The following is a 144,179-nucleotide window of genomic DNA, read 5'->3' on the forward strand; positions in this document are numbered from 1 at the left end:
CAGGAGAAGGGGATGAGCCAGTGCTTGTTGTCTAGTCTCACTTCTGGTCTGTGAGGCAGGTATTATCATCTCCACTGTATGCAGGAGGAGGGTGAGGTCTAGAGAGATGAAGTCACTTGCCCAAGTTCACACAATTGGGAAGAGGCAGAGGGGGGATATCCTCTTTGCATCAAGCTGACTCTCCCAGGGAAGCAATGCTTCTAACTCTGACAGTAAAACCTCTGCCTTATTCCACATTCTGTCCTTAAATCGTCTTCACACAGGAAAAGTTACATTCTCTGAAGCATGTGAATGGGCCCTTCTGGATCTTCTACTAAATGCACCATGGCTCCCTCCATTCTAGCCATGATGGCCTGATTTCTGTCTCTTAAACACACCAGCTGATGCCTATCCCAGGACCTTTGCAGTTCCTTCTGCCTGCAGAGTATCCCCCAGATCTCCCCATGCTTGCCTGCTTCTCATCACTCAGGTCTCACTCTGTGTCACCTCTTCAGAGAGCCTTTCCCTAAACACTCTAGGGAAAGCAGGTCTCCCCCACAACCAACAAACATTCACTCTCATTCCCATTTTATTTTTTTCCATATCACTTAATTTATACTAAATTACCATGGGCATTCATTCAGATGTCTTTCTTTCTCTCCATTAGAGTGGATGCTCTTTGAGGGCAGAGTTCCTGTCTGGTTTTGGTTTGCACTATCCCCAGGCTAGTGAATTGCAAGGATGAGTCTAACACATTCTTGTGTTGAGGTGTTTTTGTATCCAGTGGATTTATATCAGGGCTTGCATTGGCTTCTTGTCTGCAGAAGGAGAGCAGACTCTTGTCCAATTGTCCAATCATGCTCCAGGGTGTCTCAGGGGCTCTGATTAGCTGTTCAGGTGGGGTCTTATCAGGGTGCATGCAATTATCCATGCAATTCCTGACCCCAGGAGGAAGTGATCCTTTTCTTCCTTTGCACCCTGATAGGACCCCACCCAAACAGCTAATCAGAGCCCCTGTGACATGCTGAGGCATGACTGGACACCTGGATAAGGGCTCTGCTCTCCGCAGACGAGAAGCCAATGCAAGCCCTGACATAAATCCACTGGATACAATAACATCTCAACACAAGAATGTGTTAGAATCATCCATACAATTCACCTGAATTTGCCCTTGAGTCGACGCTTTCTGAGGGGAGGGACAGTGTCTACTTTCCTTACTGCCAGCACATGTCATCTGCCTACCTTGTTGGAAGGGAGCATCTGGTAAGTATTTGTTCCTTCTCTGACCTCTCTGGGTCTCAGCTGAAAACGTTAACAATGATAGACATAACTTCTGAATGCCTTCGTGTTTTTCTCTGCTTGAGTCAGGTATACAAAGGAAAATAAAATTAAACCAGAAAGGAATGGAGGGAACCCATCTTTTCTTTCTGTTTGAGTATGCCAAAGCCCAGACTTGGGATCTTGACCTGGAGGAAGTCACCCAACTGCTGGACTCAGAATGACCTGATTTCTGCTTTTATAAATAGGAAGGCCCATTGTCCATTTAGGCCTCAGCATTGTTGAATTGCCCTGTTATAGCCACACCTACTTCTTCTGTGGAATGTCCATAGTGATATAGAACTCTGTACACCCCACTGTGTGGGCATGGAACCCAGCTGTACACCTCCATTTCTAGTCTTGACTGAGTTAGCCCATAGAGATGGAATTTGCAAACCAGTCTCTGAACGTAGTCTGGCTCCTGATAGACCAACTTTCTAAATGATGTGGAGTTCTGAAGCATTTCTTGGACAGTTTGATCCATGTTGAGTGGAGAGGGACAATGGGTTTGTCCTAGAAGGTACTGAGGGCCCACACTCTGTGAGATATTTTGAATACATGATCTTTAATTCTCACAATAGCCTTTATTATGCTATGCATTTTATAGATGAGGAAGCTGAGGCCCAGAGAAGCTAAGTCACTGCCTCTCTGCCTCAGAGCTAGTAAGCAGCAAAGCCTAATGCTTGGTCTTCCAGTCCAGACTTAAGTTTAGAGCTGAGGCACTCCAGCTTAGATGCTAAGTGGCTTGGCTGAAAGGTCAAATCTCATATCCCCCTGATAAGTGGCAGAACCAGTATCTAAACCTAGATGCTTCATTCCCAAACTTTAAGCTGCCTGTTACCCTACACCACCTTTTCTTTCTAATAATGTGGGACTCAATTTGCCTAAAGTCACATGGAGAATCAGAGAGAGCTCCAGGACAGGGCCAGCTCTCTTGACTCCTGGCTTAGGGTTTCTTCCTGAAGCCACATCACCTGTCTGCCCTATGCACTGACATGGAAAAGCATTTCCAGAGAACAGTCTCAAGGCTGACGCCGGAGGACAAGGCTGATCCCTGAAGACTCAGGCTTCTTGCAAGGCCAATGGAGTCGCTCTACGAAGCCTTTTCACCCTCCTTTAAAGCACTGTTGCTGTGTTTAGTCTGGTCTGCCTCCAGGGGCAAGATGATGAAATGGATAATTGCTCTGGACAGTTTCTGTCACTTGAATGCCAATCTGTCATTCTGTTTTCCCTTTGCCAGAGAGTCTTCATAGCTGGAATAAAACCCATGACATAGGCACTGGAGGAAAAGAGAGATTATCTACAATTCACACTGAATAATTGAGAGGATGGAGTGACTTCCCTAGGAAGCCAGACTGAATAGTTCCTACAGTCTCTAAAATCAGGGAATTGCAGTCTTGGAATGATGCTTAGCAAGCTGCCTTAGTTCAGCTGCTACAACAAAAATACCATAGGCTGGGTGGCTTATAAACAACAGAAAGTGATTTCTCACTGTTCTGGAGGCTGGGAAGTCTTAAGACCAAGTTGCCAGCAGACTCAGTGTCTGGTGAGGGCCACTTCCTGGTTTACAGACCGTCATCTTCTTGCTGTATCCTTACATGGTGGAAGGGATAAGGGACCTCTCTGGGATATTTTTTATAAGGGCACTAATCCCATTCATGAAGATTATTCCCTCATGAGAGTCATGCCCTCATGACCTAACTACCTCCCAAAGGCCCCACCTCCTGATACCGTTACCTTGGAGTTAGGTTTTAACACATGGATTTTGGAGGGACACAGACATTCAGTCTGCAGCAAAAGCTTAAGCAATTGCAGCTTAATAGCTAGAGTCAGGTCTGAGTTACAATACTCTTCTGCCTCTTCCCACTTACAAATTATACCTGTAAGTGTAATAATAATAATACTGACTTCTTAGGATTGTTGTGATTTTTAACATGAGATAATATTTGTGATATGACTGGCCAAGAGAAGACAAGCAATAAAGAGCAGTGTGTGTGTGTGTGTGTGTGTGTGTGTGTCTTCCTCCTTACCTCTTCACTGGGTGTACAGAGAAGCTAGAGCCAGAGACAGAAGTTGTGACATATACAGACATGAGGGAGTTAACAGCAGAGCCAGGACTTGAAGACTTATCTCCAGTCTACCAGGCCAGTGTTCTTATTTCACACCATAATAACAAGGTTGCAATTTGTTAAACATATCCCTAAATTGTGGGCCTCAGAAGCATATAAAAGATAATTTTCAGAGAACATAAAGGGAATATATCTAAACAAAACTGCTCTTCAAGCATTCTGGCATCCAGAAAGTACATTTGAATAGTATTCCTGCATGGTCAGGGCAACAGGAATGTGGCTAGATTTGATTCTTTTTACTCAAGAGAGAATTAAACTCAACAGTTTCCTTGTACCCACCTCCACTCCCAAGACCAAAGGATTTTAGCCAGATGTGGTTTGAGAGAAAGTCAAGAGCAGAATACAGGCACACAACATACAGGCCATGGAGCCAGCCGGGGCAAGCTTTATCTATGAGATAAGGACTGTGAGTACACCTTGTAGGCCATGGCTTCAGTCATTTTGTTCTTATTAAAAGGAATGTTCCAGAAATGACTTTATTTTTGAAGGCACACAGCCTTTTCACTGGTCTCTGAGAACACTTTAGAGGATGACTATCTTACAAACCCATGGATAATTTATATCACATCACAATGTAAGAATGCAATTTGTTAATCATATTCCCAAGTGGATAATTGACATTCGAGAGTCAGGCACAGGGCCACAAAATCCTGTGCCTTCTGAACAATCAATGAAAGTGTTAAACACAGCTTCTGTTGGCTCATTGACCTTCAAGTCTTCGCTCATATGATGCCTTTTCAGTGTGATCTTCCCCGGTCTCCCTATCTAAAATTGCAAACCCACAAACATACCCTATCACCATTCCCTGATTTATTTCTTATCTTCAACAGTTAATATTGCCAGATATGCTATATATTTTACTTACTTTGCTATTGCCTGTGAAACTCCACTATTCATTTAACAAAACTCATGTGCTTTAACTGCTTTACAAATATCAGCTCATTCAATCCTCACAACAGCTATAAAAGAGAATACTACTATTGCTCCTTTATATAGACGAGGACACTAAGGCACAGAGAGGGTAGATAATATGTCCAAAGTCACACAGCTCACAAGTGGCAGAGTTATGACATGATCCCAGGAATCTGCCTCCTGAGTTCTTATTCACAAGGGCAGGGCTTTGCCTGTTTGATTCATTGCTGTATTCTCAGTGCCTAGAATAATACCTGGCATACCATGGTGCCCAATAATTATTTGTTAAATTAAAAAATGAAGGAATGGTTAAACAGAGCTTATTGTGTTCCACTTCTTTAAAGTTCTCTATCCACACATACACAGCCACTCTCCATTAAGCAAATCTCCGGATTATAGGAATCCAGAGGAACAGGTGGAAAGAGCATGGGCTTTGGTGTCAGCAAAAACAGGGGAATCAAAATCCCAACTCAACAATTCTCTTTTGAGTGAAAAGAATCAAATCTGGCCACTTTCCTGTTGCCCTGACTGTACAGGAATACTACTCAAATGTACCTGAGCTGTGTGACTGTAACAAATCAACCTAATCTCTTTGAGCCTTGGTTACCTCATCTTTACAATGGAGAAAATACTGATTTCCTTGTAGGATCGTGTCTTATGGTGAAAGGTAAATGTAAATAAAGGGCCTGCACAGAGCAGGTATCAGTAAATATCAGCTCCCTCCTACCTTGAGTAGGAATGGAGGGAGGAGAAGTGAAACTTCATCTCTTTCGCTGAGTAAGAGCTTATTTTTCAGAGTTAATATATCAGGGTTAGGGTAGGGGAAAGCAAAGAGGATCAAGAGATGGAAAAATTTCACTTTTTCCCCTAGCAAAGAGGATCAAGAGATGGAAAATTTTCAATTTTCTCCTTTACTACAATTAAGACTGGAACAACGTCAGCCTAAATGAACAATCTATTTCTTTGCATTCCCGGATAAAGCCATATTGACATCACTCTTTTCTCGTCTGTTAGCTTATTAAATTTGGTTGCCTGTAGCATAAAACACTGTTTCTTCAGAAGTAGGTCTCCATATTATTGAGCAGGCAGGGGGATTTCAATCCATCTTCCACCAGAAAACAAAGTTTGCTTTAAATTAGGGAGGACAAAGGGACACATCTGACATTCAAGTTGCCCATTCTTCCTAATTTGTAGGCTTAGCTCTTAAAACTTTAAATATTTGTCTTACTTTTAAGACTGTTTTCTTCTAGTCTTACTCAGATATTCTGATGTGAAACTAACAGTCCCAGGCTCAACAAATTGTTTCTGCTTTCTGGATTTGGTGAGCTCCTTGACATCGGATTGCACTGGAAACTTCCACAAATGACCACCAGACAGAGGTTTCTCTTTCTACAGTGGGAGGCCCCAGGTCCTACTATATGCTCTGTCCTCTTTCTGGGGCCCTTCTGCTGCTCACATGTGAACATTGCATGGCAGCCCCAGTGAATTAATCCTAAATCTCTGAACCAATGCTCAATCTTTGCACATGCTATTCTCTTCTCCTGGAATACCCTTCCCTTACCTCCTCTGAGCACAAAGACCAACTTGATCCTCAAGATTCAATGTGGCTCTTCATCTGGGACGACACCTCTGAGGGGCCTCTGAAGTATTCCTTCCTAGCATATCACCTTTCTTATAATCTTCAAGAGTTCATGCTTTTCTCTGTGAACTCCTTCAGAATAGGCACTGTGTCATTCATTTAAGTATCTTTAAGCCTCACATAGGCCTGGTTTACAGCTGGTTCTCAGTGAATGCTTTAAAGAGACATGCCAAAATTTAACCTTGATGCTTCAATGAACAGGGAGGAGGGTCCTCAATAGAAAGCAGTAGGATGGGGGGCGGGGGCATTGACGGTTTCCTGGGGGACCCCTTGGGTTAATCTGATCCAGCCCCTTTTATTCTGAACATGATGAAATGGGAGCTTAGGGACATCCCTGAGGCTGGAAACGTTCCTGGCAGAGCTGAGATTTTCTGATTCTCAGTCTAATACTCAGCCATGATATCAGGGTGGCCCTCACCCTCATGAGACAGCTGCAACAAAGACACAGCTGATGGAGTGGGGAAAGGCGTCGAGGGACAAGAGACAACTGGGGTTGAACAGAAATCACTGGAGTGAGGTCTGCTGTCTTGGCAGCAGACTGCCTGGCAGTCTGGAGGGTGCTAATGGCAAGAAATCCACAGGGAGGATGGTGGGGAAGAGCTCCGGGATGGGAGACTGGAGCTTTGGGGGTCAGACCCATTGGCCTGAGTCAGCACAGGAACCAGGAGAAAGCGCCACAAAATCACCCTCAAATCGAAGGATTCTGACTCTTCACAGCTGGCCATCTGGCCAGACGTGAAGAAAAGTAGACCTTGCAAAAACTCTCTAATAAGAGGAAGTGGTTTGAATTTCCTCCTTGAAGGAAGATGCTTCATTTAAATAGAATTCAGTCGAATTAAGTGCAGGGGGGAAGCACCCTGAGCCCTCTGCTTGGACTTTGAAATTGACTTCTTGCAGCAAAGAGGATCCAGAAATGATTTCCCAGAGAACTAGAGGATGATTTTTACCAAAGGATCTCAACCAGGGTAGGAATGGACATAATGGAACATGTATCCACCTATTGAGCGCCTGTTCTGTGCTGGATGCTTAACTCAGTCCTTCTGACACTCTCACCAAATCCCAGTAGAAACTCAGACCCTCAGAACATAAGCAATTTACCTTACAAAAAACACACAGCCAGGCAGATCTAGCCCTGAGATGAACTCCAACAGACTGCTGTATCAAAGTTTGCTCCCAAAGCCAGCCAACGCTCTTAGAATTCTCCGGGCCTCAGTCTAAGTGAGCTTCTCTTGTCTGTGAGCTAACACTCACTGGCCTGTCCCCTCCTCTGCTTTGCAGAGCTCAGTTGTGCACAGTTAAATTCCTTTAGTAGCCTAGAGAGATCAGACCATAAGTGCCTTGAAGAAAGGAGCTGGTTCCATTTATCTCTGTCTTCTTGGTACCAACTCAGGCAAGGGCAAGGGATCACGGAGATGCCTGGGAAATAATGCCTTCTCCTGCTCCAGGGTCTTTCTAAGTATTAGCTCATCTTACTCTTACACCAAATCAATGGGGTAGGTGACGTCATCTCCATGTTTGAGATGGGGAAACTAAGACCCATGATTGATTTTCTTCAATATGTTGTTTGATTGCCTTTTAAAAATAAAGGTATTTCCTGAACATGAAGTAGTTAAGATGTTTTATGATGCTTTTGTGCAAAAGTGTCATATTTATGTGTTTTTCTAAAGCAAATAAATCTGGCTCGCCACCTCCACCCCCAATTTGGTAGGAAATTCTATCTGTTATATGGGGTAGGGGTTGCCCCAAATCCTGGGGACTTACAAGGAATGGAGTTTAAGATAAGAGTCTGTCTTTAGTCTTCAGCATAAAGATGTCCCAACTGCAAGGGTGACATTAACAAGCTTATACTTCTGAATCCTTCATTGCACAGGCTTCTTTTGAGAGGGACCCTAGCAATGTGTCCCTGCTGTCAGATATTATTATAAAATTTGCCAAAAATGTAATGTTTTAGTCTCTAAGAGTGAAGATTGCCATCTCCTTCCACTCCCACATTGCCTCCATCACACTTCCCCTCCTGCTGGGTAACTTGGAGTGACCATAGGCATTTTGTATTTGTAATTGTTTTCTGAAAGAAAGCTCTCCAAATTGTATATGCTTCAATATCCTGGCCACTGAGATAGACATTAAAATTTTAAGCAATAAAAAGGAAAAAAAAAATCCGTGCTGGGTGTGGTGGCTTATGCTTATAATCCCAGCAGTTTGGGTGTAAAATGTTTAAACTGCTTAGAGCCATAGGAGGCCAAAGTGGGTGGATCATCTGAGGTCAGGAGTTCAAGACCAGCCTGGCCAACACAGTGAAACCTCATCTCTACTACAAATACAAAAATTAGCCGGGTGTGGCAGTGTGTGCCTATAGTCCCAGCTACTTGGGAGGCTGAAGCAGGAGAATCACTTGAACCCGGGTGGTGGAGGTTGAGGTGAGCTGAGATCATGCCACTGCACTCCAACCTGGGCTACAGAGTGAGATTTTGTCTCAAAAACAAAAACAAAACAAAACAAAACAAATCCAAAGTAATAATAACACATGGTGACCCTGAGTTCTTATACATTGGCTCACCTAGAGAATTCTCTTTAGGATAACAGATTCTCTTTATTAAAATGTATCTGTCCTATATTCAAAAGTCTGTAGCCAAGGGAGATTGTATGAGAATGGAGAGTCTAGATCTACCCCTGCAGTGCTGTGCTGTGCCCCATTTAAAGGGGACAGTTCTCCTAGCTCTCCTGCAAGCTAGAAAAAGACTAGGGGTAGCTTTGCCTGTAACCGCTAGAACCACAACTCTGTATGTGAAGTCTTTTGGCTTTTTCTTTTGCTCTTCTAGAGGTTCTGCCCCTCTTGGGTTGGGATGCTGTATGGTAGTAGGATGCAGCTCCCTATCTTTGAAAACGGCAGCCACTGTAGTTTATTTTGCCATCTTGGAGAATTCCTGCCAGATACGGGCCATTCCAACTTCTCAACCTCAGCACCAGTCTTGGCCTACCCTTCCCCTTCTAGAATAATGGATCTCTCTTTAAGCAGAATAATAGGGGAGAGGATATATAAGCATTGCTCAGACCGTCAGAAAGACAAGAGTGTCCTCCTTCTCTTGGGGAGTTTGGAAAGGACATTCTTGCCAAGCAGAACAAAAACTAAACATATAAGCCAATGGCACAAAAACATCATTCCTTTTTTTTTTTTTTTTTATTTTAAGTTCCGGGATACATGTGCAGGACGTGCAGGTTTGTTGCATAGGTAAACATGTGTCATGGTGGTTTGCTGCACCTATCAACCCATCACCTAGACATTAAGCCCCTCATGCATTAGCTATTTATCCTGATGCTCTTCTTCCTCCAAACCTCCGGCAGGCCCCAATGCGTATTGCTCCCCTCCCTGTGTTCATGTGTTTTCATTGTTCAGCTCCCACTCAGGAGTGAGAACATGAGGACACCATTCCTTTTTAAAAAATCACCTGCCTTGGTATCAATCTTACTGGGAGCTTAAAGACACCACTTTACAAAGACACTGAGAGGTTTGTGTTAGGGTCGTCATTTCACCTGTGAGTTTAGAAGAGGATGCTAAGGCTAGAAAGAAAACACCCAAGGAGAAGGGCACAGAGCTGGAGGGGAGTGTGCTGCTGCTCTGCCCAGATGCATCTGGCTCCACTACCCAGGAGTTTCCTTTCCCCACAGTGGGAAGCACTGATCGAAGGGGAACAGCCTTCCTGGAACAGGTGGCACTTGAGCTAAGTCTTAAAGAAGAGAAGGCTTTCTGCTGGGTAACAGGGGTGGGAAGGCCATGATTGAAAAGGGTCTAAAAAGTGTAGATGCTTTTGTAAACACAGCCAGGCAACAGGGTCAAGCAACAGGGGTGAGGCCAGTGGTGAAACAGCAGACGTGGTGGATGTGGTTGTTTTTAGTCTCTTGGATGAAGTTCAAAGCAAAAGTCCCTGATATCCCCTAGAGAGAGAACATCCAGGTTGTGTTCCTGCCCAGAGCCGAGTAAACAGGATTATTGGAACCTGCGGTGGCCTCAGCTGGACACACTGGCTGCAGCCTGACTGGCGCGGGGGCAGAGAGTGACAGGGAAATGGCTGAGATTAGGAACCGCCCTCGCCTCTGGACTTGGGTCTCTGAGGAAATGCCTCTGTTGGGACAACCTGTCTTGGGCACTTGGAATCTGTATTTCAGGTCAGGAAATATGCATAGCTTTTGACCCACCAATTCCACTTCTAGGAATACAAGAAGGAGAAATAGTTGCTGATGTGTGAAAAGATACATGTACAAGGATATTCAACGTAGTATTGTTGATAATACAAAAAATTGGAAGCAACTTAAATATCTCAGGAAACTTATAGTGCGTCTATATGACAGAAAATTTTTAGCCTTTAATAACCATGTGGTAAAAGAATATTTGTTGATATGAAATATTTAGAATATTTTGTCAAGTTAAAAAAAGGTTATAAGACAGTATGCACCATCTGCTCTCAATTATGTAACTATTTTTCATGATGACATTTACTGAACACTTGCCATGTGCCAGCCATGGCTCTAAGCAGTTTAAACATATTAATATATTTGATCATGCAACAAGTTTATGAAGAAGATTTTTTATTATCTCTATTTTACACATAAGGAGACCAAGACACAGAGTGTTTAATTTGTCTAAAATCACAGTAGTAAGTGGAAAATCTGCATGCGAACAAAGCATTCTACCTCCAGAGCCAAATGCAAACAACTAAGTTGCCATACTCTCTTCCTATGTGTGTCCACGTTTCTGTAGTTTTCTCTCTCTTTCTTGGAGACTTTACACCCAAGTGTTAGCTGTGTGTTAAGTAATTCCCTCCTAGGGTAAGAGCAGACAAATATTTTCATGATGGAAGTGAATGTTGCAACCAATATAGGCTCCAAAGGACATTTACACCTTGACTGCAGAGAACACGCTGCATGCCACTTAAGATCCTGTACAGGACAGACACAGCAGTTCCCCAATTCACTTATTCAGCAAAATAATGATTAACTGCCAGTTCTGTGCAGACTCTGTTCTAGGCTCCGAAGATTCAGCAGTGAATAAGGCAAGGGACACAAGGCCAATTCTCCAATAAGACTTCCATCCTCGTGGGGGAAGCAGGGAGGTAACCAGTAAATAAAAAGCCAAGAAAAATATCAGCTGGAGTTCAGTGTTCTGTAAAGTACTACAGTTGGAATGGTGCCATAGGGTGGGACCATGGGCTTAGGAAGATGACCTTTAAGAGGAGACATTTGAGCTAAAACTTGAATGACCAGTGGTAGACAGACAGACAGACACACACACACACACACACACACACGCACACACACACACGGGGTGGTGGGGAAGCAAATCCAGCAAAACGTTAACATTTGGGAAATCTGGATGAATGGTACAACACAATTTTTTGTACAAGTGTTGCAACATTTCCATAAGTCAAATAATTTTAAAATAAAAAGTTAAAATATGTCAAAATAAATATATTACAAATACAAAGAATCACTCTACATCTAAGGAAATAGAGTTGGTAGGGTTTGCTGGTGAATGGCATGTGGTGGGTGAAGAAATTAAGTGGAAATAGATGATGCTGGTGACTTTGACTAAAACAAGGCAAAGCTGAGGTCTGGGGAGGAAAAGCAAACATCCTTGTCTTTGACCCAACAGTCAGTTTACAAACTACCATACACTTATCTTCTCAATGGGTCTTCTCTTATGCTCCTTTGAATCAGGTAGGAATTTTTACTGATGAAGAAACTGAGGCCAAGAGTGGGGAAATGATTGCATGTGGTGTCACGGTGACTGAGTAGCAGAGTTAGGTGCCAAAGTCAGATTTTCTGAATCCATGAAACCAACAATCCCCAAGGCTAAGTGACAGGAGATACATCATGTATATTTTCTGCTGCTCTAAAGTAGAGTAAGTGTTGAATAGGCTAGGAAACAATTGGCCCATGGAAGATGCAGGTAACTCAATCTGACTACATTGTACAGGGTTGGTTGTAACAACTCTCTTTCTTAGAAACTGCCAAGGATTCCCAGTAACCCATGAACCATTTTAATTCCCAAGAGACAGTACAATACTGTAGACTGCAACTTGACTTACTGTGATGCTAAATTACTATTCCATTTTTATTATTTTATAATTATTATTAAAAATAGAGGTAAATCACCTACTCCTCTCAAAAGGTAGTTAGGAGAATCAGCATCCAAAGCAAATAGTGCAAATGAAAGGGTTTGTGGTCTTCCACCCTCAGACGAGCTCCTGATGGGGTCTTAGGGTCATGTTCATTATCTCCGAGTACATTTCAAGCGCTTCAGGTTGCCTTTAGAGGTCACTCCTGTGACTGGCTCAGCTTCTGCCAACTTGGAGACCAATTTAAAATTCCAAGACATCAACAAAACAAACCCAGGATCTTAGAAAAAAGGAGTATCAACTAGCACTAAAGTAGTACCTGCTAAGTGCAATTTAGTGACATTTATCACTAAGTAGCACCATTTGACCCCCCACCCCAACAGCCTCTTGAAGGAGCCCCATTAACTCAGAGGAGAAAACTAAGACTTAAAGCATTAAATTATGTGGTCCCATGCTAGCAGTGAGCCCACACTGTCTAAGCCAGAGCTTGCACCCCTTTTACGGCACTACATGGCCAAATAGGCCCTTTCTGGTCCCAGAGATGAAGACTAACCAATGTGCAAAAATAAGTTGCCTTGGAATCCACCCTGCTTGCAGGTCCTCATTACCCTAAATCAATGATCTGCACAATTTCATTGGGATGGTATGTATGCTTGATTTATATTCGCACAGATCAAGCCATAAATTTGTGCCTACAGACCGATCAAAGTCTTTTCTCACATTGAAGATATTTATAGAAACAGGAAACATGGCCTTTGTATGAACATACTGGTCCTCTCTATGTCAACATCATCATAAATAGACATATCCAGGATCTCTGCCTGGACTGTTTTCCATAGATACTCAGCAAATCCATGAGCTACATCATTATTACCAAAGAGGAACAAAGAGACCCTCCCTTGTTCCTAGAACTTATCCTGACAAGACGCCCTCTTGACTGAAGACCAGAAAAAACGCCATGGCCCACATTCCACTCCCTCTCTGTTGTTAGCAGCAGCGCCTGGTCCTTTAAGAGGTCCCCCCATTCTTGCAGCTTTGAACTTCAGGCTCCTAACCTGAGAATCCAAAATTGTAGAGCTGTTCTTTGCTTCTTGTAAAATGGATCTACTCTGTGGACTCAAAAACACCTTCAGTCTTACTGTTTTTCCCAGTTTGAAAAGCTGTCCCACCCTTTATCACAGTGGACTCTGGCAAGACTCTATAAGGAGGGGCTGTTGTTAGTATCCCATTTTGCAGATGAAAATAATGAGGCACAGAGAGAGAGAGAGAAGGGTCTATTACTTGACTTTGAATTTCTCCCACAGCTGGCATTAAACTCCTCTTCTCAAGAAACTTACTAGTAGTTGTAGATTATTATCACCAAAGCTGTCAATATCTGTATCTGCAAGAACCTGCCAGAAAACAGCCAGTATACCTGTAAAGGGTTCAAGCTAAATAGAATTTATAAAGGCACTATTACAGAGGTATAGGCAGAGTTAGGGACTGGCACCCAGGAACTCACAATAGCAGGGAGTCATTCGCACCTGCTGTGGGCTGAATCATGTTCCTCCCAGACTCACAAGTTGAAGCCCTAACTCCCAGTACCTGATAATGTGACTGTATTTGGAGATGAGGTCTCCATAAGATAATTAAATTAAAATGAGGTCATTAATGTGGGCGCTAATCCAACATGACTGGTGTCCTTATAAGAAGAAGAAATGTGGACACAGATATGTAGAGAGGAAAGACTATGTGAGGATACAGAGAGAAGATAGAGGCCTCAGAAGAAACCAATCCTGTCAACATCTTGATCTCAGATTTCTAGCCTCCAGGGCTGTGAGAAAATAAATTTCTGTTGTTTATGCACCCAGCCTGTGATATTTTGTTATGGCAGCCCTAGTAAATGAACACATTCCCCTCTAAGCTTGAAAGTCAGAGAGAGGAATGAATGGCTCACCCCTCTCCTCCCAGCCTCTGATCTCCTGCTAAGGCTTCCCATGGGCTGAACCCAGCTGAAAACTAGATAAGGGTACAATTAGGATAGGATCACAGCAAGAGTTCTAGATAAGGGCTAAGCAGATTCATTCATTCATTCAACAAATATTCATCAAATACCTAGGAGCTATTCTGGATGCTGTGAATATAAAGATAAATAAAATAGAGTCCCTTGTCTTCAATGGTCACAGTGTTACATAGAAGGAAGACTCTGCTGTGTGTTCTACTATGTAAGTGCCCCACTGTACAATGTAGATTTCATGCTGATAGTTGCTGTTTGAGCATGATGCTATGACTGCAAAGAGGAGGGGTTACTCACTCAGTCAGAGTAGCAGGAAGACGACCACAGACGAGGTACACTCCAGCTGCCCCTTGAAGGATGTGTGAGATTTTACAGAGAGATGGAGGGGAAGGTCATGCTGGGTGGAAGGACATGCAAAGACCCAGGGATGTGCAAAGCGAGGAATCCCTTTGGAAAGAGAGGCTGAGAGATAGATGTAAACCCTATGTAGTTAAAATCACTTCCTAACTTTGCCACTTCGCAAAGCTATGCTGTCTGTGTTTGGGGCACTAATTAATACCTGTTGGTCACATGGTTCAGTGGCAAGAACAGGGTTCTAGAATCTTGGGCTCAAGGTTCAGTGCCAGCATCTGTTCACCACGTGTGGCTTAGGCAAGTCACTCAAACTTTCTGAGCCTTTGTTTTCTCTCTGGTCAATTGATCAGCCAACATTATTGTGTGTCTTCTCTGTTCCAAATCAAAGCTGTGGGGATGCTTGGGGCTGCCCTTGGGAGCCTATAGTGGAGAAGGAGGCAGACTCTACACTGAGCCCCTCTGCGCATATGGAATGGCTTCTAGGGCTGGGCTCAAAGTGCTCTGGGAACGCACAGGTTAACGCACTTCCTCCACACTTCCCAGGGATGTGGAGGAAGTTTGGAGAAATAACAAAAGAGGAAATGCTTTTAAGCTGCTTCTATTATTGGGTGGTAGACATGGCTGCTGACATTTAGGTGAGAGTTGTTTCATTTAGGCATTCTCATTGCACTCCGTCATCATCCCTGCCTTTGCACCTTAGCTCATACTATGTCCACTTTATACCTCTCTGACTGTGTAAATCCTATCCATCCTTCACAGTCAAGGTCCAGACCCATCTTCTCCAGGAATCTTGCCCAGAGCATCTCAGGTCACAGAGATAGCACCCTCCTCTTAACTCTGCTACATTTGCGGGCTCATTAGGCATTTATGCGTTAGTAAAAGACAGTTTTGTGCCATTCCAAAAGTGGTCTAAAAACTATCTAGATCAGAGAATGCTGCAGCTGAATGGGCCTTAAAAGGCCATCATCAAGCCTCTAGTCTTATTCCAAGCTAGTACACCTGGCAACTAGAGTGAGCATCCTATAATACAGGTTGGAGCATATGTCTCTCCTGCTTTCAACAAGGTGACTCTACAATTGATTGCCCAAATGGGGATACTTTCGAGGGTGAAAGGCAATGCTGTTATTATAATGCTTGGACAACAGGCCTAAACTAGGATGACACCAAGGCCTAAACTAGGATAACACTAAAATTTGGGTACATAGTCCCTGTGTGACCTGCTGACCTCTCCTGTGCTCCAGCCCACCTGCAGTTTCCCAGCATTTAATGGACAACTAGTAGTTAACCAAATGTTCCTTGCTTGCTCTGGCCACTGTGCCTGGGACATGCTGTTCCCTCTGCCTGAAATGCCATCCTCCTCACTCCATCCATTTCATCCTTAAGTCTCAGGCTAAGGGTTGCCTCCTATGTGAAGCCTTCTGACCCCTGGGCAGAGGCATCTGCTTCCAGCATATTTGGTTAGGTCTCCTAGCACGTGGCATAGTTACCTATGAGCCATTCACCACTGGACTTGGAGCCCTCAGAAGCTGTGTCTCATTATGGTTTGTCTCCCTCATCGCTTGTCCAGGGTCTACATCTGGCCCACTGTAAACACTAAGTATTTTTTTCATTATTAATAATAATGACAAATGAAATATGAGATTATGACACATGAGATAGTGCACCTTTGCATTTCTTGTTCTGGATTGTCACTTCTCTCTTTTCCTATTGAACTTCGGGTATGTAGGTCAGACATCCAGTGAGGGCAGACTTCTCAAGCATTTCACATCGTGAAGACTAAGGCTTATTCCAGGGAAGCTGCTATGGCTCCAGCATTTCCTGCAGCTTCAGAACCCATGTGTCTCCTAGAGGGGCAAATCTTCACCTTGTAAGTCTACATACATTACGTAAAACTAGTCAAAGCCCTTTCAGAGCCAGGCGAAGAGGACAAGTGAGTGATGGAAACAGGGACTGGCTCATAATAGGTTCTCTAGTCCATGTTTGTTAAATAAACCAGAGCAAGAAGACACGGAGGGAAGCAAAGAAGGAAGGAAAAGCAAGATGAATTTTCTTATTTGGCTCTTAGACTAAATTTAAATGTCACTTTACAAAAGGGAGTTGGCAGAGTGGTAGACAGAATCATAAGAGAAGGAAAAGAAACCAGCTTTTATTGGGTGTTTATAACGTGTTTAATGGACCAGGCATTTTGTTTATGCGATCTTACTTTAATTTAAATGGGATACCACCCCACCAGAGCAGATATTATCATCTGAGTTCTACAGATGAGAAAATCTGAGCACAGAGACGTTTGTTTCCCAAGGCCTTATAGGTTTAAACTGCGGGTCTAATGAAATTATATCAAAACCAGACTTCAACCCTTACACCCGAGTCTGTGTGACTTCACCTCCCCTGATTCCTCCACATGAGTGAGATGTCTGGAGTCTCCCAAAGGGACTTCTTACAAGAGTCACGCCCATTTGGATCCACGTATTCTGAGTGATTTTGTTTTGAGAAATCAGTCTCATTGCTTCATACTCACAGTTTATAGGTACCATGAGGACAAGGGCTGTGTCTGATTGATCCTAGTGTCCCAAGACACTATCACAGTGCCTTTCCCCACTGGGAATGCTCAGGCCATATTTACTGGGGGCCTTAAGTCAGATTCTCTGGCTTTATGTAGTTGATCCACCCCAGTATGCTCACTTCTCTGAGTCTTTTGATTTCTTCCTCCCTTCTTGCCCCTGGTTTGTCTACTTCAGTTAGTGTGGGCCCCTAGCATGACCTCCTGAAAGATCCTCACGCCCAATCTAGTGGCATATTGAGACTGTCTCTCAGAGTACCATGTGTTAAATCCTGTGTAACACTACTGAGGGATCCCATATCAATACATTCTCCATTATTCAACTGTCTGTCTACACCACCACCACCCCCCCCCCCCCCACCCCCATGTCACCCATCTTGCATCCTCAGGATCCAATTCCAGACACACACTCCTGGCTCCTGCTGGTGCAGGTAAGCTAGGCCTTATAGCTCCTTCAGGGTCTAGTCGCTTTCCTGGAAGCCCAGCAAGTCCCTGGCAGAATTACATTGTGACTCGATCCTCGTTTTTGGTCTGCTGGCCTGGAAGGGGAGCAGAAGTGTTCTACCTTGCCAGGCAGAGTCCTCTCTGTCATCTTCAAGCAAGGAGGAAGAGTTGGCCCATAATTGGGAAGACTGAGCCACTTCTGCAGCCCAGGAGGTACAAGCAGAGCTGGAATGTCAACATTCTCAGGTTCTCAAGGGCTTCAACCCAGATATCCTTAGCCCACATCTAAGGGTCCTGCTCCTCCTGACCAGGGCCCTGGCCTTCGTCTGTCAGGATGGTAAATTAGACTTGTACTGAAACTCTGCTACCCTTGTAATTAAGTCATGTGCCTGATTCTCAGTTTTTCCTGCCCTCCAGCTGCAGGAGATAAGAATATGCTGTCCAGGAGGCCCTCTGACTTTCACACTTTGTCTTAAATTAGTGAATAATCACTCCAAGCCTTCACGACTTTCTCCAATACACTGATAGCACTCAGCAGCAGTATCTAATTCCACAGTCTTAATAAATGTGCTTTCCTTCTTAGCTCTTGAATATCTGATACATTACAGCTGTGGGTGCCTTACGTTTTACTATAACCCCGTCTCAGCTCCTTGAAAGTGAAAATTCTCCCATTTGTCAGGCTACAGCATGCCAGGTTCTATCAGTACTCTCCCTGCTCCAGAGATAGGATTTTAATTGCCAGCCAGACGTAGGTGATTCAGCTCCAAAATCCCAATGTAGAGCAACTCTTGGTACCAACCATCTTAGGTTGAGGTTCAGTGCCTTGGGAAACAGATTGTAAGGCAGATATTTGCATGCAGGAAGTTTACTGGTGAGTGCTTCCGGAAACACCAGCCATGAGGCAGTAAGTAAAGTAGGATTAGATGGAGGGAGAAGTTGAACTAGGATGCAGCAGTCAGAGGCTCTGCAGTTTGGATGGCGCTTCTGAATTGTCACAAATTGAGGCGAGGGGACCAGGTTCTTGTACCTTTGACATCGATCCACTGATGGATATGGACTGCCCATAGAAACCAGGCAAAGCTTTACTTGGGGGAGTACCCTTCAACCAAGGGTAAATCTTGAACAGGAAGAACTGTGAGCTGTCAGTTACCAATACTATTGGCAATTAGGGGAATGATCTTAGTTGGGCACCTGGGCAGTACTCCACAGCATTCACTACATTGGATGAATAGATGGATGAATGAATGAATAATGAATGAATGAATGATCTGCTTGTCTTCCTAACTACCTTGGAAATCCTTGAGTAAAGGACTTGGATATTCTGTGGTTTTTTTAGACCCAGCAGTGCTGGTTGCCCAGTTATTATAATTATTGCTTTAGCCTTAGAAAGAACCTTTGAAAATGCTGCTCTAATTCAATTTACTTATTTTCCAGGTTTAAAAAATCAAGGTCTAAAATGATTAAATAATTTGCCTAAAGTTCCACAGTAAGTTTGTGATTCAGCCTAGACTTCATAAGTATTTTATCAGTCTCTGAAACAGAGGTTTAAGCACATGAGGATTTCCTCTATTGTACAAAAGAAGTCTGAAGTCCCAGAGTTGGTTGAAGGCTCTATGCTTATCAGGGACACCTCTAGCATATGGCTTCCATCCTTAAAGTCTCTGCAAGGTCCAACATGGCTTCAGGGATCCATGCATCACATCTGGTTTTAGCTTAGCAGCAGGAGAAATCAGGAGGAAACAAAAGGACACTTACACTATTCTTTTTGAAGAGCCTTCCCTGAAGCCCCACTAGCTCCTTCTGACTATACCACCCTTGAGCAGAACTTTGTCATGTGACTTCTCCAACTATAAGGAGAACTAGGAAAGGTAGCTTTATTCCAGATGGCAATTTGCCCAGTAAAGAATAGGAGTTCCATATTGCAACACAAAGGGGAAAGCAAGTATTTATAGGTAATTTATAATCTCTAGCATATTGGTCATGGGACTGTAACAAAAAAGCATACATTTGGAATTATACCTGGCTCAGTCTCCTCCTACATGTAGGACTAGTTTAAACTTATTTAACCTCTAGACTGTTAGTTTCTACATGTATGAAATAGACAACCATCCTCATCCTCACAGATGTATTGTGCCTTAATGTGTAGAAAACACCTAGCACAATGTCAAGTATTTGGACTGGTGGAATGTCTACCCCTCCTACTCCCACATTATTGAATAACTTGGTTACAACTTGATGGCATTACACCCCATTGTCCTGTTCAAATAAACCCGAAGAACAGTTACTATCTTGTTCTTGGAACATAGTGTGGTTGAGACATGTGTCCAAGCCTTCCACCCATTTGCTGGATATAGTTTATGGGGGAAGAACAGAAAAGTCTGTTTCGATCCCTCCACTGGCTTTTCCTTGCATTCAGGTGGAGGCAGACAGACATAAAACAAGAACCATTCCCAGAGAATTTTTGAAATAAAAGCCTTTCTTCTCGATTTCATCCCATTCCGGAGACCAGATCTGAGTTCACTTGCTGGGCAGATCCTCCCCGTGCAATACAGCCACTGCCTCCTCTATGCAGACCTCCCTGCTCCTTTGGGTGACTCAGCTCCTCAGAGACTTTATAGTTATGTTACTGAGTTAGACCTTGTGCAAGAAGCTGGGGATATAGACATGTGGAAGTAAAGTCACCTGCTTTTGAACAACCCCAGTCTAGTGAGAGAGACCAATATGTGAAGAGATAATATCACTTACTTTAATTGGATGCCCTATAAAAGGACCTAAGGGGTACAGAGAAGCTCCTAACCCAACTTGGAGCAGGAAGTCCATTGAGGACTTCTCAGAGGTGGTTATGTTTAAGCTCCACCTTAAAGGATGAAGAAGAGGGCAAAGCAGGGAGAGGGTATCCAAGGAGAAAGAACAGCAAGGACAAAAGCTTGGTGGAATGACACAGGAGTGTGTTAGAAACTGCAAATAGTTTAGTAATGGTTAGATTATAAACAAGGACAGAGGGAGACTTCATTATTGGAAGGTTCATTGGGTCTGACATTTGAAGTTCCAATGATTTGCCCCAAGCCACCTCTCTTCCTGAACTCTGGAAAGCAGTGACCTCCTCATCAGTGTCAGTATTCAGGCAGTGGCAAATGGCGGGGGATACAGCATAGTAAAGCTGGTGTAATCATTCTGTAATTGATCATTGCTAGAGTCACTTTCAGTTTTAGGATTCTGTGATTCAGGATGCTGCCAGAGCACGTTTTTTATAGATGTGTCATCTGAAAACATCTGGCCTTGAGTTTCTTTGTGTTCTCTTGGCAGTTCCTAATTTTCTTTAAATAGAAAATATACAAGAAAATAAATGAGCAATTTTGAATGCCTACATTGTAATAAACGCTACTTTCACATGCCATCTCCTGTAAGCCTCACAGGTAATTGTGATAAAAAGGATTAGCCTACATCTTAACAGATAATGAAACTGGCCCAGAGAGGTTAAGTGACACACCTAAGGTTACACAGCTGGTGAGTAACAGCATGGGGAGTTAAACCTAAGATCACTTGACTCAAAATCTCTGCAAACTTAAGATGCACCATCTTAAATGTCCATCCAGTAAGATGGAACTTCATTTTACTCTTCTCCTTCCCTCCTTTCCTCAGTTTTAAATCATTGTTCTTTGGGAAATTTTTCCTGCAGTCTCACCTTGAAATTGAGACAGTAACTGAGAATTCCAACAGACAGCCTGAACATGCTGAGGTTTGGTTTTCCCTAGGAGACTGGGGATTTATTTCATAATTCACTCTTTCATTAGCAAATTCTTGCCACAGATGGTTTTTAATGTCTTAGTATCATAGAAGGTTGGACTTCAGTCTACTGTAAACCAACCCTCATTTTTGTACATGTGAGGACATCAAGGCTCAAAGTGGGGCAGAGGGTTACACATGGTCACTAAGAGAGTGAGCAGAATTTAATGTAATTTCATGAGAATGTTGTGTTTGCATTTATTGTCTCCCTTTCTCTAGTGGATTTTTGGCTCCAGGAAAAGATGCAATAAGCGAGGCATGAGCCTAGACATGCAGACTTTTGGCAGGAGTTGTTGTGCTAGTTCAGAAACTGGTGTAAAAACTTTAAAGGGGGTGGGAGAAGATCATCAGGTTTCTGCTGACTTGGGATCATCAGAAAGTCAACTGTTCTCAGCATGCAGCACTGTACTGAAGGAATGTGTAGGACCATGTGGGTACTACAGAGAATTCTATGTCTCCAGGAGGAAAAGAAGCTTACAGACCATTAAGTACAATTTTCTTATTTTGCAAATGAGCAAAGTGAGGCTCAGAGAGGTGAAATGACTTTCACATGGTCATAAAGCTAGGGAGAGGCAGACCCAGGATTCAAATCCAGTCCTTATGAGCCAGAAAGGCTCTGCATCAGTCACTAGAGCACCAAACACTTGGGTTCAGTCTCTGGTTCTGCTGCTTTCAAGCTATGTGTCTTTAGTAAGTTGCTTAACATCTCTGAGCATCAGCCTCCTTGTCTATAAAATGAGGTCAGTGGTCTATACTCAGAGTGTTGCTGTGAGAATTAAATATGACTATCACACAGGTGGAGGTGTCTGGTACATAGCAGCTATTCATTCTGTGCCAGAGCCTCCCACCCCACCTTGAAGCCTTGGAAATATTTCTTTGAGGCAAGGGAGAGAGGGAGTCATCACTGGTTATTTTAAATATAAAGGTGTCAGTTAGGAAGTCAGTGTGTGAAAATGCCCGGTGTTCTGAAGAAAAAAGAAGAAACACAATGTTTCTGGAGCACAGGTGTGAGCAGGAGTCCATGGGGCTGGGGAACCACCAATGGGCAGAGCCTGGTGGAGCGTTTTGTTGTTGTTTGCCATGTGAAGTAGCTTATACTTCGTCCTCTATGTGAAGGAAAACCACAAAATGTCTTAACCTAGAAGAATACCTGGATTTGCATGTTTTAAAGTGCCCCATAAAGACTGTGTGTCTAGGTGAGAGCAGATATCAGGGAGCTATTAAGAAACTATTGTAATTGTCCAGGAGAGAGACAGTAGGGCCTGAACTGGGGCAGAAGCAGTTAATGTGGCCTAGATGGCAGAGACAGGGTTTGGAAATCTAGATCAATAGGGTTTGGAAACTAACTTAATGTAGAGGGTAAGAAAGAAGAAAGTATTTACAATGATTCCGTCTTCAGGCACTAAAACATAAAAGCTTCTATAGACCAAAGCTACGATAAACAAAGTGAGAAGGACAAGAGACAGATGGGGAAAAGTATTTGCTACATATATGAAAGACAATAGACTATATATAAGTATTAACTAAGAATATCAATAAGAAAAAGATTTTTAAAAGTCTAACAGAAGAAAACTGATATAAACAAATAAGCCCAGAAGAAGAAATATAAAGGGGCAGTAAACTTTGGAAAAGAAGCCCAATATCACTAGTAATCAGAAAAATAAAACACTGAGCTATCACTTCATATATATCATATTGGCACATACTTAAAAATCTAATAATACCAAAAGTTGATGAGCATATGAAACAGTGAGAAGACTCAGACATTGCTGGTATAAGTCTAAATTGTTACATCATCACTTTGGAGAACATTTGGGCATTATTCAGCAAATTTGATGATAGGTATACTCTGTATCTCAGCAATTTCACATTTAAGTATATATTCTGGATAAGCTCTGCACATATTCACAGAGAATATGCGGACAAAACCCAAGTGCTTATCAATGGAGAAATGCATCGTAGTATATTCATCTCATGTAATACTTATAACAGTTAAAAATAAGTGAGCTGGGACGTTCTGGTTTTAGTTAAAATGGAATGAGCACACTCTAATCTGTCTCTCTTACTTTTGACTACTAAAGAGCCTGGAGAGAATACGTAAGGAACTATCTGAGGACTCTGACAAGTAAACAATAACAGGTGGGTTGGGAAGGGAAATAAAAACTAAAAGCACAACTGATACAGGGGTGTTATTAGTCAGCATTCTCAAGAGAAAACCAATAGGATGTATATATACACGTATTGTTTTCTCTATGTGTGTATATATATACACACGCATAAAGATATATGTACATATATACACACAGAGATATATCTATCTATAGATATGTATCTATATATATAGATCTATATATATATATCGAGAGAGATTTACTGTAAGAAATTGGATCATATGATTATAGAGGCTGAAATGTCTCAAGATCTTCAGTCAGCAAGCTGGAGGCCTAGGACAGCTGGTGGTGTAGTTCCATTCTGAATCTGAAGGTCTGAGAACCAGGAGAGCCACTGGTATAGAACCAGTCTACAAGCTGGCAGCCTCAAGACCTAGGAAGAGCTGATGCTTCAAGTCTGAAGGAAGGAAAAAAAACAATGTCCCAGCTCAAAGTCAGTCAGGCAGGAAGCGCTCCCTCTTACTCATGGGAAGGTCAGTCTTTTTGTTCTATTCAGGACTTCAACTGATGTTTGGATGATACCCATACACGCTGGGGAGGGCCATCTGCGTACTCAGTCTATCGATCTAAATATTAATCTCATTCACAAAAAACCTTGTAGACACACCCAAAATAATGTTTGATCAAATGTTTGGGTACCCCAATGCCCAGTTAAATTGACACATAAAGTCAACCATCACTGGAGGGTTAAGTCTCCTGAGGTTTTCTCCCCCTGCTGTATCTCCTAGCTTAAACCCTAAGGCAGCCTGGATCTCTGAACTGCGCAGTAAACATGGACAGTAAAAACATCAAGACGAACTATCTCTTTCTGGCTGGAAGACTGGAAGGGTGGGCCCTTCAGGACAAAGACTGTAGGGGTAGTTCCATTTCATTTTATTCTTTTTATTCTCCTAGCTTGGTGCTAAAGCCAGCCTTAGTCATGAACTATACTCCTGCAGTGGTGGTGGCAACAGTGGTTTCTTATGCAATAAAAAGTGTAAGAGAAAATTCTTCCCTCTGACCAAAAGAACTGGGAAAAGAGACTCCTGTGGTCTAAAGACTATGAAGGGTTCTCCATCATTTTGTTCCTCCTTTTTCTAACTGCTGCATTCTCAAAGTGGACACAGTTGTGAAAAATGTCTGACAGCACAGGAGGCTCAAACCCTGGCTTTCTATCCAGCACACCAGGACAATGCAAACCTGCATATGGAAGAGTGGGGAAATCATAGTGAAGAGGGAGCTGGAAAAAATGATCTATTAAATCTGGGTATGAAATCCTGTGCTCACTCCCAGGATTCATGTACAAGGAACTGACCCAAAACAGTATAATGAAGGCTTTGAGACTGAACTACAATGAGGACCATTTCCTAGGTCCCAGACCAGCCCCTGGATAGCGTCCACATGGGGCATACCCTAATAGCACTGCAAAGGCTTTGAAAATGAAGCTAGCATTAGAATCTCAGTCCACAAAAGGTAAGTTGGGAGTTGTGGTATGAGCCTAACTCTTTTAATTGCTTTAAAAAAAAAAATCAACATTCTTCAGAGAATCTTTTTTTTTTTTTTTTTTTTTTTTTTTGAGACAGAGTCTCACTGCAACACCCACACTGGAGTGCAATGGAATGATCACAGCTCACTCCAGCCTCAACTTTCCTAGGCTCAGGTGCTTCTCCCATCTTAGCCTCCCAAATAGCTGGGACAAAAGGTACACACCACTATGCCTGATAAATTTTTTGTATTTTTTGTAAAGACAGGGTTTTGCCATGTTTCCCAGGCTGGTCTCAAACTCCTGGGCTCAACTGACCCACCCATCTTGGCCTCCCAAAGTGCTGAGATTACAGGCAAGCCACCACACCCAGCCTCTTCAAAGAATCTTAACAGGACCCAGAGAATTATAACATAATTCAATGTCTAAGATATAATTCAAAATTAGTCAATACACAAATAACAAAAAATCAAGAAAATCTCATCAACTCTCAAAGAAAAAAGACAACCAACCAATCAACAGACACCAACACCAAATTGACCCAGATGCTGATGGTGGAATAAACAAAGACTTTAAGAAACTATTATACACACACACACACCACACACACACACATGCACGCACACAATTAAGCTTCATGAATTGGGAGAGAACATTAGTGAATAGTGAAACAAATGAAAAGATGGGCATTTTCAGCAAAGAAAATAGAAGCTATTAAAAAAATGAAAATTTTATAATGAAAAAATACAATGATAGAAATAAAATAATTCACTGAAGGAGATCGATAACATAATGGAGATAGAGTCAGTGAACTTGAAGATGAGGAATTAGTCTGGCCATCTTTTCCCGTAAATATTTACTATATTACAGATAGTAAATATTTCAGAATTGAATGACCACAAACTATGTTGTAACTCCTCAGCTCTGCAATTATAGCATGAAAACAGCCGTAGATGGTATGTAAATTAATGGAAATAGCTGTTTCAACAAATCTTTATTTAATGAACAGGCAAGCTAGATTTGTCCTGTGAACCAAGGTTTTCTGACCACTGAGACAGATCAATGGAAGCTGCCTAATCTGAAAAACGCAGAAAAGTAACCAAAAAACAATAAACAGTCTCAGGGACAAGTGGACTAATATCAAAAGATGTAACATTCATGTCATTGGAGTGAAAAGACAGAATGATAGAAAAGAGAAGAAAGAGATTAGTATTAGAAAAATATTTGAAGAAATCATGGCTAAAACTTCTCAGATTCGGGGGAATTCATGTGGAGGTCAGAGTGGAAGCAGGCATGAGTGGTCCAGCAGAAGAAAACATGGCTGTCAAAGTGTTCGAGTCTGTAGGCAAGTTTGGCCTGGCCTTAGCTGTTGCAGGAGGTGTGGTGAACTCTGCCTTATATAATGTGGATGCTGGGCACAGAGCTGTCATCTTTGACCGATTCCATGGAGTACAGGACATTGTGGTGGGGGAAGGGACTCACTTTCTCATCCTATGGGTACAGAAACCAATTATCTTTGACTACCATTCTCAACCATGTAATGTGCCAGTCATCACTGGTAGCAAAGATTTACAGAATGTCAACATTACACTGCGCATCCCCTTCCAGCCCGTCACTAGCCAGTTTCCTCACATCTTCACCAGCACTGGAGAGGACTATGATGAGCACGTGCTGCTGTCCATCATAACCAAGATACTCAAGTTAGTGGTGGTTCGCTTTGATGCTGGAGAACTAATCACCCAGAGAGAGCTGGTCTCCAAGCAGATGAGCAACGACCTTATGGAGCGAACAGCCACCTTTGGGCTCATCCTAGATGACGTGTCCTTGACATATCTGACCTTCGGGAAGGAGTTCACAGAAGCAGTGGAAGCCAAACAGGCGGCTCAGTAGGAAGCAGACAGGGCCAGATTTATGGTGGAAAAGGCTGAGCAGCAGGAAAAGGCAGCCATCATCTCTGCTGAGGGTGAGTCCAAGGAAGCTGAGCTGATTGTCAACTCACTGGCCCCCAGATGGCCTGATTGAGCTTCACAAGCTGTAAGCTGCGGAGGACATCGTATACCAGCTCTCACGCTCTCATAACATCACCTACCTGCTGGCAGGGCAGTCTGTGCTCCTCCAGCTGTCCCAGTGAGGGCCCACCTTGCCTGCACCTCCACAGGCTGACTGGGCCACAGCCCTGATGATATTTAACATTGTCTTCCTTCTGCCCCGACCCCAGAAATCACTGTGAAATTTCATGATTGGCTTAAAGTGATGGAAAATCACTTCAGATCTCAGATTTGATGAAGGCCATAGATTTACAGTTTTAAAAAGCTCAAGAAACCCCAAACAAGATAAATTCAAAGTAAAATACACCAAGACACATGATGAAACTGAATACAATGAAAAACATCTTGAAAGAAACCAGAAAACATTGGGGAACAATGACTGCATATTTCTCATCAGAAACCATGGAGACCAGAAAACAGTGGAACAACATTTTTAAAGGCCTATGAGAAAAGAGCTGCAAACCCAGAATTCTGTATCTAGTGAAAATGTCCTTCAGGAGCAAAGACAAAATATTTTCAGATAAAGGAAAACCAACAAAATGTGCTACTAGTAGACCTGCTCTAAAATAAATGCTAAAGGAAGTTCTTCAGGTGGAGAGGAAATGATAAAAGCAACAAAAATACTTGGACTTTAGGAATGAAGAAAGCGCAAGATAAAAAGAGAAAAGATGTAATTTACCAGTATCTGGAACAAAAAAAGAGGCTATCACCACAGAACTCACAGATTTTAAAGGATAATTGACATACTATAAATGACTCATAAATTTGACAGCTTAGATAAAATGGTCCATTTTCTTAAAATACACAAACTACCAAAACTCACTCATGAAGAGATATATGACCTACATAGTCCTATATTTACTAAAGAAATTGAGTTTATAGTTAAAGACCTTCCAATGAAGGAAAGTTTGGGCCCAAGTAGTTTCACTGGTGAACTGCACCAAACATTAAAGGAAAAATAATGTTAATTGTACATAATCTTTCAAAAAATAGAGAAAAAGGAACATTCCCAACTCCTTTTATGTGACCAGCATTATCCTGATACTCAAACCAGACACAGCACAACAAAATAAAAGAAAATTAAACAAAATATTGACAAATCAAATCCGGTAGTATACGAAAAGGATAATAGCTCACAACCAAGTGGGATTAATACAAAGAATGCAAGGTGATTCATCATTGAAAAAAATCAAAGACTGTAATCCACCCTATTAACAGAATAAAGAAAAACTACATGATAATAGATGCAGAAAAAGCAATATCCACCTATGGCAGACTCAGCAAACTAGAAATAGTAGGGATCTTCCTTAACATGGTAAATGGCAGCTACAAAAATACAGAGTACATAATTCTACATGAATAAATCTCAAAGATAAAATGTTGACCAAGAAAGGAAATTGCTGGATATTTGTAGTATGATATCATTTATATAAAGTTTTACTATATGCAAATTATTACAATTGTTTGTGAATAAAGTATAAATGTTTGCAAGGGAATAGCAAACATTAAAATCAGAATAGTGGCCACATCTGGGGAGTGACAGAAGGAAATAGGATTGGAGATTGACACACAAGGAGCCACAGCTTTACAGTAATGTTTGAACTCTTCTTAAAAAATCTGCATCAAATACGACAAAATGATAAGATTTGAAGAGTGAAATGAAAGAGACATGACCATTCATTACATTGTCTGTATTTTCCTGCATAGTGAATATTTTCTAGTTTTTAATTTTTGTTTATTTATTTATTTATTTTTGAGAAGGAGTCTCACTCTGTCACCCAGGCTGGAGTGCAGTGGCGCAATCTCGGCTCATTGCAACCCTCTGCCTCCTGGGTTCAAACGATTCTCCTGCCTCAGACTCCAGAGTAGCTGGGATTACAGGCATGCACCACCATGCCTGGCTAATTTTTGTATTTTTAGTAGAGACAAGGTTTTGCCATGTTGGCAGGCTGGTCTCGAACTCCTGACCTCAGGTGATCTGCCCGCCTCAGCCCCCCAAAATTCTAGGATTACAGGCATGAGCCACCGTGCCCAGCAAGTTTTTAAAATATATAAGTACTATGTGTTTAAAATATATGAACACTCTGATAAAAGCATCCTCAGGATCTTATGGAAGCACAAAGCCTAGGGGCGGAGGGAAGAATGTCTTGGAGAGCTTCCCGCAGGTGATGCTAGTAATTCTTAAACACTTACCACATGCCAGGTAATGCTCTAACTTCCAGAAGTAGTAGCTTAGTTATTTTATATAACAACCCTGTGAAGCTTGCACATTTGTCCTTAGCTAGAGATAAATTGAAACCCAGAGAGGTTAAATAACTTGCTCCAAGTCAGAAAGCTAGAAATGAGTTGGGATGAAAACCAGGCAGCCTAGTCCCAAATCTTGAGCTGGTCAACCACACGAACAATCCACTGCAATGCTTTAGTTTAGAGCAATTACTCCGCTTGCTGTGTGGACAACAGTGTAGACTCAGGCAAGGCTGAAGAACAGGGCGATAGTGGGCTCTTTTTGCTTATTGATTTCCTTACTAAATTCTTTTTTTTTTTTTTTTTGAGACGGGGTCTTGACCTGTTGCCCAGGCTGGAGTGCAATGGTAGGATATTGGCTCACTGCAACTTCTGCCTCTTGGGTTCAAGCAATTCTCCTACCTCAGCCTCCCAAGTAGCTGAGATTACAGGCTGGCGCCACCATGTCCCACTAATCTTTGTATTTTTAGTAGAGGAGGGATTTTGCCATGTTGGTCAGGCTGGTCTCGAATGCCTGACCTCAGGTGATCTGCCCCCTTCAGCCTACCACAGTGCTGGGATTACAGACATGAGCTACCGCGCCCAGCCTCCCTACAGAAATCTTACATATTCTTAATGCAAACCTTTGTGTATTTTATATATTTAGCAACTACTTTCCCCATTCACGCCTCATCTTTTCTCTTTGTTTATGGTGGCTTTTGTATATAGAAGTTTTTACTTCCCTCTGGAAAATGGAACCTGATTCAGAGGTGAAAGAGAGGAAAATTCAGGAGAGGTTATAAAAGCGGCGGAAACGGTGAGGTTTGGTGAACCTTCTCACCTCCTTGTTTGCAAAGCAGGCTGGCTAAGCAGCAAGAACACTTAATTCTCTCTGCCCTGTGCATGACTACATTTGTCTTCTGTAGTTTTTGAAGGCAGACTCACGTTTGGCTTGGCATTTCCCACGACACCTACACAGCACCTGAGGGGGGCCTGGAAGGCTGGTTTACTCCACACCTAGAAGCCAAAGACTGACCATAGTTTCAGACATGATGCTCACTACTGCAGATCATGGGAAATGAGGAAAATACTGGCAATGGAGTGGGGTTCTTACAAAGCTCAGTTTATTCAGTTGAATAAACTTTCTTTTATCATGTGTATGTGTGTGTGTGTTTTCCCAAAGGGTATGTGGTTAAAATTTCTTTTTATGCAGGGACAGTGACATTAGATCATAAATTAATTGATTTCCAATGTTCTCATTTTGCCAAATAAAAAGTTGGCAACACTCTATCAATGCCTCGAAGTTATTTTTATATTTTTCTGCTCAGTTAAATTAAAAAGAAAGTATTTGAGAACACTGTCATAGACAAAAGAGCTTTTAAGTCTCAAAAACATGTGTTTTCAGTTGGGTCACATATATTAGTTCTATGACCAGAATGCAAGTTACTGAACTTTGGTGAATATTGGTTTCTTCACTAAAATGGGATAATTACACCCACCTTAGGGAGACTGTAAGGATCAAATGAGAGACTATCAGTAAGGGGCTCAGTTTCATGCATGGTTCACTTCTGGTTTATTTTGCTGCCCTCTCCCTTCCTGGCAGGCAGGGACTAGATTTCACTTGCATGCTCTGACAATCATCCAGTTTAGATCTGGATCATAGTAGGTGCTCGAAAAATAGTCTGTTCACCGTAAGATACCATGTCACAGTCATTAGAATAGAATAACTACCATGAAAAAAAAGAACGATAACAGAAAATAACAAATGTTAATGAAGATGTAGAGAAATTGGAACTTTTGTGCCTTAATGGTGGAAATGCGACATTGTGCAATTACAGAACAAAACAGTATGGCAGTTTATTAAAAAATATAGGATTACCATATGATTCAACAATACCACTTCTGGGTGTATGCCCCAAAGAAATGAGAGTAGGGACTTGAAGAGATATTTGTACACCCACATTCATAGAAACATTATTTATAATGGAAAAAGGGTGGAAGCTACTCAAGTGTCCATTAACAGAAGAACGGATAAACAAAATGTGGCCTATACATACAATGAAATATTATTCAGCCTTAAAAAGGAAGGAAATTCGGAGATATGTCACAGCATGGATGAACCTTGAGGACATCATATTAAGTAAAATAAGCCAGATACAAAGGGGGCAAATACTGTATAATTCCACTCCTATGAGGAACCTAGAGTAGTCAAGTTCATCGAAACAGGAAGTAGAATGGTGGTTGTGAGGAGCTGGGGAAAAGGAGAAATGGAGGGTTATTGTTTAATGAGTATGGAGTTTCAGGTTTGGAAGATGAAGAATGTTCTGGGGATGGATGGTGATGATGGTTGTGCAACAGTGTGAATGAACTTAAAGCCACTGAATTGCACACCTAAACATGGTTAACATGGTAAGTTTTATGTTATATCTATTTTTCCACAATTAAAAGTGAAAATTTAAAATTTAACAAAAATGTTTAATTGTCTGTTAAATAAAAGAGCTAATGAAAGAATGAGGAGAAGGATAGAGCCAAGAGGATGCCTAAGGCAAGAAACTTCCAAGCAAGGAAATAGTAAGTGTGTTTGCTCAGCCAAAACCAGCTAAGGAGTTTGCTCACCTGCCGTAGGTGAGAGAGGGGGATGGTGGAGGAAATGAGGGCTGAGGTGTTGCCAGGGGGCAGATCATGCAGGGCTGTACAGGATTTTGCCTTTTATCTTAACTGAATATGATGGAATGTGATGGGAGGAAACAGGTAAGAGAGTACATGAGTCAATGGAAGTACAGAAGGAGTACTAGAAGTCCAGAAGTGTGTCCAGATGCTGAGGGCCTGGAGCAGAGGTTCTGTGTCCTCCACTCCCCAAGCACACACCTGCTCTCAGGACTGAGTTGACCCCTGGAACATCCCAGAACCCTGGATTCTCTGATCAGACCCCTCCACCCCGGCATGTCCTGAGGATGATTTTGCCTGAACAGGGGAACATGTGTGTCTTCCCCAGTGATGGCTGGGTCTCTGGCACAAATGCAGATCATTACTCTTGGTTTCTAATGTGGGAGGAGGAAGTGTGAAGGGTGGAGGAGGTGTTTCTTTTATCACACAATTAGATTAGAAACTGGCTGGCCGCTCAGGGCAGGGTTCCACCCAAACTAGGCCTACTCACTCCTGCTGGCTACTCACTCCTGCTGAGTGGCCCCATCTGACTCTGCAGGGGCTTAATGTTTTTGGATCTGACTTCTTTGCTATTCAAATTCTTGAGAAAAGGCATATAGTGTGCTTCACATGAAAACAAACCAGATTCCAAAAACTCACTTTGAGTCCTCGTATCATTCATGTATTCATTCATTAACTCATTCACTCATCCAACATTTACTGAGCACCTACTATGTGCCAAACACTATGCCAGGCATTGGGAATACACACATAGACTCTATCCTTGAGTTGCTCACAGAATCAATGGTGGAATAAAATAAACGTTGAATTATACTACAGTGAGTTAAGTGCTATGACAAAATGGTAATAAAAAATAAAACTAAGTCAATATCTACCCTTATTACATACTTACTATATGCTAGGCATCGCTTTAATTGATTTGTATACATGAACTTATTTCTTCCCTAGGCAAGCCCTATGTGGTGGGCACTATTATCAGTCCACCTTATAGCTGACGATAATTACATACCAACAGTATTAAGTGGCAAGCGCACAATGCAGCTAGGAACTAGGGCAACCAGGAATAGCCCCGCTTGTAACTCTCTGCTGCTTCTAGAGGTATGGGAACATAGAGAAGGATTGGTTAGGTATGTTTCACAGAGACTGGCCTAACTGTTGCAGGATGAGAAGTTGGCCAGTCAGAGGAAGATGGGGGCAGAGAATTGGTGAGAATTTTCACCCATCAAATTTTCACCCATCGAATTTCAAACAGAACTGTAAGCGGAAAGCAGGGAAGCATGACAGGGCATGTGCATTCCAGAGAATGCCAGAAGGGGAGAGGCAGGAGATAAGCTGGGAGAGAGGGCCTGGGTCAGGTGGCCTGGTGAGAGGGGAACTCATTTCTTTAGGCACTGGAGTCCAATGTGCTGTTTTTCCACCTGAAGTGATGTGATCACAGTCACCACTTTAGGATTTTTGCAGGAGATTTATTCATGATTTGGATAGACTAACACTAGCCAATATGTGAATCACAATAAATTCTCTCTGACTGACCTCGTGATTCTCCATTTGTACCCCCTTTCCATCCAGATCTGTTCTCTGGTCTGCACTGTGCCATAGAGAGGTTAATGCCCCTGATTGCATCGGGGGAGTCCTTTGCCTCCTGTCTTCCAGTTGGGTTTAGCCAGTGGTAGGCATCAGCAAGAGATTAAAGGGTGGGAGGAGAAAGAGGTTGGGAATTTCCTCCAGCTCTTTCCCTGCTTCTGTGCCAGGGTCTGTCAGTGGCCGGGTTCCTCTGCAATCATAGTTCCTCCCAGCAGCCCCTCCTCCATGGCTTCAGCAACATCTCGCCCTCCTCCTGTCCTTGCAGATTCAGGATAGTAATGGTTCCCCAGTGCTGTAAGTCTCTGAGTGCTACAACATCTCTTATTGGTTTCCTTAGCTCTGTCCCTATCCCTATAAATTGTTGTCTCTTCATCAAATCCCACTTCCAAGTCCGTGCTGCATGAGCCTTCTTTTTCTTGATGATAACTAGTCATGCTGAGAATTTACCTAGTACCGATTACCATTTATTGAGTACCTACTGTGTATTTGGGGATTCAAATGCATTGTTTTTTTCCACTTAATTTTCACCACAGCTCCATGAGTTATGTCCATTTCAGGAATCCTGAAAACATGACAGGCATACATTTAACATAGATGTTAAGTAACTTGCCCAGAATTATAGAAGCCTTTCGTCCAGAATCACACAATTAGTCAGGAGCAAAGTTAACATTCAAACCCAGGTCTCTGGACTCTAAAACTCATCCTCTTTCCACTGCTCTGGGGTTACTGAGTCAATTCCTATAAATGCTTAATTTGTCAGACTCTGGAAAGCCAGAAGGGTAGCAGCAGTAAAATCTCTAGGGGAAGAGGGGCTAGGATATTCTGTGGAGGCTATAGGTCTTCTTGAGGAATAGTGGATCTTTAAGTAAAAGTTCCAGAACTTTGCCATTCCTGCACTGATGGAAAACACAATGGCAGGTGATTCCCCAAAATATCCCTTGCTTCGCAATGTGCAGTTCCTCTGTGGAGGAGATCTTAGCCGTTACTGAGTTCAGAAAGAAGAAGAAACTCACCCCTCCAAGACCCACAGCAGAAAGCGTAAGGGTTTATTTATAGAGAAGAATTTTATATTCTAAAAAATCACTTGTGGGCTTCTGCACCAAAGCGTAGGAAAAAGCATGCGTTGGTTGCCAAGGGTCAAGGGAAACCACCTTGTTTTCTTGACAGCGCTGTGGCTGAAACAGCCCTTCCCAAAAACAATACGTGGGGGGAAGAAAGGCAAAACCAGTGGGAGGCTTGAAAATGCTGTGGTTTGCTTTTTATTTTTTATTTTTTCCAGTGTCTTTGGGGCTGAAAAAGGCAGTGGAATGAATTCTACAACCAGTCTAAAATGCAGTGACTCTTGCACTGGGAGCTCCGGGGGCTGCCCTCACATGAGTCATGTCTTCCCCGACTTGCCTCAGACCTCTCATCCAGGCCCATTTGTCAAGGATAGTAACAACAACACAGCAGTGATGCTGCCTTCACCTCCACCGTAGACTGCAGCGGCTCTTAGTGTTTCCTAAAACCCTTTCAGAGTCTAACAAAATTGGCTGCCTTTATCCTAAGCGCCAGGCTTCTTACTCTTAGGATTTTACCTCATCTGAACCACAACCTTTTGGAGACATCATTGTTTTGCTTATTTGACAGATGATGAAAGCCAGGCTCAGACGATTAAATACCATGCCCTAAATCACACAGCAAGGAAACAAGCTGAGATGTGAAGTCGGTGGTCTTATGCTTCAGAACAGTTCTGGGAATTCGCGTTGTCTTCTTGTTTTGCAGAGGAGGAAACCAAAGTAAAGATAGGTGGAGAGGACGCTACAGACCAGGGCTCAGGGTGTCCCAGGCAGTGCCATCTCCAAGCACATGGCTCTGTTTCCTGAGGCTGTGACTCATGACGGTGCCGGACCATCAGCCAGACAAACCGTCACCCACTGGGCCATTCCAGCCAATTGTGAACCTTTGGCTTCAGACCCAAACATGTGTCCACATTGGCTCAGATATATGCACAGCCTTGCCTTGTAATGCCATTGGGCCCTCTGTATATTTTAAAAGCAGAGGCCTCAGACCTCCAAAAGGCCAAGGGTTGCTTCTCGGATCTGACCTAAAAGGGCCTAACCTCAAGGACAGATCTGAATTCACCTGACATTCAGCCCCAGGAGGAATCACAGAGAAAATGTTCTTACCTGGAACACCTCTACACAGACTATTGCTGTCCTGTGTGCTGCTTGCATTGAACAATGTCATTCACCAGCTGTGTGTCCCCAGGCAAGGTACTGAACCTCTCTGAGCCTCACTTTCTTCAGTGGACCAGTTTAAGTTTTCACAGTCAGGAATTCATTCCTTCTAAAAACCTGTGCTAAGGAGACATGGCAAGGTGTTCTGGGCCTACAGAGATATGGGCAGAACTGGGTCAGAAGAGTAAAATGGACACTAAAGCTCTAAACCTGCCCACCAAGGTTCACAGTTTATTTTAAATTGGAGCCATTTTGTGTCATTGCAAAGGAGGGTGAATATGTTTACGGTTGTAAAATTCTGCTCTTCTTTCACAGAATTTCAGAGTAGATGGGTTGGTACAAGCTATCTTGTCTGACCACCTCCACATGGTAGAGACCTTAAGGCCAGGAAAGGGAAGCTCTGGCTTGATACTTCACAAGGGCTTGAACCCAGACACAGTGTTCTTTCCAATAGGGGTCACTGCCAATCTAAAGAATTGTCTCATCTGCATATGGGACTAGGAACCTCTAACTCATAGCACTTTTCTGAGGATAATAAGAACAAAGGGATAGGAAAATGTTTTGTACGCAAATCCAATACATGTCTGACTAGAGGTATTATTAATTTCAAATAGTCATGTGATGCTTCTTCAGTGATGCTAAAGGAGGGACCTGTGGCAGGGCTTCTAGGAGGTATGGCTCAAACATACAAATGTGCTTTAATATGTCTTTAGTCAGTATACTGACATTATTTAGAAGTTTAATCAACGTTGAAGGTAGAGAATATCTGATGTGTTTGTCAAAATGAGTGCCTGCATGTTGAAAGATATGGTTTACCAAGAGTCCCCAACCTGCATGCATATAGAAACCTGGAGATTAAAGCCTGAAAGTGGGTGGTAGGAATTAAAATCTACCTCCTTCATTATGTTGATGGCTTTTTTTTTTTTTTTTTTTTTTTTTTGAGACAGAGTTTTGCTCTTGTTGCCCAGGCTGGAGTGCAGTGGTATGATCTCAGCTCACTGCAACCTCCCCCTCCCTGGTTCAAGCAATTCTCCTGCCTCAGCTTCCCGAGAAGCTGGGATTATAGGCATGTGCCACCACACCTGGCTAATTTTGTGTTTTTAGTAGAGACAGAGTTTCTCCATGTTGGTCAGGCTGGTCTTGAACTCCCGACCTCAGGTGATCCGCCCGCTTTGGCCTCCCACAGTGTTGGGATTATAGGTGTGAGCCACCATGCCCAGGAGACTTTTTTTTTTTTTCTTTAATTTAACTGCAGGGATGGGCTTCATATTTTCTTTAAACCTCGGGTGAGCCCATCCAGAATTATATCTTCAAGTCTGATCTAGCCTGTGGGCCACCTCTACTATTGTAGGTGTTCACATCATGTAGTGTCTTTCCTCTGCACTATTGGCATCTTCTTCCCTTTGTCCAGTGGACACCATGACCATGTTACCATGACTTAGCCCTGAGACCAGGGTGGCAGGCCAAAGATGTTGGAGGGCAGAAAGAACACGCACCCGTCTGGTGGATTAAGGTTGGATCTCAGCTCTGCCTGCCATCTACTAGCCGAGCAAGGGACATAATCTCTCTGATCAAGCCTCGGTTTCCGCATTTGTAAACATCTAATACTCACCACCCAAGGTTGTGGTAAGGAATAAATGAGATGACAGGTATGAAAGGTTCAGCCCATAGAAGATGTTCAAATATGATAGCTTCCTTCTACTTGTTACAAATCCTACCTACTGTTCAAAACTCCATGCAGATTGCAGCCCCTCCAGCCTTCTCTGACCTCTTCAGCTCATGGGACACTTTCTCTTCTGAATTTCAATTTGTCCTCCATGGCTTGTGAATTAGTAAACAATCCTTGGCATTACTAGGCAACTTTTCGTGTGTATGTGGGATACATTGCCACAATTTGGTCATCAGCTCCCTAAAGGCACTTTTCTCCTTCTCATGAGCTTAATTCCTTATCTTTTACTGTTGAGCAGGCATTGCCTTGTGTGAAATTTTCTCATAACAACCATGTAAGGGAGAGGGCACCATGAACTGGACACTCTAATGAGGCAACTGGCTCACAAAGTTGAATAGCTGGAAAGAAATCAGTAAACATATAGTGTTCACGGTCACCAAGCAGACCAAGCAAGATAGTGTGGATGATCCAACTTAATCCCACTTCCACTTCCGTAAAAATAATGCAAAGTGTAATTTTCTGAGTGAAAGTGCGGTCGCTGAAAAATGTCCCCCTAAGATATCAGGTCCTCATCCCTGAAAGCTGTGATTATTTCCTTAAATGGAAAAAGGTGTGATTAAGTCAAGGAGCTTGAGTTAGTGAGATTATTTTGGAGAGTCCAGATGGGTCCTGAATGCCATCACAAATGCCCTTTTAAGAGAGAGGCAGAGGGAGATTTAACACAGACAGAAAAGAAGGCAATGTGTGGAAAGAAGCAGAGAGGGAGATTAGACTGCTTCAAAGCAGCCATGGATGCTGCATCCGAGAGAGAGATGCTACGCTGCTGGCTGTGAAGATGGAGGAAGGGGCCATGACCCAAGGAATACAAGGAATGTATCTCTAGACACTGGAAAAGGCAAGGAAATGGAGTCTCCCCAGGAGCCTCTGCAGAGAGTGCGGCCCTGACAACACCTTGATTTCAGCTCAGGGACACTGATTTCAGACCTGTGACCTCCAGGACTGTAAGAGAACAAACGTGTGTTGTTGTGAGCCACCAAGTTTGTGGTCATTTGTTACAGCGTCAATAGGAAACTATGACATCAAGTGAGGGGAAAAAATAGCAGAAATAAAGAAATAAGAATGAGGTGTGGAACTAATGTGGGGGATTTGAAATAGCCCTGCAGAAAATCTCCACAGACCTGAGTGCTTGTCTCCATAATTTCACCAACTGGCTATTTCATCTGGAGCAGATTACTTCACCTCCGTGAGCCAGAATCTCCTCATCTGGAAGACAGGATGAAAACCTACCTGTCATATGTGGATGCTCGGTAAAGGGCAGCTGCTATTACATTAATATTAAAGAATGACAAAACACGGCCGGGTGGCGGAGGTGGGTTCTACCTCTCCTTTTGTGGAACACAATAGCTGAACCGATGTGACCCACTGATGAAATTCAATAGGAACCCTCTATACTCACTTTACAAGGAGAGAAAGAAGTAAAAAGATAGAGCTCTATTAATTTTATGTTTTGCCCTCATACTTTTTCACCCTTATACTTTCATTTAGGTCTTTGGTTTTTGCCCATCCCAGAAACCTGTTAAGATGGCATATGACTTAGCACAAAATTATACATTTAGTCATTTCAAGTTTAAAAAAGAAAATATTATGCCTATAGGTGATATTCTGTAGGGACCACCAAGACCCCAAGACTCTTCACATGAACCCGTCTTTGAGCCACTGCTAGAACCTAGCTGACACTCTGAGATTGTTCTGCCACCTACTAGCTGGGTGAGCTTCGGGAAGATCCTCGTCTGCTCTCTGACTCAGTTACTTTGTCTGTAAAATGGGAATACCACCTTCCTCAAAGGGTGCTTTTGTGGAAAGATTAAAATAATACAGGAAAGCACTTAGCATGGGCGTATATAGTCAGTGCTCATGAATTAGTAGTTTCTTAGCACTGTTATTGTTATTATTGTTACTCCGCTCTTAGGGAACCTAATTAACTGTAGAAACATTTCATGTCCTGTATTTTTGAACCAGTTAGCTTCTGTAGGCAGGAACCTTGTGTTACTCAAACAGCAGAGCTTAGTGATTAAGAGAAACGAAGGTAGAGGCTGTAGTTTGCATTCTATTCCCACCATTTACTGTGTGGTACTGTGTGATACTGAGTCAATCATGTAAACTCTGATCCTCCGCTTCCTCATCTGTAATATCAAATGATAATAGTATTTATCTCACAGAATTGTTATGCAGAGTATATAAGACAGTGCTTTTAAAGCTGGCATACGCAGGTAGTAGGCACTCAGTCAATATTCAATGAATTAAATTCCTTCGCTTGAATTTCCATTTAAAAATAGAGAAAAAAAAGTCTGAAGATCTGAAGCAAAGAACGTTATTGGGCTCTTCACCACATGGGAAAACTGCAGCTTGGTGCCCGACCTCTGCCTTCATTTTATAAGGCGCAGGGTTTTCAGTTACTCTTGGTGTTTCTAGGAGGTTGACTTCTCAGGAAACTGTACCTGTCTCTCCCAGAAACCTGAGGTGTTTGCCTGGAGAAAAATCCCTTAGCCAAGAGACCGTTGTGACCTTTCACAGGCAAATTTACTTACAGCTGAGGGCGGGAAGAGGTCTAGGGAGCTCCCCTTCCAAGGGCACCGGGCTGTGGGAATTTCCTCCAGGGCCTTCCTGGGCCGGCCCTGGCCACGCCTCACTGAGCTCCTTGCAGTTTCTGTCAGCGCTGAAACTGCTGTGGAAAGTTCAGCTTGAGAAGAGGGAACTGCGGTGTTTTGCTTTTTTTCTTTCTTTTTGAAAGCCGAACAACCCTAAGACTTGATTTAGATATCTTAACCCAAACCAAATGCTTTTCTGACGGGTGACCACCTCGAGGAGCAACCAGGCAGGGCACTTTGACTCTCTGAGGACACTGACACTGGCGGGAGCCAGATCTCTCCAGAAATCAAATGGCACAGGTTCACACGCCACCAGGGACTGCTGGAATGTTGCTTTGTTTTTGACTCTGAATTTACAGTCTCACTCCTCCTTCCCCGCCCCCTGGAACGCGATTTATTATTGTGCAGACCTAGTGGCTTTTCTCCAACTTTATTTCTTTTTTCAGAAATAAACAAGGGTTTTACAGCTCCATAACCTCTCCAAAGTTTGTTTGTTCTTCCCTCTGTACAGTGTGGGCCATGTTCGTTCCCTGGGAAAGTCTCTTCCCTAATTATTTTCACATTTCGACAGCTTTTGTTTCTTCTTTCTGTGAGGTTTATGAAAACGCTGATGGTGGATTTGCTTCAGGCTAACTTGTACCGTAAACATTTTCTCCTAGGCACATGGGAGCCTCGGTGACCGGGGACCATGTTGCTATTCCTTATTGTGTACAATGCCAGGAGGAAATTTTAAAATCCTGAAACACTCTTTTTGAGGGCTGGAAGAAAAATATGTAAATTGGTAATACAGAGAAAATCTGCTAATCTTGTACAAGGAATCTTGGACAATACCACGTAGGTAAGAGCCAGCTGAGGAAAGGGCTGCCTCAAACACTGAGCTTTCGTTCTAGGTTGAGCTCTTTCTGCCTCCCACCACAGACTGAAATTTGTTGTGTTTTAAGGAAATAAAGATTTTTAAATGAAAAGCTAATATGTTTTAGGAAAATCTTGGGATTCTGGGATAGGTAAATGTTTGTTCCAGCCAGAAGGTGTAACCCTAATCTTGATGTCTGCATATTCAGTTTGAAGACTGAAGAATCTTTCTGCCAATAGCAATCCTGAGTTCTAGAAGACACACAGGCTCAAAAGGATGGTGTGTTGTTTCTTTCTCTCATCGTAATATGGTTGTCCATGCCTTGCTTGTTTCTGTACAACCTCTCCCTCCATCCACCTCTGGATAGCGCTACCACCTATGGCTCCAGGACCTCAGATTCATGTCTCCAGGCTGCCATAGCATCTCACCTGATATCAGACAGAAACTTCAAGCCCACTCTGTTGAAAATGGAATTTTTGCTCTTTCCCCCAATCTGTGCTCTCTCCAAATTCCCCACCTGGTGACACCATCATCCCCTGAAGCCCTTGCAGGAAGCCTGGAGTCCTTCTAACTCCTTGCTGTCTTGCCTGATCGTGCCTTGAGTTCTGTTTATTCTACCTGCCCAACGTCTCTCAAATTTGTCCACCTTTCTCTTTCCCCACAGCCATTTGCCTCATTCAGACTCTTACTGCCTCTCACCTAGACCAGTGCTGCAGCCTCCTTGCTGGTCTCCATCAAATCTCACTCTCCCTACCCCCCATGAAAATAATCTCCAGAGCTACAAGAGTGTTCTGACCGCAGTATCATCGCTTCCCTGCTTAGAAACCACCTATGTTCCTCTCACCCTATGCAGCTGGTCCAAGACCTGAAGCATGGCACTCAGAGGCCTCCCTAAGCCAGTCCCAGGCTTGCTCTGCCACTCAATGGCCACATCCATATGCCCTTCCACATGTGGCCACTCCCTGAAACACTTGCCATGCTCTTCTGTGCTCCATGCTGGTCCCTTGACTTAGGGTGCGCTTCTCCCTCTTCTCTAGCTGGAAAAAAAACCAAACCCCTCCTTATGCTTAAAGGCCCGATTCAAACCCCAGCTCCTCTATGAAGCCTTCCTGAATTCCTCGAAGCAGAGTGCTGCTCCCTCCAAGTGTTTCTGAAGCAGCTTGTACACATCTTCGCACTATACCCCTTCTACCCATTGTAGAGTTTGGCCTATGGGAGAGACTTAAGATGGGCATGGGCATAGGAGGCCTTACTGAGCCCGTTTCAAGAGAGGCTCATTTGGGGACGTGCTTGTGGTGATGAGGGTGAACACATGGCTTCCAGCATTACTCGGAAAACCATGGACAGAGGTTTGGTCTAGGTCTAAGGGTGACTGAGGAGACTGGAACAGGGCAGGGGCTGCTATTATAGGCAGCAAATTGTGTCCCCTTCAGAGATCCCCTTTGAGAATGAAAGGGAAATCAGCTTGGACCTCCTCTAACTCCAGGTGCTACGGATTGTCTGGATCCTCCTGCTACCATGTACTTCCACCCCCTTGGACCCATGGGGGGTCAAGCCTAAATTTTTCGTGTCCCTTAAACATGAGGAATTAAAGTAGGGGCCAGCCTGGCTCACGCTCCCACCTCCCCCGACTCTGATCTGGCCCTGACTCAGCTTCTGTTGCATAGGAAGAAGTGTCAGGATGCTTCCAAGATGATCTCACTTTTGCCTGTTGGCACATGTTTCATTCGGGAATAGGATAGCAAAGAAGCTCTGGGGTTGAGGGCAGGGGTCCCCCTGCTAAGACTTGAATGAGACAGTAAGGATTCTCAGATCTGAGAGGCCTAAATTCCAGTGCTTGATTCATTCGTGCAAACTCACTCTTCAGAGAGCCTACTCTACCCTAGGGATTGAAGCTAGCATCTTTGTTGTACAAGAACTCTTAACTCAATGTGGGAGGTGCCTTCAGGGGCCTGCCCAGCCCCTGTCTGTATGATAGGGATTAGCACCCTTGTTCTGTTTGCAGTACAGGGTTGTGAGGACCTGCTCTGTAGACCCCTGGGTCAAAGTTAGGGATATGGCATATGCCAGGTGCAGTGTCTAGCACACTGTGGATGCTCAACAAATATCCATTGGGAGCATGAGAGTAAATGAATGGTTTCTGCTCTCAGACTTATTGGAGAAGGGCATGACCATTTACAGAACACCCGCTGTGCTTCACTGATGTCACAGCAGGGCGCACACAACTACAGCTAGGCCTTCCACCACACTGTCTCCCTCTGGGTCTTTGTGTGCCTCTGATGTCTTTTTCTTGCTCTCATGATCTCTCTTCTCTTTGCCCACTTCACTCTCACTCCGATGCAGGTGTCCACCTCTCCCTCTCTCTCTCTCGTATTTAAAAGTGAAACAGCGGTGTTTGGTTTTCTGTTCTTGTGATAGTTCACCGCATGTTCTCACTCATAGGTGGGAACTGAACAATGAGATCACTTGGACTCGGGAAGGGGAACATCACACACCGGGGCCTATCATGGGGAGGGGGGCGGGGGGAGGGATTGCATTGGGAGTTATACCTGATGTAAATGACGAGTTGATGGGTGCAGCACACCAACAAGGCACAAGTATACATATGTAACAAACCTGCACGTTATGCACATGTACCCTACAACTTACAGTATAATAATAATAAATAAATTTAAAAAAAAAAAAAATAAAATAAAATAAAATAAAATAAAATAAAAGTGAAACAGCAGGGCCAGGCGTGGTGACTCACGCCTGTAATCCCAGCTACTAGGGAGGCTGAGGCAGGAGAATCACTTGAACCTGGGAGGAGGAAGTTGCAGTGAGCCAAGATTGCACCACCGCACTCCAGCCTGGGCAACGGAGTGAGATTCCATCTCAAAAAATAAAAAGTAAAAAGAATAAATAAATAAAGAAAAGTGAAACAGCTTTGGGGCTGACTGCAGTTGGATGCAACCTGGAAGTTCTATGACTATCCACCCCTTTGAGGGCTAGGATCCAGGTCAGTTCGTTCACCACAGTGTGCCTGACACCTAGCATTAGAGGTCATATTTAGTAGGAACCCCAAAAATTGTTGCATAAACACATTGGTTTATATATGTGGGTGAGGAATATATGCTTGGGAATGCTGAGGGGACCAGGACAGAACCAAAGAACACTGAGCAAAAAGCTACAGTTTTGCTCTAGCTTTGGTCTAAGCTTTAAAAGATGGGTTGAAAAAATTCCTTGAGGCTTTTAGAATGTCCAGCCAAACTCCCTGTGTGAGAAATCCGATGGAGATTGTGAGTAGAAGCTTCTCTTGGGAAGGAAGAGGTTGTATCTAGAAGCACCATCTCTGGGTTTTATCTCTTAGAAACATGAGGACCTGGGAGCAGGGCGCTCTACAGAAGCCTGATGTTTTGGGAGCACGTGATGCAACATTCCTGACATCAAGCAAGAGTCACCTCATTAAGATCTTAACTGCAATAGAGGTCCCTCCTCCTGTTCTGCTCTGGATGGTCGCATCAACCTGCACAAGTCCCTACTCTTTAGGCCCTATCCCATCTGTTAAATGAAGTGTTCAGGTTAGATGATCCCTAAGGACTCTACTGCTCTTGGATTTGTGAAATTAGGTAAGGGATGATCTGGAAATTTAAATAGGATTCCATGTCAGGGGGCTTTACCCTCACAGGACAATGGGAAACTAGGCTCTGATTGATTTCATTGCCTGCAGCACTGAATATGTCTGAGTTGCAGGCTGACTCATACAGGCCCTTCTAGAAGAGCTACTGGCCCACAGAGGATGCTGCCTTCACTCTGAGGGTGGTCACCAGTACATGTGAAGAAATCCAGGTCTCTGCAGTACAAGTGTCCATAATGGGAGAAAAAACAAATATTTCACAACTGTAAGAAAAATAGTAGTTGGTTGCCTATTCATGTTTATATTTCTCCCTTCAAGTGGTCTTCCCACCTCACAACACACATACATGCATATGACCACAACTAATGTGATCAGGCAGTGTATACCTCCTAAACCACACACGTCCACATGTGCTCTTGTGGACATGCAACATACTTACATGTGTTACCTGGACACATGCCTTTGACATATATAGAGATTCTACATGTTCCACACACACGCATATCCTGCATATTCAGACATTCCATTTTTGCCCTCATCTACTAGCATGTCCCAATTCCTGGAATGTGGCAAAAGAGAATTAAGGATGCAGATGGAATTAAGGTTGCTAATCAGCTGACTTTATCTGAGTGGGCCTATGTAATCACAAGAGTCCTTAAAAGGTGGAGGAAGGAGGCGAAAGAATCAGCATCCAAAAGAATCGATGTCCAAATGTGATGTGAGAAAGACCAGCCTTGGCTGACTTTGAAGACGAAGGAAGGGGCCATCAACCAAGGAATACAGGCAGACTCTAGTTGAAAAGGCAGGAAAATGGATTCTTCCCTAGAGCCTCCAGAAAGCGGTAAAGCTTCCCACTGCCTTGATTTTAGCCCAGTGAAACCTGTGTCCAGCTTCTTACCTCTGAAACTGTAAGATTATTAATTTGTGTTGTTTTAGACTGTGAAGTTGTGGTAATTTGTTATAGCAGTGATAGGAAATGAACACCCACAGAATCAGACAGAGTCCCACCCTCATGAGTCTATGGTCTGAGAGAGGAGACAGGCACAGAACCAGGTGCTAGTCGACAGAGTAAGAGAGGCTGTGAAAACACAAAGGAGGAATACCCAACCTACACTTGGGCATGGAGGGAAGATTTTCTCTTGGAAACTCCATGAAGGCAGGGACCAGTATTGACCCAGGTCAGCCACACTGGCCACTGTACCTGCACACACCCGATGCCGATAAGTATTTGCTAGGGGAAGGAAGGAGGGAGAGAGAGAGGAAGAAAGGCAAGGCCAAAACTAGGACCCAATAGATAAATAGGATTTGAGACAGTTGTATACAAGGTGGGGTGAAATGTCCCAGGCAGAAGACCCAGGGCTATTTAGAGAACTAAGTAGAGTTTCCTTTGGCTGGGACACAGTGCCCCATGGGGAACAGGGAAAGATGAGTCGACAGAGCACAGATCAGGAGGGGCCTTATCAGCTATAATTAGACATTTGGCCCGTATCCTATGTGCAGTTGGTACATGCTCACTCTCGCTCGCTCTCGCTTGTTCTGTCTGGTTCTGTCTCCCCACCCCCACTCCCTTGGGTGATATTTTAACATCTTTTAAATGAAGTGTGTTTGTTTCATCTCATTTATGCCAAACAATGCTTATGGAACTATTTCCTCTTGTTCCCCAGGCCATACTCATGTCCCTCCCCTTCAGCAATGATTGAGGACCTACCTCCTCGGTTATCATTTTGGGTAAGATGGGCCTGTCCAGTGGACAACAAGCCCTGGATCTGTAACCACAGCCACCTGGGTTTGAGTTCATACTCCTTCATTTCCCAGCTAATGTTTAACTTCTTCCATCCCTGGTTTCCCAGTCTGGAAAATGGATCCAGGACAGTGTCCACCTTAAGGGCTTGTTGTGAGAATCAAAAGAGCTAGTTCATAAAAGTGCTTCGAAAGGGCCAGATGTATCCTGAGTAGTCAATGGCAGTTGTCTACCACAATCGTCACTCTTTGTATAGTTATTATCTACCAGCCATAACTATTGTTACATGTTACATGAGTTTCCATGGCTCTCCAGATCTCCTCACCCTTCTGTACCCACCTCTGCCCCCTAGGAGGTTGATCTGCATGGGCTCCATCAATGATCTGCCTTGCCTTCTAACTTCCAATTGGGCCCAGACTTTGCGAGTTACCAGCAAGAGATGCAGGGAGTGGCAGGAGAGTGAGGATGGGGGATTTATTCTCGCTGCTCCCTCCTTTCAGGATTTTGCTAGGGCTTGGCTGCTTTCTTCTCATGAAGGCAGCCTCTTCTTGGGCAGCCCTGTCCCTACAACTCCCCTCTTTGTTCCAGGAACTGCTCCCTCTTCTTGCCTTTTAAGAGATAGGGAAGGTAATGACTCCCTGCTGTTATAAGCCCCAGAGTTTCCTTTGCATCTAAGTAAATAGTCTTTTCCTTAATTTCCCTCCAAGTTACACAGTTTAAGTGTACCATCCATTTTTTGCTAGAACACTGACTGAGACAACTTTTTTTTTCAAATATTGGGACTGCTGGCTTCATAGACCGAGGCTTCATCCTGATAAGGAAGCCCTTGTCCCTTGTCCCTCTGGTCAGCTCTAGAATATTCAGCAAGGTGATCACATGGTCACAAGATCACTTCTTTTTCTTTCTTCATGAAACTGAAAATTTCAAGGAAATTTGTAAGTTTAATAGACAACCTGATCATACTCCAGACTAGAAAATGAAACCAAAACCAATTGCCCTAGGCAGAAAGTTAGGTTATAATGGGTTTCTTGCAGCCAAAGAGTCATGAGTCACAACAGCTGCCTCAAGAGTGGGAGGGGAAGTAAACTACTGGATCTAAGGATCACTCTAGTCACCCTACAGTGACTCCTCTTTTTCCCTCTTGCCATGGTCCAGGGTAGCCAGATACTTCTCCAGGCTGTCACTTACGTGGGCTTTCCTGCTGGCTACATCACTGAAATGGAATCTCCTAGTGGCCCTTCTCCCTCTACAGCTCTGGTGTTACATTGAAAAACTAGAAGGTCAATCACTTTTATATTTACCCCCATTAAGGTTGCAGGAGCCTAGCATGTCCCCACGGCCCTCCTTCTCCATTCTCCTCTTCCCCTTGTCTTGTGCGTGGTTTCTTTCTTGTCTGAATTGGGTCTTCCTTTTCTAGACTGTGAGCTTGCTGAGGTCAGGGAATGAGTCTTCGTATCCTTGGTACCCAGTTCAGAGCCTGCCTTTGGGGAGTGTTTACTCTAGCACTGTGGTTAGGCAGAGATTTGAGTTTGAGTCTTGGTTTCCTTAGTCTTTTATCAATCACTTCTCAAATTATGCCATTTGTATCTTTTTTCTCTCTCTCTCTTTAGAGACAGGGTCTCACTCTGTCACCCAGGCTGGAATGCAGTGGTGCAATCATAGCTCACTGCAGGCCTGAACTCCTGGGCTCAAGCCATCCTCCTGCCTCAGCCTCCCAAATAGCTAAGACTACAGGTGCACATCACTGCATCTGGATAATTTTTTTAAAATTTCTGTAGAAACAGGGTTTCACTATGTTGCCCAGTCTGGTCTCAAACTCCTGACCTCGAGTAATCCTCCTATCTCAGCCTTCCAAAGTACTGGGATTGTAGGCATGAGCCACTACATTCAGCTACTGCTTGTATCTTCTGATTCTTGTTTTGATACCACTGACCTTAGGTAGGGTATTTTATCTTCCTGAATTTTATTTTTCTATGTGTAAAATGGAGATTAAATTATCCTTCTAATAGGGTTGTTGTGGGGATTAAGTGAAATAGTGTACACAAAGTTCTTAGCATACTTTGAAGCTATTATTTTTATTATTATGCTAGTAAATAAAACTTTCTGGAATTAGAGACTCACATGCCTGTTTGTCTACAGTTTCAAAATAGACAAGGGAACAAGAGAAACATCAGAAAGTCTGATCAAAGTAGAAGCATCATGTGTCTATCAACGTATCCACTGTGCTTGGTAAGTGGCAGTCTCTTGTCCTGTAAGAGACTTGGGCTTTGAAAAGGGCTTTGGATCTCAGATCTGTTGACATGAGGCTTGTCATGAACCTCAGCTTCCTCATCTCCAAAACTGCTATAGGCCAGGCATGGTGGCTCATGCCTGTAATCCCAGCACTTTGGGAGGCCGAAGCAGTTGGATTGCTTGAGCTCAGGAGTTTGAGATCAGCCTGGGCAACATGGTAAAACCCCATCCTACCAAAACTACAAAAAAATTAGCCAGGAATGCCTGTGGACACAGCTAACTGGGAGGCAGAGGTGAGAGGATTGCTTAAGCTCGGAAGGTGGAGGCTGCAGTGAGACAAGGTCATGCTACTACACTCCAGCATGGGTAACAGAGTGACACCCAATCTCAAAAAAACAAAACAAAACAAAACAAATTGGTATAGTAACAGCCTCTGCTTGAGGTTACTCTTTCACTGGATGATAAATGAGCACCTACTGTGTGTCAGACATTACTCTAAGCTGTAGATACAGCCTCAAAAAAGATAAGCTAACTCTGCCACCATGGGGCTTATATTTTAGTTGGGAAAGGGGCTGGAGAAGACAGACAATAAACAAATCAATAAATTCATTAAAAAGCTAACTTCAGCATTGATAGGTGATATGGGGAGAATGAAAGAGGACCCTGGGATACAGAATAACTTTGTGGGGGAACCAGATTGGGATCCCTGGGTCAGGTGGTCAGGGTGGGACTCTCAGAGAAGATGACTTTTGAATTTAAATAAGAATGAAAAGAAAAAGCCAACCATAGGCAGATTTGGGGACAGCCAGTGCAAAGGTCAAAGGTGAATAAGGTCACAGGGTAACCAGGGTTAAAATAAGGTGGTGCGGCCTAACTGGCCAGAACAATGCCTGACAAAGGTGCTGCTTTCCTCAACATCTTCAAATCCTTAAGGATCTACTGTGTGCTGACGTAAGATGCAAAAATCAGTAAATCATGCTACTATCTCTAAGAAACTCATGGTCTAATATAGGAGAAAAAAATCCACCATCAAAATAAATGAATCAAGACTGGGAAGATGAATATAACTGATAGCACCTGAGAGATGACTTAGACATGGATATGGATATGGATATGGATATGGATATGGATAGATATGGATGCAGATACACATGTGGATAAAGGTGGGGATGTGTGTTGGGAAAGGCAGTCTCTTGCATGCCATCTTTCCACCCCTGCTTGACCACCTAAGAATACGCGTTGGGCCTGGAAGACTTCCTTACCATGAAATAAAGAATCCTCAGCCTGTGCTGGACTTACCACCTTTTGTGGGAATATCTTTTTCTGTTTGTACTCTTTTGCTTTGCTTAAGGGCATGCATCACGTGGCACTTAGAAACTTCACTACTCTATCTGTTCTTTGCAGGCAGGGCATGGGCCCTTCTGCTGCAGCATAAGAGGGGTCACCCAATGACCCGTGTCAGCTGTTGGGATGGACCTGCTGACCATGGGATAATGACACCCACTACTAAAGCAGATCTTGCTGTGTCTCTTCTCTATGTGAGTAAAGTCCTGTTCCATCTAGTGCTTGACTGTGTTGTGTTTTCCGTGGCAATTTCAATACCAACATGCAGTGGGCACAAGTTCTTAGACTTCTACTCTGGTTAATCGGAAACGGATGCCACTTGCTTGCCAGTTGGATGTGGATAGATGTAGATATCAATGAAAAGAACAAATGAATAAGTGATTGAATGAGTGAATACATATAAGGAGGGAGAAGGTCCTGGGTCAGGGTGGATGAGAAGGGGGCTGAAGGAGGCAGAGGTGGGCAGAGGTGGTGATGTAGAAGAGGTGTTTACCACTGGAAAAATTCCAGTTGGGCTGGAGCAGAGGATCCTTGTATGGAAATCATGTCTGGAAACTAGCAGAAGACAGGGAGGATTTTGGATTTGCTCTGTGGCCTATCATGCTATTTATACTTATATGATTTAGAGACATTTCTATAACATACCAGACCTGACAAAGCTGCTACAACACACACACACTAGAGTTCATATGAGTACATATTGTTTCTCCAGTTTTCCCTGGTAAAGGTGCAAGTGCAGAAAATGGTTTTCCACCCTTTCTCCATGGCCACTTTGAGGTCAGAGATTGTGTCTTAAATTCAACAAGAACGGAACTGAGATAGTAGAATCTTGTTTTGTTTTGTTTTTGTAAAAAACATAAAAAGGCTCATTTTAGGCTTTAATAAAGGAAGGGGCCTGGAGGCATCACTGGTGATGGTAAAAAAAAAAAAAAAAAGCCATAATTTTATGTATTTATAAGATTTTAAAATGTTAAAATGTGAAATGTAAATCAGGATGTTCAGAAAAAATTATAAGAACCCTCATGATGTTTATCAATGAATGATCCATTTGATTCTGTGCAGCCTTATGACCAAAACCAATCATAGGGTTAGTCAGATCACTGATCTCCTCTACACATATGATCTTCTTGTGGGACTCTGTTTGGCAAAGGAAGCTTTGGGGAAAGCTCATATAAACCACTGAGTAGAGTCGAATGATTTAGACCTGAACACTTTTTAAAGTAGGAATTGTCTGTCCACTAGTAAATATTTTAGTAAAGTGCCATGGAACATGCAGGTTTTTTTTTGTTTTTTTTTTTTTTTTGAGACGGAGTCTCACTCTGTCGCCCAGGCTTGAGTGCAGTGGCGCAATCTTGGCTCACTGCAACCTCTGCCTCCTGGTTTCATGCCATTCTCCTGCCTCAGCCTCCCGAGTAGCTGGGACTACAGGAGTCCACCACCATGCCCAGCTAATTTTTTTGTATTTTTAGCAGAGACAGGGTTTCACCATGTTAGCCAGGGTGGTCTCGATCTCTTGACCTTGTGATCTGCCCGCCTTGACCCCCCAAAGTGCTGGGATGACAGGTGTGAGCCACCGTGTCCAGCCAGATTTTTGTTTTTTTTTAAGGTGGACAAATAATTTTATTTTGTGCATGCAAATACATGTCAAGTACTGCAAACTTTTTGCATCAATTTTCTCTCAAACACTGAAAATCATGATGCTTTATTTTGTGAACAGTCAAAGCTAATATCTCTTCACTTCAGTGCCACAGCAAAAACATAAAGAATTCACTCTTTGCTATTCACTATCATCACAACCCTCATTCTTCCATCTCTGCCCTCCCCCCATATACAACCCTTATAAATTCTAGTCTTCCCCCATTTAATCCTATTCCTATAGCACAAAGGGAAACATTGTAATTTGGACATTCAAATTGAAATAAATGGAATAGAATTTATTCCCATATATATTCTCCATTTCATTATACAGAATTATTTTAAATTATAGTTAAAACTATAGCTATAAACATACAGTTTTGAGCAATATAACTTGCCAATAAATCTTCCAGGTTAAATTAGTTGCCAATTATATTACTAAAGTTACCAGGAAAACAAACTTGAGCTATTGTAAGTGTTATGGGCTATTGTAGTTACCAGCTCAAAATAAAGTTTCAGAAGTGTTGATATTAAGCCAACCTTGCTGCCAATAATTTGAAGGAAGATCACTTATCCATTGAAGTAATAAGTTTAGTCAGACAGAATACTTTTTTTTAATCATCTCTGTGGGAATGTGGGGTGGGACACCTTTGTGACTTATTATGCGACCATGATAGGTAGGAACCAGTGCTGGCATTTGTAATCTCAGGGTCTACATGAAGACAGCCGCAAAAAATGACGGTTGTTGGTGATGCCAAGAGAAAGTTGCAGCTCTTCAAAAAAAAACAAGAGTAGGTCTGGGCATGGTGGCTCATGTCTGTTATCCCAACACTTTGGGAGGTTGAGGAAGGAGGATTGCTTGAGCCCAAAGTTCAAGACCAGCCTGGGCAACATAGCAAGACTTTGTCTGTACCAAAAAAAAAAAAAAAAATTGCCTGGCATGGTGGTGTACGCCTGTGGTCCCAGCTACTCAGAAGGCTGAGGTGTGAGGATCTCTTGAGCCTGGGAGGTCAAGGCCACAGTGAGGCATGATTGCATCACTACACTCCAGCCTAGGTAACAAGAAAAGACACCCTCCAAAGAAAACATAATCAGGAAGTGAGTTTATTTTGCTTTCCCCTGGTGTAGTCCAATTGATTTGTGTTTGAGGCATGTGAAAGCTAAATGCTTGGCCCTGTATAGGTCATGAGTCATCCCTATATCCTACAGTTTAACAAAAGACAGCCCCGCCTCTTCCCTTCCCCTCCCCAAGCCCACCACTGAAATCATTGTAGAGGTAGTGGTCTTCTAGTATGTGACCCTTGGGCTACAATATCCACAGGTTCTAGGCCATATTTCCTTCACATCCATGTAATGAGCCTCAAAACCTAAATGTCCTATTTTCCTTGAGGACATCTAGACCCAAAACATCCCCATTTTGGAAGCCCAGGACTGTGGAATGAGAAAATATGACTCCATTCCTCTCCTTCATATGTGTTTTTAGGTTAAAAAAGGCAGGTGCAAATCACAACTGAATCTGAAACCTCAAAAGAGGCCAAAGCAAATCAACTTAACAAAAATAACTTATCACCAAACCTGAAGAAAAACTTCAGCTGTGGCACCTCCAAGCAATGACCATGTCCCTGGCTGACATAAAAGCCCCTTCAGGACTTCATGTTGATTGAATCCCCATGATCTAGCCTCAAGTGAGGGCTGAGTGGGCTGTTCTTGAGCCAAGTGTCTGTGGTTATGGATAAATATATTAATATCCTAGCAACTTGCAAAATCCACAGTACCTTAGACAGAATTTGTCTTGCATTCTCTTAACAGGAGAGCAGGTTTGAGATGGGGACCTAAGGATATTCTGAGCCAAGCAAAGAGGTTCTTGGTAAACACACAACTTCATTTCCTTCTGGTCATGCTTGGCTGCCCCTTGCAAATTGGAGTCGTTTTGTCGTGTGACCTTCTAGTGTTCTAAAATTTGAGGTTTGCTGTATGTTTTCAAAATGTAGAAACCCATCTCAGTCATTCACCAAGCTTTCACTGAGCAACCAGATGCAGGGTTATGAAAGTGGAGATGTTTAAGACACAGTTTCCACCTTCAAGAAGTACACTGTCTAGTCAGGAAGACTCACTGCAACATCCAGACTCAACTTGCTACATCCCACCCTGGTGTCCTCCCACTTGCCCTTTCTTCTACCTGGATGGAATGCCCTTGGCTGTCTTCCTCTTCTCTTGGAGGCTTCTCTCCACCCCCACCCACAGCTGAGTTGCCCACACCTCTGGGATACTCTGTACTTTGGTCACACATACGTTTCACATTTTCACCAAGCATGAGATTATCTGATATCCCATTTATCACTTCTTCCAGACACATTCCTTCAGCCTGAAATGGTTCCTGGCACGTGACAGGCACACAATCATTATTGGTGGAGTGAATGAGTGAATAAACTCACAAGAAACATACGGCACTCAGAAACCTCAGGACCTCAGCTTAAACTCTAGCTCCAGTGCTCACGTGTTGAATGAAACTGACTAAGTTATTTAAGCCTCCTATGACTCATTTTTTCTATTTGTAAATGGGAATAAGGGTTGTTGTGATAATGAGCAAATTCTTGTTTAATGCTTATCAAAATGACTGCCAACTGGTAAGTGCTTCATGAAGAATAGCCATTAAAATAGTTATCACTAACAGATATCTACTGAACCCGACTGTGTGCCAGATAATGTGCTAGACACTGAGTCTACAAAATGAATAAAGTAAGATGTCTGCTTTCAATGAACTCCCAGCCTGGTTGGGAAGATAGATGTTAACAGAAATTAAAAGGATATCTTACTAAGTAAGTGGGATATTGGGAACATGAGATGGGGCACCTAACCCAGGCTGGGCTAGATCAATGAATTCACAAGAGAAATGGTACTGGGGATCATGAGAGCCAAATGGAAAGTCAGAGTCAGAATCTTTAAGGCCTTCCCCAAACCCAACTCTAAATATTCCAACATGGCTAAGTGCTTTCCTTCCCTCATAAATCCCTTCCTCTAGCCATAGTGCTGATTATTCTTATTCTCTGAATTGCGTAAGTGTATTATTTTACAATTTACAAAAAATTTCCACACACCGTGTGTCACTGGATTCTCCTAACTTCCCTATAAGTCATATAAAGCAGATAATTTAATATTTAATTCATGGGTGAAGAAGTCGAGGCTCTGAGAAGTCGCAATGCTTCTAAATGATACTAACTAGATGTAACCCCTGGGGCTGACACTAATTCTATGCCCTTTCAGCTCCTACAGCCTGGACACTCATAACAAGCCAGGCGCCCACCAGCTCTGCACCTTTGCCACACTGTGCCTCCTACCTGGAATGCCATCCCTCATCCCTTGTGTTTGTCTCAATCTTTCTCTTCTTTGAAGTCTCTGTTCTAACCTTAACTGCCCCCCAGCCATCAAGTCTCTCCTGTGTCCAGACAGCCTATAGGGGTCTCTTGAACTCCTAGAAGGCCCACTCTCTAGGCTGAAATAGGACACTGACATCCTATGGTGGCCTGTTTATGGTTCTTTTTCATGTGCCCATGTCTGCCTCCCTGACCTGACCGTGAGCCTTTGGAGGAAGAAACTGTGTCTTACTAATCTCTGTGGTTGGGATATAGTAGATGCTTAGTAAATTCCTGTTGATTAAATGAATGATATTGAGGTTGTTGGCCAATCTTCTGTTTAGGCTCTCAGAAACATACTTGTGAGAGAAGCAGACTAGCTTTTACTAAGCAGTTAGGCCCTGAGTGCAGAGATAAAAGGACCTGAGTGCATAGTGTCTGCATCAGGAAGCACCAAGTCTAATTAAGAAACAGCAAGTACATAGATAATAAGTGTACATATTGGAAAGTTTCAAATGGAGTACAAGGTACAAGGTGCAATTGGAGAACAAAGGCCGTGGGGGAGGAGGGAGTAGAAGGAGGGGATGAAAGCAACAAGGGGAAAGAAGGAAAGGTGAGGTCTGAAGAAAGTCTTATAGCGTGAGTAGAAATTGACCAGGAGGACAAAGGGTGGCATGGTGGAATATAGAAAGGGGCTCCATGGTCTAGAAGAGGAACAATAACAACAAGAATAAAATAGCCCAGAGAATGAGAGGACATGAAATCAATATAAAAGTTCCATGGGGGATTATTTAAATGCCATCCTGGAGTCCAAATAGACTCTGCCACCTGGATGGACAGATGGATGGAAGGATGGATGGATGGATGGATGGATGGATGGATGGGTATTATGAACATTCATGTAACAAGAGTAAAGAGGGTGTAAAGAGGACACATAGGTAAAAGATGAACTCCTGATTCCGAATATTAGAATTGTTGGTATTAATAGCTATGCTTTTGTGTTAAGAAAAACAATGTAAGTTCATTACTAAATAACCAGGAAATAAAGGTAAGTGATTTTTAAAGTTACTTTTAATCCCTCCAACCAGATATAACCACTGTTAACATATTTATGTTAGCCTTTCCACCCTTTCTTTAGTGTCTTTCTATCTTAATCATCTGTCTGTCCATCTAACTATACATTTGTATACATATCTATCTATGATCTTTTTATTCATCCACCCATTCATTTATCCATCTATACTTTTCCAAAACAAAAATAGGCTCATATGGTACTTTACATTTTGTAACCTAATTTTTCTAAACAATTTGTTATAAGAATCCAGTAATTTCTACCTAATTTTAAGTCAAATCTTAATAGCCACATAATATTCCATCCTATGAAAGTACTACAGTTGATTTAATCAATCCTTTCCCTCTTTTGCAGTTATCACAAGTGTTTTAGTGAACATTGGTGCTCTTCTTTTGGGCCAAAGTAACAGCAAAGAGGTTACCTTTCTCTAAAGTTTATAAGGCTCTGAGTTGACTGACCAAAACTTGAACTTGATATGGGGTCATATTAATCCTCTGACATAAATCAGTTGCCTCCTGACGTGACATCTCTATCTCCACTGTATCTTTCCCTGGAAACGTCAGACAGGGCAGAAGGTCCTCCCTGACAGAGCAGGTACATTAGTGCAACCATCAGCAATCAGATATTATCTTCTGCTGATGGGATCTGATAGCACTAGCTCTCCCACATCTTCACAGAGCTGGTGATTCAGAGCTGTCAACTAACACAGCTGCAAGGAAATGCCAACGGTGGATTTACAGTGTGAGGCAGTAACTTTGTGACCCCCAGGTGGAAAAACAGATGCCTTTGAAATAAGACTAGTCAATGTGGCAAAATGGGAGAGGGAAGCACTTACCTTATAGTAAAAGAGAATACATCCTGCCACTTCCTTGAAACTTCAGATCTTCAATGGCTCCCTATTACTTACAGGAAAAGTCTTAAGCTTTTCAGTCCAGCAAAGAAATAATGAATGTAATGGAACGAGGACTGGCTGGAAAGCCAGAAGCTACAGATTCTAGCTGCTGTCTTGCTACCCACCAGCAGTGTGACCTGGGCAAGTCACCAGTTCTTGAGTTTATTTTTCTCCATCTGTAAAATGATCATACGTAGATAATGTCTGAGTGTTTTGATAAATGAGTCAGTAAAAAGTCATGCATCATTCAAAGTCATTTACTGAGGGATTTCATGTGCTGAGGGTGGAGTTGAGTGGGATAGACCAGTGCCTGACTAGGGAACTTGCACTCTAGGAAGTAGGAGTCAGAACATAAAATAATCAGTAGACTATCGAATAGTGATAAAGTACCGTGTTGAATGCAAAGTGATGGGGATGGTAGAGAGCAATGTAGTGCCCGGGTTGGGTTGGATGCTCAAGAGATGATGATCTAGCAGCTATGGTTGGAATGAGAAGCTAAACAAGCCACAGAGAATCTGGGGAGAAAGAATTCAGGCCGAGGGATAGCATGATAAGTCCCCACAGGCAAAGAGGTGAGCTTGGTGTTCAACTAACTAAATGCATATTTACTAAGTGTCCTTCTCCTAGATTCCAGGGATTCAAGGACAAGAATACAAGAGTCTCTGCCCTCACTAAGCTTAGGGTGAAGTGAAGGAAGCAGATGATTAAACAAATAGACCTTTCGCAGTATAATGAGCACTGTGACGATGAGCAGAAATTTGGAATGCTTCTGGGAAAATGTGACGGGAGCTTTTACCTTAGTCCAGGAAGCTCAGGGAAGCCTTCCCTGAAGAGGTGCCCTGGAAGCTGAGATCAGATCAAACAACATCAATTTTTTTTCAAAGCCAGCATGGGACTTGAGTTCTAATCTACTGATGGTCTATACCTGCCCATGCACATTCTTTGGCCACAGCTGGGATTCTGCTGAACCCTAAATGACTTTGCAGAAATTCTTTACTCATTTGGAGGAAGCCCAGGGCATTGCAAGGAAAATAGACGAGGTTCATTAAAGCATTAAAAAAAATGTGTTGTCATGTTTATTATCACTTACCAGAGTAGCTCTCAAACTTGAGTACACATCACAGTCCCCTGGAAGTCTTATTGAAGCACAGATTGATGGGCCTCATCCCCTGAGTTTCTGATTCAGGAAGTGTTAGTTCATTCCCATGCTGCTATGAAGAAATACCCAACACAGGGTAATTCATAAAGAAAAGATATTTGCTTGACTCATAGTTCCGCATGGCTGGGGAGGCCTCAGGAAACTTACAATCATGGTGGAAGGCAACTCTTCACAGGGTGGCAGGAGAGAAGATGAGTGCAAGCAGGGGAAATGCCAGACACTTATAAAACCATTAGATCTTGTGAGATTCACTCACTATCACGAGAACAGCATGAAGGAAACCATTCCCGTGATTCAATTACTCTACCTGGTCCCGCTCTTGACACATTGGGATTATGGAGATTACAATTCAAGGTGAGATTTGGGTGGGGACACAGAGCCAAACCATATCAGGAGGTCTGGGTAGGGCCTGAGAATTTGGTCAAGCAAGTTCTCAGGTGGTGTTGATGCTGTGAGTTGGGAAACCACACTTTGAGAACCACTGACTTCGAGTGCTTGGCATTTGGGACATAGAGATGGTTGTCTAATTCTGCTTAAAGCTGGTGGAGGGCAACAGAGAGAACAGAGCTAGGGACTGGAGCTCCCAGGCCAGTTCACCTGAGGCCCTCTCCAGCCTGGTTTCTCCTTTAGAGATTTTATAGCCAGCAGACCCAAAGTACAACATCTAGCCTTGGTTTGGCATTTGTGTTCTAATGTGTAAACAAACTTGAAATATTTCCTAATTTTCTGAGAAAAAAGTAGAGGGGTGTTTGCCAAGTACTGTGGTCTGAATGTTTGTGTCCCCCAAAATTCATATGTTGAATCCTGACCCCCATGGTAATGCTATTAGAACGTGGAGCCCTCACGACTGGGATTAGTACCTTATAAAAGAGGGCCCAGAGAGCTAGCTAGCCCCTTCTACCATGTGAGGACACAGCTAGAAGGCTCTATGTATGAATAAGAAAATAGGCTTTCGCCAGACATCAAATCTGCTGGCACCTTGATCCTAGACTTCCCAGCATCCAGAACCATGAGAAATAAATTTAGTCTATGGTGTTTGTTACAGCAACCCGGATGGACTAAGACTCCAAGCCAAATAACAAGCTCCAAATGCACATTCTCAGCTTGTCCTCTTGGGTAGTTTTCTCTCAGTTATTTTTTTCTCAGTCAGGGAGCTGCCAAAGTCCATACTAATCCCCTACTGGGTTACACTCCTCAAATACCACTCTAATGGCCTCTGGACTCTGATGACATCAGGATAAACCCACACAGGTATCTTGTAGTGTACGAAGCCCCAGCCTTGCAATCGCATAATTCTCAGTCTGAATTTCAGGACAACCATGTAGCAAGGATCCTTTGTGGGAGCTACTTGAAGGCTCTTTGAGCCTTAGAATAGTGCAGGGAGGGGCAGCAATAGCTCCACAGGGTTGTTGGGATAATTACAGAAGACTATGAATGTCATATCTTTGGGTATAGTAGGTGCTCAGTAGGTTAGGGATGCTTACAATAGTCTGTCATTTAAAGTGGTCCTGGACATAGAATTGCTAGCTCCAGGCCCATCACCTTCTCCCATATTTCCCCAGGCCTCAAGGGTCCACAATGGGTGATGGTGGGGTTATCCTGCCGTGCCTACTAAGCTTTCTTCCAGGACACAATTGCAGGCCCTTGAAATCTTTTGCCTGGATTATTGCAACAACTTTCAAAGGGACTCATCTGTCTCCAGGACACCCCTCCATCCTCCTCTGCATCATCACCAGGGGAGCCTTGATAAAGCAAAGCCATGATCATGCTTATCACCCAGTGGAAACCCTTCAAAGACTCTCCACTCACCAGAGCAGACACCACATCCTTACAGTCTACAGAAGGCAGGAGGAAACAGAAATGAGTGCCGGGTCCATAGGTAGGCAATGGGGAGCAGTGGGGATTGCAGTGCAATGGAGTTTGGCTGTTTAAAGGCACCCAAACTCAGAATTCTGTAAAATCTTCTATGGGCCAAATAAAGTTTGTCTTGATATTCTGTGCCTGGCCTTGACTACCAGTGTGTGAGAGCTGGCCTGGCAAATGAGGCACAAGCTCCTTAGCCAGGCTAACCAGGTTCAGCCTCCTTCTTGCTGTGCTCCACCTCACTTAAAATTCATATAGCTACCAAACTGTCTGCAGTACCTCCACACCTGCCATGCTGGTCCTCAGCCATGTCCTTTGATCAAGTCTGGAAAGCCCTTCCCTTGCTCTTCACTTGGTGAATGAAGAAGTCCTCCTCATCCCTCTAAAACTCAGTTCAGGCAACACCTCCTCCAGGAAGCATTGTTTCGCACTCATTCCCAGTTTTTCCATATGGATATGTATGTTTTCCTGGTGTCCCAACAATATCTGTTGCCTTTCTTCATCATTACAATTATTAAGTGGTAATGGCAATATAATTATCTTTTTTTGCCTCTGTCTCCCCTGCTAAGGTGTAAGTACCTAATATCAGGGACCAAGTGTTAATGATCTTTGTGTCTAGCAATAATGAGGTGTTCAATCATTGTTAAATGGATGAATGCAGAGGCAGGTGCCCCTCCCCTCCCCTGCTCCTCTACTCTCCCATGAGGTAGGGAGCAATCTGAACAGTGACCGGCACAACAGCCACTTGGAAGAGGCATACTGGTCACCTCTCTCTCCCTTTCCACCGCAGGAATGTATAGAAGACAGTACAAGCAACAAAGAACTGAGGAGCAAGAATGCCCTTGAGTTCCTCTCTCAGCTCTTACAAACTCTCCCCTATTGACGGTTCAAATTTCCAAGAGATAATCTGATCATCCCGTGAAATCACCCAGGCCCCAGTGGGACAGTGGCCCACACAAGCTCTCCCCAGCTGCCTGCCAGACTTCCACTGGCTGCTTGTAGGCAGAGGCCCTTCTTTGCTCCGATGAGGACAGGTTCATCTGCCAGAAAACATGGCACCTTCTGTGGACAGAAACTCTTAGTCGGTTTGGGCTGCTATAACAAAATATCATAAACTAGGTGGCTTATAAACAACAAATATTTATTTCTCTCAGTTTCAGAAGCTGGGAAACCTAAAATCAAGGTGCTGGCAGTTTCAGTGTCTCGTGAGAGCCCTTTCCTCAAAGATGGCACTTTCTATATATCCTCACATGGCAGAAGAGGCAAAGATGGTCCCTTGGTCCTTTTTTTAAATATAAAGGTACTAATCCCATTTATGAAGACTCTGCCCTTGTGACCTAATCACTTCTAAAAGACCCCATCTGCTAGTACCATCACATTGGGGAATAGGAGTTCAACATATGAATTTTAACCAGAGGAGGACACAAACATTCAGATCATCATAATCTCTCGCAAAGTCTTTGACTGGCAAGGGTTACGCAGCCTGGGTGGTGTAGGACTTAGGACCAAGATTAGGTAAGCTGAGTGAGGGGCCTGGGGTGCAAAGTTTAAGGAGGGGTCCTCTTAGGGTCATGTAGGTACCTCATTTGCCTCACCCTAATTTTACCCTTAACGGCTGATTTCGTGCATGACTTGAAGGCAGTCACTGTCTCTCTGACCATTAGTTTCTTAACCTGTAAAATGAAGGGGTCAGAAGACTGTAAGGCCTGTTAGGTTCTCTGGCTTTGAAACTGCTGCATAGTTCCATAGGTCCTGAGACACAGCTCACCCTCTCCATCCGTCCTACCCACTGGACTTTACCCCTTTGTCCTAGGGGGGCTGCTCATCTGGGTAGTTAGCTTCCCCAGCCATGCCTGGCTTCATCGTCAAGGGCTCAGTTCACAACCCACTTAGCAAAGGCAGTCATGAAAGAACAACATAGCATCTGTTCCAGGCCTTCGTGGAGGACGTGCTCACATTCCTCACCTCAAAGCAAAATTGATCTGCCTTGACCTGGGGCCGCACCAGAGAGAAGGAACTGTTGGGGGCTGGGGTGCCATTCGGTGCTCAGATGAGGTCAGTCACCACATGGTCCTCAGTAGCCTTGAGGAATGAGAGGTATTTGACTCCCCTATTAATCACTTGGAAGAGTCATGAATATCTTGGTTCAAAGTGACAGTTTGCATCTTAACAGGAAAGGGGCCTAAGTTCTGACTCCCACTTAGAAAAAGTTCATGTAGCTTTGTTCCTCCAAGATAGAAACAGAGGACCATAGAGATGGGGAAGGGAAGAAACTGAGGAGTGAGAAGGCGAGAGGGTGTTGTTTATCCAGTTCAATCTTAGATCCCACACTTGAGCCCAAGCTCAAAGGGTTCTGTCAGTCATCCTGAATATGGAGACTTCTCTTTTCATTGTTGGGTGACAAAAATTATTAGAAATATTTTATTTTTTATGTATTATATCTATAAATAAAAATTTATATAAATACAGATGTGATATATAATATAAATATATTAGTCAGTGTGAATGAGGAACAGGTCAATTTCTCCTCCAAATAGTTGCCCTTAAAATCTTTGAAGACATTATCATATTCCTCCTGAATTTCTTATTCCCCATACGAAAAAAAAAAAAAAAAAACCCTGTTTTTTTTCAGCTCATTCTCTCTCTCTCATTTTTTTTTTTTTTTTTTTGAGACAGAGTTGGCCAGGCACGGTGGCTGACGCCTGTAATCTGTAATCCCAGCACTTTGGAAGGCCGAGGTGGTAAGATCACAAGGTCAGGAGTTTGAGACCAGCCTGGCCAACATGGTGAAACCCTGTCTCTACCAAAAAAATACAAAAATTAGCTGGGTGTGGTGGTGTGCACCTGTAATCCCAGCTACTCAGGAGGCTGAGGTAGGAGTATTGCTTGAATCTAAGAGGTGGAGGTTGCAGTGAGCCGAGATTGTGCCACTGCATTCCAGCCTGGGCAATAGAGTAAGACTGTCTCAAAAAAAAAAAAAAAAAAAAAAAAAAAAAAAAAAAGACTTGTAATATAAGGATGGGGCCAGATATGGTGTCTCACACCTGTAATCCCAGCACTTTGGGAGGCCAAGGTGAGAAGCTCAGTTAAGGCTAGGAGTTTGAGACCAGCTTGGCCAACCTGGTGAAACCCTGTCTCTACTAAAAATACAAAAATTAGCTGGGTGTGGTGGTGCACGCCTGTAATCCCAGCTACTCGGGAGGCTGAAGCACGAGAATTGCTTGAACCCAGAGGCAGAGGTTGCAGTGAGCCGAGATCACACCACTGCACTGCAGCCTGGGTGACAGAGGGAGACAAGTCTTCCAGGCAATCCCAACCCCTCTGCTTCACCTGGTCCCTTCTTCTGGAATCACAGCTTATCAGTGACCTTCATCTGGTGTTGGTCCAGAACTACACATGGCTATGCAAGCGTGGAGAGCAGAGCAATCATCTCAGCCTGCAGATGCCACTGGGCGATGACAGAACCAGAACAGACTCCCATTCTGCTGATCCCCAGGCACCTGAGGATGATGGAGAAAACACCAATAAGCCAGCAGGACAAGCGACTAGCCTTCCCAACATGCAAACACTGCGTGTGAAATTTACCATGTTTGTATCATCATTCAGGGATCACAGACCATGCATCGGAACACCACCAGTACATCCATAGATGCAGAAGCGTTGACCAAATGGATGTACTATTCCCTGACTCGAACCAATGAAAATTACATGGCCAATCTTTTAAAAAGCAAGTAGTGGGCCAGGCATGGCAGCTTATGCCTGTAATCCCGGCACTTTGGGATGCTGAGGCAGGCGCATCACGAGGTCAGGAGCTCAAGACCCGCCTGGCCAACATGGTGAAACCCCGTCTCAACTAAAAATGCAAAAATTAGCCAGGTGTAGTGGTGGGTGCCTGTAATCCTAGCTACTCAGGAGGCTGAGGCAGGAGAATTGCTTGAACCTGAGAGGCAGAGCTTGCAGTGAGCCAATATTGCACCACTGCACTCCAGCCTGGGTGACAAGAGCAAGACTCCATCTCAAAAAAGAAAAAAAGCAAGTAGTTAGTAGTGTAGGGGGAAAGTCCTGGATAAGAACTCATGCCTCTTTGATTTACACCTCTGTTGTCTAAACTGTCTTCCTTTTCTTGATGACTAATACATATGTTAGCTGCTCAACTTTTCTTTATACTACACTTTTGGGAGATGCACACTCTTCCCTGACTCCCCTTAGCCTAAAGTTCTGGAATAATTATCCCTTCATTTCATTTGATACCAGATTTTGCATACTTCTTTTAGTGATCCAATGATTCTCTCTTTAAGATACATATTAGTTCCATAAATATTACACAATATTGCTAGTGAAATGGAAAAATACTGTTCTTAACTTGTCTCAATAGTTTCAGCTCTCAAACTATTTATTTGACATCTCTTGAACTTTTACCCCAAACCTATATCTGAGGTTTATATCCAAAATTGTCAGCTACCCCTATCCAATGGAACCTCTCCCTTGGATATCACATAGGTACCTGACTTTCATCATTTCCCTTCCCCCATGCATTCCTTGAATAATTTACCACAATTAATGGTCTTACAACATTGCTGATCATAGCACTGGACAGATGAAGGAAAAAATTCACATTCCTTGAACATCTACCATGAAGGTTAACAACCCTGCAGTGAAAATACCATCCTTAGGTTACAAATAAGAGAATAGGGGCACATTCTCTCATGCCCCACATCTAATTCTCCAACAAATGCAGTGGGAACTCATACAACTCAATGGCAAAAATACAAATAACCTGATTCAAAAACAAACAAAAACCTAATAGAGATTTTCCAAAGAAGACCTACAGATGTACAACAGGTGTACAAAGTTGCTCAACGTAACTAATTATAAGGGAAATACAAATCAAAGCCACACTGGGATATTACCTGGAATTTGTTAGGATGGCTATTATAAAAAAAGACAAGAGTTAACAAGTGTTATTGGCAAGATTGTGGAGAAAAGGGAACCCTTGTATATTGTCGATGGGAATGCAAATTGATACAGCCACTATAGAAAAGAGTATACAGGTTCCTCAAAAAATTAAAAATGGAATTAGCATATGATGCAGCCATCCCATTCTAGGTATATATCTGAAGGAAATAAATCTCAAAGAGGTATCTGCACTTCCACATTCATTCCAGCATTATTCACAAGAGCCAAGATATGGAAACAACCTAAATGTCTGTCAATAGATGATGGATAAAAAAATACGCTATACAAATTTATACAGTGCAATGTTACTAAACCATAAAAAGAAGGAAATCCTGCTACTTGTGACAACATGGATAAATGTTGAGGATAATATGCTAAGTGAAATGAATCAGACACATAAAGACAAGTATATATTCTCACTTACATGTGGAATCTTAAAAATTGACCTCTTAGACGTAGAGAAGAATGATTGCTCTCACTGAGCGGGGTAAGAGAAATCAGGAAACACTGGTCAAAAGGTACAAACTTTTAGTTAGAAGATGAATATGTTCTGGGGATCTCATGTACACCATAGTGACTACAGTTGATGATACTGCATTGCATACTTGAAATTTGTCAAGAGGATAGACCCGAAGTATTCTCACCACACATACATACACAAACAGTAACTACATGAAGTGATGGATATGTTAATTAACTTGATTGCAATAATGATTTCATGATATATATTAGTACATACATCAAATCATCACTGTGTACACCTTAGATTTATACAATTTTTATTTGTCAAACATACCTCAATAGAACTGGGGGAAAATACATACAGAAAACCAAATGCAATGAGCTCCACTTTCCAAGTGCATCTAGAATTTCTGTGCATCTTCCACATTTCCAGCATAGCCACCTCGGTTCTGGCACCATCACCTCTTGCTGCAGTCACTGCAATCACTCCCCCACAGCTCTGTCTGCTCCCGTCATTGTTCCTCTAAAAGCTCAACTTTGCAGAGCCCTAGAGAGAAGTTTCCAGGGGATTTAAATCAACTCTGAATTGGATTTCCATCTTATTTAAAGCAATGTCCTTTCCACCAGCCTCAAGGCCCTACATGATCTGCCTCTAGTTGTCTTGGAGATCATCTCCAATCGCTCCTTCTCCCGACTCTTGGCGCTGCCTCAGACTCTCCAAGGAACTCTTGCCTAAGGGCACTGGCACTTGCTTCTCTTCTTCACCTGGAACACACGTCCCTCAGACAGTCACATGGTTTGTTCCCTCATTTCATTCCCCTGCTCAAATGGGATGGTATTAGAGAGGTCTCCCCTGACCATACTCTACATAAATTGTCTGTCCTCCCCTCTCCTTCCATCCTCATCTCCCCACTTCATTTTCTTTCATGACACATCAACAGCTGATATATGTAGTACATTTTTGTTTGTTGTTCAGCTCCCCTCATCAGAATGCAAACCTCATAAGCTTATAGTCTAGTGAAAAAATCTGTTTCATGTGACAGCCAGTAGGTGCTCAATAAATAGTCAACGAAGGAATGAATAGAAGGCAACTGGAAAAGAAGGGAGTATCCAAAATAGTATGGGATTCAGAGGCCATTTCCAATAACAATTATTGGAGGAATGGAAATTAGACTTGGAAGGCAGCACTAATTTGTAGAACAAGGAAGGGAGTCATGAGGACTGACTTCAACTGCTTGAAGAGCTGACATACGGAGTAGGAGCAGACTCACTCTGCATTTTTCATAAAGTAAAACTCCTAAGTAGTTTTCCAGGCCAACAAAGTGGGTGTGGCAGGCATTCAAGACACAGAGAATCATATGAGCCCTGTGTCGAGGCTGTGATTTGGAAAGACATGGCTTGTATGTTAAATACCAAATTAGTCATATGCAGCTGGAGGGGAGTGGTGGTCCATGAGGTCAGAAAGATAAACTGGATGGGCTTTTATTGCATTCATTTATTAATTCATGAGAGTATCATATGCTCTACATTTAATTAGCACATATTATCTCCCAGGCTCTGTGCTAGGTCCTGGGAATACAAAGCCTGTAATTTAGAAATCCTGTCATTGAAAGATGAGAATGAACGTTTTTCAAGGCCTTAAAGGTCCCTATAGATAATAGGTACTAAAAAAACAAAAAAACAAAAAACAAAAACAAAAAAAACAAACAAAAAAAACTGGATGTCTGAATGCAGGTGTCTGAGTCCATTTGAGCTACTGTAACAAAATACCTTAGACTAGGTAATTTATAAACAATAGAAATTCATTACTCACAGTTCTAGCAAAAGGAAAGTCCCAGATCACGGACTTTATAAAGGTGTCAGCGATTCAATGTCTGGTGAGAGTTCTCTACTTCATAGATTCATAGAGAGCTTCATAGAGCTCTCTACTTCATAGATTGCACCCTCTGACTGGGTCATCACATGGCGGTGGAAAACAACCCTCTTTTTATGAGGCCATTAATCCCATTTATGAGGGCAGAGTCATCATGACCCATCACCTCCCAAAGGCCCTGCATCTTAATACTATCACCTTAGGAGTTAGGTTTCAACCTATAAATTTTTGGGGTGGAGGGCACACCGACATTCGAACTATAGCAGGAGGCTAGGTTTTTCTAGTTAATAATCATATGAATCCTTTGAGGTAAATATAATTATGCCTGTTTCAGAGGTAAGAAAACTTAAGATTTAGTGTCCCGACTTCAGATAACTCATAAGATTCTGGGCCGTGCTATAAATCTAGCTCTGTCTCACATCAAAGTTTTTGGGTTTTTCCTTGCCCCACTATGTCCTCTTGTCTCCTCAAAACAGCTCAAACTCTTAGAAATGACTTCCTAGACCAGAGAGGTAAAAAAAAAAAAAAAAAAAAAAAAAAAAAAAAAAGGAGGGATGGACCCGCTCTACTCATACAGGAAGGTTTTGAGTGAGGGCCTTCAAGGATGAGTCTTTTTAATCTCCCTGGCCCAGTAGTTACCAGAATTGCCTTGCTATCAATCCCTGGGGAGCAATAGGCATTGTTAAGTGTGCCAACCTTGAGTTGCACATTCTGGAATTTGAATACCAGTTTTCCCCTTGATTAGCTATATGACTCTGGGCATATCACTTAATCTTATTAAACCTCAATCTTCTCATTCTTAAAATGAGGACTAAAAATTATACCTCTGGGGTGCCCCTGTGGCTCACATTTGTAATTTGAACACTTTTGGAGGCCAAGTCAGGAGGATTGCTTGAGCCCAAGAATTCAAGGCTGCAGTGAGCCATTGTTGCACCACTACTCTGCAGCCTGGGCAGCACAGCAAGACCCTATCTCAAAAAAAATTACATATCTAATAGAAGATCATTATGAAATCAAATTAGATAAATCATGCAGAATATTTAGCAAAATGTATGGCACAAAATAAAATTATCAATGACTCTTAGCCATGGGATGATGAAGATAATGGTGATGAGGATATTCTGGCTTCAGTTGACAAAGTGAAGGACATATCTGGCTGATAAAGTCAGTTTAGCAGCTTCCATTAAGAAGTTATTCAGAAAAAAAAAACTGGAGCCCTGTCCTTTGCAGTACCACAGTGAGATGTACTGTACTTAAGGAAGGGCAAGGAGGAAGGAAAAGTTCATATCCACACCACAAAGCTAAACAACCCAAGAAGGGTTTGGTTTTGCTTTGTTCTCAGTCCTTTTTAACTGAGTTTTCCTTTGTAAAAAAATACTGTGGCCTTTGCCTGAGGCCTAATCAGGATGCCTGTAAATGTGCATATTTGTGGATGTTAATGTAATATACCTTATAAAGTTCCCTTTGCTTTGAGAGGCTGGTCTGCATTTTGTGCATGTCTCAGCTATGTACTGGGTGGCTGCTCTAATATTTCTGCTGAGGCAGGCAGAGTACACCCACCCAAATGCATTTCATCTAAATGTAGTTTGGTCTGGGACATCTTGGTAATCAGGGAAGACAAAGCAGATTAAAATCATGTGAGAGGCCAGTTGCCCAATGAGCTCAAACATGCTCTGCTGATAGAAACCACTCCACACAGGGCATGGGTGTGTGACTTTGTGGGGAAGAGGGGGAGGTGGAAAGGTTGGGAGTCAGGTTGTGACAAGGAGATGAAGGTTTGCTCGAGCCAAGGGGCCTGTCTGGGATGCCAGCCATGAGGAAAGCAAGCTTTAACACAGATGTCTGTGATGTGGAGTAACCCCATGCATATTTCAAAACGGATTTCCTGGGGGAAATTTTTTGGGAATTCACAATATGTTGTTAAAACCAGGCAATCCTTTGAGGTTTGTTATTCTTCTTCTAGGACTCTGTAATATTCACTGGCAGGAAAACCCAAGGGAATGACTACTATGACATCTGATGGTGAGATGGTGGCGTTGGTTGGGGGGAGTGAATGGGTTATGTCTATTGAAAATCTACCATGGGTTTTTCTTCTTCTTTCTCTGATTATCACAGAAGAGGTTACTAAGTTTCAGAAAGAAGCAGGAATTAGTGCTTGGAGATCCAAATGTCCTAGAAGGACCCTGGAGATCCTTTGTGAAGTTGAGAAGGAGGGAGATTATTGTTTAAGGTAGCTTCTGAGTTGTGCACCAGGCATTGGAAAGTAAGCCAAGGACACAGCCAGCCAGTGAGCAAGGCCTGCTCCAGATCATTCCGGGGAGTCCTGCTCCAGTTTAGAGGGCTGTTCCAGGTTCCCTCAGTGGTGATTTTGGAGGCCTCAAAGGACTTCCCAGGGGAGATGAGCAAAGAGAGGTCATCCCCATTCCTTTGAGACTGATTCAGCCAAGCCTTTCATGTCAACCTTCTGCACCACTTGAGCAAAGCAGTAATCACACGCATTCAAGTCTTCTAAAGGGAAAGAAATCACCATCACTTGTCCTTATTCTGTTGCACTGGAAATAGATTTGTCAGATAAAATATAGGATATCCAGTTAAATTTGAATTTCAGATAAATGATAAAACTTTTTTGGAATAAATATGTTCCAGATGTTGCATGGGACATACTTACACACACACATACAAACACACACACACACACACACACACTTGATCTGAAATTCAAATGTGACCAGATGTCCTTTATTTTTATTTGCCAAATCTGACAACTTCTTCCACAAGTCACTAGAAACATCTTATAATTGCGCCCCCCTGCAGGTGGTAGGAGATACCATGTCATAGCACAACCTGCAAAATGGGGTTAATGATAGAACATGCCACAGAGGGGTAGTGAGCCTCTTGTCACAGAGAGCTTACTTGGCTGTTTTCAGAGCTTCCCTACACTTTCAATCCCTCACTACTCAGCTCCTAGGGATAAGGAGCATGAACCCTGAGGCAGGTTGCTTGGATTTGAACCCTGGTTAGCTGATGGCCTTACATTAAGTAATATAACCTCTCCGTGTTTTCTAGTTTACTCATCTGTAAAATCGGGGCAAGAGTAGCAATTGCCTAGTAAAGTTGTTCTGAAGCTTCAAAGTGCTTAGTTCAGTGCATTGCCCAAGGGGAAGGAAGAAAAGATATTAATTATTACTGTTATTATTCCCTGGTACCTATACACAAAAGGAGATGGGCTATTGAGAATCATGTAATCATGTCAGAGTTGGGGCAGAATTTAAGGTCTCAGAAGCCATTGCTGAACAACCGCCACTCAGAGAAGAAAAATATTTTGGGAACATTTAAAGGAACCCTCTTGTTTTAGAGATGAAAAGAAAACTCAAGCTAGAAAGGCCAAATGACTCACTCCAAACTTCACAGGTGGTTGAGAGTAAGATCTTGGGGTGGAACGGCTGATACAGATAAAATAACCCAAAGGAATGGTGGAGAGCCTTTTGTTAGGACTCAGTAACTTAAAATCACAGAATTACAGGATTTGAGAGCCACCAGAAGTGGGCAAGGCAGAATTTGCCCCAGGGCCAGCCTAAAATAAGACACAGACATAGGAGTCAAATGTTCTTGGGGTTCTGGTCCCAGTTCTGCCCTGGTGTTTCTTACCCATCTTTTGGCAAGTCCTTACCTTCCCTAGCCTTTAGTTTCCCATCTGTACAAAGGAGATAATCATCTGAGCTCTGTCTGCTTCCTCTGGCTATTGCGAAAGCTTTGGAAGGAATGACACCTCGGCTGCCTCCCAGGAACTAACCACCCCACTCTGCCCTCGTGGCCTCTCCCCAGCTTGTCAGAGTGCTGCCTTCCTTCACGTCCTTGGATTCCAGCCCCCACCGGCATGGGATATCTGGGCTCCAACTGACTGATGACCAGCAGATTCCAGTATGTGGGGTGAGGGTGGGGAAGGTTCATTCTTGCTTGACTGGCCTGCATTGCCCATCAGCCTAGATTCAAGCCATGCAAAGAAGGCCTCTGAGCTCAGCTCTCAACTGATGCTTTTTGAATTGAGCCGAGTGACCTTGCTGAAAAGTAAGTCTGATCATAACACTCACCAACTTAACCCTTGCCTACAGGTGTTAACCTGGTCCCCCATCTGCATTACCACTTACTATCTCTCACTCAGATTCTTAGACCCCAGCTTTTCTGTGCCCACTACCCCTGCTCAAATCCATTCTTTGTGTGGTCACCAAGAAAGCCATCTAAAATGAAAATCCAATTAGGCTGCCTCCCCTCTTAAAACCCATTATTCACTGCAGGGATTCCTTTTTTTTTTTTTGAAACAGGGTCTCACAGTGTCACCCAGGCTGAATGCAATGGTGCAGTCATGACTTTCTGCAGCCTTGACATCCTGGGCTCATCAAGCAATCCTCCTGCCTCAGCATCCCAAATAGCTGAGACTACAGGCATGCACCAACACACCACACCACACTCTACAAAAAATGTCTGTTTTTTTTTTTTTACAGAGACAGGGTCTTGCTATATTGCCCAGGGTGGTCTCAAACTCCTGGCTTCAAGTAATCCTCCTGCCTCAGCCTCCCAAAATGCTGGAATCACAGGTGTGAGCCACCACACCTGGCTAACTGCAGGGATTCTTTATTTGAAGATCATGGATAGGTTTCAGGAAATATGTGAACGCCCTGAAATGTATACCCTAGTTCTGTTTGTGTGAGTATTAACTTTGATCAGATTCTCAGAGGGGTCTGTGACCAACCCCCTATACTAAAAAATGTTTACAGGCCAGGCACCGTGGCTCAATCCTGTATTCCCAGCACTTTGGGAGGCCAAGACGGGCAGATCACGAGGTCAGGAGATCGAGACCATCCTGGCTAACACGGTGAAACCCCGTCTCTACTAAAAAACACAAAAAATTAGCCAGGCAAGGTGGCAGGCGCCTGTAGTTCCAGCTACTCCGGAGGCTGAGGCAGGACAATGGCGTAAACCCGGGAGGCAGAGCTTGCAGTGAGCTGAGATCCGGCCACTGTACTCCAGCCTGGGCGACAGAGGGAGACTCTGTCTCAAAAAAAAAAAAAAAAAAAATTCTAAAAAATTTTTACAAACCGCTGCTCTGCAGGATAAAGTTAAAACCTCTCAGTCTAAAGGAAATACAAAGCCATTCATGACAGATTTTACATACACCATCTTCATTTTGGAACTCTCAGCTCCAATTGCTCAAACACATCTTGCCATTTCTTATCTCCTTGCCTTTGCTCAAGCTGTGTCCTCTGTCTTGAAGATCCTCCTTTTCTCATTCTTTCCAGGGACCTCCCTCCCTTGGTTAAGTCCCAGTTAACTAGTATAACTCCATTCAAGAGTTTCTTCTTCTAGGAGCTTCTGGATATGGTTTGGCTGTGGACCCCACCCAAATCTCACGTTGAATTATAATTCCCAGAGTGGGAGGTGGGCCTGGTGGGAGGTGGTTAGATCATGCGGGTGGTTTCTAATGGTTTAACACCGTCTCCTAGTGTTGTCTTGTGACAGACTTCTCACAAGATCTGGTTATTTGAAAGTGTGTAACACCTCCTACTTCGTGTACTTTCTCTTTCCTGCTCCACCCTGTACAGACGTGCCTGCTTCTCCTTCACCTTCTGCCATGATTGAATGTTTCCTGAGGCCTCCCCAGCCACGCTTCCTGTATAACCTGCAGAACCATGAGCCAGTTAAACCTATTTTCTTTATAAATTACCCAGTCTCGAGTATTTCTTTAGAGCAAGGTAAGAATGAACTACTACGCTTCCTCTGACCCTCTCCTCCACACACACACTGGGGAGATGTTCCTCCCTGGGCTCCCACAATGGACGTTCATCTGGCTCTCTAGAATTGCACTGCTCATGTAGTACTCACAGAGATGAAAGTTCTTTGAGAACAAGACCGCACATTATCCCTTTCTTCCTCTCCTTTTCTCAAGCAGTGGTTCTTGGGGACTGCAGCATCTCACCTTCATAGAAACTCAACACTCAGGCCTCACCCCAGACCTACTGAATCAGAAACTCTGAGGTTGGGGCCAGTGAGCTGTGCTGAAAAAATGTCCCTGGCTCTTGCCTGGTCTGTTGTGATAGCTCCTAACTGGGCTTCCTGCTTCCTCCTCTGTCATCTTCCAATCTATTCTTCATCCTAGAGCCAGAATTATCTTTCTACAACATGGAAGGCAGGGCCCTCCTCAAGAGCCTTCAGTGGCTTCCATTTGCACCTATAATTAAATCCTGATTCCTCACCATGACCTACAGGACCCTGTGTGACCTGGCTCCACATCTCTCCTACTCTGACCCCCTACCACCAAGCACGATGGTCTGCTTTCAGCTTCTCAGGACAACCATCACTTCCTGCCTCAGGCCATGTGCTGGGATGGGGAGACGGACGTGAGTGAGTCATCTTCTCCATCCTTGAGGAGGTATAGTCAAGTAGGGGAGACAGATAGGGACACAAATAGACATGCAACTCACAGAAAGCAAATTAGCAGGGCTGTGCATATGGTACAGAAGTAGCAAAGATTCATTCTGTTTACGGACTTTTGTTTTGCAGTGATTTCCAACTCTGTTTCTAAAGTTTGAAGGTGTAGTTTTTCTTATTCGAACATTCCAATACTAGGCATTCCATTACCCTGAGCCTCAGTCCCGCAGCCGTCATTCAGAAGCTATGCCCACCATGCAGGGGCGTTGGAGGGAGTACACAAGGGTATACATCAAATGTGCCAAGCGCAGGGCAGGGTCTCTGCAGGGATCAAGGACTCCTGTGTTTTGGGGGCAGATTGAAATTTTGATGTTGTGGGGACTTACACTTCCTGAGCTTCAGTGGGAAACTAAGTATCCCCTGAAAAAACTGAGGTGTTAAGGAGGAGGCTTGAGGTTGGGCCTACGGCGAAAGGAAAGTTCCCCTCCACTTTAAGAAATCTCCCTCCTGTGGGTGTGGTAGTGAATGTGAAAGTAGAACCTGCCTCCTGGCCCCTGCACTTACCAGAAGGGGCAGTGGTACTTGCAAAGGAGTTACAGAAAGAGCGGCAACTGAACAGGAACTGGGGCCACTGGTTCTGGGAAACTGGGGCTTTGGGGGCAGCGCCTGGCAGACCCCAGTGTTTACAAACTTCAGGAGCACCTGAACCCCAGACTGTGTTAGGCACAGAGCAAATTGTGGTGAGCTACTGGCACAAGTCCTCTGGAGCCAGAAAGTCAGACAGAAAGCCAGGATGACTCCTCTAGGGCCCAGGGCTCACAGTTCCCTGGACAAACAGCCTCGCTGTGGCCTCTGGGAGAAGGTGGGAGGCAGAACAGGCTGGTAGGTTAGATATTCATTCTTTCATTCCCAATTTCCTCATCTGTGAAATGGGGAAAGAAATTCCTTCCGTGTCTATTTGGATTTTATATAGTGGGGAAGGGTAGAGAAAGGGTTGCTATGGAGACCAAATGAGATAATACATTGAGTTATTCATTTAATATACACTAAGCACCTGCTACAATAAAAATAATAATTGACACTTACTGAGTACCTAGTGTATGCCAGGCACTATGCTAACTACTTTAATCCTCACAATCATCCTCTTAGGTAGCTGCCCTGATTTCCATTTACAGATGAGGAAACTGAGGCTCAGAGAGATGACTTGCCCAGTTCACACAGCTACTCAGTGGTGGATCTGGGATTTGAGAGCCACAGTGTTCAATGGGGCTCAAGTCTCAGCTCCTGCACTAGAGTCAGGGATCTGCAAGGTCAGGAATGACCATTTATCAATCTCCGAATCTGCAGTGCCCAGGCCATGGCCCAGCACATAGTAGCTGCTCACTACATATGGGTAGGTCTCTTGCATATCTACAAGACAAAGTGAGATGAAACAGTCTGGTGGGAAAGTCAAGGAAGCAAACCTGCAGCAGGTGATGTAATGGGATCTATAGCAGATGTCACTTCAGAGAGCTCCCTGAGGTTTGTGCCGGGTCACGCTATGTATCAGTCAGGGTCCCAACAGTCTGATGGCTCCCAGGAAATAGCAAATTTCAAAGAGGGCTTATATGCAAAGGTGCGGATATAGAAGAATCACAAGAGAGAGAGTAGGCACTTAATAGCTGCTGAACTGTCCTGCAGAGTTGCTTTCCCTAGGAGGAGCAGTAAGGAACATGGCCAGTTCAGTGATGTTGCAAACAATGTATCAAAGGAATATCATACTCCCTCCCTCCCTTTTTCCCCCTCCCTCTGGTCTCCTGTGGCTCCCTGTTGGCCAAACCCAGCCAGAAGCAGAAGGTTCAAGAACCCACCAATTCAGTCCCCATAGATCAACCTCTTGAACACAGAGCATATGAGGAAAGGTAATGTATGAATCTAGAGGTACAAATGAAAGGTATTCTTCATGGACCGTGATATAGTGTGGATGTGTGTCCCTACCCAAATTTCACCTTGAAATGTATCCCCTGTGTTGGAGGTGGGGCCTGGTGGGAGGTGACTGGATCATGGGGATGGATTTCTCATAAATGATTTAGTACCATACCCTTAGTTCTGTCCTCATGATAGCGAGTTTTCACATCTCGTGAGAGACGTCATTTAAAAGTGTGTTTCATGCTCCCCCCTCTCTCTCTTGCTCCTGCTCTGGCCATGTGATGTGCCTGCTCCCCCTTCACCTTCCATCATGATCGTAAATTTCCTGACGCCTCCCCAGAAGCCAAGCAGATGCCAGCATCATGCTCTCTTTACAGCCTATAGAAGAGTGAACCAGTTAAACCTCTTTTCTGTATAAATTACCCATCCACAGGTATTTCTTTACAGCAATGCGAGAATGGCCTAATACGAACTGGAAGGATATTCAGATTTTTCTGGAAAGCAGAGTTGAGGAAGGATATCCCATGGAGGGAAAGAATGTGCAATCTTTTTGTGTGGAATACTTAGAATAGTCTAAGTACTTTGGCATAGCAAAGGCATATGGAATGAGAGACAACATGGTAGGAAATAAAAATGTATTCAGAGAGTGGCATGGGCTGGCTCATGGAGACTTAAGGCAAGGAGCACTATTCTGCAGCCACAGGGGACCATGAAGGGCAGTTAAGCGTGGACTTCCTATGACTGCAGAGCGGGGAACGATTTGAGGAAAGGGAAGAGGTCTAGAGGCAGGGGTCTCCTTGGGAGGCTACTGCAACCATCCTACAGAGATGAGGGTGAGGGTCTGAAGAAGCAGAGGCCTACCCTCTCTTGAGCAAGATGAAGACAAACTAGACCCATGGGCTCCATGGAGGCTGGGTCTACTTCACCATAGTGCCATTGTCTTCCTTCAAGGGCAAGTGAGGAACAGGTGTGGCTGCTGGTTAGCCCGTGCGCTGGGCTAGTGCTCAAGACTAGAGTGAGGTCTTAGTGTCCTGGGGAGAGTTCTAGATTAGGTTTCTTTTGGGGTGGAGGGAGGTTGTGAAGGGGACATTGGGAGAGACTGCAAATCTGTAAATGGGCAAGGCTGCCTTGACCACTGAGAGAGGAAGAGAAGGATAAAGGAGATCAGAAGATTAGAAGGAGCTGCCTTTGTTCTTAGAATATGTGGGAGGCCATGCTCAAGACAAGAAATGGATCCCGAAAAGGGAAAGTGTGTGCATCTGACACTAGGAAACAAATTGGAGGAAAATCGGTAGATTGCTTTGATTTTTTTTTTCTTTTGCTATTGTTAAATATCATGGAGAACTGGGAGAGAAGGAGGGGAGTAGGGGAGACTGGTAGGATCAGAAGCAAACATTTCTGAGGAAATAAACAACCTGAAACGCAGACAGGCTGGGAGAATAAGCAAAGATTAAGGTGTCTGTGTTCAGAGCACATCACAGAAAGGCTGATGTTTTAGAGGTGGAGCATTTTTTAGCTTCCAGGATTATTTTGGAGGTTATGGTTTTTTCCAGCATTGAAGTATAATTGTGTCTGAATTCCTTGCAATAAGTTAGGTGACAAGTAATAACATGGGAGTTGGTGGAATAGAAAAAGTAATACTTTAGTACAACAACAGAACAACACCTTACATTGGGGCAGATTAGAACTGTAGTGAGGCTTGCAGATCTTACTTCTCCTTCTAAGTGGGGAAACTGAGGCCTAGTGAAGGGGAAATTACTTGCCCCAAATTATATATACACACTCCCACCTTCACTTGATCCTCATAAAGTATTTAGTTGGTGCAAAGGTAATTGCGATGCTTGCCATCACTTTCAATGACAAAAAACACAAGTACTTTTGTACCAACCTAATACTTTAGGCCAATATGGAGAGGAGACAGTATAGCGGAGGGTTGGCAAACTTTCTCTAAAGAGACAGATAGCAAATATTTTGGGCTTTGGTGGGGGGAGGTCACATATGATCAGTGTTACATATTCTTTTTTTTAAAAAAAAATCCTTTAAAAATGTAAGAGATATTTTCAGCTTACCAGCCATACAAAAACCAGGCCATGCAAAAAACAGGCTGTCCAAAGAAAAACATTTTGACCTGGGTTTGAATTTTGGTTCTGCTGTGGACAGGTTATGTAACTTTTGGCAAGTTAATTAAACTTCTCCTTCTCTGTTAAATGACCACACCTACCTCGCCAGGCTCCTTGGGAGACAGAAAGATGTATGTCTAGGCTCAAATCCTAGCTCTGCCATTTGTTTTCAGTGTGACTCTTGCTAATTAAACTCTCTCTGTCTCAGTTCCTTCATCTGTAAAATAAAGAGAGTAGTACCAACTTTATATGACTGCTATGTGGATGAAATGACTAATGTGTAAAACTCACAGAATAGTTTCTGCCATGTATAGGTTTGTTGGTTTGTTTGTTTGTTTCGAGATGGAGTCTCGCACTGTCGCCCAGGCTGGAGTGCAATGGCATGATCTCGGCTCACTGCAACCTCCGCCTCCTGGGTTCAAGCGGCTATCCTGCCTCAGTTGGGATTATAGGCACTCACCACCACACCCAGCTAATTTTTTGTATTTTTAGTAGAGATGGGGTTTCCCTATGTTAGCCAGGCTGGTCTCGAACTCCTGACCTCGTGATCTGCCCGCCTCGGCCTCCCAAAGTGCTGGGATTACAGGCGTGAGCCACTGCACCCAGCCGCCATGTATAAGTTTTACATAGTAATAAGTATTTCTTTTGTACCAGGTACGTTATATGTTTGTATAACATTACTATTACATGATAATTATATTATATTAAACACATATTTATATTGATATATTAATATATTAATATATGACATTATTATATGACATAATACATAATAAATATATACATATATTTATATATGGTATATGTGGTAAATATGTACTTCTATATTTATTAGGAGGAGCAGTGAGGAACATGGCCAGTTCATCAAATTACCAATATTTGATCAATTTTGACCTATAAAAATGGGAACTTCAATACATTATAATATATTATATGATGTATTGATTACATTATAAAATTAGTATATAATATATTGATTATAATATATAATAGTATATATTAATATTAATATATGTTATATAATATATGTGTATATTAATATTATATAAACACATAAGGTACCTGGTGCAAGACAGATATTTGGCAAATAGTAGCTAACCATGGCAGCCACTCCCAAACGAGAAATCAGACTTTAGAAAATTAAAGAAGGTTGGGCCATATTGAAATGGCCTGGTCATGCCAGAGTTCACCTACAGTTCACTCTTAAGTCTGTCCTGTAGGATGCAGTGAATAAGAGCGGCTGCATGAAAGTAAGGTCTGTTTCTCTGCCCATGTGCAGGGCTCCCACCTCCATCAGATAAGCACTTGTGTAACCTAAGTCTATTTTGATCTCAGTAGAGACCTATGTACACATGCACACATTTGGCAGCCATGGGCTGCAGCCCTGGTGCTCTTGCTTGCGATTCGAGCTGTGTTATCAATACTTATGTGTGTAAACTTGAGAGATCAAAGCTATCTAGGTCGGGAAGGCTAATATTTAAATTCCAGACTTGCAGGCACAGCACTGAAATTCCATGGCTCAAGATCAAGTTCATGTATAAAATCAAGTTAAGCATTCGTTTGACACAGTTGTAGGGCTCTGGAGTGTGCGTGAGGTTTGAATTCAGGAGAAATTTAGGGGCCTGCCCAGAATGGAATTCTGTGAAATTCTAGCTGTGGATAGTTTTTAGGTTCAGTGATTTGTGTGATCCTAATTAGAGCAAATACGTCTTCATGGCCCAGCTTCGGTATCACAGAGATGTTTACAGTTTAGAAATAATACAAATCTGTAGCTCTCAAGCAGTAAGACCAGGAGATACCACCACTTACCTTGCAAGGCAATAGAAAAACTAGAGATACTGGACATAACTTTCTGAAACTTAATAGGCTCTCAACAAATGAGAGCTTTGTCTTTATAATTGTCCCTGCCATTCCCATTGTTCCATCTTCCTCACCATCCTGGAACTTGTAGTCCTTGCAGACCAAGGACTACATCCTTTCGTGATAGCAAAGTATCTTTTGTCTTCTGCCTACCTCAATCAACCTTTGATGAGTACCTTTCACAGGCTGAGTAGAATGTAAGGCTCATTGTGACAGCAAAGGTGATTAAGATAGGCCCTCAAGGAGATGTGTCTGGCCATGGGTCACACATACTCTACTACTTATAATGCCATGCAAATGACTTGGAAGCAGAGTAAACCCAGGTCTGTAGATTCACAGGAAAAGGAAAGATTCATTCTTCCTAGTAGTAGTGGATTAGCTTTCAAAGGGGAGCTGAACCTCTGACTCCTTCTGTAACATAGTATAACAAATGGCCAAGAAACCTAGGTTCAATTCCTGGCTCTGTGACTTTTTGAACCGTGTCATCCAGAGCAAATAATTTAACCTCACTGAAACTTTAGTTTCTTTGTCTATAGAATGGGGATGTAATTATTAGTACCTACCTCATGGAAGTGTTGGAAGAAAAAAAATGAGATAACCCATGTAGCACTGTTCCCCATAAAGCTAGCACATGCTAACCCTATTTGGCTACCATGATTATAAAAGCACATCAACTTAACCTTTCATCTTAAAAACACGGTTTTCTTTTCTTATTCTGCTGACTTAAAATCAAATTAGTCATATTTTACATCCATGTAACACTTTTAACACTTTCATATTAAGTGGAAATATATAAAATGGCCAGTATTTGATCAATTTTGATCTACAAAAATGGGAACTTCATAACAGCTCTCCAAAGCGCCCTCTTCTGCAGTGGCTCATTTGATCTCCACAACAACTCTGTGAGTGTGTTGACTTCTCTGGGATTTCCTCCTGTGACCTTTTTCTAAAAGATTCTCCTCCCCTACTTCACACAGATGCAAAGAAAGACATCACAGTCAATAGTTACTACTGTTTGGTCCAAGGGTAAGCATATGGCCTAGTTGGACAAAAGAGTCCCTTCCTTGAGATTTTATTTGGTTTTCTCATTAATTCATTTTATTTTTTGAGCAGAAGCCCAGAGAGTTTTGTTAGTTTTTTTTTTTTTCCAGGAACTGAAGTTGTTGGATATTAAATACTGAAGAAGTTGGTTGCTATGTTTTCTACCACTATTTATGCAATTAATATTTATTGAGCACCTTCTATGCTCCAGGAACTTCATTGGATGCAAGGGATATGGAAATGCATAGGATTTTTGCCTTCAACAAATTTAATTGTACTGAGAGACTGAAAACAAATAAATAATTTAATACAGAGTGTAATAAATGCTGTGCTTGGACTATGTGGAAAGAACCAGGCTGTATTGAGAGAGAAGAATATCAATACACTGATAGAGACAGAGATGAAGTTGGAAGGAAGACTAGTGAGATTTGAGCCTCTGACTCGAGCAGCACCTGAGGTCCAGCTCTATTGCTGTCTTTCCAGCACCTGGATCATTTGGCTCTTCCATGGACTTCAAGAGCTTCCAAGACATTTCCCTCATTATTATAGTTGAATTGAGTTAGGGTTCTGCCATTGGAAATCATAGCAGTCCATTCTGATACAGCAATCTAGATGGAACCGCTTCTTCTTCTCCCTGTATAAATGGTGCAAGTAAGGACTTCTTTGGGGAAGTGGGTCTGAAACTTGAGCTGCATCAAATACTTTTTGGATATGATGCTTGAATATAAATAATAAATAAAATGTAATCTGGGATGTTGCATGGGATTAAAAAATAGTTCAACTATAACTGGGGTCATTGCTGTCATCAGTGTCTTTGACCATTTGTTATGGTCAACAATATTGAAAGACTGATAGGATCAGAGTATATCTGGACTTGCAAAGGACTTTAGGGATCATTAAATCAGATCTCATTTTAGAGATATTGAGAGGGAGGCCCAGAGACCACACATGACATATTCAAAGTCACATAGCTTGAGAACAGCCAGGTAAGATTTGAACCCAGGATGCCTGACTCTCAGTTTATTCTCAGGTTACTATTGACTCATCTATTTATTCATTCAACATTTTGAGAGCCTATTATATGTCTAGGTGCTGGAGCCACAGTGGTTCCTGCTCTGGTAGAGTTCATTCTGACTCGGGGAAGAGAGACAACAAATAGAAAATCTGGTGGTGCATGTTGGGAAGAACCTGAAACAAGATGATATGGGAGAGTATGACTGTGTGTACAGAGGGGAGGGAGATCATGTTATTCTAAGTGGAGTGGTCAGGGAAGGCTTCTCTGAAGAGGTGTCATTTAATTCAAGATGTGAATGTAGGCCGGGCGCGGTGGCTCAAGCCTGTAATCCCAGCACTTTGGGAGGCCGAGACGGGCGGATCACGAGGTCAGGAGATCGAGACCATCCTGGCTAACATGGTGAAACCCCGTCTCTACTAAAAAATACAAAAAACTAGCTGGGCGCGGTGGCGGGCGCCTGTAGTCCCAGCTACTCGGAGGCTGAGGCAGGAGAATGGCGTGAACCCGGGAGGCAGAGCTTGCAGTGAGCTGAGATCTGGCCACTGCACTCCAGCCTGGGCGGCAGAGCGAGACTCCGTCTCAAAAAAAAAAAAAAAAAAAAAGATCTGAATGTTCAAATGAGTCAGCCATGTGAAGACTGGAGGGAAGCATATTCCAAAAGGAGGACAAAGATGATGAAAAAGCTCTGGCAATGGAATGATTTGCCCAGTTCAAGGAACAGAAAGAGTGCTGGGGTGGCTGAAGCACAGTGAGAAGTGGAGAACGGGACGGTACCACCTGAAGCTGGAGAAGTTAGCAGGGGCCAGAGTGTTGCTTCCAGAGCCAAGGTAAAGGCCTGACTTTTTATCCCACGTGCAGCAGGAAGCCATTTGGGCATCTTTGAGCAAAGGAGCAACATGATTAAATTTGCTTTAAAACATGATTCCAATCACTTGCTGGACAATGGAGAATAAAAATAAAGAGTTAGTGGTGCAGAGAAGAATGCTGGGAACCTGGACCATGGAGGTAGAGAGAAGAAGATGAATTTGAGGGGTTCCATGGAGGTAGAATGGATAGGACTTGCTGATGGCTTGGGTCTAGAGGAAGACAGGATCATGATCAACAGTTAAGTCCTAGGCTTTTTTGTCTTAAGAAATTAAATGGATGGTATTACCATGCACTGTGAGTAATTGGGGAAGATGAAAGTTTGAGGAGAAAATATAAATCAAGAGTTCTGCTTTACATATCACTCTGCACCCTTGCGGCGTATATTTAAGGTCAAAAACAAGCAAAAAAAAAAAAAAAAAACAAAAAAACAAAAAAAACCTGAAAAAGAATCACTAGAAAACCTTAGAGGATAGAGATCATGGACTGCTCTCTGTTACAACACAACTAGCCATCTGGTTTTCTTATCTGTCACTAATTAATCAATGTGAAGCAGCCACATAAATAATAATTACCACTATAACAAACCACAGAAAAGTATCCAGAAATTGCCAAGAGGTCCATCCTAGTGTTAGAAGCGACCGGGTCAAACTCCATCAGAAGATGTCTAGTCAGACTGGGAGGGACATTCCAGGCAAAGGCACAGCTTGTATTCCAGAAGCTCAAAAATGGGCAGGAGCACAGTGACCTGGAACAGAGAGATAAAGGGATGCTCATGAGAGATTTACACTGTAAGATGATAGATCAGCATTTTATGTTGTGAGAGGCAAGTATAGGGAAATATCATCATGTGAAAAGGCGGGGAGGAAAAACAGACTCATTCATTTGTTCATTCATTCATACATTCATTCAGTAAATCCTTAGGGAGCTGAATCTTTGTGCACAACTGTTCTAGGTACAAGAACTAACAATGAACAGAACAAAGGGGTGTGTGATCCAATCCTTGCTCTGTTCACTGAGCTCTGCCCAGTGGCTGGTTGCTTTCACACGAGGAAAACCTTTTTTTCCTGCTCTCTTGGCACAAATTGCTGGAGCTGAATGTACCAGGGTGGGTGAAGGGGAGGATGAGGTCAGAGAGGTAACAGGGCCAGGCAAGCCATTGTCAGAATTTGGGATTTTACTGTGTATGGAATGTGTTTGCCAGAACAATGGGGGAGTTGCAGAGAGAGGTGCCCTGTGTTTGTTCCTAGCCCTCCTTCACTCACCTGCGCCTGCCCCTGCCCTGCTTTGGCCAACTTGTTCTACGCAGGTGGGTCAAAAAGCTGGAAACTTTCATTTCTCTCCCTGTGTCTCTAAGATGACATCTCTCAAACCTCTGATTCTCTTTTGGTCCTTGACAGAAACCCCACTTGAAATTTTCAGGTAAGATGGGGAGAAGGGCAAACCTAGTTTTTCCTTCAAATCTAGTAATGTCCAAATGAACCCTCTCTATCTGCAGGGTGGTTTTGCTGATGAGAGAGTTGCAGTTTGGGGAGTGTGGTGTCAAGGAAAGCAGTGTCTTGAGTCACTTTCTCTTTCTGTCCCATTGGTAAGTCAGTTCTCCTCTCTGGTTGAGGAGGAGAGGGTTTGGGACTCAAACTTTATTCTTGTTAAATTTCCTTTCTCCTCTTATATTCCTTGAACACTTGTCAGTTTTTTCCATCTCAAAATTTCCCCTCTTCAGGCTTTGAAATGTGTGAACCATTGAAAAAGACTGGGAGGTGAAGAGTGAAGAGGTAATGGGGGCTGGGTAGGCCTAGAGGGGTCTGGCACTAAGGAGCAGCCAGAGCCCTGGGGGGCCGTCTTGGTGACTGCTGGGGAAAGTACTAGCTCTCCTCGCAGAGGGACCTCTGACAGGCTCAATCCAAACCAGATGTGCAGCAGAGAGAGCACAGCCTATTACAAAGTGTTGTGAAATGACCCAGGGGAGGTAAATAAGCAAAAACAGGCCAGTTGCCTAGCAGCACATACAACAAAACAAGCAGCTGATCCACTGGCATTGGACAGGGCAGAATAGCTTTCTGCAGTAGGGAAAAAGAGACAGGGAGGGTTTCAGTCTGATGAGGACCCAGAGGACCTGCTCTCCAGCAACCTGTCCCCACTCCCTCCAGGCCACTCCTATGTTCCGGGGTGGCAGGGCTGCCACTGGACCTACTCAGCCTGTTTCCACAGCCTCGGAGGCTTTGCATCTGGCTAACCCACAGGGTCATGGTCAGGGCCTTCTCCCCAGTGGTGGATAATTGGGGTGAGGGCTGTCTGTACCCACTCCTGAGAATGGTGCTTGGCTGTATCCACTAGGAGGGGACAGGACTATAAAAATCTGCTAAAGTTCCCTGATGAGGTGCTTTACATGTGCCTCTCCATCATTTATTCCTTCATACACCATGTATTTTTTGAGTACCTTCTATGTACCAGGCACTGTGAGTGACTCCAGGAGTAGACATAAAGGAAGAAAATAGAAACACTGTTTGCTCTCAAGGGATCCACAACCTATGGGAGGAGACAGAGATTAATAAGGAATTGCACAATCAAATACATGATTATAAATCATGCTAAATGCTTTAAAGGAAAACAAAGGGGTTCAGGAGTTGGATCGAACAAAGTATTCCAGGCAGGCCTCTCTTAGGAAGGTAAGTTGAAACTTAAAGAATGAGCAGGGATTAGCCAGGTAAAAAGAAGGGAAAGAGAGTCCCAAGAAGCAGGCAGGCAAGAAGGCCTTGAGGTGGGGAAGAGGTGGCTGCTCGGGGTAAATTACAAAAAAAAGAGTGGGGCTGGAGAACAGTCAGTGAAGGGGGTGGTGAAGTAGAGAGGGAGGCAGGGGCCAAATCACATAATCCTTTCCATGAGAAGGATGTGAGATTTTGTCCTAAGTACAATGAGAAATCTTTGGGGTTTATTTACTGATGACAATGTTGAGGAAGCTGCTGGAGTCCTGAGTTGATCAGATTCACTTTTTAAAATTTAAAAAAAATAAATTGTGAGACAGAGTCTCTTTTGCGAGTCTGGAGTGGTCTGATCAAAGCTCACTGCAGACTCGAACTCCTGGGCTCAAGTAATTCTCCTGCCTCAGCCTCCCAAGTAGCTGGGACTACAGGCATACGGCACCACACCCAGCGGATTAACATTTTTAAAAGATTACTCCTGGGTACAACATGGCAATTCTGAAAGGGAATGAGAGAGGGGACAAGAGGGAGGGGTTAGGAGGCTAGGATTATTAGCGAACTAAAAGTGTAGAGGTTCCTAAATTTGCCCAAGGTCACAGACAGAGCAGGGATCCAAGCCTCAACCTGCATGGTAACCACCAGGCTAGTGTCTCCAGGTTTCTGCCTCCCAAGGCAAACTTTCTGGAGCCATGGAAGCCACCTCAGCTCCTCTCCCAAGGAGGAAGTGTGTGTCTCCATTAGAGCTGGGGGGTAAGCAAGCACTGGCCTAGAAAGAACTCCTTATGACAGTAGCTAGCGATGCCTTGCTGGCTGCCCCCCTCTGTCTGTCTCTCTCAAGTTCTCTCTCTCTCTCTCTCTCTCTCAGTCTCACTCTCTCATACACACACACACACACACACACACAGACACACACACACACACACATATACACACACAAATACCCTCCCTTCACTGTGACTCTACTCCCCCTACTCTCCCAGAACCTGAATTGAAAAAGTACTTTTTCTCCAGTTTCTCAGAATTTTTAGTAGTGTCAAATATTCTCAAGGAATTCCTGTAGAGAAGAGCTCTTTGCAAGCACAGAATATATCCCAGTTGCTTTTGTAACCTCAGCATGAACTAGTGGTGACAGGTGACAGATGGACATGAGTCTGGGAACTCAGTTTCGATTCAGGCTTTACAATGACTAGGTGTGCTTAGGAAATTTTTTAAGTGGGGACAAAAATGCTACTTGATTTTCAGGATTATGAGGATTAAATGAGACAATGTAGTATAGGAAAAGGCTTTGAAAATAGCAAAGCTGTGTATAAATATTCATTGTGATATTGAAACAGATTCTGATCAATCAAAAGTTGCACCTGAATGGATTGGTGTTTTCCTGGCTCCCCACCTGTGACACACCTGTGCACACAGTCAGGGGTGTAGCCCTTCCTTCCAGCATACACCTAATCCAGTTACCTGTCTATACATATCCTGCATATGTAAAGCACATACAGGGCTGGCCCTCCTTTCTTACCATGCACACCATCAGATTCCTCCTCTGCTTGCTTCTGTTCGTATCTTGGCAAAGGGAAATGAGAAAATTCTGGTCATCCCATAGCATCAAAGGCTTCTTTCCACAATATTACAAAACTCTACTAAATTGTGATATGGTAAGATATAATAATAAAGTGTTGTATGTGGATTAGCTCGATGATTCCAAGATATTAGTCTTTTTTGCTCCACCTTTGTTATTTCTGCCATATATGGGGATTATCATGTTATATCACCCCCAATGTGCTTTAACGTCATTCAGTGTAGATTCAGTGAGCTCTGCAAGTCTGTGTCAGTGTATTAGTCCATTCTGACATTGCCATAAAGACATATCTGAGACTAGGCAATTTATTTTTTTAAAAAAGAGGTTTAATTGGCTCATGGTTCTGCAGGCTGTATAGGAAGCATGGCTGAGAAGGCCTCAGGAAACTTACAATCATGGCGGAATGCAAAAGAGAAGCAGGTATGTCCTACATGGCCAGAGAAGGAAAGAGAGTGATGGGGGAGGTGTGATATGCTTTTAAGCAACCAGATCTCATGAGACTTACTCACTATCACAAGAACAGCAAGGGAGAAATTCAACCCCATGATTCAATCACCTCCCAAACCCCTTCTCCAAAACCAGGGATTACAATTCAACATGAGATTTGGGCAGGGACACAGACCCAAATGATAGCAGTTCATTTTATTCTACACCACGGATGTCTAGTGACTCTAAGCAGGAAAACACACTGCTTGAATATTAAGCCAGCATTTAGTCAAAGGGCCACTCCAGAGCCATTTCAGTTACTTTCATCTCTATTCAACACCAGAAGTTTTGTTAGTTATCACAATAGAGATTATAAAAGGGGCTTTGTTAATGAAATTAATGATTTTAAAGATACGTGGGTTAGCTAAAAGATTGTAGAGTCCATCCTCCCGTTTTCTATATTCACTGATAAAGAACCCAAGGAGGTTTTTGTTTTTTTTGTTTTTTTTTGTTTTTTTTTTTGAGACAGAGTCTCACCCTGTCACCCAGGCTAGAGTGCAGTGGCATGATCTCAGGTCACTGCAACCTCCACCTCCCAGGTTGAAGCAATTCTTCTGCCTCCTGAGTAGCTGGGACTACAGGTGCATGCCACCATGCCTAGCTAATTTTTGTGTTTTTAGTAGAGACAGGGTTTCACCTCCAGGGAGCTTTTTACCCTTCACTCTTTGGAATGATGACAAAAGCTTAATCTTTAAACAGTTGAGTCCAGCCACTGATTTAGAGCATTCTAATTGCTGCTATGGTGGTCATGACAATGGGCTCCTCAGATCTCCAACTACATGGAGCATAAGTGCCCTCATTGCTGGGCACTGGAATCCATCTCTGCACCTGCCTCTGGACCATGCTCCCACTGCTGCTCCCAGCCAACGACTGAGCACTCCAGGAGTACTAAAATAGGTCAGGTCCTGGGGAGATCAGGGGCTCCTCTGATGAGCAACATTAGCTCAGGCCTCCCCAACAACGTTGCCACACTTCTCTTAGAGGTGCACTGCAATCTAGACACTCAATGCCCGATTTTCCTTCATTAATCCCCCCTCTCTTCTGCACTTGGGGTCAAACTTGCATCACTTGCATGCTCTCCCACACTCCCAACTTTCTTTCCCTTGTCTCTCGTAGGCACTTTCCCTAATAAATTTATCACACATTGAAGGCTATCTAGTGTCTGTTTCTCAGAGAACCCAGATAAGTGGTCCCTGGAGTGATCTGAGGAAACAGTAAGATGATGCAATGGTCTGAGTATTTGTGTCCCCCAAAATTCATATGTTAAAACTTAATTATCAAGGTGATGGTATTAGAAGGTGGGGCCTGTGGGAAGATGATTAGGTCATGTGTGTTCCACCCTTACAAGTGCCCTTATAAAAGAAACCCCTGAGAGCCAGTTAGACTCATTTCTACCATATAAGGACACAGCTACCAGGGTGTCAGGGTCCTGTCACATGGTAGTGAATGCCCAGTGGTGGCAGGGTCACCAGCAACATTGTAATAGAATGTTCTTGACCAGCATTGGGCTCTGTCTGATATCCAAGCCTCATCCTTGTGCCTTCTCATAGATTCTTAAGCTAGACACAGGGTGTCCTAACACACATAGTGCGTTTGTATGGGTTTCTTAAAGGCACGTCCCTCCTGGTAGATCATTTGAAAGAAGCAAACCTTTCTTCAAGCTGCACACAGCTTTCACTCACCCTCATCCAGGAACCTTTCTGCAGTACAAAACCTGCACAACTCTACTTGGTAGCACTAGCTATGCAAATACCACTTCAATATACTTTTTCTATTGAATTCAATAAGAATTTGTTCATTTGTGGCTGCATTTATTTGTTCACCAAACCTCACTTCCTTTTCCTCCTGGGCACACAGCTGACTACATTTCCCAGCCTGCCTTGAAGTTCTCTAGCTCTGAATAACTGAATTCTGACCAATGGAATATGAAAAGAAGTGATGTACTTCCAGAGCTAGCCCACAAAAACTTCCCACATCATCAGCTATTTGCTCTCCTTCCCCAGCTGCTCACTGAAGTCACTTAGGAAGGCAGGGGCACAAGATGGGAGGACCTAGAGCTCCTGATTCTTATACCAGTACATAGAACACAGCCCCTCCTGCCTCGCAGTCCCTTCATGCTAAGAAATAAAGTTGTACATAATGTTGAAGCATTGATACTTTGTGTTTGCCTGTTAAAGATGTTAACCTACCATGACAAATACACTGTTCCCAAACAAGAATCCTGATTAGTCCTGGTCTCCTTAGGTTACTTAATTTTGTCTGTGTCTTGTCATCTCAATTAACTTCTAAGTGCCTTAGAAATGGGAGCTAGGGTTTGAAATATACAGTTTTTCTTTATTTAATACCTAGCTCAGGGTATGCCTGTGGGTAAATTAGAGCCAGAAGATTATTTAGAAATATGTGTTATTTCTCTCTGCCCCAGTTCCCTCTCCGACAGCATATATTTCACTAAAAAGGAAGACAGAAAGAGAAACACACCAAGGTTTGGAGAAAGTAAAATCTTAGAAACTGAAAGAATATCAGTGGAATATAATTATATACAACTGCTGATTCTTAAATCAGTTTTCTATATTCACTGATTAGGAAAATACGGTAGGGACAATATTTTCTCTTCGTCCTTCCATAGTTTCTCAATAAGAGAAACTTCATTGGGCTTCTATTGCTGCATAACAACTTACCCCAAAACTTAGTAGCTTAAAATAACAAACGTTTTTAATCTCAATTCTGTGAGTCAGGAATCTGGGTGTGGTTTGGCTGAGTGTCTTTGGCTTAAGGTCTCTCACAAGGTTGTAGGCAGTCAGCTGAGGCTGCAGTCTCATCTGAGGGCTATGTGGGGGCAGGGATGGTGATCTGCTTCTGAGCTCACTCTGTGTTTGCAAGCTGTGGTCCCACACCATGTGGGTTTCTCTACAGGACCACCTAATAATTTGGCAGCTAGTTTTCCCCAAAGTTGGCAATACAAGAGAGAGTACCTAAGATGGAAGCTGCAGACTTTTTAAGTAACCTAATCTTAGAAGTGGCATTGGCATAATCAATTCTGCCATGAATGCTAGCATGTAAGTATCATCGGGGGCCATCACAGAAGCTACTTACCTTAGGAACATTCTAGAATTTTTCAAAGAACCTTTATAAAGGACTATTGGAGTTTCCTGAGCTCTTTTCTATGCAAGTTCTCCTCCTATTTCTTCTCCAAATCTAGACTAATATGTCCATTTGTACAGTGGTTCAGGATACAGAAAAAAACACATCGCTTATTTTTAAGAGATAATTTGACATAAAGAATTGTTAACTAAGTGTTGAAGAACTATAATAACAAAAAGAGTAACAAGTGTTAGCAATTACAGGAAATAGTTACAACCCCTACTGCTGAGGAAACAAAAGGTTAGAGGTTAGAATGATTAAAAGGCAGAAACTTGAAGGATTAGCCCCAGAGCACTGGAATACAGGTCACAAATGCATAGAAATTGCTCAGCTGGTGCTGAGGTCTCTGGGCTAGGAAGAGGAGTTCTGTGGAGCTGGAAGCCAGACCTCTTTGGAGGAAACTCCAGCAGCTAGTGTTAGTGTTTCTGAGGGAATGCAACCAGGCTGCTCCTCCATGTATTGGAAAAACCGCAAACCGGACTCAACTGGAAGGAAGTGCTGCTACCAGAGTGAAGAAGCCAGGCTGAGGTGACAGAAACGGAAGCAAACAGGAAGCAGCAAGTCTTTTCTTCCTCCTCCTGTCATACAGTCTCTCTCTAGCATCCCTTGTTGGCAGGGCCTGAAAGGGAGCTGCTGACAAAGAAGGAATTTGGTTTGTAGAGTCCCAGCCCAGTGTCCCAAAACAGAGTATGGGGGTGAAAGAGTTTGTAACTGTGACTGAGAGATAATATCCTCATCACCTGTACATGGAGCCATCCCCAATTCAAGTGACAGTAATATGGAATATTCTTTAATTTCCTTAAATGTCCCATAATAATAATGTGTTGACATCTGCACATCTCAATACAGTTCTTTCAAGCCATTATCTTGTTTAATCTTGTGAGAATGACAAAAATCATTCTTTCCCCATTGAAGACAACAGTGCCCAAAAACGTCAATCACTTGCTGAAAGATGAACAATATGCAAATGGTAGACTTGGGATTCAGTCTCGCCGATTTCAAGCCCAGGGTTTTTTTCACTATACCATACTGTCTCCTCAAAATGTGTCCATCAAGGGCCCTATCCTTATTAGTAAATCCTCAATAAACCAGAAACGAATTCATGCAAACATCTTTACTTATGATCATTTAAATTCTCCTTGAGTGATTGAAATTTCTAGGATTCTCATTCATTCAACAAGTATTCAATGGGCACATTCTAGGCTGTAAACTCCTAGGCGAAACCATTTTAAATAGGATAGGATATCTGCCCTTAGGGATCTCCCAGTCTAATGTGGAAGATTAAAAATAACATTATAATGTACAAAAAGTGTTATAGGGATGGTGTAAGATGACAGCAGCAGAGAAAAGAGACACTCTACTCCACTTGGGGAGGGGAGAGGAGGAAAATGGGAAAACAGTGAAGGCTGTCAGGAGATGATAGCACCAGGGGTGTGTTCCAGAAAGAAAGTACAGCCTACAAAAGGTCCGGGGCAAGAAACAGCAGAGTCACCTGGGAAAACTACTTTTGTAAACACATCAAGCCTTTCTCCTAAGGAGCAGAGGAGGAGGAAGACTGGAGAAGAAAATGTAACTGGGGAGGTGCCCAGCCAAGAAGGGACACCTGGAATAGCTTGAATGTAGTTCTGAGGGCACTTGTGGAAGCTTGTCTCAGAAGTCTCTTCTCAAAACAGCCACAAGAGCAGAGTCTGCATCTGGCCTTCTCACCTGCATGCTTGAGGTGGCAGAAGATAAAATCTCCCTCTCGCCTGTGTACCTGGGACTAAGGATTCTGCTCTGGATAGCTAGGACCCAGTTGATCCTGAGCCCCCATCGCTAAAGAAATTCTCATTGTTCTTGGTTCCATTAGGTCACTCTTTGACGTCACAGGACATTTTCTAGGGAAAACTTGCACCAAACTTTCCCCCTAATAAGTGGGCAATGGCCCCACAGAAAGACTAAAGAGGAAAAAGCCCCTATTTGGAAAGCCCCAGGTGACTGGATTTCTGAGGCTGTATTTTCATTCTCCCTTCCTTAGCTCTGTGAAGATCCCTTTCTGAAGTCACCATAACCTCTAAATCCCCATAGAAGAATACAGCACAAAGAGCTCTGGTCCTCCATTTAACATGCCCAAGCTTACCACCTTGTCATCTACCACACTGGGGTGTTGCAGTGACTTTGAGCTAGAGAAGAAACTTTAACTCCTTCCAGAAAACATACTGGAGGCACACTGGGCAGGGACAGCTGAAGGCCGTAAACTTTTGTGTGGGTCCTCATATTCTGAAGTACTTTGCACCATTAATAATAGTTCTTTTGGGGGGTTCAGTTACCAGGGCACTTCCACATTCTGTGTTTTTATATTTCTGTATTGTTTGATGGTTTAACCACCTATGATAGGTGTAATTTAACAAATGTGTGTATAAGCATATATTTAAACCCTTTGGAGCTGTTATTGTTGTTACTAAGAGAGTATGTTATACACGGAGACCAGGAGCAGGAGGGAGCTTTTGAAATCATATAAAGGTCCTACTACTCCAACTGTGTCTAGCAGCATTTAGCTTCACCTGGGATTCTGTTAGAAATGCAGAATCTCAGGCCAACCCTGGACCTACAGAATCAGAATCTGCATTTTAACAGATGCTCAGGTGACTTGTATGCATATTAGCAGTTGAAAAGCCCTCGTGTCATCTAGCCAAATTCTGGATTTTACTGTGAAGGCAACAAGAAAGGTAGAGGGAGTCACTTGGCAAAAGTTCACACAGCTTATCAGCACCAGAACTAGGACTCCAGTTCCCATCTTTAGACTCCCAAAAGTCATGCCTTCAGGCTGCCTCTCCAGCTTGTGGTCTTCCTAGAAGCCAGACTTATTTCTCTGTACTTTATAAGAAAATGTCTTCTAAGTCTCAGGGTAACATGGAAGGTGAACCTTAGTCCTTTAATACAGTTCCATACTGCTAGGTAAGTTAAGGCACTGGCAGGCTGGGAACTGGGCCCACCAGCCCTGGATTGGGCCCCAAATCATATTCTCATAGTGTTTGAGAGAGAGCTCAAAGTGGTTTTAAGAACAAGTGAGGGTGGAAAAACAGGTAAAGCTGGTGATGTCAGGGCATCTCTGGAAATTCAGGGAGCGGCTGGGGAAAGGATTGGGAATCCCTTACGTATCGCTTCCCATTTATACAGGTGGCAGATGAGTCAAATTCTGGCTGCTGTGTTACAGAGAAGGGAATTGCCTGTAACTGAGTTGCGAGTGCTCATACAAATGTTAAGCAGGCCAGCTGTTTACAGAGTTTGAGTTCAGCTCCCTCACGCAGACGGAATCATCCCAGCCTGTTGGCATGTCTGGGGTCTATAGGGTTGTCTCCTCCTCTTGATCTGAAAACATGCTCAGATTGGGGTATGTCTGATTCAAGAAAGGGCTGAGTCCAGCACCAATCAGCAAAGGGGCCAGAACATAAGAGGGCTCCCCAGGGCCCCAGAGCTGGAGCTGAGTCTTTGCCTGGGACTTTGGGAGATACCAAGGCCAAAGGTGCAGGCTAAATGAAAAAATCCACAGTAAAGGCAAAGTACTAAGCATCAGAAGTTCTGCCTGAAAATTAGCTCACAGGGCAGGGAATATGCACCAGGGAGAAGCAGCCAGTAGGCATGAAGAATGATGTGGTGAATAGCTAAGAGCTGGGCTATGGAGAAAAGTGCAATTCTGGCTTCACCAGCCTCTGGCTGTGTGACCTTGGGTGAGTGACTTCTTCCAAAGGCATCACATATCCAATTAATGGATCATTATTTCAAGGTAATGTCATATCTTTTTGTTTAATGAAACACTGACTCTTGTAAAGAGTTGAATGTAAAGTCACTCTCTCTTTTCTGAAGCATAGTTTTTTTTTTTTTTTTTAAGGGAGAAAAAACAAAAACAAATATTGCCTTTTATTCAGACATACAGATCAACTTACTCAAGGTTTTAGTTAATAAGTGATAGAGTGGGATTCAACACAGTCTCACACCAGAGTCCAAGTTCAAGCACAAAGCTGTGGTGTGCGTCAGCATCAGGACTAAGTTTAAGCATCACCTGCCCAGGCTTTCCCCTAGCAGCCCATCGTTCCCTGAGCAGTGCATCCTCTTCCCCACATATACATGTGGCTCCTGTGAGCAGCCTTGCTCTTCTTTCCCCAGGGCTGCAGGCTTCCCTCTGTGAGGGAGGAAAAATGCCTTTTCCTCACCATCCTGGGTTCACGGTTGAAGCTCCTCTAACAAAAGACAGATTATGAGAGAAAAACATACACATTTATTTAACATACTTTATATACATTTATCAATATATTTAACATTTTATGTGACATGGCAGCCTTCATAAGGAAATGAGGACCCAAAGAGATGGTTAAATCTGAATATTTTTATACTAGGTTTGATGAAGTGTAGACAGCCATGGAGAAATATGATAAGGCAAAAAGGGTATGATCTAATGGGAGTAAATTGAGGAAACGTATCAAGGCCGGTTGTTCAGATTCTTCTCTGTATCCCTGGGTCTTCAGAAATCAAAATGTTCCCTTCTTCCAGGTATAAGGAAGGCACCTCTCACAGGGACGTCTTATGATTTGCTGAAGAGAAGGCCAAAAATTCTTTCCCAGGTTTTAAGACCCACTTCAGGGGAGCAGAGCACAGGAAAGTCAGAGTCCCCTTCCTGCCTTTGCTGTTTTCTTCAGTATGCCCAGGTACCCTAGTTTGGGGGTAGTGTGTCCTGAATCCCATCACCTCACAGAACTTAGCACACTGAGTTGCAAATTGCACAGATGATCCTTTGAGGGTGAACTGTGTCAACTGAGCTGTAACCACAGCACTTAATGCTGCGGCTGACACATAACCAATGCTCAAAAATATCTGTTGATTAGCTATATACCTTCAGGATTTGATAAGTTTACTATGCCAGATATGGCGGATTGGCAGTCAAAATCCATCTCATCTTCTTTCTAGTATGTGTCCCCAGTGTGAAATCCAGAGAGAAAAAAGATATATCCTAGACTCTCTCACAGCTAAGCACTGGGTGAGATCCAGGCTTGGCCAGTCAGAAGCAGGAGCACAAATTCTGGAATGGAGGAGTGAGGGGACAAACTTCTGCTGCCTCTACTGCGTCTATGGCCAACATAGTTGTAAGGGTGATTGGTTTTTCTGCAGCCATGTCAGTGGAGGGCCCAATGCTGGGTCACTTGCTTTGTGGGGACCAGGAGGCAAGGCACTGAACATCCATTCTGTTGGTACAGACTGTAGCATACATAACATGGCTCTTCCAGGTTAGAGCAGTACTGAGGTAGTTTTGGAACCAAAGCTTCCATTTCATAGAAGGTCCAAGGAAAAAAATAGAAGATCCCTGTATTGCCCAGGGCTTTGGAATGATTTATAAAAGCTCAATTCTACAAGCTGTTTTAATACTAATATATTTTAATTAGGACATTGTGTTGGCTGACTTACCAAGATAAATAATGGACACTTAAACAAAGTAAAAGTTTTTTTTCTCTCTCATATAAAATTATAAGCTGGTAGGCAGTCCAGGGGAACATAGTAGCTCTATCTCCCAGAGATATTCAATGACTTAGTTTTCTTCTTTCTTGGTGTCCTGTTAACCTCTAGAGTGTTTCCCACCTGAAGCTTTTTCCCACCACCAGGTCCCATCATCCAGTATGTGGGAAGTGGGGGGTAGAAATGAAAGTCTAACAGCTTCCTTTTAAGGAAATGACTTAACACGTCATGCGTTACTTTTACACACATCCCATTTGCCATAATTTATCCACAGGACCATATCTATCTGCCAAGGGCTTGGCAAATGTAATTGCAATGTAGGCAGCCACATAAATGCCCAGCTAAAACTTGGAAGGAGATGAAGTCCTCGTCTTGAAAGGAAGGAAATGGATGTTGGTGAATAATAGTCTCCTGCGTAGTTGACCAACAACAACAACAAAGTTCTGTCCAGCTTAAACTAGCTAGAAGAATTAAATATACTCTCTGCAACTGAAAACTGACTGTTACACTTACTTAAACTGATATCAAGAGGTGCTTTTGCCTTGTGTCGGGATAGAATTAAGCAGTAGATGTGGAGCCCACTTTGTATCCTGAAAGTCTCATTAGCAGAATGAAAAGTAACATAGAATTAACATGTGGCTTTGGGAAACATATAATGCAGTTGTAAAATCTAAGTTAACACCCAAGAATGGCCTTGCAAAAAAACAAACAAAAAAACTGAGTGTTACACCTGAAGGTGAGATGAACAAAGAAGTCTTAGCCTGACGTGTAAGTGGTGTTGATAGAAAATAAAGATTTCAGGTCACGGGATACTGCATAATCAATTCTATTTTGGAAGAGGGTGACAGAAGATATGGACAGCTCCTTGTTACAAAAGAAACTTAGCTGAAAGGCAGGTGCTATTATTTGTCAGGTGCTTATATTTCCAAACACAGTTCAGTAGTCCCCCCTTATTTGCAGTTTTGCTTTTGGCAGTTTCAGTTGTGGTCCAAAATATTACATGGAAAATTATGTAAATAGACAATTCCTAAGTTTTAAAGTGTGCGCCATTCTGTGTAGCATGATGAAGTCTCATATTGTCCCACCTGGGTGGTGAATCGTCCGTTTGTCCAATGTATCCACACTGCATATGCTTCCTGCCTGTTAGCCACTTAGCAACCATCTCAGTTATCAGATCAACTGTTGCATTATATCACAGTGCTTGTGTTCAAGTAACCCTTATTTTTCTTAATAATGGCATCAAAGTGCGAGAGTGGTGATGCTGGAATATTGTTATAATTTATTACTAGCTATTACTGTTAATTTCTTACTGTACCTAATTTATAAATTAAACTTTATCACTGATGTATTTGTGTAGGAAAAACTCTAATACATAGAAAGTTCAGGAGTATCTATGGTTTCAGGCAGCCACTGGGGATCTTAGAATGTATTTCCCAAGGATAAAGGGGGACTACTGTTCTACATATTCACTTTAGTTTGTATTTTTCCATTAGCATCTGTGTATATGAATACCTCAATACACCCTCCAGCACCCTATAAAGAAGGCATTATTATTACCATTATAGTTGAGGAGGCTGAGACAATGAGAATAAGCAACTTTCCCAGGGTTATCTGGGTCATGGAAGTGGTAGGGTTGGGTTTCACACCCAGGCAATCTGTAGCCTATGTTCTTCAGCACTTCTATATATGTTTTCCATGCTTAGCTGTGATTACAGTTTCCCTGTTTTGTCCCCTAAGGCGGCCACTACCAGCTCCAGATAGAAGACTTGAGATCCGGCCACTGCACTCCAGCCTGGGCGACAGAGCGAAAAGAAAAAAAAAGAAAAGAAAATGTACAAAAGAATCTGGACAGTCTGTAGGTGACCTTGTATATGACTAGTTACTATGAATAAAAAACCAACAAGACTTCATCAATGCTTATTCTTCGAGACTGAGTTTCGCTCTTGTCCCCCAGGCCGGAGAGCAATGGCGCAATTACAGCTCACTGCACCCTCCACCTCCTGGGTTCAAGTGATTCTCCTGCCTCAGCCTCCCAAAGTAGCTGGGATTACAGGTGCCCACCACCACACTCAGCTATTTTTTTTGTATTTTTAGTTGAGACAGAGTTTCATTATGTTGGCCAGGCTGGTCTTGAACTCCTGATCTCAGGTGATCCACCAGCCTCGGCCTCCCAAAATGCTGGGATTACAGGTGTGAGCCACTGCACCCAGCCCATCAATGCTTATTCTTTGCTCATTATTATACAAGGCCTATAGGATGTGATCCCTGCCCTCGAAGAGCTTAAATATTCCCTAAAAGTAATATGAGGTGCACAACCATTAATCTGGGAACTAGATAGAAACCCACACATTCCTTAACAAATATTTAAGGAGTAATGACTCTATGCCAGGCCCATGGTTTTATGAGACAAAAAAACTGACAGGATTTCTGCCCTCCTAAGACTCAAAATGCAATGGCTGAGATACATACTTAGTAGTTACAAATAAAACACACAAGTGCATTAAATTGTACATAAATATATACAGTGTGCAATAAGAAAAATGGCAGGTGGGTGTTTGCTTAGACTTTTAGATGATGCAATACAATAGTTATTTCAAAGCTCAAAAGTTAGAGAAGGGAAAATCCTACATTGCATCAATAAAGGTCCAGTCAAGAGAGAAATATCAGAGAATGGAAAAGGTATGTTTAGTCTCAGCTTTGAAAAATGAAGAGGAATTAGACTGAGAATTGGGGAAGAAGATTTTGTACCAAGGGAGCAGCAAGTCTAGAGTCTCTCAGTTGTCACAGAGCTCTGTGAATTCAAAGAACCCCAGGAGGGCTGCTGTAGCCAGGATATAGCAATTGAGGGAAAGAGTGGTTTAGGCAAGGCTGGAGACACTGGAAACAAAGCAAGGTCTTGCAAACCAATCAAGGAGTTTAAGTAGTTGTAAGTGCAGTAGGAATCCATTGTAGGTTTAGAAAGAGAAATGACCATATGATTTATGATTAAGACAATCACTCTGGTTGCAATAGGCATGGTTTATAGATTTAAGACTGATATAAGGAAAACCAATTAAAAGCTTTTGCAGTACTCCAGGTCTTTGGATGCTAAATTTCAGATACTTTTCACAAACCACAACACGTACTTTGAGATGCTGCAGCTAGAACTCTGCAAACCACATTTCAGTTTGGCTAGCTAGTTACCTGCTGAACTCAGCCCATGGGGGCCGTAGCAGGAGGCTGCACACCCGGAGGAGAGAAAGAAGTGATTGTTCCTTTCTGTTTGCTTCCTGCTTTCGGTTTACTTCCCATTCCTGCCTATGTCCATGAGCAATGTCTCTTCACCTTGGCAGCAGTAGTTGTTTCAGAAGCAATGGTTAAATCTAATTTGCAGTTTTTCTAACACTTGCAGAAACAGCCTCATTGTGCCCCCTCAGTGACACTAACCAATCTGAGCCCCTCCTCAGAGATCTGGGTCCCAGACCAACGAGACTTGTCCTTCAAACTCAGAAACACTATCATCAGCCAGGCAGTGTCCCTTCTCAGAGTCTGAGTTCCATCTCTGCAGGGCCTTCTCTCCCATATTTCTAAGTTTTAATATGCCAACCTCTTTCTTTTGTTGTCCCAGTCCCAGAGGCAGCTGCTTCCTGTAGTTGTTGGCTCCATGATACCTTAGCATTCTCTTTTTGCCATGTTGGTTGCTCAGTTCCCAGGCAGCAATTCTCTATATTAAATTATCCATGTTAAAATAATTGGTATGGTTTCTCTCTCGGCTGGACCTTTACTGATGCAATATAGGATTTTCCCTTCTCTAACTTTTGAGCTTTGAAATATCTAACTTTATTCTATCATCTAAACGTCTAACCAAATAAAAGGGCAGACCCAGCCATGGAATAAGTATATGCTTTGCAATCAGAAGAGCTACTTACTAGAACTATGACTGTGGGTCTAACCCTTAACCTTTTTAAGTCTTAGTTTCTGCATCTACAGAATAGGTGCAGTAAACCTCGACTTCAAATGGTCATTGTGATGGACTGGCACAGGCCAGGCACATATTAGGTACACAATTTGTGGCAGCTATTATTATGAAAGTATCTTTCATAGAAAGTGTTTGATTTCAGATAATTTATTCAACAATTATTTTAGAACATGCCCTGTAAGTGTTTTCTTCCTGTTCTCTCCTGCCCCCCTGCAGGTGCCTCTGACTCATGACTTCCTCTCTCATAAATGTTCCTCGAAGTTTCCTCCCTACACGTTCACTTGCCTTCATGTCCTCTCTCCAAAACCAGAATCTTCACAGGGTCAGGAAGAAAGCACTCAACACAATATCCAACATTTTATGTAGATCCAGTCACCATTTGTTGACTAACCTCTGCTTGCTACGGCAGGTTTGTTGACTAACCTCTGCTCACTACGGCTTTGTCTGGCTTCTTACATCCTCTGAATACCTTGGCTTCCCTTGGGATACCTCATGATTGGGCCAAAGCATCAGGACAAAAGAGCAGAACAGAAAACATGCAAAGAAGACACCACCACACTCCACGGCTTCCTAGTCTCAAGGCCAGTGGCACTTCAGCAACCTGCTTCCTTTTATCTGTCCAGCTGAAGCCCTCTTCTCAGCCACCCAGTGCTGGTAGCAAAGGCCCATTCACAGTTGATGAAGAAGTAATTAGCAAGCCCAATCTGGATCATTAGCATTTCTATGATCCTACTTGTAAATGAAAACTGGTTTGAGTGAGGTGATTTAAAAAATAATAATAAATAAACAGCTGGTGGGAGATTTTAGAAATTTACCTACAGGTCCCACTATAGTGCCCACTGGGAACCCTTGGGAGCCTCAGTAGTTCAAACACCAGACAGATCCCTTCTCCCTGCCCTAATGCTATCCTTAGAGGGAAAAATTGTGGAGAACTCTACACCTTCCTATAGCACGAAAGTACAAATGTCTCCTCTCCTAGTAAGAGAGGGCATGGTCATATTAGAGAGGGGGGGAAAAAAAAGAAAAAAAAATCCAGATTTTGGAGTTAGGCAGACATGAGTTGAAAACTCAGCGTCTACACTTACTAGTTTGGTGACCTTGGGCAAGTATCAGTTTCTTCATCAGAAACATACTCTTTGTCCTTATGGATGGAGTCTTTCTTTCTTTCTTTTCTTTCTTTCTTCCTTTCTTTCTTTCTTTCTTTCTTTCTTTCTTTCTTTCTTTCTTTCTTTCTTTCTTTCTTTCTTTCTTTCTTTCCTTCCTTCCTTCCTTCCTTCCTTCCTTCCTTCCTTCCTTCCTTCCTTCCTTTCTTTCTTTCCTTCTTTCTTTCAACAAATCAAGACGGTATTCGACAGTGAAAAGATTGGTAGTTTGTTCAACGAAAGAGGAGAGACAAGCAGGTGGATGGAGCCCATAGAATCTTTAGGGCAGTAACACACTAATCTATATGATACTGTAATGGCCAATACACAACATCATGCATTTGTCAAAACCCATAGAATATATCCAAAAGACAGTAAATCATTTTACCAGAAAGACACATGTATGTTTATCACAGCACTATTCACAATAGCAAAGATACGGAATCAACCTAGGTGCCCACCAATGGTGAACTGGATAAAGAAAATGTGGTACATTGGAAAATGTGGTACAATGGTGAACTGGATGAAGAAAATGTGGACTACTACACAGTAACCAAAAAAAGAATGAAATCATGTCCTTTGCAGCAATATGGATGCAGTTGGAGGTCATTATCCTAAGTGAATTAACACTGGAACAGAAAACCAAATATCACATGTTCTCACTTATAAGTGGGAGCTAAGTGTTGGGTCCTCATAGACATAAAGAAGGCAACAAATGAGGCCGGGCACGGTGGCTCACGCCTCTAATCCCAGCACTTTGGGAGGCCAAGGTGGGCAGATCACGAGGTCAGGAGATCGAGACCATCCTGGCTAACACAGCGAAACCTCGTCTCTACCAAAAACACAAAAAATTAGCCAGGCGTGGCGGCGGGCGCCTGTTGTCCCAGCTACTCGGGAGGCTGAGGCAGGAGAATGGCGTGAACCTGGGAGGCGGAGCTTGCAGTGAGCCGAGATAGCGCCACTGCACTTGAGTCTGGGCAACAGAGTGAGACTCCGTCTTAAAAAAAAAAAAAAAAAGAAGAAGAAGAAGGCAACAATGGACACTGGGAACTACTGAAGAGGGGAGGCAAGGATTGAATGACTTTTGAGTCCTATGCTCACACCTGGATGAAGGGATCATATGTATCCCAAACCTCAGCATTATGCAATGAATATACTCATTAACTAAACCTGCTCAAGTACCCCCTGCATCTAAAATAAAAGTTGAAATAATTTTATTGAAAACAGAGAACAGATTCTTTAAGTCATTGTGGTTGAAGGAGAAAATATATTCATTTCTATTAAGAGATCTAGCCTTAAATTTTGCCTTTGCCAGTTGGTAGCCTTGTGACTTTGGACAAGTTAAATAACCCCCCTGAGCCTCAATTTTCTCATTTGTAAAATTTAATTAGAAATACCCTCAATTATCTACTTTCACGGGGTTATTGCAAAGGTTAAGTTTTACAACGTACCTTAAATTTTAATAAATTGTGAAATTTACACTGCAAAAAAAACCCAAAACAAAACAAAACACAAAGCCATAGGGTGTACATCACAAAGAGTGAGCCTCACTGTAAACTACTGACTTGAGTTAGTAATAATGTAATATTGGCTCATCCATTGTAACAAATGTAGTACACTAATGCAAGATGTTTATAATAGGGAAAACTAGGTGAAGGTAGAGAAGAGTATATAGGAACTTTGTACTTTCTGCTCAATTTTGCTGTACACCTAAACCAGTCTAGAAAAAAAAAATCAAGTCTACTAGTGATTCTTTTTTTCAAGGAATACTTGACTATTCCTTACCCCAAATTGCCTAGCCCATTGGATTTCAAACTTTAAGGTACATGTTAATCACCTGTACTGCAGGTGACTTTGTAGGTCTAGAGGGGAGCCTAAGATTCTTTCTGCCTTTCTAACAAGGAACGCTGCTGATCACACACTTGGAGTAGCAAGGCTCGAGATTGAAGCAGTAATTATCTAAGTAAAGTGACTGGAAATGATGGGTACTCCACAAAGTGGGACACTTGCTAATAGGATTCAGGATTCCCTTCCCTACCATTGTTCAGTAACCTTAGGATCAAAAGAAAGCCTAACGCTGAGCTCTGCGATTAGCTAAATGAATACCCCAAACTTCAAGGACTTTGCACTTAAAAGACAACTGGATCCATTTAGGAATAATTCCCAGATAAGACTCGGTCATGGATGGGTGCGGTAGCTCACGCCTGTAATCTCAGCACTTTGGGAGGTCAAGACAGGTGAATCACGAGGTCAGGAGTTCGAGACCAGCCTGACCAACATGGTGCAACCCCTGTCTCTATTAAAAATACAAAAATTAGCCGGGCATGGTGGTGCCCACCTGTAACTCCAGCTACTACAAAGGCTGAGGCAGGAGAGTCGCTTGAGCCTGGGAGGCAGAGGTTGCAGTGAGCCGAGATAGTGCCACTGCTCTCCATCCTGGGTGACAGAGTGAGACTCCGTCTCAAAAGAAAGAAGGAAGGAAGGAAGGAAGGAAGGAAGGAAGGAAGGAAGGAAGGAAGGAGTAAGAAAAGAAAGAAAAGAAAAAGAAAGAAAGAAGTAAAGAAAGAAAGAAAAGAAAAGAAAGGAAAGGAAAGGAAAGGAAAAGAAAAGAAAAGAAAAGAAAAGAAAAGAAAAGAAAAGAAACAGATCACTCAGTTAAATTTGAATTTCAGATAAGCAACAGTAATTTTTTAGTGTATGTCCCACATAAGCGTGTTCCCCAGGAACCAATTCACTTAACCAAGGGAATGCCTCTCTTTGGTCACTCTTGTCCTCCCCTTCCTCAGGAACAAGTGGCCAGTAATGACTACGTGAATGGAAATACTGAGCATGTATAGGGTATGCTGCTAATCATTTCTATCAAATTACTGTTAACATGGTGTATCTGGTTTCACAGTTTACAAAACACTTTTACATCTTTTAGTTTAGTGTTTATCAAACTTTGACATGTATGCAGATCACCTGGGGGATCATGTTAAAAATGCAAATTTGGGCTCAGCAGGCCTGAGGGTCCACATCTCTAACAAGCTCCAGGGGGTCTGATATTGCTGTTCTGTGGCTCTTATTTTGAGCAGCAAATGTTTAGATATTCCCAGATGATAGATAGGCTGTATCACCCCCATAGTTAAAGAAACTAAGGCTTAGATTACATAGACATTCTCAGGTATTCACAGAGATGGAGGAGGAAGGGGCGTAGAGAGAAAGAGAAAATCACTAAGATGTATGTCAGGCTCTACCATACATCTGCCTCTGCAGGGGAGAGAAATCCTGGTCTGCATCTCTTTGATCTTGGAATAATTATTTGGCCTTTCTGAATCTCTGTTATCTCAAAAGTAAAGAGGTAGGGTAACCTCTCAAAGGCTTCCATGGGAGGCTAATGAGACTGGTGAAATCTCATTTGTATTTATAAATTTATATTCTGTAACAGGATACAAGTAATAGTTATTGTTTATTATTATTATTATTATTATTAAATCTTGAATACAGCCCTTTAGAAGGTTGTTTTAAGTAGTTTACATGTATTCACTACTCCTCACAACACACCTGCAAACTAGGTACTATTGATATCACCCGCCTTTTATAGCAAACTGAGTCATACAGAGGTTACGTGAAGTGGCCAAGGTTACAGAGCTAGTAGAAGCAAGACTTGGACTCTGGCAGTCTGCTCTAAAGCCTATGCTCTTAATCTCTAGCTATATTACTTCTCTCTGGGAATTATCCTCATCTCTCCCCCTGCTGGTTTTATAGATAAGGCAAATGAGACTCAGAGGATGTGATTTTTCCAGTGGTCAGTAATATAGCAAGACTATATGTGACTATATAAGACTATTTAAGACTAAATGTGATGAGAGCTCAGGCCACAAACAAGTACCTACTGAGTGCCGTGCAGCACTGAGGAGGAGGTACCTACTGTGTGCCATGCAGCACTGAGGGGAAGAGGAAGCCTGGGTCTACAGAATGAGGGAGCAGAGATGGACTGGGCAAGGGGAGAGGGGCCACGACTCAATTTGGCAACTTTAGTGTAGTCTTCTTTGTCAGGCAACCCTACTGATGCTTTGGGAAAGGTAGCCAGTGACTGCTGAATGAAGATGAAGCTCTGAACCGGCTTTCGGGAGGTGAGGGTGGCAGACATCAGACTCTAGGAAGGAGTGACTGAACTGAACAGATGAGCTGCCCAACCTGGTCAGCTGGTGTTTGCAAAGTGATCTAGGGAAGAGTTCCTGACTCCAACCATGCTAAGAGTAGTGGACTCAGACAGACTTGTGTTTGAGTCTTAACTCTCCCTCTTATTACTAAATGACCCTGGGTCTGTGACTTGACCTCTCTGTGCCTTGGTTTCCTCATCTGTAAAATAGGGATAACAATTGCTCCTATTCCAGAGTTGTTGGAGGATACATACGATCACTCATTTATTATTATTGTGAAATGGGAGATCTCAGGAAAGCATTTAGCACGGTGCCTCAAGTAAGCTCTCAATCAACCGGGACTATGGGTCAGAAGGAATAAAGGAAATACATTTCTGTAGTAATGGAGCAGTGGGAGGAAAAGACCAACTGGCTGAAGCCATTAAAACTCACACCATCAGTAAAAGTGATTTGCCTACTCAAATCTTAGCGTTGGGAAACTGCCATTTCCCTAACAAGAAGATGCAAATCAGTTTATTTGCTTGTGGGGACTGCATTTCTTTCTTCTTCTCCTTCCCCAGAGACATCTGTTGTAGGAGGACAAATCTCAAGTATGCTGAGTAACTACTGTGTGTCAGGTCCTATATCAAGATCTTTCTTTTATACCCATCCAACACTTTTGCCAGGATGTAAATTCTATTAACTCAATTTTATAGAGGAAGAACCAAGTCTCAAAGAGGTTGAGAGCTACATCCAACATCCTAAGCTCCAGAGTGATACATCCTGGATTCAGATCCACTTCTGTTGAGCCAATAGTAAGACTAGCAGGCTCCTTCCAAGGAGTCAAGGCTCTCCCTGGGCCCAGTTGGTACTCACCATGGCTTCTGCGATGATACCACTAGGCACCAGATGGTCTTGAAAGCACTTCATCTACGGGCACACAGTCATTTTCCCACAGGCTAGGTGGTTACGTTTTATTAGCCCCACTTCACCCCTGAGAGGAGGCAATTGAGTTAATTATTTGAGTTGAGAGCTCCTTGGTGGTATCAGCTGAGATAACTATCGCAGCTCCTGGCTGCCAGCCCTAACCAGAGCTTTTGTTCGTTATCTTCCCTCAGAGAAACTCGGCACTCAATTGCTCATTAACATGATTTGGATAATTTTCTCAACAGTCCTCCAGTGGAGCAGCTAAAGGAGAAACTGTAAAAGCCCGGGCCATTCAGATGCCCCCCCACCCCCAACCTTGCTCTTTCTTTCCTAAGTAGTGGAGAAAGACAGATCTGCATTTGAATTCTGGCTAGGACATTCACTTGCTGGGTGATCCTTATTATTTCCTCTCCCTAGGCTCCCCATTCCTCATTTGTAAAATGAGAATATAAATACCACTTGCTCCATGAGTTGTTTCAAGGACTAAACCAGAAGGAAGTTAGCAAGAGGGAGGCAGGTTAGTTGGTTTATGGAGTGCCTAATGGGGAATGGAAAATGCATGGACAATATTATTTGATTATCACAATGATCCTGTGAAATTAGTAGTATCACTGTCATTTTACAGAAAAGGAAACTGAGTGACAGAGAGATTTACCCAAAATTTTACAGCTAGCGAGTGTACATAAGAGCAATGATTCAAATGCAGTTTGGATGACAAAAGCAGCCTAACCTACCACTCTCATTTGTTCTTCTTCAATGTTCCTTATTCAATTTTTTTGTTCTTTATTCTCTTTCATTATTTCTCATTCACTCTTATATGCTCCCTTTCTTTCATTCTTAGTCTTTCCTATTTCTCTATATAACCAGCTAGAAAAAAGGAAAGATAAAAGATTGGACAAAGATATAGCAGTCTGGGTAGTAGATGAGAGGTCTGAGCCCTGGTGTTTTGTGTAGACTCTGAGCCTGAGAGAGAGACAATTAGAGATGGGGTGGGTTAGGAAAGCAAAGAGAGTCTTTCCTCATGGATTTACATTCCAAGGGTCAAGGCCAAACCCAAGGTGAATATTTAACCCCTGAAACAACTCCAGTAAGTAAAAAAGAAAACTCCCATCTTTTTCTTCTATCTCAATTTCATAGGTGAGGCTCAAATCTCACCTACAGCCTGAGTTCAAAGCTCTGGCCCTGCCCCTTTAGCAATGAGACTTTAGACAAAGCCTTCTACATCCCCTGAGTCTCAGTTTCCTCCCCTGGGCATAGTAGAAATATCCCTGTCCTTGGATTTAGGTGACTATTAAACTAGATCAGGCAGGCGCAATGCTCAGCACCCTGCTTCACACCCAGCAAGTTCTTGGCAGTACTAGTCTTTCTGCCCTCATTAACCCAGTGACTAACTTATAACCCTGGTTTCCTCAAAACTCTTCTGCAACATAAAGGTCTTTTGTAAATATGAACTTTTCCCTTTCTGCAGACTTCCCATGGTGATCTGGCCCCTTTAACTACAGAGATGTCAAGGAATCTTTGTGAATCAGCCATCAAGTGTGGGTTGCTTGACGTGACTGTGGGGTTAACTTACAAGTGACTAATTTTTGGAGGTGAGATTTTGTACCCTTCCCACTGGTAGCACCGTGGCTGGGTGTAATTACTTAGCTGATGAGTTTACTGAGGGGCTCATTAAAGTTTCAGTATTAATATCCATATGAATACTTTCAACAAAACCTTTTGTTCTTGGAGTAGGGGATGTGGGAGGTAGTTACAGGAACTGTCTTGCTTTTCCAAATTTAATTGTCTAAATACAGTGCTGCCTCAGCAATCCAGGACATTTTTCTCACTCTCTCTTTCTCTCTTTCTTAACAGACCTCTGCCAAAAGCCTACTTTGGCAACAGGAATGATTAGTTTGTGTTTCAGTAAACTTGCTGCATCAGAGTCATTATCCCAGCAGGGGCAGGGGGAGTTGAAATGTGCTCTATTTAACCAGTTTGAACTGTTATGTATTCGAATTGAGTCTGGGGCAGAGGTTGTGGGAGTTTTTGATAAGAGGAACTTAATGGCTCATAAGCAAGTCATATCTCTTTTAGCAGATACTTTGGGTTACACACGAATGTCCTAATCACATCTCCCGAAAGGCAGATCGGCCCCCTTTCCAGAGTCTGCTGAATTAATTACTCACATTGTTCGGAGTGCTCAGCATTCTGCAAAGCTTTGTTAAATTAATCTTCACAACACCCAGGAGGAAGAACTATCATTAGCACTCTCATTTTGCAGAGGGGGAAACTAAGTCTCAGAGAAACTAAGGAATTTGCCTAAGTTTACATCGAAATAAAGTGGCAGCATCAGCATCTTACTCAGGTTTGTCTGATTTCAGAGCCTGAGCTCAGACTCCTCTGGTATTTGCAGCAGTTTTGGGGTTTCTGGCACAGTACTCTCAGGCTTGCACAGGACCATGGATTTTATAACTGGAGGGGACCTGTAGGTAAGGCAACCAACTGTCCTGGTTTGCCTGGGAATGATGGGGTTCCTGTGACGTGAGACTTTCAGTTTTCAGGACCAGTCAAACTAGGATGTGTTGGTCACCCTATAGGGCGGAAGACTGGTGAAACTACCAAAAGAGATAAAAAGTGAAAAAGCTTCTAGACTAATCTGAGGTATTCTTATTACCTTTTCCCCTGTAAATTTGCAGATAAGAAAACTGAGACTCAGAGAGGAAAAGTGACTTACCCAAGGTCACGCATCTCCTCAGCAGATGGAGCAGTAATTGGAAAACAGATCTTGGGATTCTCAAATCATTTCTCTTTTCCAATAAGGGAGGCTGCAGAGTTCAAGCCAAGGTGCACCTATTGAGCTCCTACTGCGTGGGCAGTTAAGCTGTGGGTTAGCAAATGCCCAGGAGAAATGGGAGGTGTCTAATGTAATGCTGTCAAGTAGAACTTTCCACGATGATGAAAATGTCCAGTATCAATGCTGTCCAACACACTAGTCACTAACCAAATGCAGCTTCTGAGGAGTGAAATGTGGCTAGTGCAACAGATAAACTGAAGTGTTAGTTTTATTTAATTTTAATTAATTTTAATTTAATTCCAGTGGTCAGTCACATAGCAAGCAAGTCATGCATCACACGTGGCTATCACATTGCAAAGCACTGGTCAAATGGATATGAGTAGTATTTCAGAAGCATTGTATTTCAGAGAACAGATTCTGTAGTGTGCATGTTCTTGAAGAAGGAATTCCTTTTTTTTGGAAGGGAAGAATTACCATTCATGGATGGCATACTGACATACTGAGTAGCAGCACTGAAGTTAACATTGCTGCCTTACTCTTCCAACAAGCCTGTGCAATGGGCATCATCTTTCCTAGTTTATGAGTGAGGAAAGTGAAATCCACAGGAATTCAGTAAACTGCCCAAGGTCTTATTTGTAAACACTAGGATGGGAATTTGAAGCCAGGTCTGAATCTAAATCATGTCCTCTATCCCATGCATTACCAACTTGAATATACATATGAAACATCTGCAGATCTTGTTGAAGTTCTGATTCTGGAAGACTGTGACTGTTGATTCTTTCTTTATGACAAGCTCCCAGGTGATGCCAAGGCTATGGCTCATGGGCCAGACATTAGCCAGAAAAATTCTCTCTCTTAAAAAACGAAAACTTCTTCCCTTCCTTAACAATCAAGAAACACTAGATACCTACAGAAAGGAGGAAAAATTACAAGTTGTGAAATAATCATTAAAGTTCTGAGAGAGAAACTGTGCCTTTGTTGACGTGAAAGAGGGCACCTTTCCCATTGGACAGTGGAGTGGCTCTTCACCAGGCAAGGTTCACCTGCCGTCCAGTCACATCTCAGTTTCATCAGATAATGCAAAATCAGCCAGGAAAGGGTTTTTAATCCGAAGAGTGGGGTAGTCTAAAGAATATGTGCTTTGGAATGAGGCTGGTTTGGGGAAGAATCCCAGTTCTTCTCTCCAGTGATATGACTGTATGAATCATCCATCCTTCTGAGCCTCCATTTTCACCCCGGTGAAAATGAGGACAAGCATTTGTAATTCATGGAGATGTATTAATAGTAAGGACCAAGAGAAATCCTATGTGTAAAGTGCTTGACAGAGCACACAATAAATGAGTGTTTCCTCTGCCCCTCTTTCTCCCTGGCCCTCTCGCTCCTTCCCACCCTTCCTGTTTTTCTCTTCTCCTGTTTTCCCTTCTCCAAGGGCAACTCTGAGTGGTGAAGAGAGGATGGAGTCAGTTGACTCTAGACTTTATCCCAGTCTACTACTTTCTACTATGGCCTCCATCAGGGCTGGGAGCTACACAGGCCAGGGGCTTTGTTTTCTTCCCCTTCTTCCCTCAGGGCCCACCACAGAAATGTCTTCAGGCCCTCTTCACCACTTCACATCTGCATCTCAACTCCAGGTGGGAAATACAGAAAAGAGAGAGAGAGAGAGAGAGAGAGAGAGAGAGAGAGTGTGTGTGTGTGTGTGTGTGTGTGTGTGTGTGTGTGTGTATGCGAGGGCACTAGTCTCATCACTAAATTGTCGGTGCTGAAATCCAAATAACTTTAATTTTAAAAATTAATTATGTGATCTCTTTGACAGGCAGCAGAGTTCATATCAAGGGCCCATGTTTTAACTGAATACAATTTTTTTTTTCACCTTGGAAAAGTCTTAGAGGCAAGACTAGAATGTTAATCTAAAAGGAGTGCAAATTTCTTCAACAACCATTCCCACGGAGGAAGGTGAGCTCGGACTCACTTTCATCTGTCCCTCTCCCCCATTTGCTTGGCCAGGGCAAGGGAGTCTCCTCAGGAGGGCCTGTCAGTCTCCCAGACAGCTGACTCTCCCTGCATAAATAATTCTAATGCTGTCAGTTATTCATTACTCATCTGAGCCACCTTTTAAACTACAAGCTCCAGCATTAGCTTTGTACAACCCACACCCAGCACAGGGTCTGGCATATATACATGTTCATAAATATAACAAATAAACATTTATTAAAATGCATTGATTTGTTCAGTTTTGTTTATACCTCTGTGGTGGATTGCAATATTGATTCCAATTCTACAACCCACCCCACTGCCATCTTTCCCACAGCTAAGCCCCCTCCATGCCTCTGCCATCCACACATGCACTTTCTGATGCTGTAGGTTTCGGATGAGGCCAGAAAAACCTCAATTGTAAAAAAAGAGCTTTAAAAATGCTCCATTTTTTTTTCTCTTTTAGCTTCCTCCCACCTACCCCACCCTCCTTTTTTTTTTTTTTTTTTCCTAAATTTGAGACAAGGTCTTTCTCTGTTGTCCAGGCTGGAGCTGGAGTGCAGTGGCACAATTTCAGATCACTGTAACCTCCACTTCCCAGGCTCAAATGTCCTGGATCAAGCAATCTTCCCACTTCGGCCTCCCAAGTAGCTGGGGCTACAGGTGCACACCATGGTGCATGGCTAATTTTTTATTTTTCATTCTTGTAGAGATGGAGTCTCACTACATTGCCCAGGCTGGTCTTGAACTCCTGAACTCGAGCTATCCTCCTGCCTTGGGCTCCCAAGGTGCTAGGATTGCAGGTGTGAGACACTGTGCCCAGCAGCTTTTGCCTTTAAATTTTAAAGGTTACCATTGCAGGCCTCAGGCATGACAGACAATGAGCAGGTGAAAAACTAATAGAAAAGTGTTCAGAAACTCCTGTGTTAACTAACAGGCTTCTGAACGTATCACTGCGGTCCACAGAGAAGGCTGGAGAAAGTAGCAAGAAGATGCTATGCCAACTACTACAGCCTTAAAACAAAGGTGGTGTCTATGTAGCTAAAATTTTTCCTGTGTAGCTTGTGTTATTTTTGTTTAATCAAGTCAATAAGAGGGTTTTTCCATGGCAAACAAACAAACAAAAACTCCAATGCATACCTTCTTTTCTTCTTCTTAACAATGAATTAAAAGAGGAAAGAAGGTACAATTCTGAATTGACCCAATTTATTTTTTCTTTTCTAAATGAGATTAAGATAAAAGTTGGAGAGAGGCCACTCAGATACGCTCACAAATGATAGCTCAGCTTCTAACGGGTACTCAGCTTACATCTGATTAAGGTTTTCTGTGAAACTGGAAATTGTTCCTCATACCAGGCCCACTGGACCTGGACAGCCCTAGGCTGGGTCCTGGTCTCACAGTGCTGGGTCTCTCCAGGGCCCAGGATGGGGACTGGAGATCCTGAGCTCCTGTCATTTCCCTCCCCTCCTTCCTTCCTTCCTTCTCCCCTGGCAAAGACTGTATCCTGTTGCTCTGAGCAAGGCCCAAGAGAAAGGCCAGCAACAAGTTATTGTGCTGGGAAGGAAGACAAATGAGTCCCTTTTCTGTGGGGCTCCTGGCATCCTGTTGGAGGAAGGAAAGGACAATGCTTTGAGGGAACTGGCTTTGCCGACCCCCTCCTGGCAGGCTCTCCCCTCTCCTTTCCGGTGTAGCGTTTGTCAGCCCCAAAGCGTCCACTTCCTGAGTAATCGTTAGATGCATGTGTGAGGTATGTGGTTCCCCCATGCCCAAGGCAGATTCCTGGCCCAACTTCAGGAAGTGCAGCTCAAAGAGCCCTGGACCAGGACCCTGAAACAAGGGAAAGTCTTGGCTCCTCTCTCTCTACCAGGGTAGCTACTGCCAGATCATTTCACATCTTAGGGCCTCTGTTAAGGCAATTGCGAAAGTGCCTTCTGTACACTTGAAACTGCCCCCTGCATCAGGGATTCCCACACCCTCCTATACATCAGAGTCACCTGGGGAGCTCTGTTGCCCTACACTATTCATATGCCATGCCTGGACTCCAAGCAAGAAAAGCAGACACTCCATCCCCAGAAATGTTCTGTGATAATTCCAGTCCCCCTGAAATTAAAAAGAAAAAACAAACAAACAAAAAACTATCCTTCCTTATGCTCTTACCTAGCTCTTTCCTATCCCCCTTCAATAAAGTGGTGGATTGATAGATACACAGATACAAGAAGCAGTAAGGAGTAGTGGCTAGGAGAGTGAATTTCAGAGACAGACTTCCTGCAATCAAAGCCCAGATCCTCCACTAGATATGTACGCTTGGGTAGAACTTCGAACCATTAGGTTCTTGCCTTTATTTGTCTGTGAAATGGTAATAATAATAATAATACTTTCTAGGATGATTGTAGGGTTGAGCTAATATGTTCAACACCTTTAATACAGAAGTTAGCTAATGAGGATACTATATAAGGGTTAACTATTATTATTATCCTAGAAGTTCATTGAACATATAATGAGCTTTTTTTTTTCTGGACCTAATATCAAGCCAAGCATTGGTGACTTAGGAATGAATATGACACATTTCCTGCCCTCAAGAAATGTTTAGGTCAGTAGGAAAGTCAGACTTATGAAGAACCAACAATAACAAAATATTGTTACACGATGGATTCCCCTAGGAAGCAGGCTCAGAAGGTGTTTAGCACTCAGGATGTTCTCAGGGAATGCCTTGAGATGAACACTTGTGGAAGAGGGAAAGGCCACAAGCAGGACTGGCAGAGTGAGAAGGCAAAGCATGATGCAGGCTCCAAAACTATCTTGGTCAACCCCACCAACAGCCCTGGAACTAAAATGACCCTTCAGAGTTGTCAAAAGTGAAGCCAAGGTAGCCAGAGCTCTTTATACTCCTTTATCAATCAGTCACTAGACGTAGGTTGCTCCAGGAAGGAGTGTGACTTGGGATCAGCCATCTCTTCCCTAAAGGTTGACGGTACTCCAGGAACTAGAGTGACAAGTTCTTGATTGAAAAGGGATCTGGAGCCAGGTGCAGTGGCTCATGTCTGTAATCTCAGCACTTTGGGAGGCTGAGGTGAGTAGATCGCTTAAGCCCAGGAGTTCAAGAGCAGCCTTGCCAACATGGTGAAACCCTGTCCTATCAAAAATTACAACAATTAGCTGGGCATGGTGGCACGCGCCTATAATTCCGGCTACTTGGGAAGCTGAGGCAGGAGAATCACTTGAAACAGGGAGGTGGAAGTTGCAGTGAGCCAAGATCGCACCGCTGCACCCTAGCCTGGGTGATAGAGTGAGACCCTGTCTCAAGAAAAGAAGGAAGGAAGGAAGGAAGGAAGGAAGGAAGGAAGGAAGGAAGGAAGGAAGGAAGGAGGGAAGGGAGNGGAAGGAAGGAAGGAAGGAAGGAAGGAAGGAAGGAAGGAAGGAAGGAGGGAAAGAAAGAAGGAAAGAAGGAAAGAAGGGAGGGAGGGAGGGAGGGAGGGAGGAAGGAAGGAAGGAAGGAAGGAAGGAAGGAAGGAAGGAAGGAAGGAAGGAAGGAAGGAAGGAAGGAAGGAAGGGGATATGGGAGATGCAGCCCAGTGTCCACCTCGTCCACCTCAACTCTATAAGGTCAATTTTGATGAAACAACAAAAAGTATAGAGAAGAAGATGAGTAGCTGATAATATATATTGAAAACCTTGATATTTCTATGGCATTTTATATTTTTCAAAACATTCTCTTAGACAAAAGCTTGCTCATGACTTCCAGTCTAGGGTCTTGAGGTAGGTTGGGAAGCCATGTGTTATAAAGAAGAAAGCTTTGGATTTGGAGCAGAGAGGACACTGTGAATTGCAGCTCTGCCACTGTCTAGCAAGGAGTCTTCGGCATGCCTCTCATGTTTTCTAGGTCTACTCTGTGAAAAGGAAATGATCATACATAATTTATACCTTTGCTGTACGGATTTAATTAAATGATAGACAAAAAGTAGAGTGGCACAACCTAAACTCAAAAAATAGTAACAACAAACAACAAAAACAATTTCAAAATAAATGACAGCAATAAAGGTTACCTACTATTTTACAAATAAAAATACTGAGACCAATAAAGGTAAGATACTTTCTTAAGAACTCACAGTCAAATGTAGGTACATCCAAGACTATAACTCACCTACTGAGATCAGTTTCACGTGACCTCATAGCTTGTCATCTTACCTATAGAACCCATAGAAGTTGATGAACCTCTGAGGGGTCGATTCAGGTGTTTTGTTTATGATTAACATTGGAAGGAATCTTAGAGATCATCTTGTCACCTTCATAAATCAGGAGCTTCATGTGGCCCAGTCTTTGCATTGACTAGAATATAAGGAAGCATAACCCAGTAGTAACTAGAAACAAATTCTCATTTTCTCTTAGGTCCTTTCAAAACTTTAAGAAAGATCAATTCCCAAAAAACATATCTCAAGCAATCTTTGCTTCCTTACTAATTTATTGAATTTGACTATTGTTGCAGGACCACATGCTCAGCAAACACACTGGCACTCTTTATCAAACTTCAGCCTTCAAGGTGCTATTTTCTTTCCTATATCTCCTCTCAATTATTTATAATGTGGATGAACTGAGTTTCTGTCTTCTGCCTTGTATGGACTACTTCCCCTGCCTTTCTCAACCCATATTTCACATAAAGCACCACAAAAATCAAGGACTCATATTAGCAAAGATAGAAATCTCCATAGATGGACTGGGTTCATGAGAGAGGAGAAAGGAGAATGGGGAAGAAATGGTACTCAAAATTATTAATGATGGATATAGTAAAGAGTATTAGTCCATTTTCACACTGCTGATAGAGACACACCCGAGACTGGGAAGAAAAAGAGGTTTAACTGGACTTACAGTTGCACATGGCTGGGGAGGCCTCAGAATCATGGTGAGAGGCAAAAGGTACTTCTTACATGGTGGCAGCAAGAGAAAATGAGGAAGAAGCAAAAGCTGAAATCCCATCATATCTCGTGAGACTTATTCACTATCACAAGAATAGCACGAGAAAGACCAGCCCCCCATGGTTCAATTACTTCCACCTGGATCCCTCCCACAACACATGGGAATTCTGGGACATACAATTCAAGTTGAGATTTTGGTGGGGACACAGCCAAACCATATCATAAAGATGAATCAGAATAGATTAGCCAAGGAATTGAATTAGGGTCCTCAAGGCCCTCTAATGTCCAGTGACATAACCACTGGGCTGCTGACTCACAGGGAGGTATGGAAAATCCTGGAGTAGAGTCTGGAATGACTGAGGTAACAGAGAGAATATTCAAGGGACTCAGGGCAACAGAAATATATCAATTGGTATAAAAATATTTCAATTTTTACTATTTTAACAATGGGTGCAGCCTTACAGGCACATTGCAAACTCACGCCAAAGCCTGAGCTCTTACCACCATCCACATTCCCCAAAAGGCATGCAAGGAGTCTGACTATGGAAAACCATAGCACATTTCCTCTCTTCTCCCTCTCATAGGCATTATAGTACATGTAGCCTTGGAATCAGAAGACCAAGAACATACAAGAGAACATAGCCTTGGAATCAGAAGATCAAGAAACAATTTAACTCTGCCCCTCCAGAGCTCTGAGAACTTGGGCAACCCTCTTACTCTCTGTGAGTTTCAGTTTCCTCATTTATTTAATTGAAATAATAATACAGATCCCCTGAAATGTAATGAAAATTAAACTTCCTTATGTAGGTGATACCAATTGGCAGCATGCCTGGAATATAGTAGGTGTTCAATAAATACTTTTATCCCCCACATTCTGTCTCTTGTGTTTTCTTTCTATACCCTACTCCTATTCCCTTGGATTCATGCATCTGAATTGGAAACACCCAAAGTCAAAAAGAATAAGAAAAGTCTTTAGAAATGTGGCATATTACCAAGATCTGCAAATTTCTGCCTGGAGCAGGTGGTTCTAACAAAGAAAGTCGGATCTCATATTGAGTTCTTTTCTGTCCAAGAATAGAAGACCTTCCCTCTTCTCCAGTACTGAAGAATAGGATTCATCAGCCTTAGGGGCGAAGTTAACTGCTCTAGAAAGTGGCCTGGATAGTCAGAAACTCTATCTGTTTTATACACATACACACATTTTTGTTTGTCAGTTAAATATTCAATGAGACTTGATAGTCCAATCCTTTGAAACCAGAATAATATTTGAAATTTTGATGATTTTGTCTAACTGCTAATATTACTTGCAGGTCATCAGTGTTTTACATCCAACAAACTAATGGTCATTTGCTGCTTTATAAAGAGCAGGTGTCATTTTGTCTTCCTTGTTATTAAAGGATCAAGCAAGGGTGTTTCTCTACCAGTTCAACTTTCTTTATTTACTTATGAGTCAGTAACATTCAAGAAAATCCTAGTCTTAAAAAATGCTATTACATGGTAAACTGTGGAAAAAGTCATCATCATTTGAATAAATCTTGGGTAAGTCCACTGTATTAGTCCCTTTTCATGCTGCTGATAAAGACATACCTGAGACTGGGAAGAAAAAGAGGTTTAATTGGACTTACAGTTCCACATAGCTGAGGAGGCCTCAGAATCATGGCGGGAGGTGAAAGGCACTTTTTACATGGCGGTGGCAAGAGAAAATGAGGAAATGAAAAAGCAGAAACCCCTGATAAAATCATCAGATCTCATGAGACTTATTCACTATTATAAGAACAGTATGGGGGAAACCACCCCATGACTTAAATGATCTCCCACTGGGTTCTTCCCACAACACATGGGAATTATGAGAGAACGATTCAAGATGAGATTTGGTTATGGACAAAGAGCCAAACCATATCAGACACTCTACTATCATGTTTTTAAAAAGTTATATGTTTGTAACACCCAAATATGCAGAATTACTCTATCAGTTAAGTGTATTTTGTAGAAAAGTCAGCAAGAAATCTGCTTTACTAAGAACAGAAAGAGTGATCTGTAAATAATAATATAATCATTGTAATTTACTGAATACTTTTTATGTGCTAAGCTACTGTTACTGTGCAATTGTGTTATTCTTGTCTGCTGCCCAGAAAAAGACAATACACTGAAAACAGCAGATGTTGCAGCAGAGAAAGAGTTTAATAATCACAGGGCAACTGAATGAGGAGGACAGAAAATATTTCTCAAATTTGCCTCCCTGAGAAATCAGAATCTAGGGTTTTTCAAGCATGGTTTGGTGGGCAGGAGGGCTAGAGAATAGAAAATATAATTGGTTGGATTGGGGATAAAATCATAGGGTGTGAAAACTGTCGTCTCGGCCGGGTGCTGTGGCTCATGCCTGTGATCCCAGCACTTTGGGAGGCTGAGGAGGGTGGGTCGCCTGAGGTCAGGAGTTCAAGACCAGCCTGGCCAACATAGTGAAACCCTGTCTCTACTAAAAACACAAAATTTAGCAGGGTGTTAGTGGCACACACCTGTAATCCCAGCTACTTGGGAGGCTGAGGCACAAGAATCAGTTGAACCCAGAAGGTAGAGGTTGCAGTGAGCCAAGATCATGCCACTGCACTCCACCCTGGGAGATAGAGTGAAACTCTTTCAAAAACACCAAAAAACTGTCTTCTTGCACTGAGTCGGTTCTTAGATGGGAGTTGCAGGACCAGTTGAGTCAGTTTCTTGGTATAGGTTACCAGTCCAGGTGGTTCCAGTTGGTCCATCACAAAGTAAGTTCTAAAAAATAACTCAAACACCAGTCTTAGATTTTACAATACTGACATTATCTAAAGGAGCAATTGGGGATGTTATAAATCTTATGACCACTGGTATGACCACTGGCTATGTGACTCTTGAGTAGTAAGCAGTTCCAAAAGGCAGATTGTAAAACATAGCCTGGTTACAGTTTAACAATACCTACATCTTAGCAGAAGAAACAATGACCAATTAGAGTTTATGCTTACATCTTAGCATAATTGAGGCCCCCACCATAATTTTAACCTTGTGGCCTTTCATTAGTTTTACAAAAGCAGCTTCAGTCAATGAACAAGAGAGGGGTTAGTTTTGGGAAGAGACTATTATCATCCTTAGTTTAAAATTAAAATGCAAACTAAATTCTTCTCATAGTTAGCTTGGCATACAAATAGGAATGAGAAAAGGTAGTTTGTCAGGTTAGAAGCAAGACAGAGTCAGCTATGTCAGAATTCTCTCACTTACAGTTTTGCAAAGGTGATTTCACTACCCAATATTAGTAGTGAAGGGTGTACTAATGGAATGAGATAGAGAAAGGTTTACTTAATGGAACACCTTTCAGGTGGGCTCTGTGAGTTTAGAAGGAGCTTTCATAGGTGGCTTAGGGTGGAGGCAGAGCTGAGATCCCTAAAGAGTTAAATAGCTTCTAAGGAGGATCTCCTGGTTCATGGAAGCACTTTGGGTTTGTTGAGTAGGATGTGTGAGTTTAAATGTAAAGTTCAGTCAAGACTAACAAGCGGTGAGAGACTGAAAGGATCCTGGAAGAATTTGAAAGTTGGAGAATGGAGCTTTGCATGGTAGACGGATGAGCTAGTTTAGGGGCAGCACAGAAAATAGATTTAGTAAGAATATGAAGGAAGATAACAGAGGATTCCAAGAGCTTGTTCTGGAATGTGGGAGGTAAATTACCTCCTCTGTCTCTCTGATAAGATCTCCAGCAAAATCCATCTTTAGTAGAAATGAATTTCTTCTGGAGAGTGGAAATTAGCTCTGAGACCTGCATAAAGTTGAGGCAAGGGTGGGGCTGCAGGTGTGCACTGCCTACATTTGGGAAATAATAATTAAAATGATAACAGTAGCAGCTTCATTGCTGAGCACCCATTAAAGTTAGGATCATTGTAGATCTTATCACAGTTAATCTTCATTGCCACCTCTTAGTTCAGTGGATTATCCCTCATAATATAAATGAGGAAACTACAGCTCAGAATGTTTAGGCAACTTGCTTAAGGATATTCAGTGGTATGCGGAAAAACTAGAATGAGGACAGAGTCTGTCTAACTTTAAAGTTGTCTGCTCCTATTCACTGCTGTGCTTCCTCTTTAAAGGTGGAGGTGAGGGGCAGGCATCTAGATTAAGCAGTGGCTTTTCCAAGATGCACCTGCTATGTGGGACAGTCAAAGTATTTGACTACTTCCATTCCTGAATCCCTGGTCTCTGGTGCCCCAGGAGAGCCTACTGATTTCCAGGTACCTTCCTTACAGATTAAATAAGTTCATACATGTAAAATATGCTTAAAACAATACCTGGCATTGGAAATTCCCAATAAATGTTGTTCATTATTATTAAGAACTTTACAGACACATTCTTATTTAATTCTCACAAATGTATGAGGTAGAAACTATTATCACCATCTTACAGAAAATAAAACTCAGAGGTTAAGTAATTTGCGTAGGTTCACACAGAAAGTAGGTTATAGAGCATGAATTTAGCCCCAGATTGAAGGATTCCAGACTTATCACTATATCCACTGTTCTCAGCTCCTTCTCTCTGACTCTAGCTCCCAACGTTTCTGGGGTTGGGAAAGCACAAGCCCCAGGCTGGCCCTAATTCTGAAGTACACTTGTGATTCAAGCATTCATGCCAAATAAATGCACAGATTGTGAACTTCTAGATCCTGCTTCACTCCATATTCCAAGGAGCCAGAGGTTGAAGTCAGCAAGTCAGGCTTCTCTAACATCCCACCTTTTGGCATGAATGTGAGCATGCAATGTTTAGTCTATTGTTTGTTTCCAGCAAGTCTGAATTTCAAGTCCTTTTGCTGGAGGATTATGACTTAGGAATCCAGAACAAATGGCTTTTCCAAAGCACTCCTGGTCACATCTGCACTTATTCATGCTAAGATATTTTATCATGTTACTTATCTCACCTGAAGCAAGTAAAAATGTCTGTTATCATGACATCTGAGTTTAACAGGCAACTCAGAGGTGTGGTGTGCATAGGCATGTGAATCACATTCTCACTTCCCAAAAATTTGTTTTGAAGTTCAGAACTGTTTTCAATGACCACATCGAATACTCAAAACTATACACTGTAGTTACAGTTATTCTAAACTTTGAAAAGGACACTCGGAGGTATGTGATATTGGATTCTGGAGTCTAGTCATTGACTTTAGGGAGATGAATCCCACTTCCTTCATTGACTAGATGTGGCACCTGAGACAAATAACCTTATCTCTTGAGGCCTCCGTATCTTCATTTTGAAGAAAAAATAATAATAGTAGTAGATTCTTCTTAAGGCTATTGTTAGGCTTAATGAGCAAGTGCATGCAAATGCTTAAACACATGATAATAGCTTGATACTGATTGTCTGTTATTAGGAGCCAATAACCCATGACTCCTCTGGGAATTTAGTAATTTGGATAAAAGCAACTAGCACAATGCTTGGCACAGAATAACTACTCAATAAATGTTTGTTATCAACAGTGTTGCTGTTGTGGTTGATCTTATCATTAAACCTGAAGTCTTTCACCTTTGATTGATTGATTGATTGATTCATTCATTCATAAACCTGAAGTGCCTTCTCTGTGTTAGACATTTCTCTTGACATTGGAATGGGTCAGTCATCATTCCCGGTATCAAGAAGTTCACAAAATCATGAAGGAGAAAGATCGAGGAAGAGAGAAATGTCTTAGATGCCTTGATTAGAATGAAAGCGTGTACTGGGGTCAGCTAGGGAGGGAGACTGGTAGACATAGCAATTTCTGTAGCAGGAAGAGAGACCAGGAAAAATTCCACTAAAGAAGGCACTGAGTTAAGGTTGAGGAAAGTGTGGATGGTCACTGGACAGGGTAAGAAGGGCCACTTCTGGTGGGCAGCCTTGAAATATAAAGCAGCATGTGTTGAAGTTGGCAAACAACAGAAGGTCCAGACTGACTTGTACATAGGTACAAAAGCATAGCAAAAGAGTCAAAAGAAAAAATATCTGGATGAAACATAAAAGATCCAAGGATGGAAGGCCCTCTGTGTACAACAAGGACTGGAGTTCCATCCCAACTGGAGAGACATTGCCTAAATTTAAGCTGGGACATGAAGTGATGGTCTCTGTGATGGTCTCCACATTCTAGAGAATGGGTGGAGGATGGGTTGGAGGGGTCCAGATGGGGAGAACAATCCTGAGAGATGATGAGGACCAGTTCTAGGGCAAATAGAGCAAGGAAAAAGAGGAGGGAATAGACTTCCCAGGCTTTGCTAACTGCTGGAATGCAGGATATGAGACTCAGGCAACTAAATGGATATTCATACCATCTACAGGGAACACAGGAAGACAAAAAAGCAGGTCTCATTTGACAGTGATGAGTTCAAGTTGGAAAATATTAGGATAGTAATGCCCAGGAGACAACCACCAGGCAGTGATATCCAGTAGCATCCTGGGAGCATCCAAGTCATAGACAAAGATTTGGTTATCATCAGCATGTAGGTAGTTCAAAGCTGAAGGTAGCTGAGGTTATTTAAGAAGAGACTGCTGAGGTTACGAAGAAGAGACATGAAGATAAAACCTTACTGAACCCTGATATTTGCTAAGCTGGCTGGAAAGCAATGCCCACAAAGGAGACTGATGAAAAAAGATTGAGAGGGGTTGGAGAGAAATGATGGCATGATGGCATGGAGCCCAACTAAGGCCGTGGTCTTGGGCATCAGATAAGAGTAGACTTGAGTCCAGGTTCTGCCACTATGAACTCTGTGAGCTTGTGCAACTTAATTCACATTTGAGCCTCTATTTCCTCTTTGGTAAAAGGAAACAACAATGGCATCTAGCTTATAAGATTGTTGTGAGGATCAAGTGAGATGTTGCAAGTAAGATTAAAACTAAAAGTGTCCTGCACTTACTAAGAGTGTGGTAAATGTTAATGAATCAGGAGAATGTGTCACAGAAATGCAGAAGGGAAAGAGTTTTGAAAAAGTGACCATCAATACCAGAGATATCACAGAGAAAAATCAAGTGAGAAGAGGCCTTAAAAGTAACCAGTGGTGAGACAGGTTCTGCTACACCCGACACCTCAGCATCACGCAATGTACCTTTGTAACAAATCTGCACATATACCCTCAATTCTAAGGTAAAAGTTGAAAAAGAAAAAAACAAAACAAAACAGAGGCAACGAGGTTCACTCTGCCTTCTGTGGAAGGAGCTGCAGTCACATGGTCCAGAGAAAGGTGAAGAACTGGCGCCACTTCTTTAAGCTGCCATCTTACATCCATGAATGACTGCTACAGTCAGTTCATAGTGCAAGATAGTGGAGCACACCCAGTACACTTTAAAAATAACAATGTTCCTCCCCTGACTCTAAAAGTAATACATGCTTATCATGAAAAAGTAGGAAGGGGAAAACGAAAATCACCATAATTCCATCTCCTCACATGATCCCTGTTAGGATTTTGCTGCACATCCTTGCAATGTGCACATCGGTTTACATGCTCAAATAAACAAAAGCATAGATTTATATATAATGAAAGTGAGAGCGGCCGGGCGCGGTGGCTCAAGCCTGTAATCCCAGCACTTTGGGAGGCCGAGACGGGCGGATCACGAGGTCAGGAGATCGAGACCATCCTGGCTAACACGGTGAAACCCCGTCTCTACTAAAAAATACAAAAAACTAGCCGGGCGCGGTGGCGGGCACCTGTAGTCCCAGCTACTCAGGAGGCTGAGGCAGGAGAATGGCGTGAACCCGGGAGGCGGAGCTTGCAGTGAGCTGAGATCCGGCCACTGCACTCCAGCCTGGGCGGCAGAGCGAGACTCCGTCTCAAAAAAAAAAAAAAAAAAAAAAAAAAAAGAAAGTGAGAGCATACTTTATTTGGCTTTGTATACTACCTTTTTCACTTAATCTAATTTTGCAAGCTTTTTCTTGCAGGAGTAAATATTCTTATCAAATAAAACATTAAATAAATAAAATGTAAAGTTTAAAACAAGTGATCAGTGGATTGGGCAGTTGGAAGGCCAGTTAGTGATTTTAGAGAGGATAATTTCAGTGGCCCTGCACCCACAGAAGCCTGATACAGTGGGTTCTAGGAGTAGGGAAAGGAGCTTCAGTGAGACCTAGTTCCTCACTGTAGTTTTATTATTAGACACAGGTAGAATATATGTCCTACCCTGATGGGAATCACTCCATCCCTGGATGACTGCAAATAATCCCACCAGCCTCCAGCCCAAGTGTGCCTGCCCTCTCCTCCCATAGCTCGTCCCCATGTCCTAACCCCATCACGTTCCTGGCTACTTGTCCAATGCCGCCCTCCCTGTAGAACGTAAGCACCACAAGAGCAGCAGCTATGCAGGCCTTGTCCCATCTGTGATGGTTAATTTTATGGATCAACTTCATGGGGTCATGGGGTCATGGGGTGCCCGGACTACACATTATTTCTGGGTAGGTCTGCAAGAGTACTTCCAATGAGACTAGGATTTGAATCAGTGGACTTAGTAAAGCAAACATCCCTCCCCAGCCTGGGTGGTATCATCTAATCCACTGTGGGCCTGAATAGAACACAAGGCAGAGGAAGGAAGAATTCACCCCCTTTTTTCCCCTCCCTCACAGCTTGAGCTGGAACATCTTGATCTTATCCTCTCCTGCCCTCAGACTGGGAATGACACCATTGGCTTTCCTGGTTCTCTGGCCCCCGGACTTTTAGACTGAATTATACCCCCAGCCGTTCTGGATCTCCATCTTGCAGACAGCAGATTATGGGCCTTCTCCATCTCTATAAGCACTTGAGTCAATTCCTCATAATAAATCTCCTTTCATATTGGTTCCGTTTCTCTGCAGAATCCTGAATAATACAGTATCTGGGTGCAGAAGACAATGAGTAAGATAATTCCACCTAGAATTTCAGCTAGTGATGAAAGTTGTGAAGGAAACCTAAGGGTGAAACAGGGTAGAGAGGGGTTTGGGGGAGGAGGAAAGTATTAGCTATTGTGGGCAAGAAAGGCCTTGGTGAGGAGAAGGCTTTTAGCTGAGAGAGGCAGCCATGCAAGGTTCCTGAGGAAAACATTACAGACTCTGAGACCAACAGACTCAAATGTCCAGAGGTGGGGACCAACAGCGCCTATTTGTGGGGAAGAAGGAACCAGAGAATAGAAGGCCAGGAGAGAGAGGTAGGAGACAAGCCTGAAGGAGAAGGGCCAGGCCTCATTACCTCTGTCATGGGCTCTCAATTTCCTCGCACCGGGAACGTCCCAAAGGCCACTGATACATGGACTGAATGGACTTCACGGACATCACATCAAGTGTCACTCCTAGCAGTGGACAGTCTCCTCAGCTTCGTGCTGATAATTCCAGAGGCACACCCCTCCATCGGCTTTTTTGCTTTAAGGACCCGAGGCATGTGACAAGAGATAAGCATTGCACTGAAGGTCTTTGTGTTTCACTCTATAAATGGAAAGAGGAAGAGAGACTTTTCCCCCAACTTTTTATTTGTAAAAATGTCAAAGCCGCAGAAAAATTGCATGAATAGTACAATGAGCATAAGTTGGTCAAGTCACCAAGCAGCCCCACCAAGGGTTCACACTTGACAACATTTGCGTGCACTCTCTCTCCTGTGTGTATGTGTGTGTGTTTATTTTCAATTTTTTGCTGAACCATTTGAACATTAGTTGCAGTCATCATGATACTTTGATCCAAATACTTCAGCATGGAGCTTCCAAGAACAAGGAAACAAGAATATTCTCCTACATAACAACAGTTTTCACACTCAGGAAACTTAATACAATACTATAATCTAATACACAGTCCAAATGCAAATTTCTCCAGTTGTCCTCAAACTGTTCTTTAAAGCTGTTTTGTTTATCCAGGATTCAATCAAGCATCATGTATTTTAACTATCATTATTTTTAGTCTCTTCAACTAGAATTCCCGGGTTGTTGTGTTTGTTTGCCTTTTGTCTTTTATAACAGTAAAATGTTTGAAGAGTCTAGGCCAAGTCTAGGCCAATTGAAATAAAATAGCTCCCTCAGTTTGGATTTATCTGCTTATTTCTTCTTGATTCAATTCGGGTTAACCCATTTGGTCATGAATACTACGTAGGTGATGTTCCTTCTTAGGGCCCCACAGTATGCTCTATCATTGGTGACATAAATTTTGATCACCTGGCTAAGTGGTGCTCACCAGATTACTCCAATGGGGATGTAGCTTCAGGCCTTTGTAGTTGATAAGTAATCTGTAGAGCACTATACTTGGAGACTGTATGAATATCCTGTTTCCCAGCATCTTTTCATGCAATGGTTTTAGCATCCATTGATGATTTTTGTTTGAATCCAGTATGATGGCCATGCTGATTTTCCAGTTTTAGAGTTTCTGCTACATTTCCATATTGATATTCTTTAGTAAGAAAGAGCTTTCCTTGTCACTCACCTCCAGAACATGTCCATTCTTGCACTCTTGGTGCTTGGGTTACACTGTTCAAGATTCAAGTTCCATCCAAAGTCAAAATCCAGTTGGTCCAGTTTAGGAAAAGGTGATACAACTTAAATTGACAGTTCTGCTAAGGCTGGAGGAAGAGGTCATCCCTCAAAGAAAACGTGAGATGCAATTATTAAAATCAGGAGAAATGGAAGCCAAGCAGACAAAAGCAACAGCTGTCCTTATAGCAAGGGGTTAAAATTCGTGGGACTTCTTCCCATCGCTGTGTGAGACATCTTAGTTCTCAAATAGCCATAGTTTAAAAGGACAGGGGTTTAGTGCTCACAGCATCCCAGGCTCTTATCTTATGCTTCCTTGCATGTGGCCTTCATTCCCAAAGTTACTTCGTGGTCCCCAATAGCTCCTCTAGCTCAAGTTTTCACCCCTGTATTCCAAACAAAGGAGGGGGGGTGGTGGTGGAAAAACAGGAGAAAAAGAAGGCCATGCCTTTGTACTTTAAGGATATTTCCTAGCAGTTGGACATGCCATTTCTGCTGACGTGCTATGCAGAACAGATTCATGTGGCTTTCCCTAACTACAATAAAAACTGAGGAAATGTTGTCTTCATTCCAGACAGTCATTTGCTCAGCTAAGAACTAAGAGTTCTATTATTACAGAGGAAGGAGAAAACCAAACTGGGAACAATTTGCTGTCTCTTCCCTGGATCCCACAAGAAACATGCTAGTAAGATCATTTTAAAGGTGGAAAAAAAATCAAGCTTAGTGAAATTAAGCAACCTGAAAAAAGTCACACAGAGAGTAAATTATTGTGTCTGTTTGATTCCAGGAATCTCTGTGCTAGAGTAACTCTGATTTTTGTCTCATTCAGTCCACATTCTGAATCTACATATCCGTGTAGTTTTGTTAAATTACCCTCTTTGGGGATTGAGTTGCAGCCTCATGACATAATGACTGGTGATATCAGGTCCTTCTTAGAAATGTGCTGTTCATTTCTGGCTAATGTTCTCTAGACAATCAGCATAGATACTGAAACCCTGATACATCCATGGCAGTGACAAAAGATGCAGATGGAAAGTAGAATGACAGTGGGTGTGTGCTGGAAAGCACCCCAGCCTGGGAGGCTGGATACCAAGGTTCCCGTCCCAGTTCAGTTACTCACTAATTATATGATCCTGGTCAGATCATGACCCACTGTTCCCCAGTTCCCTCCTTCATGTATTCCCTCCAACTCTGATCCTCTCTCATTTTAGGTAATATCTGCTTGCATGATGAGTCAAACTGGGATCTGGATCATAAAAGTATTTAAAGCCTTCACTTTTCTATGCTATGCAATAATAGAATCTGTTGAAATTCCAGGGCCTGACTTGCTAATTGGGTTTACATTTTGCTTTTATAAAACCCCATATGATAAATAGGAAAGGTTCATTAACCAGAAGCTTTATAAGAGCAGGAATCATGTTTGATTTTCTCATCATTATATCCCCAACAACTGGCGCAGCCCCTGGTACACGATGAACTCTAGAATATCGATTTACTTATTGACTGACATAGACAATGTTATTGCTAGATATATGTGACAAATTATTCTCTCCCTGCTCAAGAGCAAGCATGAGCTTCAAGGCAAGGAATAAGGGAACCAGGATTAACACAGTGCTTATTTTGCAATTTACCTCATTTACTTTTCATAACAAAACTTCAAGAAAGATATCACAGTCCCCTTTTTGACTGATGAGAAATCTGAGATTCAGAAAGACGAAGTAACTTGTTTAAGATTACATAGCTTTAAATTAGAAATGTTCAGAAATTATGTGAAGAAAACTAAAATACATCTAAAAGACATAAAAGTAGACTTGAAAAAGTAGAAAAGTATCTCTGTTCTTGGTTCAGACATCTCAACATCATCAGTCAGTCAGTCTACCCTAAGTTAATTTATTAATTTATTATAATTCTAATAAAAATACAAAAAAACATTTTTGCTGAAGCTAAACAAGCTGATATTAAAATTTGTATAAAATAATGCAAAAAATGGCTAGGAAAACACTGCAGGAAATTGCTAGAAGAGGGCACTAGCCCTACCAAATATTAAAACATCCTTAAAACATCTATAGGTTAAAATAGTATAATACTACTATGTGAATACCAATAGACTAGATTAGGAAGTCCAGAAATAAACCTAACCATATATGAAGTTCAAGAATATAATAAAAGTAATAACTCAGATCACTAGGACAAAAATGGGCTTTTATTCAAACTTTTTTTAATGATCAGAAAAAATGGACTTTTAAATAAGTGGTATTGAAACAGTTAGTTAGACATTTGAAAAATATAAAATTACATCTATTCCTTATACCACAGATAAAAATAAATTCCAAATGCATCAAAGACTAAAGGTAAAATAAGTGAATAATACAAGTATTAGAAGAAAACATGGATAAATTTCCTATAGGCTGACTGTTGAGAAAGGATTTCTATGACTCAAAGTCAAGATATGATAAAAGAAGAAAATTGATAAATTTGACTACTTAAAAATTTTAGAAAACCTTTTGCATGGCAAAATACCATAAGCAAAGCCGAAAGACAAATGACAAATCGGGAAAAAGTACTTACAATGCAAATCACAGATAATTTCTAACATATAAAGAGATTTCAAATCTCAAGGGGAAAAACAAAGATTGTATGTAAAAAAACATGAATAGATGCCAGAGATACATGCATAAATGACCCACTCCCACTAAGAAATGCTGTGCTAGGGAGCCTCTAACAAGGCCTCAATTATCTGTTCCTCTTGGTATTCACACCCTTATATAATTGCCTTCACTTGATTGTGAGCTGGGCCTACTGACTGTCTTCTAATGAATAGGATATTGCAAAAGTGATGGGATGTCACTACTCAGATTAGGTTACAAAAAGTCTGTGGCTTCTGTCTTGGGTACCTCCTCTCATTCTCTAGCTCATTTACCCTGAGAGAAGCCAGCTGCCATGTTGTGATCCACCCTCTGGAGAGGCCCCCAGTGTCTCCAGTTGACAGCCAGCAAAAACTTGAGGCCTTTCAACAGGCACATGAATGTACTTGGAAATGGATCCTTCTCTAGTCATCCTTGAGATGATTGCAGCCTCAGCAGACACCTTGATCTGCTGTTTTGAGAGGCCCTGAGCTAGAAATACCGGCTAAACTATGCCTGGATTCCTGACTTACAAAGACTGTGAGAGAGCAAACTTTTAATATTTTAAGCCACTACATTTTGGGACAATTTGTTATGTAATGATAGATAACTAATATGAATGCAAATTAAAACTACACTGAGATACCATTTCTTGCACATCAAATTGGCAAAAATTCAAAAGCGAAATTTAGTAATCCTACTTCTAGAATTTTACCCTAAAGATACACCACCAATAATACAAAAATGCATATGCACAAGGTCTTTCACTGAGGCATTATTTGCAATTGCAAAAACTACCTAAATGCTCAAATGTGGGAGATTGAGCATACCTACAGTGGCACACTATTGTTTCAGTTATCCTTTGCTTGGTAACAAACCACCTCAAAACTTACTGGCTTAAAACTACAACTTATTATTCTTCATGATTCTGTAAGTTGACTGGGCTCACCTGGGTGGTTCTTCTTGGCCACATGAAATAGGCTGAGGTCATTCAGCTGGTGCCGGAACACACAAGATGGTCTCTTGTTTTCCAGGACCACTCTGCATGTGACCTCTCATCACCCAGTGGCCTGTCCTGAGCTTCTTTACAATATGGTAGGTGCCTTCCAAAGGTGAGAAAACAAAATCCAATGGTCTTCTTAAGGTCTGAGCGTAGAAGTCCCAGAACATTACATATACTACATGCTATTGCTCAAACAGTTCACAAGGCCATCCAAGTTCAAGGGAGAGGAAATAGACTCTACCTCTCCCTAGGAGGAGCAGCAGATAATTTGTGGCTCAGAGGAGCATCAAATAATCTACCACAAATATGCAAGTGTAAAAAAATAATAAGGATCATTTCCATGAGTACATCTGGAGTGACTGCCAGAAAAAAAGCAAAATATGAAAGTATACATATAGGATGCTACCTTTTGTGAGAAAAAAAGAGAAATAAGAAAACTCATATGTATCTGTCTCCTTACTTTTGCAAAAAGAAACACAGGAATGATAAATCAGCAAACAATAAAATTGGTTACCTACAAAGCCTGAGAGAATGGGGTGAAAAGGATAAGGAAGGGAGAATACTTCTCTGAGTGTACCTTTTTGTATAGCTTGACTTTGGAAGAATGTTAATATTCTACAGATTCAAAAAGCAAAGTTAAATCAACAAGGAAAAACATAAAACTGAATACAAACAGAAACAAATATACCAAATAATTACTTCAGATACTGGAGAAGAACAAAGGCTACTATAAAAGACGCTATTGGTACAATTTTAAAAACTGGAATATGAACTATATGTAAAAAAATGTTCTATTAATTTTAAATTTCCTGAAACTTCACTGGGGTTATACAAGAGAATACGCTTGTTGTTAGGTAGTATATACAGAAGTATTAAAAGGTATGCTATATGGAGCACAATATAGGCAACCTACACTCAAATGGTTAAAAAAATACACAATATATTATTATATAAATCAGTCATGTACTGTAAATGACATTTCAATCAATGGTTAGCCACATACATGATGGTGTTCCCATAAGATTATAATACAGTTTTTTGTTGTTTTTGTTGTTGTTTTGAGATGGAGTCTCACTCTGTCACCCAGGCTGGAGTGCAATGGCACAATCTCGGCTCACTGCAACCTCTGCCTCCCGGGTTCAACTGATTCTCCCTGCCTCAGCCTCCCAAGTAGCTGGGATTACAGGCGCCCGCCACCATGCCCAGCTAATTTTTGTATTTTTGTAGAGATGGGGTTTTACCACGTGAGCCAGGCTGGTCTCAAACTCCTGACCTCAAGTGATCCACCCGCCTCAGCCTCCCAAAGTGCTGAGATTATCACTACTATTCACATAGTAGTATTACACTATTTTAACCTACAGATGTTTTAAGGATGTTTTAAAGTGACGAGCCCCCTCGGCCAGCCTATAATACAGTATTTTTACTGTACCTTTTCTGTGTTTAGATACACAAATACTCACCATTGTGTGAAAATTGCCATTGTACAACAGTACAGTGACAAGTTGTACAAGTTTGTAGCCTAGCAGCAATGTGCTATACCATATAGCCTAGGTTCACAGTAGGCTATACCACATAGGTTTGTGTAAGTACACTCTGTGATGTTCAAACAACAACAAAATTGCCTAATGCCATATTTCTCAGAACATACCTCCTTTGTTAAGTGACACATGACTGTATTACAGAGTGTCCCAAAAATCTTAGTGCAGATTTAACTTTTAAAGTTTTCAAAATATAAATGCTACAACTTACAAACAGTATCATTTTGAAATTTACTTGTTTCTTTTAATTCAGTTTTGAGACTTCTGAATAACATTTTTATTTTAATATTTTTGTTTCAGTGAACTTTTGCCATCTTCAGTGAGAAAGACTGAAACAAAAAACTCAGAAGAAAGAAAGAGACTGAGATAGCAAATATGACAAACTGTGAAAAATTGGTGAATCTGTTATGGAATACTATGCAGCCATAAAAAAGGATGAGTTCATGTCCTTTGCAGGGACATGTATGAAGCTGGAAACCATCATTCTCAGAAAACTAAAACAGGAACAGAAAACCAAACACCACATGTTCTCACTCATAATTAGGAGTTGAACAATGAGAACACATGATCATAGCAAGGGTGGTGCAAACATCACACACTGGGGCCTGTCGTGGGGTGGGGGCCTTGGGGAGAGATAGCATTAGGAGAAATACCTAATGTTGATGATGGGTTGATGGGTGCAGCAAATCACCATGGCATGTGTATACCTATGTAACAAACCTACACATTCTGCACATGTATCCCAGAACTTAAAGTATAATAATAAAAAAAAGAGATTTAAAAAATTGGTGAATCTGGGCAAAATATACACAGGAGTTTTCTGTACTGTTCTTGCAACTTTTCTACAGATTTGAAATGTTACAAAATAAAAAGTATTTTTAGAAAAAGAGTATACGGTTGAAAGTGACTGAGGCATGTGCGTTTTTGTATCTAGGGTTGTCTGACACCAAAGCTCAAGTTCATTCTACTCCATGGCACTGCCTTTCGTTTTGAGCAGGAGAATCGGGTTTGCACTGACTCATGCTTTCTCTAATCATTAAGACGAAGGATCATAGACACAGTGGCCAGGACTGGGGAGTCAGTTTGCAGCCTTGGAAAAAATGAAGGAAAAAGGCCCCCTCCCACCACCCCTTGTCTTTGAGGGAGTCACTCTTCAATTCACTGAGCTAACCAACTCCAGACCTTTCCCTAAAGAGAACCATGTAATAGGCATGTAAAGCGATGAAGGGATTGTTTTGGAAACTTGTGTAAATAGCTCTTTGGGCAGGAGAAAGATTGCCAACACCTGCTATTTGTTTTCTGGTATTTATTAGAGCCACCCTGTGAAGGACCTCTAAGCTTCCTGGATCTTATTCATTTATCTGAGTTCACTCTTGGTTCAGGGTCAACATTTTTCAGGGCCTAGAAAAAGCTGGCAAGGATCAGAGGAGGGTCACTGACTCCAGGCTTTCAGTAGGTGAGTATGGTTCAAAGAATGCCAAGTGGATAATAATGATCTTGAAGCCAAATTTGGTTGCTCATGATGCTTTTCCTAACCCATCACTTTCTATTCCTTTCTCCTTATAGTCATTTATTAATTCATCCATCCATCTATCCATCTATTCACCCACTAGAGTAAGAATTATAATTAGGTGGCTGGGCACAGTGGCTCATGCCTGTAATCCCAGCACTTTGGGAAGCCAAGGCGGGTGGATCACCTGAGTTCAGGAGTTCAAGAGCAGCCTGGTCAACATGGTGAAACCTTGTCTCTACTAAAAATTACAAAAATTAGCCAGGCGTGGTGGTGCATGCCTGTAGTCCTCGCTACTCAGGGGGCTGAGGCGGGAGAATCGCTTGAACCTGGGAGGTGGAGAGTGCAGTGAGCTGAGATCACACCACTGAACTCCAGCCTGGGCAACAGAGCAAGACCCTGTCTCAATAAATAAATAAATAATAATAATAATAATTAGGCCCACATCACAAAAGGCATTGTGCTAGATTCCGGGAATACAGTGATGAATAAGACTGTTCCATGCCCTAGGAAGAGAGAGGGACGGACAATTTAGTACAGCAAGGTAAGTGCTGTCATAGTCATAGGTACAGGGTACCATAGAATAGGGGTACCCAACCCAGCCTGGTGAGGTATATCCAGGGACATCTTCAGAGCTGGGTCTAAAAAAATGGTGGGACTGGTGGCTTAGAAAGAGAAGTACCATGAGCAAAAGCATGGTAACCTAAACCATTGCCTTTCCAAAGTGTGGTCCCTTGATCAGCAGAATTAGCATTATCTAAAACTTATCTAGAACTGTTAGAAATGCAGATTCTCGGCCCCGCCAGGCCTCCTGAATCTTATCTTGCGTATTAGTAAGATCTCCCAGGGAATTCCTAAACACATTAATGTTTGAGAGGCGTTCGTCTAAACACCATTTCTTGGGGAAATTACCAGTGGCCAATAGGCATCCCGTTTACGGTCCAGGGCTGTCTTCTCCAAGCCACTGTTATCTCCTACTGCTGACTTGAAGATTCAGCTCTGGGCTCTCCCTCCACTCCCTAACTTGCTTTAGATACCAACATCCCAGCCACCTTCAAGTTTCTGAGCAGTGAGTTCTTCCCCCTGGGAGAGTTGCTAAGTCTAGCTTTCTTTTTGTTATAACACTGTCTGCACTTTTTGACCCAGTAATTCCATTCTGAGGACATTAGCCCAAAGGGAAAAAAAAAATCCAAAAACAAATAGTCATTTATAGTCAGATGTTAAATGTTTACCACTGTGTCCTCCTCAAGCACAAACAATCAAAGGAGAAACCTCCCAAATGCCAAGCAAGCAATGGTGTAGGAGTGGGGTGGGCAGTTGGTTGCTTCCTAAGCACTCTCAGGAATAGCCAGGGCTGTGTAACAGGGGACAGGCCATGATGTCATGGGAAGTGTCCTGGCTGGGAAGACAGAAAACCTGGGTCAAGTTCTAGTTTTGCTGCTCCAGAACGGATACCCTGGGGTAAGCCCATTCCTGTCTGAGGGCTTCAGGTTCTTCTGTGATCTCTAAATTTTAACATTCAGTCTGTGCTCCTTGCTGGCCCCAGATCCTCCCGGCATATGCCTGCCTGCCCTTCCATGCAGAAGGACAATGCTCAGAGCATAGACCCTGGGAGGGGTGGCCTAGAGACAGAAGTGCAAGCGAAACTGGCAATAACTGCAGGGAGAGAGCAGGAAAAGAACACATACTGAACCCTGTGCAGACTCTGTGATACTAATAAAAGCTAATGTTCACTCAAAGCTTACTGTTTGCTAGATGCTGTTTTAAGTGTTTTCATATGAATTAACTCACTTAATCTTTGCATCAACTATAAAGTAACAATTACTCTCCCATTTTCCAAATAAGGTTCAGAAAAGTTCAGGAACTTGCCCGAAGACACTCTGCTAGAGGGGCGGGGCTCAGGGTTGAACCCTTATGATTGGGCTCCAGAGCTCACATACTTGACCTCTAACCTTGTGCTCCTCCTCGCCATGATTGCTGGACCAGCAGCATCAAGGCCATGCTCCCCAACCCACCCAATCAGAAAGTGGGGGTGGGGTACAGTGGGGCCCTCTGGTTTTTACTATTTCTTTTATTTTATTATTATTTTTGTTTGAGACAGGGTGTTGCTCTGCTGCCCAGGCTGGAGAGCAGTGGTGTGATCATGGCTCACTGCAGCCTCTAGTTCCTGGCATCAAGCGATCCTCCTACCTCAGCCTCTTAAGTAGCTGGAACTTCAGGTGCAGGTGCACATCACCACACCCAGCTTTTTTTTTTTTTTTTTTTTTTTTTTTGGAGAGACCAGGTCTCACTATATTTCCCAGGCTGGTGGCAAACTCCTGGGCTCAAGCAATCCTCCTGACCCAGCCTCCAAAAGGCTTGGATTACAGGCATGAGCCATTGCATCTGGCCTAGCTCTATTTTAACAAGCTTCCCCACTCCTCAAGTGATTATCATGTATGATAAATTTTGAGAACTTTGCTCTAGACACTAACTGCTTTTAGTAACTCATAAAAATTTTCATAATTAAGGATAATTAACGCCACTATTTCACTGAGGCAGCTGAGCCTTAAAAGGGTCTCAGGCTCATGGGTCAAACAGCTAGAAAATAGTAGAGCCAAGATTTCAACCTGAGCCCACTAATGCCCAAACACCAGCTTTTTTCACCACACCATGCCTGTGTTCAGTACCTCCGCAGAAATCAAGTTATCCAGAAGTAGAAGAGAAGGAGAAAACAGAGTGGGAAGACACTGGCCCTGATACCAGAGGAGAGTGAAAAAGGAGGATACATGTTGAAAAATAGGCCAAACCTCCTCTCTTTGGTCATCGTGCCACCGAGGTGCTGGTGGCAGCTTGGTTCTGCCTTGTTGGGCAACCTCCTGTGTGCTGGGCTGCTGATTTTCCTGGGCCCCATGTGTAGGACCTATTTTTAGCTCAGCCCCGATGGGACATGTTTGCCGGGTATTGCCAAATCACAAGAACAATCACACCCTGGTAGCAGGCAGGCTATGCTTGGCTCACAGACCATACAGGGCTGTCTGGGCATGTACCCAGCCTCCGCCCAGATGCTGGTCCAGGTGGGACCAGCCCTAGGTGGGAAGAAAGAGATTCCAGGGGAATCCAGGCCATTGCAAATCCTTTCTCTAGTCACAGGATGCTGTTGCCGAACAGGCTCTCAAAAATCCGAGAGGCCCACAGGGCACTGTAACTTATCCCTGGCCACCCAGCCAGTGGGTGGTAAGGTAGAATTCAGAATCCCAGTCTTCCTGACTTCTTTTCCCTATACTGTACGATCTGAATTCTCCAATATGTTTGTTTATTTGTGTTCTGTCTGCTTCTGCTAACCAAAAAAAAAAAAAAAAAAATAGCCAAGGAATGCCAATACCCATTGTAACAGATGGAACCTTCCAGGAGGCAGTTTGCAAGTGGAGACAGCAAACTGGCGACCCCAGGAGGTGATTTTTCTATGAACAGCATTAGGGATCCAGTGGCACTGGTAAAAGGAACAAAAAGTATGACTCCTGCTCACACTTGTAGGCAGCATTTTTATGCTAATTTCCCCCCAAGTGTTAAAAGTTTCCTTTCCTTTATTAGCTAATATCACAAGTTACTCAAGAGAGAAGAGGGACCAGACGTTTCATTATTATTAATTATAAAGATATAAGTAATGATAACAACTGCTGTCTTTGGTGTCAGTCTCTGTGTTTTACATTCATCAGCTCACTTAAACCTTACAATAATGTCATGAGGTGAGTAATATTAATATTAGCCTCATTTTACAAATGGAAAAATGAAGGCTCAGAGAGTGTAAGTCACTTGCTCAGTCAAGGTCACACAGCTGGTAAGTGTGAGAGCCAGGCCCGAGAGCTCCAAAGTGTGTGAGCTTAAACTTACAGCTCACCCCTTTTAGTAAAGAGGAGACTGGTTGGGAAAGCAGGGGACAGACAGATGGACAAACAGATGTGAGGGCTGCCTTCACAGAGCAAATACTTTATTTTGTAGAATGAAGAATAAGCAATACCTGTTTCCTGAAAACACCGAGAGCTGCTACGTAGAAGTTACAGGGTTGCACATGTCACTCCGTGTAGGAAATGACCATTGTTGACTCAGAGTAAGTTGCTCAGATGGTAGCCCCCAACTCTGGAGACGCACATCATAATTGCACTAGATGATTGTCTAGTCCAGGCCTCTCTCTACTTCATTTACGATGGAGTAGAAGAGAGGCCTGGACTAGACAATCCCTAAGATCCCTTCCAGCTGGGGGATTCTACGGTTTGTGAGCATTTAAGCATCTTGAGGGTAGATATGGCATTCAATAACTCTCCATACTCCCCAGAGCATACGGCACAGGCCTACACAGGTAGTGGTAAGAAAATGTCTGCTGGTGTTGCCAGTAATGTAATCACTTTCCTCTTCCTGGTCCTCAAAATGAAAGATCAAGGAGATCTCTCTTTGCCACACTAGCAAGTCTCAATTCCAGCAAGTGGCAACAAAGCCCTCATTTCTCAGTCTCCCTGAGCCCTAGGCCTGGCAATCTGAAACACAGAAGTGGAAAAAGGACTAAGAAACACAAAGGACCAATATCTGGCTAATAGAATGTAAACAGAACTGCAGTGTACAAATTCCAGGAAGTGTCTTTTTTTCTTTTTTTTAAATTTATTTATTATTATTATACTTTAAGTTGTAGGGTACATGTGCATAACGTGCAGGTTTGTTACATATGTATACTTGTGCCATGTTGGTGTGCTGCACCCATCAACTCGTCATTTACGTCAGGTATAACTCCCAATGCAATCCCTCCCCCTTCCCCCCTCCCCATGATAGGCCCCGGTGTGTGATTAAAGCGGAGAGTGTACCCTTCCCCAGCCCTCCTCTGCCATGCTGCTGTCTGAAAAACAGATATAACTAAAGCTTGAACAGCCATCTTCAGTGATGAGATGGAAACCATGAGTTGAGAAGGGCAGAGCAATAAGATAGAAAGAGCCTGGGTCTGACAATCAGGGAGCTGCCATACTAGGCCTGTGCTGCATACAGGAGGAGACGGAGAAGGAAGCTTATCATTATTTTGGGTCTTCTGTTACTCCCAGTAGAATCCAATTCTAATTCTTATAGAGTTGAAAAACATTCTGATCAACCAAATGAGTGAATAATTGTGAAAGTAGATTTGAGTAGTTGTTGAGATGTACATAATTACAGAAGAAGGCGAGAAAGGGAAAGGGGAGGAGAAAGCAAAGAGAAGGAGGAGAAAGGCAGAAGAAGAGGAGGAGGAGAAAGACTAGGAAGAAGAAAAGGAAGAGGAAAAGAAGGGGATGGGAAGGAGGAGGAGATGATGATAATGACAGGAATATATCTTGCTTACAACCAGGCTACAATATTCCTGGAGTCTGAGGTAGAAAGAATGCTACATTCTCACTGGCACAGTTCCAGTATCCTCATTACATCTCACCAGAAATGTTGGGTCAGCTCTCTATTTGGTGTCTGTCTCTAGTCTCCTTCCCTCTCCTTGATCCATACTGCCAGCTATTGCCCAAGCCTTCAATATCACTCCCTTGCTCAAAGTGGGTCCAGGCCAACTTTGAGTTTCAGATGAGAAAAGGAGCCCTTATTCTGTCATTTGCCAAAAATCTATCATTTCTGCCTTATACCTACTTCATACCTCTTGTCCTCTCACAAACTTTCTGTTTCGGGAAGAGTAAATTATTCACTGCTCTCCAAATGTGCCTGCTAAATTCCTGCCTCTGTCCCTTTGCTTCCATTGGTCCCTCCACCTGGGATGTCCTTTGCCCTCATCTCTGAGTGCTGACAGCTCAACTGTCCTTCACAACTCTGGTCAAATGCCCCCTTCTCTATCAGTAACTCCCAACTCTCCTTGCCCCAGCTGGAGTCAATCTTCAAAGCCCATATATTTTTTGGTACGCATGACTGCCTCTCTGGACCCCCACACTAAAGCCTGTCTGTAGCAGGAGGACACAACACCAGCAGAAAGAGGAAGTGGGGGAGGAGAGCGTGTCTTTCTCTGGGGCTAATGATTATGACTGGTCACTGCTCCAACTCCATCTGGGATTCCTCATTGCCTCTTAGAGAAACACTTATCATCTAGCCTTATCTTTCTCTTCATTACTGCAAAGATATCCCAAGTCAGGTAAACTAAATTATATATCCTAAGATTTTTCCCATTCAACACTGTGTATTGCTGTGGCCTCCATATGTAATCTTCTCTTCCACCCTAAAGATGGTCCCCATTTCTCAAGGATCTACTCCAGTTTACCTTCTCTATGGAGCTCTGAGCTATCTCAATCCTCTATGAGCTATCTTCTCTATAAGATGTTATCTCACATTTTTTTGAATTACCTCTTATCTTATGGAGGATTTATTATGTTGTTATATTCTTTCCTCCATAGCATATATCTGTATATATCTGAGTTTTTATATTTGCCAGACTGTAAAGAACATGGAACCTTGGAATTAGACAGACTTGCCATTGGACAAGATACTAATTTTGCTCAAACTCAGTTTTCCCATTTGTAGAATAGGGATCTTAACACCTGCCTCACAGAGTAGTCATGAAGATTAAATAGGAGAGCCTGGTACTCAAAGCAAGGTTAGCAGCACCTGCTCCTGAGAATGTGGCAGAAGCACAGAGCCTGACATGAAGGAGGTCTTCACTGGGGATGGGGAATTACTGAGCTATTGAATTGGAGGCTCCTGCTGGAGTCTCTGAAGTTAGCTGGGTGTCGCTGCAGCTGTACAAGTTAAGTGAGTGTCACTGCGATCTTGAAAACACTTGAACAAGATGGGCTTGGCTGTAGTGGAAGAGAAACCCTGTAACTTTCCAAGATAACAGGTAACCTCAGACAAGAAGCTTCTCCAATGCCCAGTGAAGGCCCTGGGACAGATTGCCGTTCTGGAATATCCCAAACTTCCTTGTCACGGGGAAGCTCAGGAGAGCCACATGGAAGTCCTCCTTAACATGGGGAGGCTGGTCTAACAGGAGACAGTCGAATGGGAGGCCTCAGGGGAAGTGAGTTGGCTATTCCCCAGTACTCTGTGCTGGTCAGACTCCACCCAAGGAATCGGGTTCTCTCAGTGCCTTATGCTGGGAGAAGGGCATGGATCCATGTAAGGCTTTAGAAGAGGAAGGCAGCCTGGGGAGAGGATTAAGATCCCATCCTTTGGAAAAATGTATTGAGCAGGGTATTAAGTCTAAAAAGAGGAAGTTTGAGGAACAGGGGTTCTATTGTCCCAGATTTGATGTCCACATGGACAGTTATGTGAACACAAACATCTGAAGTGGGCCCAATGCAGGAGACAGCTGAAAGTGAAGAGAACAGACTCAGAGGCTTCTGAGCACACCTGACTCTTACACGTAAGGATAGGAGTCTGGTGTTGCAAGATCCTCCAACTTTTCTAGAGAATATACACCTCTGGGTTAGTTTGTTTGTTTTTCGTGAAACCTCACAATTTTCATTTGAATAACTGATTCAAAAGCTTTCATAGCTCTGCACTAGCCAACACTGTGCAGACCAAACAAATCATATCTGTAGGAAATGAGTGGATGCCTGGGCTAACAGTTCACAATCTTCGGATGAGATGCCCTCTAGGGTTCTTTCTAAATTGTACTCTCTGGTTATAAAATGACCCCAAAATTTAAAATTGATTGACTCAAATGGAGGGTATTGGCATCATGTGCATTAGGAAAAGATGCTCTGTGGTATTTCTAGTGCCCACCATTATTGTTCCCATCAACCAAGGCAGAGAGATTGAGAGCACATGTTCTGGAATCAGACAGACTTGGGTTCAGGTCCCAGCTCTGTCACTTTCTAATTCTGTGATCTTGGACAAGTGATTTAGCTTCTGAGCTCAGATTCCTCAGCTGCAGTTGAAATAGTAGCTGAATTTATTGTTTAAAATGTGCCACACACTGTTGTAATTGTTAAATTAACCATTTTAATCCTATAAACAACCCTCTAAAAGTGGGCAAAATTATTATGTTCATTTCACAGATGAAAAAACAGGCACAGAAAAATTCAGGGATCACAGCTAATAAATAGAGAGCTGACACGCCAATTCAGACACTCTACCTCCAGGTTTGTGCTTTCAACTGCTTTACTATACTGGCTGGAATAAAAAATAAGGGTGGTAGTGGGAGTGTTCCCTGGGGTTCTCATGAGAATAGAAGTGATGATATATGTAAAAGAATTAGCTCAGTGCCTCAATATACTAACAATACATTTAAAAGATGCCTATTATTATGTTATTAACCATTTCCTATGTTCGTCCTTATTCCCTCCTCCTTTAATCTATCTTTGACCAAGTCTCTCTGTCTCTCCCTTTCTATTCTCTATTCTAACTATTACAGTAAGGATCCTTTCAACACCCACCTCTGAACAAATGCCCTCTTTATTTACGACCAAGCGATGGCTTATTCCTGTTCATCTTTCTGCTTCCTTCAATCACTCCCTAGCCCCTCCCCAGCCTTTTTTGTTTAATCCCAAGGATTATTTATCAGGTAAATCTATCATTAGGTAATGTTTTAATAACATGTTTCCCATCAGATAAATGGATATTACGTATTCCCTATAACCAGCCATGCTCTATGGTAAATATTACCCTAAAAAGGAAATTCATGACTCATGATCAACTGAACAGCCAACTGGGAAGCTGGGGAGCTCCCATCTATGAAAATTATTATTGTCTGATAGATTTTTAGCCCACCTGCTCCCTGAGGGTCCTCTGAGTCATGCTGTACACATGAGTAGCATGCAAACTGGCAGGGGCTGGTTAGTTAGGGATGAAGTCAGGGTTATTTAATAACCTGTATTTATAGTATCTACTTACAAGGGAAAAATCTCCTCTGTTTTATGCAGGTACCTCTAATCAGGAATTTGCTGGCAACACACACACACACACTCATACTCACACTGGAACCCACACTTCACCTGCCCCGGCAGGCCAAGGGCGATGTTTCTCGGTTGCCTTCCTCCATCCCACTAGGAAGCTATGGGAAAGGTGCTCAGATTTGGCAATGGTTTATGCCTAGAATGAACCCCCTTGTCACTTATTTGTTGTGTGACTCCAGACAGGTAACAAACTCTCTAAGCCTCAGTTTCCCCGCCCACAGAGCTATCATGTGGATTAGCTCAAATAAAACACTTGGTACATAGTAAAGTGCTCAAATTTTGGTCCTGCTTAGGGGGACATAGAAGAATGTGAGCGTTGGGGAAATTCTGCTTCAGGACAATAGCAGCCATATTTTTGAGATCATGTCTGGAGAGAGATTAGGGTCCAAACATTCTAGAACCATCAGTTGTCTGTCTACTTTGTATTGACAGGACTGGAAACAACCCCTCCTCCACCATCAAGGCTGAAACTCAAGTTACCTCTCCTTGAGCACTTACTGCATACCAAGGACTGGGATCGATAGTTTTAGGGTCAATTAGAGATGAATATCATAGTTTCCTTGCTACCACAGAGCTCACAGGCTAACCAATGATTCCCTAAGTTATGTGTGATGTCTGGATCACCCGTCTCAGTGTCACCCTGATTCCTGGGCCTCTACTCCAGACTTCTTGAATTACAATCTCTGGAGGTGGGGTCTCAGGGTCTGCATTCTCACAAGTTCCCCCCACTAATTTTATGTACACTAAGGTTTGAGAACTATTTGCCAGCCGCTGACAGTATCTAAGATTTATTACGCATTGACTATTCATTCCTTCATTCAACAAACATTTGTTGACGGTATTTCTGGGCTAGGCACTGTGCTAAGTGCTTTGTGTGCATTGATTCATTTAATTCTCTCAACAGATCTATACAGCAGGTGCCATTAACTCTATTTTTCTAGCCCAAGAACTAAGAAAAGTACATATTTAACCTATGTTGAGCATCATAACAGAGATACATAAAATGTGCTCTGGAAATTCCAAGAAGATAGAAGTTGCACTTAATTAAGAGAGGTAGTGCAAGCAAGGAAGATTCTAAAACGGGACAGATCAAATGTCATTCCAGCAGAGTGGCATGGTTTTAGATTCCTTCAGGGTGGATAAGTCACTACCTCACAACAAAAGCCAATTTACTCACAGGCACAATGGTTACAGGTGCCCGTGAGCCATTCCACAGAGATTTCTATGTTCACAAGGCCTTTCAGTATCAGATAAGTTTCTCAGACACAATTGAGACTTGAATAAAGATATTCATATGCACTGTGAGGGAAGTATTTAATTCTTCCTTTTGATTATGAGGGGAGGTGAGGTGTTTTTAAAACAAATGGTCATTCTTCAACTATTTTGAATCAGGGAAATTCATTTTCTCTAAATAAAAGTAAGTCAGCAAGTACCATTTTTGTTATTACAGAGCTATAAATGTGACATCAGGTAGACAAGGATTAAAAAGAGAGAAAGAATGTTGGAAAGGGCGTGGAAAAATGGACATTCTCAAAACTGCCGAAGTTGATGGAAGTGTAAATTGTTACACCATTGCCAGGGGTTATTTAGCAGTATGAATCAAGAACGCAAATGAATATTCATATCCTTGATCCTTATAATTCCCATTCTGGAAAACTCTCCTAACGAATTAAGCAGAGGCTAGGATACACAGAGATTTACAAATCAAAATGCTCTCCCTCACACTTAATTTTTTAATTTTTTAAGGTCATTAAATCAGACGCAGTTTAAACATCCTACAACAGAGATTTGTTAGGTAAATTATTGTAAATTCACATGATAGATGTGAGACAAAATGTAAGCTCCATCGGGGCAGAACTCTTTGTCTCTTTTGGTCTCTGCTTTATTTCCAGAGCCTATCACAGTGCCTGGCACAGAGTAAACACTCAGCAAATATCTCTCGAGTGAGTATAACATCATAGTTAGGCATGAATGCTTTGAAGTTGGACCTTCTGGCCCTCAATCTATAGTTGTGGCAACTTTTCCTCAGTAGCCTCATTTGCAAAATGAGGTGAACATATAAGGTTTTTCATAGGATTGTGTTGAGGACTGAAGGGCATAATAAATACATAAGGTGGCATGAACATAGAGGCATTAAATAAATGTTAGCTGCCATTATTATCCATGGAATCATAACATTCTCATGGCTAGTAAAAACTTGTATGTCAACTGTACTCAGGGAGATTCAAAATATGCAATAGAAAAGTGCAAATGTATTTATATTTAAAAGACTAGATGGATGCCTACTAAGCGAGGTTATCTGTGGGCCACGAGGATCACCATAATTTTCATGAGCAGATACACAGTGTACCTCCGAAAGGTCTCTGGCTAATGCCTAAGTTTAATACATCTATACCTTGGTCTCTACATTCATAATCTCAGGAGGAATCAAAGCAATTCAACAAAATCTAGAGGAAAAAAAAGAATTGTGCTGTAAGCAATTATTGGAATGGAAAACAGAAGGGCTTTAAAAATTTTATTTACATCAAGCCACATGTTTAGTGTTGATTCTTGATCTTTATCTGCTCACTGATAAGAGACCCATAAAATGAAATTTCGTCCTTGGCATGCTTCTAGCATTTGTGGATAACATCTGCGAACCTCAAGGAAAGTCTTGTCATTTGCTATTTCAAGGTTTTTCCTTAAGCAATTCTATGGTTCTAGACAGAGCACGCACCCAGACCACCTTTCCAGAACTTTGTCTAACGACTTCAATTAGATCTTGCCAATCTGAA

At 42.7% G+C, this 144,179-nt stretch overlaps 1 long non-coding RNA gene and 1 pseudogene across 1 annotated transcript; both read left to right on the forward strand.

Moving 5' to 3' along the window:
• The first annotated feature begins 26,179 nt into the window (after positions 1-26,179).
• On the forward strand, positions 26,180-26,993 carry LOC112608054 (annotated as a pseudogene).
• Positions 26,994-47,261: 20,268 nt separating this feature from the next.
• Positions 47,262-116,222, forward strand: LOC112612162. The gene is made up of 3 exons (XR_003116822.1): positions 47,262-47,410; positions 48,270-48,359; positions 115,990-116,222. It is a non-coding gene; the product is annotated as an uncharacterized LOC112612162 (long non-coding RNA).
• The last annotated feature ends 27,957 nt before the right edge of the window (positions 116,223-144,179 follow it).

This window comes from Theropithecus gelada, chromosome 1 (assembly GCF_003255815.1).
Source record: "Theropithecus gelada isolate Dixy chromosome 1, Tgel_1.0, whole genome shotgun sequence".
NCBI lineage: Eukaryota > Metazoa > Chordata > Mammalia > Primates > Cercopithecidae > Theropithecus > Theropithecus gelada.